General features: G+C 34.4%; 3 protein-coding genes across 4 annotated transcripts; all 3 read right to left on the bottom strand.

The window, feature by feature from the left end:
• Positions 1 to 37,486: 37,486 nt before the first annotated feature.
• LOC127798735 (uncharacterized) lies at positions 37,487 to 143,932 on the bottom strand. The gene is made up of 7 exons (XM_052332298.1): positions 143,918 to 143,932; positions 61,136 to 61,251; positions 46,689 to 46,744; positions 38,157 to 38,407; positions 37,844 to 38,053; positions 37,668 to 37,760; positions 37,487 to 37,585 (listed from the first exon to the last, which is right to left on the bottom strand). Exons 4-7 carry the CDS (start codon positions 38,172 to 38,174, stop codon positions 37,487 to 37,489), a joined length of 420 nt encoding a protein of 139 aa, XP_052188258.1. The 5' UTR covers positions 38,175 to 38,407; positions 46,689 to 46,744; positions 61,136 to 61,251; positions 143,918 to 143,932.
• Positions 39,787 to 42,411, bottom strand: LOC127799721 (uncharacterized). Its single transcript, XM_052333943.1, has 3 exons — positions 41,114 to 42,411; positions 40,200 to 40,253; positions 39,787 to 40,099 (listed from the first exon to the last, which is right to left on the bottom strand). Exons 1-3 carry the CDS (start codon positions 42,409 to 42,411, stop codon positions 39,787 to 39,789), a joined length of 1,665 nt encoding a protein of 554 aa, XP_052189903.1.
• Positions 118,952 to 130,223, bottom strand: LOC127798736 (AT-hook motif nuclear-localized protein 4-like). Of its 2 annotated transcripts, XM_052332300.1 has the most exons (3): positions 129,952 to 130,223; positions 120,591 to 120,666; positions 118,952 to 119,328 (listed from the first exon to the last, which is right to left on the bottom strand). In XM_052332300.1, exons 1-3 carry the CDS (start codon positions 130,050 to 130,052, stop codon positions 119,173 to 119,175), a joined length of 333 nt encoding a protein of 110 aa, XP_052188260.1. In that variant the 5' UTR covers positions 130,053 to 130,223; the 3' UTR covers positions 118,952 to 119,172. The 2 variants fall into 2 exon arrangements, with proteins under 2 accessions (XP_052188260.1, XP_052188259.1); XM_052332299.1 differs by lacking the exon at positions 120,591 to 120,666 and having other exon boundaries at positions 119,158 to 119,328; positions 129,952 to 130,222.
• Positions 143,933 to 144,179: the final 247 nt, after the last annotated feature.

Genomic DNA, 144,179 nt, shown 5'->3' with positions numbered 1-144,179 from the left:
GACTTGTGGTGCAGATGATTTATGAGAATTATCATCTACGACCTTTTCCTCATCACGAGCTGGTGATCCCCCCACTTCACATCAAGGACTTGAGTGATCTAGCCTTATCGTTAACTTTAACAAACCAGAATATACAAAGATGATATATGGCAGTCGTCTGATGACTTTGGTTCCATTAATCCTCATCAGGTTGGCAAACACGAGTAAGCACACGTTCCAAACCAACAGCAGGGACAATTTAATTTCCTGGGCATCTATATCCAGAACCTTCTCCTCATCAGGGACTGCTGAATTTATCCATCCAGAAATGCCCGAAGGAAATTGAGAAAAAGAGCAGAAATTGCCAAGCAAATTCCTTCCCTCGACGTTAGCCAAGGCCTTTTGCTTGATCTGAATCAAAACTTGCCTTTTGTGAAGAACTTTCCACATTGGCAAACCACAGAGTCTATGGAAGTATTCCACATGATGCCGCAGAAGCCTACACTTGAGTCCATTGTAAAGAGAGTCCTCGAGAAGGATTAGCCATAGGTTGTATGGCAACGACCTGTATACAGACATCTCTTCTGCTCTGTGGACAGCATAAGATTTCAACTGTAGGTGAAATCTTTCTGCTGCATTTCTATTGTACTGAATATTGAACGAATCTGAACCATGGTGGCATCAGATTCTAGAAACAATTGGACTTTCTCGTCCACATTAAGTAAATCATAAACGCAAGCAAGGAGCGATAGGAGAGTCACCGGAATTGGGGGATCCTCAGGGTCGGAAGGACCTCGTTGTCCGAGTACTGGAGTCGGCCGATCAAGTGCCAACAAGGGTTTGTACCGAAGCAGCTGGACATGATGGATGATAAGGGGAAGGGATCTCCGTCGTCGGCGGCGGCGTCGAAGGAAGATGAGATCGTCGTCCTCGAAGGCCATGGATTCGCCGGAGGTTACCCCCTCTCTCTCTCCCTCCCTCCCTCCGTCCTTCTCCCTCTCGGGTACAATAACACAACCCTTGACCTGCATTAGGGCTAACATATATAGGAAACTTTTTCCAATGCGTTATCGCATCGGGAATTGAGGAAACATTTTTTTAACTTGTACTTACACCCATAAATTTTCTTAAATTTCTTTTTTAGCCTCTAACAATAATTAAATGGACTAATCAAGGTTTTACACGGAACATAACTAAAATCAACCTAATTAAAATCTAGTAACAAAAAATAGAACATTTAATTTAGAAATAAACCCCAATCTATTACATTCCCACGTATCATATTCGAACAAATAAGAAAATTAAACATTACAACAACATAAATTCTAAAATATGAAAATATAATTAGAAAAATTGTCTCTTAATTGACTATTTTTTCTCTTTTCTTTAAATTATTTAGATTAACTCACATGTCTGAATATACTGATAAGACACTTAGTAACGCTCCTTAGTGGTTTTCATTCGTAACATAGTTAAACATATTAATATGACAAACTTTTTACACCCTTGTGACAAAACAAATTAGTAACCACCATTTATTCTTTATCAATTTAATCCACATCATTTGGTTTGTTGTTTATTATTCATAACGAAAAAGTTTTCATTTTGTTTTTATTTTTGCCACAAATACATAAATATATACGATCACTGGTTAATTTCTTGCTAATTTGTATCCCAACCTTCGATCTCTGTAATCAAAATTGGTCATTGATTGATTTTGAGTCTTGATTTAAAGGCTAGTAAAGGATAAAGTAGTGCAATACTTGATTTGGATGGTTTGAAATGTGTTGCTTAAAGTAAACTCTTCATTGTCAGCTTGCTTATGTTTCAAACCATAACTAAACCATTATATACTTGAAACCACTCAAACTATCGGTTAGCAGTTTGGGTGTTTCGATGATTTCAACTATAACAGTTAGCAACAATTAATAAAAAAAAAATAGAAAACATACAAACAATAATGATTTGTTATTCTTTTAGTTAATGTAAGGTAAAAAAAGTTGGTGAAATTTTGATTATTTCAAAGGTTTTATTCCAAATCATTAAAAAAAATTGTGAACTTGTTATTTTACTTAACAATCAAGTAAAATTTTAAGTTTTGTGACTAAATAAAAATTTAAGGATAAAATTTCACTTATCTCCCTTGAGGTTTGCCTAAATTGCATCAATTAACTTTGTATTTTTAAATAAATCTTTGTTAAATATTCTCCTTATTCGATCTCTATAATAAATCTTTGTCGTTGCTACCTCAACCTAGATTAGAGAAAAACAAAAGGAGATCGAAGAAGAAGAATGAGGAAAAAGATGAGAGAAATCGATATGGGTTCAAACAACCCATATTTGGGCTCATCCATGATTATTTTACTCTACATTCATTGTCAATAGATTACAAGAGATAGAGAGACCCATTTGGGTTTCTATAGAAACCTCCACAAAGGTTTGATTTTAAATTTCTTTATAAATCGAAAAGAGAGAGATTATATATGCATGCAGAAAGATAACTATCATAGGACAAAAAGAAAAAAAAAATGGTTAGAATGGGCATTAAAAGGTTTTTGTTGGATTACAAGGGCAGCCAACAGTCGTATGCTTCAAGTGAAATAAAGAGAATGAGATAAACGAGAATAAAGACGAAAGTGAGAGAGAAAGATGTGATAATTTATATATAAAAACAAAATATTCAATTTGTATAATTTATTAATCACAATGGAGATAGTGTTGATTCTAAAAGTATAGAGGTAGTTAGTGCAATTTAGTCAAAATTTTATTGGTATCTTATGAAATTTACCTAAAATTTAATCTTACGAAAAACTTAGGAAGTGTTCTTTTCGTATTTCATTTTTGAATTTTGAATTCATTTTTAATTTTATATTTTGAATGTTTGTTTTGAGATTTTTAAAAACGCATTTTTTTTGTCATTCTGAAAAACCGTTTCTTAAAATAGAAACTAGAAAATGCGTTTTTCTTGGAATTTTGAAAAAACTTATTTTATGATATTTTATTTAATAAATTTAATTATTAAATAATAAAATTAACTCTTTTTAATAAAATTCTACTATTAAAATAAAACAATAAATTTGATTAATAAATTACTGACATATATCTTAACAATAATTTATATTAAATTATACACCTAATAATATACTATATATTATCCTATATTTTTAATTATAATATAGATATACTACATTTTTTAAATTTTAAATAAATATATAATTTTATTTTCAAAATTTAATAATATTTTTTTCTTCTTTTTTTTTATTCTTTTCTTTTCTTTTTTTTTTTCCTTTTCTTTTTTCTATTTTCTTCTTCTTCATCGCCAACTACCACCGTTGGCTAGAGATTTACACAATCAAAGCCTGCCATTAGAAACTCCAAGTCAAGGTGGTTAACATATACAAAAATATGTCAAATTTAACAGTTGAATTTTCTTAGATCTAATTTTTAATTTTCGACCACAAGTGAAAAATGCACTGTTAGTTGCCACTGGCCACCGTGGTCGGTAGTTTCTAGCTATCAAAGGCAACCACCTGAGACTCAAGGGCCCATCGACCAACATAACCAAAAACCAGTAAAATCCAACTACCAAATCTCCTTAGATCTAAGTTTAAATGTTCAACCCACCTGTTTATATATGCATTGCTAGTAGCCACCAACCACAACGATTAGAGGCAACCACCCAACACCCAAGGGTTCATTTACCAACATACCCAAAAACCAACAAAAGAATGAAGAGATGAAATGAGATGAGAGATGAGACAACCAGCAAGATCAAATGGCGGGGTGCGGCGATGATGGTGGTGGTGGGTAAGGTCGACACTTGCTCATGGTGGTGACGGAGGTGGCAGGCGCGGTCGATGGTTGAGGCTTGAAAATGAAGAAAAGAGAGAGATAGAGAGAGGGGGGGAGAGATCTATGAGATTGGGGGAGGTAGGGCTATGTGTTTTTCGCGTTTTGGGTGTTTTTAATGTATTTTGGCTGAAAACACCCAAAACTTTAGGGCTTGATCTCTTTGTCGTTTTCGAGCCATTTATGTTTTCAGTTTTTCAAAATAGTGAAAATGTGTTCTCTTTATTATTTTCAAAAACGCATTTTTGAAAACAAGAAATTTTTTTGTAAAGGAAATGCAAAACGACAAAAACTCATTTTGGCTGTTTTTAGCCAAAACACAGTTAAAAAACCAAAACGCGGAAAACGGTTACTACCTTTTCTCTCTCACTTCTTTTTTCCAAATCCAACGAACTCCCTCCCTTCTTTCTCCTCTCTTACTGCCTCTTCTCTCTCTCTTCTTTCTTCCTTGCTTCATCTATCTCTTCCTTCTTGGCCGACGACGCACCTACCACAGCCATCTCCGCCGTGAGCCACAGTCTCACTCTTCATTTTCTCTTCCAAATCAGAGTCATCTCTCTCTCTCCTTTGTTAGCCGCCGACGCGCCTGCAATGGCTATCACAGCCGCAAGCCGTCACCGTCGCTACCAGCAACCCAAATCCGCCTCACCTCGCCTCGCCTTCATTGTTTTAGCAACTCTGCCGCACCTCACCTTCGCCTATGCATGTCGTTGCAGCAACCCAGATCCACCATTCACCGTTCGCCTACACCGTCGATCACTTCCTCCTACGGCTCTTCTTCTTTAGGTTGAAGCCCTTATACTTGTTGGAGGATTATGTATGATTTTGTATTTTTGTATGGGTAAATCTGGATCTATGAATATGTTTAAGGAAATATGTATGATTTTATATTTTTATTTCTTATTTGGTGATTGTTAGTATGATAGATGGGATTCTTATTGGTGGTTAGGTGATTCGTTTGAGTATAATCTTGTGTTCTTATTATTTGAAGGAAATATTCATGTTGTTTTTTACAGTACTCTTCACTCAATTCTTTCATTTGATGCTACTAGCTATCCTTTTGGAGTTTGTTGTAATACAAGCTTGGGAATCAATCCTCATTGTATTATGTGGTGTATTTGAAAGGAAGCAAATAGGATAGATTTTAAGAGCATTGGGAGCCAATCCAATTGAATGAAAAGAACTATGTTTGCCTTTGAATTGGGCCAGTATCCCATACCCCCATTAGTGTTGTATTTTTTGCTATTAGTTTTGTTTATCGAGTTTATCTTTAATTTTTATTTCTTATTTTTATTTTTTTATAACAAAAAAATATTACAAATTCACCAACTTTAAAATATATATATATTATTTAATAATATATTAGTATTAAACTGTTTTAAATAAATAATCAAATTTATTGAATAAAATATTATAAAATAATTTTTCTCAAAATTCAAAGTGAATGCGTTTTCTAGTTTTTAGTTTTACAAAATAGTTTACCAGAATAACAAAAAGAATGTATTTTCAGTAATCTTAAAACAAATACTCAAAACAAAAAACTAAAAATGAATTCAAAACTCAAAACTGAAATACAAAGAGAACACCACCTTATTGTTTTGGGTCTCCTTCACAATTTTTTTTCTTGTTTTCGAAAATACGTTTTTGAAAATAACAAAGTAAATGCGTTTTCAGTGTTTTAAAAAACTGAAAAACTCAAAATGAATCGAAAATAGTAAAGAAAACGCAACCTTAGTTATTGTGAGTGATTGGTTTGGTGGTTTACTAGAAATCAAATTCCAATGAAAATCACTTTCCACAACTAAGGCGCGTTTTCTTTACTTTTCAATTTTCAATTTTGAGTTTTGAATTCATTTTCAGTTTTCTGTTTTGATAGTCTATTTTTAGAAAATTGAAAACGCGTTCTTTTTGTCATTTTAAAAAACTATTTCTCAAAATAGAAAATTAGAAAACGCGTTCTCTTTGAAATTTTGAAAATAATTTTTTAATGATATTTTATTCAATAAATTTGATTATTCAATAAATTAAAAATATTTAATATTTATACATTATTAAAAAAATATCTAATTTTAAAGTTAATGAATTTTGTAATATTTTTTTCATTATAATAATAAAATATGAATAAATAAATAAATAAATAAATGCGTTTTGAATTTTAAGTTTATTTTAGATGAAAACACTCAAAACAACTTTTTGTTGTTTTGAGTTTTCTTTACAATTTTTTTTTTGTTTTCAAAAATACATTTTTAAAAACAGTAAGAGAACGCGTTTTCATTATTTTAAAAAATTGAAAACTAAAAATGACTTGAAAACAACAAAAAGAACGCAACCTAACCATTTCTTTTGTGGTTAGATGATTTTTCAATTTGAGTCCGTTTGATTCTTTCTTGCTTACCCCTATCAAGGAGATTAGAAAGTCTTAGTGATATGATGGTTCACTTTTTCAGCTCAAAACATCTTCCTCGTCGTTGATCAGTAATCCACATTAGAAATGTTAGTTTTGCTCTCTTACTATCTATAAGTCTTGTAAATCATTTCAACCTAGTTCAAAATCATTTGATTAGAATTTAAGTCCAAAAGAGCCACTTTAAGAAATTTTTAAACTTACTAAACCATAACTGACCACTTCTTTTATGGTTTGACAATTTTGTAGTTTGAGTCAATTTAGTTTTTTCTTGCTTACCTTTATCAATGAGATTAGAAAATTTTGGTGATATTGTTCAATTTTTCAGCTCAAAATGTCTTCTTCATCATTGATGAGTAATCCATATTGGAAACATTGGTTTTGTTCTCCTACCATCTATAAGCCTTGTAAGTCATTTCAACCCAATTCAAAATCATTTAATTAGAATTTAAGTCCAAAAAGGCCAATCTGAACTGTTTGTTTTGTTTCTAAGCAAAATTTTCACAAACTTATAAACTCGATTACTTTTAATTTGATGGTTGGTAATGTAAATTGGCATTACTTTTAATTCAATGGTTGATAATGTAAAGATATTACTTTTAATTCGATGTTAATAATATAAATTGGAAGTACCTTTTTGTTCTCGGTCACATCCTCTTCAACACCTATCTTTTGGTTTGTCTAAACCTATGCTTCTTCAGATTTTATTCTAGTCCAAAATAGACTACGTAATTAATCAATTATGTATTTTAATAACTTCAGGTGCAATATAATCAAACCACTCGATTTTTGACAAAATTAGGTCGAAAGAGTTTATCTAAATGTCGTTTATGATGTTTGGCATTGGGTTTGACCCAATTTAATTCTGTTTAGTTGAATTTTTTTTTTGGTCAATGTTAGCTTCATCACTTAAAAGAAATTGACTTACATATGCAATTTTAACAAATTTCATTTAGAACTTATTTTTTTCATAAATTCATGTTTTACTTCTTATAAGTCTCCCTTAAAGGCGTAACAATTCACTAAAATCATTGCTAAGTACCCTTGGGGTACCATTTCAATAAGTTTAAAAATAAATTTTAATATCTAAAATTTCTCTAAAATTCCTAGATATTACAAATCTTGACCCATATAATTGGATATTATCGTGATTAATTAACTAATTAGACTTATTATTAAGAACTACTAATTCTTATATTTTGACACGTATAATTGTACATGTATTCTTATAGTTAATGTTATTATTTTTCTTATTGTAGATGTTGTAACGATTTTACATCACTGAGTGGGTTTTTCAATGGTTGATTACAATAGGTCTTGACAAACAAAATACTTAGCTCACATAATTATGTTTTGTTACCATTTACGTCATGTTACAATTGAGCTTGCCTAACTCATCCCTTTGCTTGTTGACATATTAGAGAGGTAGGCAAAAATTTGAATTGGCCGCTCATTATTAATTACCATACCATGCGATGATGTCGCAACCCAATTCTATGTTAATTGTCTACTATGAAGGTCTTGGATGTATTATTTAGTATCATGAACTTAATATTGAACTACAACTAACACTTTTTAGATAAGTTGAAAAGTAATGATCTTTACAAAGAAACACACACATCTGTTATAATGGCTTGAAAAAGCTAAGCTGGTATTCTCTTTGTGTTTCAATTTTATGTTTTGAGTTTTGAATATATTTTGAATGTGTTTTGAGATTTTTGAAAACATGTTCTTTTTGTTATTCTAAAAACTGTTTCTTAAAACAGAACAATAGAAAACGCGTTTGTTTTGAAATTTTGAGAAAAATTATTTTATAATATTTTAGTTAATAAATTTGATTTAAAATAAATTATAAACAATTATCAATAAATTATAAATCATTAAAAAATCATATTACATATTCCAGTATTCAGATAAAAAAAAAAATCAACTCACAAAAGAAAATCAAAGCAGAAAAGAATTCAAAACACAAAAAGGGCACAACATAAAGGAAGAAGGAGAGGTCGCGAGTGGTGGCGGATGCGAGCGGTGGGCGGTAAAGGGGATGCTACAAGCGGTGGTTGGGGTTGTCGGTGGACAGCGACTGGGGTTGTCGGTTGACGGCGGTCATAAAGCCATCATCGCTTGCTTGCTTTGCCATGGTTGTCGTATACTCGGCATCATCAAGCTATCATCGTTGGCTTCATGTGGTCGTTGACGATGCAGGATGAAGGAGAAAAGAGAAAGAGTCAGCGATAGTGGTGGCGAGCAAGGAGAAGTCGGCAGCAGTGGTGGAGGATGAAGGAAAAGAGAGAAGAAATGAGAGAATAGAGAAGAGAGCGAGAGCGAGAGAGAGAGCGTGGGTTTTGTGAGTGCAAGAATAGGTTTGGGGTTGGGAGGGGTGGGAAGAGGGGGTTGCTGTTTTCCGTGTTTTGTGATTGTTTTGTATTTTTAGTGAGTTTTTACTGAAAACACCCAAAACATTGTTGTTTTGGGTTTTCTTTACAAAATTTTTAGTTGTTTTCGAAAATGCGTTTTTAAAAATAGTAAAGAGAATACGTTTTTGGGTATTTTTAAAAACTGAAAACAAAAAACGGCCCAAAAACGACGAAGAGAACAAAAACTTCTTCCTATCATAAGAATTGACCAAGAGTAGATAGCTAGGGGTTATGATATTTTTCAAGAAAGTAGATTACGACACAATTGAGATTTGTTCACTAATAAAATATTATTTTATATTTTTAGTGGAAAAATCATGTATCAAACTATATTCAAAACTCAAAAATATGCATTTAAAATTCATAAGTCTAAATTCCAAGTGAATAACCTAATCAAATTAGCAAATAATAGTCCAATTTTCTTCGTTCTTCACAATCTAGTTGATGTTTAAAGATCTAGAGAATAGAAACATGAAGGATAATTAAACAATGATGAAAGTAAAACATGAAAAACAAAATAATCAAGCAAATGTCAATAAGAAAAAAATGAAGGCAAAAAAGAAAAAATTTATTTTTAGTCATCAAAGTGTCTACATAGGTGACATGCATGTCCCCATCTATATCCTTTTAAAAACTTTTAAGAAAGTGTCGAACATGTCACATTTCTATGTTTGACACATATCATGGGTGTGTCTGCATATTAGTGTATGACACATTGATAACATTGGTAAGGTAGCCCCTAGAAAGTGTTCGTACTTTATAATCCTTGCATTTTTAGCAAAGATTCATCTTCATTAAATATTTGCCTAAAAAAAATTCAATTGTAAGCATAAAGTGCCACCTTTGACCCGACAAACACAGACAACCTCCTTTCAAACCTAGGCAACCCCGTCATAGAAATACATGTCATGAAGTACCTAAGTATGACTGCAGGAATTTGAACTTTGAAAAACCTATAGCTAACAATCCTAGAATCAACGCACATCATGAAAAAAAAATAAAAATCTAGATAGAGAATATAGTTAACAACCTTCGCCCCATAGGAATAAACGAGAAGACAATAGAGAAAACAATAGGAATGTAAAATTGGATGTTCATGAGTATGACAATAGGTTAGACCCTGATGTGTTTTTAGATTGGTTGGATGACATAAAATATTATTTCACTTGCTATAACATTACTAATATTAAGAGAGTTCGTTTCACTAAAATGAAATTAATTGGTTCTGTAAAGAAATATTGGTAAAATGTTCAACATAATTTTGAGATATTAGGTGAGCCTATAATCACCCAATGGGCCACCATGAAGCAAAAGTTTGTCATGAACTTGGACCTGACAGAATAAATTCTCAACCAATTGTGAGAATTAAGGCAAGAAGTGGGAAGAGATAAGGTAGAAAATAGGGGAAATTTAAGAGGAGAATAAAGAGAGAGAACAAAAATATAAATAGAGATAATGTTCGGGAAAGAGAAATTCAAAGATGAATTGATAACTCTGAGAGAGAAGATAGGGAGAGAAAACTGGAGAGAGAAATACAGAAACTGAAATTTAGTAATGTCATTAAATAAATACAAAGTAGATTGATTAGCTTTATATATAGCTAATCAATCAACTGCTACAATTTCAATTACAAGTTGTAACTATTCCCTAGAGAATAAATATTCTAGGGTTAACATCAAATTAAATGGCTACAACCTACTGAAACCCTAAGAACTTGACAAAGTTAAAGGAGAAGTACCTGCCCTTGTTCCATAAGGGTCAGTTACAACAACAATTACTAAACCTAAAACAGTCAAATTTAAGTGTAATCGAATACTTGACCCAATTTAAAATCTTCTAATTCAATGTGATTGAAATGAGAATTCTTTCTTTACAATGCAAAGGTTTATAAATGGATTGACGATGGACATTCAAAAAGAGATTATGTTGCACTCCTCTGAGACTACAAAGAAAGCCTATCATAAAACCTTATAGATAGAAAAATACCTTAAAAGCCCCTCCTATTCGTTGAGCATCCATACAATTATCTAACCACGTCCATTAAGGTTTCTTTCTTTGCTTTCCCTTACAAATACTAATGTCAATAAGCCAGTCTCTTATTTAACCTCTAAGGATTACATTGCTAATAATTATAGAGATTTTTTCCCTAAAAAATTCCCAACTTTGTACTTCCTATCCTTATAACCCTTCCATTCAATGCCACCATTGTCACAAGAAAGGTCACATAATCGCTGCTTGTCCTAAATGTGCCTTAACTCTAGAGTAAGGGCAAGAATTTACTGATTAACTTGAGGATGAAGATGGAATGGTTAATCCACTAGATTTTTCTAAGGGAATGGTGTTGATCCCTTGTGTAACGGCCTGCCTCCCGGAGCCCCCATGCACCAAGAGGATCCGTGAGAGGGTCATTACAAAAATGATACCGAACAATAACATAACTACAACTCATATACAACCTTTATTAAAATCGTAATTTTTCTTTTATATAACATCTCATAATCGTTTTTACAAAACCATTCATCACTTGGGCCCACCTGGGCCTTCGTAACATACTTTCATCTCACAAACATAAATCATTACTCTGATCCAAACACACGACACCTAGGATCTAGTTTCGGGAGAGCTCTGCACTTGCTACCATGACACGACTTTGACGAGCGTACCTACGATCTCAGGATATGCTGACCTGGAATGATGTAAAGCAAATGTGAGTCGCGAGACTCAGCAAGCTCTAAAAAGAAATGCTGAGGGTTTAGGATATGACTCTTTCCATAACACCCCATACAATTCATGCCAATGCAATTACGCCATGTCATGATCCATACGTACCTTACTTCTAAATGCATAACATAAAGCTAACTGGACATAAGGAACCAGGGGCCCACATAAGTCACACATTGGCACTCAGGTACCGCATACAAACCTGTTGCAGCCTAACATAGGCTACCATTTCATCATTCTCTTAGACCCACCTTTTCCTGACATGGTCGACTTTTCCTGACATTTAACATTTGGCTTTTCCTGATACTCGTTACATGCTCTTCCTGATACCCATCATACTCTCGTGTGTTCTTCCTGTCATTCATCACATTATCATATTCTTCTGCGATCTTGGTCTTCCCTTGGGCCAACCCCAAGCTAATATCTAAGCCGAGCCGAAGCTCACATGAGTCAGTACTCTCGACACCTGGCACGGTGCTCCCGTCTAGAATAATAGTAACAATAAAACCATGCAATGCAACACATAAGAAATGCAATGGCCTTTGTAGCATAAACGTGATGACAAGGCCCCCATAAACCAAACATCAAGCCCTGCTACGCCTCACATAGGAATACACACATGCAGCATGCTCTAAATGCATATGCTCACCTAGGATACCCAAGTTGGCTCTTAGACCAATCGGGTCATGCAAATGCTCACACATCCCATCACACACAAAGCATGTCCCCACGTGAATGCAACCCAGCCCCCTGTAGCACACACATCATGATATGCACAAATCAAGGCGGGAATCTAGAGTACCAGCTCTTTTGGCCGTCTAGCGCTTATCGTAACAACCGATGACTGGCGCCCATACATCCAGCCATCAACTGCCACGACCCACGATCGATAGTCAGTGGCTTTGTACCCATACCCTTAGACACACTTACTGACACTATTAACTTTATATCCTCTAAACTTAACATTACACAACATTTCTCTATAACTTTTCATGTACATAACCATATAGCATCATTATACCATTCTCATTTCCTTTTCATTCGCAGAAAACCGTCTCAACTTACATAATAGACTTTTAACATATTTCCATAATATCATATCATTTTCTAAGAATCTAGCCCCAGTGGGTTCGGCATCATTCCCAAGAAAAGCGGAGCGATACGAAGCTTCGTTATGGTCAAAATGAAAAACACCAAGATAACTTTGCTTAACTTATTCCATCAACAATAACTTTATTAATAAAATATAAATCATAGGGTGGTTGCCACACGGAGTATTATTATTGATGCGTGGAATCGAGTCAAGGTGAGGGAGGGTTTAAAATACAAGAAATCTCGAAGACTTTCACAGGAAATAAATAACGCGATGAGAGGGTTAGGAGCTTGTCTGAAAATAGTTGATTCTTGACTTTTACGCACTTCCGTTGCAAAGTAATACAATTAAAGTAAATAATGAGTTCTAGAGCCCCAATTAATTAATTTTGATCGTATAAAATTAATATTTCTATATATATAATATTTTAATAATTTATTTAACATACCTAACTACTTAAAACGCAGATTAACAAGATTTTCTCCCAATTTTCCTTCAATTTTCTTCCGCGCGCGCTGCTGGTAGTTCCTCCCTCTTCTCCTTATTTTCTCTCTATTTTTCCTTTTCACAATGCTTGGCTCGTGCCCAAATCTGCCCTTAGCCGAGTTTAGCTCTCTATTTATACCTCAATTTTGCCTTAACAGCTAAGCTCCACGCTTCCCTAGCCTATCATTTGAGCTTCTAAAGTCAAACAGCAAAATCCTAATCACTTGATTGAAATGAGGGAGACTTGTGCGTGAAACTTAGTCCAAAACTAGAATGAAGGGCACTTTCAAATCCACAACCCAACGTGCCCACTGTTGCCCATTTCTCATGTTAATATATATATATATATTATAATGTTAATATATTAATTAAAACTATTTTATCTTATCATATAAAATATATATATACTACCAACCTATATATGCTGCCATTAGTTATATGTATACTAATTATGAGCCTATACCACATGTACCCATATATTAGTATATTATACATTATGCCTTTGATAAATTATATAATAGTATTATGTATATATTTTACCTATTTATATTGAGAGCAACTTTGCACGCTAATATGCTGTAAATTTCTATCACTTCTTTTATTTATTTTTTTTTAATTATTTTATTTTATATATAAACATATTAATATTTATAATATTTTATTTACCTTAAACACTTAATAATCTAAATCCTATAAATTCTACAAACTTTCCTCAAATACCCAAATTAATTATTTTTATTTGTCTCCAAATTTTTGGGATGCTACACCTTGACACACAATGACCGCTCAAGAGGGGGGTGAATTGAGGATTAAAAATTTATTCAATCGAATTCTTCCATTTTAAAAACTCTTGAGCTTTTCTTATATAAAGAAAATACTTGTTTTAAATATATATATTGTTTGGAAGTGATAAAAATATAAATGCACAAACAACCACAATATTAACACAAGATATATAGTAGTTCGATGTCTCCAACATCTACGTCAACTCTCTCAAGGTCAACCCGACACTTGAGGTTCCACAATAACCACATCTAGGTTTTCCAACAAACTCACCTAGAAAAATTTTACACAACAACGAGGTTTCCTAGGCTCACCTCGGAAACTAATACAACACACCTAGATTACAACGGGCTCTAGGATGCCACTCACAATCCACAATTAATACAAATAAATCGTATGCCCAAACAACCTTGGACCAAAATCGAATTAAACACAATGATATTACAAGGCAAATATAAATAATACAAGAGTTACCAATAAGAAGAAAACTTCTTCTTCTTTGCCTTGGGCTCCAAATAATGTATTTTTAATGCTTGGGCCTTGGATTGCTTTTCTTGAGTGCTTGAGAGCTTGAGAGTGTCTTTTGAAAGATTAATCTTAGTTGTGCATTAGCCATCTCCAGATTTCTTCTTTTCCCTTTATTGATTTGGCTTCCAATGACTCTTTTAACGGTTGGAAAATCCGACCGTTGGAGTTTGAAAGTCAATTGTTCTAAAATAGAAGTTGACTTCCATTTTAAGTGGGAGTCAACTCTAGTTATACAAGAGTTGACTTCTCCACTACTAGAGTTGTCTCTTCAAAATACACCAATGCTGTCAAGTCAACTCTGCATAACTTGCTCTCAGCTACATCGACTCTGCATAACCCACAGTCGATTGTCCCTCACCAAGAGTCGACTCTTAATCCAGATTTTCAAAAAAATTAGATTTACTTGATGATACAATCCATAGCATGTATACATTGCAATATATTTACACTTCTTTAGTTTAAAAAAAAAATGTGGACATTTACTTTAATACTAAAATTTAAATAAGAAAGTACCCTCCATTTAATTTCAATAAAAATATCTAAAAAATTAAAATCCATAACAAGAAGAAAATAGAATTTTGGTTTTAGTACAAATTCGAAATTTAACGATTTTACCACCCCCAAAATACATATATTCTATTTCTTGAAAAATTAATTAAAAATTATTTTAACAACAATGAATATTAGCTATCAAAATACCAGGAGATAGTTTTTCCAAAAGAAAACATTTTCTTATATGTCTCTTTATAATGTGCTAATCTTCCTGACTTAGAAAAATAACATTTCTTAGTTCATTTTGATACACAAAATACTATAATACTTAAAATATATTTTTCACCATAAGACATATCAAAAATCCATTAGGGGATTTAAATATATCAAAAATAGTTTTACTAAAATTATGTTTTGTTAAACATCAAAATACACATTAAGGTTAATTGGAGCAATTTGGCTCAACAAGGGGAAGAGATTGATGACGAATTAGATTTAGTAGAACAGGATAATACTGTGAGGTGTGTACTAACTGAGAGTGTCTAGAATAATGAATGAAAATGCACTAGTATTTTTCAGACATGCATTAGGAGTGGTAAAAAAAATTGCACACTAGTTATTAATGGGGGTAACACCATGAATGTGGTTTCTAAGTCTACAATTAATAAACTTAATCTTAAGGTAGAACCATATCCTAAACCATTTAAAGTTGCATTAGTTGAATAACACAACTTTGTCAATCATCGAGAGATGCCTTGTTCCTTTTCAATTAGGTGATTACAAAGATCAAATTTTGTCATGTTTTGCTTATGGATGTTGCCCATATCATAGGTGGTAGGTCGCTAGGGAGCTCATTGGGCATGATATTAGAAAATTCTTCTAACAAGGGCTTATGGAAAGTCCAAACTCTCAAAGGAACTCTTTAGCACGTCTCTAAAAAAACAAAATACATACACGGTGAGAACAAAATATCCATCTCTCGTCAACCCCCAAGTTGGGCATTCTTTATACCCCTTGCATGGTTTGGAATGAGAATAAAATCTTAATAAGGCATTATATGGAAATACAATCACACAAAAAGGGTGTAATTATTAGTGTTCTTACAAATCAATACAAGAATTCACATTTTATGTTGTGTCCCATAAGTATCTACGATGATTTTATTTAGGACATACTATGTTGAATTTTCTTTGTGATATTTACGTCTCATTCATACCCATCTTTCTTGGATTCTTACAAAAGACTGTTCTATCTTAGCTCTCCAAAAATAAATAATCCCAACAAATTTTGGAAGGAATAAATCAAGGTTGTTAATTCTGTTGGCTATCCTTTCATATTTTTCTTTCGACATTCTATTTCAGAATTATATATATAATATTACATATTACATATATGTGCACGCACACGCGGGCGCGCGCGCGCACACACACACACACACACATATATATATAACACTCACATGACCATTGACAGAAATCTACAACGAGGTTCAATTGAGCCACTTTACTCTATTTAACCTCTAATTTAAGTTTTGATGATTATTAAAAAGGATACTCTTTTAATATACAAATTGTAGATCCTAATTAATTTTGATTAATTTATAAAATATTTTTTCATAGTATATGTATAATCAAAATTGATATTTTCCATCAAAACCATCTTTCAGATAAATATAAAATTCATAAAAAAAATTATTTTTCCAAAATCTAGACCAAGAAGTTGACTTCTACCTTGGAAAGTCGACTCTTGGTTTGTCGAAAGTCAACTCCTATGTTGAGGTGTGATACCCCAACAAGTCCAAGGCGATGATATTTTTTGGTCGGGTAAATTATCTATCATAGGTCTCTGCCCAGAATTGATAGTTTTTTATAGAGAGGTCCAATCCCACAAATAGGTGGCCCGACAAGAAGATGACCCAAGCACATTTACCTTGTGTTTGAGGAAAGCTAGGCTTGGCCTAACTACTCAAACCAAGGACCAAGCCCATTTGTCTAAGTCCACAATGCCTTATCTAAAAGCCCACATATATATACATCTTATCTTGACCTAGTCTCTTCATTCCGTTGAAGATTGCTGCATCTGTTCTTCCTTGGCTGATTCCAACGCAAGTTTGTTTTTTCCTATCTTATATCAACCTATCGGATAACCCGATGGTTATCCTCATCTTTGAAGATCTCTATCTGGTTCTTGGGAGGTTATCTTTATCGATATATCGAGGAAATAGTGGGCACCGAAGAGAGGGGTGAATGCGAGAAGAGAGAGAGAGAGAGTTGAGAGTGAGAAAAGTGGTCTCCTTGGTGGGGTTTTCTTCATCCTTGTGTGGGTGTGAGATTCTCTGTTGTGGGTTTTGTGATTGAGGCTGTTTTGGGTGTCGATTGAATGCGGTTCTTGAGGTGTGCTTGGAACTGATTCTGGGTTACCTTTTATGGGTGTCAGATCGATCAATACTGAGCCTTGCAAATCAACCTTATTCTTCTCCATTGCTGAGCATCAACAAGGAGTTTGCTGTTCTTATTTTTTCAGCTTCTGTTATTTAAGTTTTACTTACTTTTTTTTTTTAATATTTCTTTGCCCTAACGATAAGATCTTATGGTTGCTTTGTGAGGTATAATCTCTACAAAGTGGTATCAGAGCCTTGATGGCTTTGTGGGTGGAAGAAATCGGTAATTTCTTGGCCGATTTCAGATCTGGGACATTTTGCAAAAATGTAACCCAGATTTGAATATCGAGCTAGATCTCCCTACTCCGTCAAAATCTCGGCATGTGAGACCTTCCGTAGGTTTCCCAATGTTGAGGTGCACCAGTGGGTGCGGCGCGTGTCACTCAACGGCACCAACAACAATGGCGCATGGTGACTATAGTAGCGATGCGTGGCGGCTCCGACGACTGTGACTCCTAATAGCGTGCTCATATCGACGAGCATGTCACTCCTGTGTGGTAAGTTCTTTTAGATTCTCCCTTTTATTTACGAACTGAGTTGTCAGTCCGCTCGGTGAGAACTTTCATAACCCAAGTTTTAAATTTTCAGTAACTAGCAGGACATCGGGTGGGGGTGGCCATTAGGTAGGGAGTTACCCTGTGGTGGTAACCAATACGTGTTACTAGAACTAGGGTTATATATGTCATTACTTGCCTTTATTAATTGTGATTTAATCCTCTGCGTGGTTGTTGTTTTTGTTGATTTCCTATTTGTTTAAGTTGCTGCAAAACTTGCACCCTAACAAGTAGTCCTTTCCGTGTCTTTAGAATTTGTTTCAATTGACATTTAGAGGACCCAAATACAGTCTACTCAAATCTATTTTTACCTTGTTTTTGTGTTGCATTCTTGTGTGCTTTGTGCATCTCATGGCTGCAATTACTTTGAGTTAGGTGTGTTTAATGGAAAATGTGATTTTGCAATTTGGCAACAGAAAATGAAAATAATATTGGTTCAACAAAAGGTTACAAAAGGAATTGATAACACTTTTGATAAATCTCTCACTAAAGAAGAAAAAAAGGAAAGTGATGAATTAGCATATACTTCAGTTATCTTACATTTGTCTGACTCGGTTTTACGCAAAGTTGGTAAACTTGATACTACTCAAGAACTTTGGAAAAAACTAGAGAAACTCTATTTAACCCAGTCCACTCCTAACAAACTCTTCTTACTTGAAAGTTTTTTAGCTTTAAAATTGACCCCTTGAAAGACATAGATGATAATCTTGATATTTTCAATAAACTTGTTCAAGATATCACTAATTGTGGTGAAAAAATTATCGAAGAATATAAAGCTATCATTATTTTAAATGCTATTCCGACATATATAAGGAGGTCAAGAATACTATTAAATATGGGAAGGAGACGCTTACCCCAGATATTGTAGTTGAATCTCTTAAGTGTAAGGAAGGAGAAATGAAAGTTGAAAGAAATGAGAGAAGAAGTGGAGAAATACATCTTGTGAGGGGAAGGCCTCAAACTAAGGGTGGTGAGGGACAAAATAAGAGTGGCAAGAAAAATGATAGAAGTAAGTTTAAGTCACAAGGGAAGGAAAAATGTAAAAAATGCTATTATTGTAGAAAACTAGGGCATTTTATAAAAGACTGTTATGCAGAGAAAAACAAACAAAAAGAGAAAGAAACGAGTGAGGCCAATGTTATATCTTTTCAATGTGATACTGAGGAGATATATATGTTGATGAACCATGAACCCTCTGAAATTAATCTATCTATGAACTCCCAGCATGAGTGGATCCTAGACTTCGGTGCATTTTTTCATGTCACATCTCATAAACTCTGGTTTGAAAACTTGCATGAGTCTGATCATGGGCATGTCATTACGTGTGATAATGTTGCTTATAAAGTTGTTGGTGTTGGTGACAAATGTTAAATTTGAAAATGACTTTGTGCATACACTAAATGGAGTTAGGTACATTCCACAAAAGGGTAAAAATCTAATTTTTGTAGGGGAATTAGAAAAGATAGGTTTTACTGGTGGGGTTGGCAGTGGCATGATTAAAATGTTTAAAGGCACTCTTAGAGCCTGTAAGTCAGTTAGGAAAAATTGCATATATATAACCTAAGTTGAAGTAATTAGTGGCACTACTCCTACTATTGCATTAGTTGACACTGATCACACACAAAAGTGGCATAATAGTGGGCGTCGAAGAATGGGGTGAATGCGAGAAGAGAGAGAGAGATGAGAGTGAGAAGAGTGTTCTCCTTGGTGGGGTTTTCTTCATCCTTGTGTGGGTGTGCGATCCTCGGTTGTGCGTTTTGTGATTGAGGCTATTTTGGGTGTCGATTGAATGCAGTTCTTGGCATGTGCTTAGAATCGATTCTGGGTTACCTTTTGTGGATGTCGGATCGATTAATACTAAGCCTTTCAAATCCACATTTTTCTTCTCCATTGCCGAGCATCAACAAGGAGTTTGTTGTTCTTATTTTTTCCAGCTTCTATTCTTTGAGTTTTACTTACTGTTTTGCTATTTCTTTGCCTTAACAATCAGATCTTGTGGTTGCTTTGCAAGATATAATCTCTACATCCTAGTTTTCCAAGACTCTATTAACTCATGAATAATCTTGAATAAGATGAATGAAGATTCAAACGGTAAGAAAACTTTAGCTTTAAAAGTAAATGAAGAAACAAAATTTAGTGAAGAGGAAGAAGATGATGAAACTGCCATTCTAACAAGAACATTTGCTAGATTAATGAAAAAGAAAAGAAATGAGTGCAAGAGAATGCCTCCTACATGCTAAAATTGTAAGAAGATTGGGCACTTGCAATATGACTGTCTTGAAGAAAAAAGAGATCAGAAAGAAAAGAAAGTAGAAAAGAAGAGATTCAAGAAACCAAAGAGGCATGCCTTTGCAGCATGGGATGCGGATACCTCACGTGAATCATCTCAATGTAAAGATAAACAAACACATATGTGCTTTATGGCTTTGAAGGATGAAGAAGAGGAAGAAGAAGATAACATGGAGTTAGAAGAACTCCAAGAGGCATATCAAAAGTTGTATCAAGAATATCAGTTCATCAAGGAAGAGTTACAGATCTCAAAGAAAACTCATAAAGAATAAAATAAAAAATTAAAGGATGAAATAAAGAATTTAGAGAAAAGATCTCAAGAGTCAAAGAAAGCAAATGAAAAAATAGTAGATGATCAAATAATTAAATTTCAAGAAAACAAATCCCTAAAAGCTCAAAAATAACAAATTATTAGTAGAAAAGAATGTTATTGAGAAATCATTAGCGATATTAATCTCTAGAAAGAACTTAAGCCCTAGACCAAGACGCAAGGTACCAAAGAGAGAATAGAAACTTAGGTGGAGACCCCATGTAACGATCTGTTAGGGGGTCTAGGCATTTTCAAGTATTTTATTATCGGCTCAAAATTTTTGCTTTAATTAATTGAGGGTTAAATATATATATATTTTTTAAATAAAGTGTAACTGGAAATAAGAATTTGGTAGCCATCCAAATGGAATTTAAAAATGTGGGAAAAGTCCAAATGAATTGGGCCATTGAATGTGTTCAGAATTTTAATTAAATTATGAATGGGCTTAGATGTTGAGAATTATTTGGATCAATGAGTTGGGCCATGGAATGACCTACGGTATGGGCTGAGCCCAATTGAGAAATGAGATTTGAAATTTTTGAAAGAAAATCATAATAAATTAAATTGGCCAGAAAATGTCAATTTTACCCTTGGTCTTCTGTTGTCCGTTGTTGAAAGAGAAGGTGTAATACCCAAGAACTTTGGGTTATTATTTTAAAGGAAAAATAGAGATTCGGGAAAATTAGGTATTTGAAAAGCTCGAAAAATTTACTGAATCGGCCGAAGGGAGTACCCAAAAGCTTAAATGTCTAAGGAAATAAGAACGTCTCTAGTAAGCATCTCGAGGCATGATTTTTAGGACCGAAAGAAATGCAATCGGGAACAATTTTTGGTACAACAAAAATATAGCTGCCATTTAAGCTGCAAAACCGAATTCTCGCGGGAGACTCCCGAAATGATGACGGAAGCTATGGGAAGGTTCGGTTTATTGAGTAGAACAACCCTTCAGAGGTTTCAGAAAGAAACGAGTAGGTTTAAAGCCAACACGGAGAAACAAGCCTAAGTGCAATTTTCCAAAGTTGCCCAAGAAGGGTCAAGATGACATTTTTTGTAAAAGTTTCAAAGAGGGAATGGAAAGATTGGAACTTTGGGGGCTCAATTGCAATTAAGGAAAGAGTGGGGGTTGTGAGGAAATGGGCCAAAATGGGAAAAATCGAAACTGAAGGGCCAAAGTGCAAAAAGAAGAAAAATTCGACCATGGCTTCTGACAGTGGCGCACCATCTCTGGCTGGCCATTTCAGGCAATGGGCTAGCATGAGGGATGGTCGGGGATCTCGCAGGGGTCATCATGAGCTGACAACGGCCACCGGAGTGGTCAAAATTTCAAGAAAATTGGCTAAGAAAGCTGGCAAAAAATGGGAGACCTACAACTCGCTTTTACAGGCAAATATCAGTGCTCTTAGGTCGATCTAGGGGCAGGGGAGACTCCTAAGGCAGTGGGTAAGCCATCCAAGGCCATTTCGAAGCTCAACATTCGCCTATAAATAGAGCTCTTGATGGCCAAAATTTTCAGAAGTTGGAGGCTCAAATCGAAGGCTATTTTGAACAAATTGAGGGGCAAGGATAGAGGGATTTTGTTGCCCATAGGTTGAAAATCATATCTGGAGCATTTGGTGAGCAACGGAGCAGAAACGAAGGCAAATCAAAGCCTCCTCGGAACCCTAGGCGGACTGCCTAGCCGAGACTTCAAGCTCTTCGTTGACTGGCTTTCCGACCTCCTTTCGAGCCCATTCAGGTACCCCTAGGATCGACTTTGCCTAAGCTTTCATTTGGTATAATTTTTGAACTTTTCTGGCAAGCCCTGGCTGGAGAAGATGACTGGCGCGTGGGCCCCACGCACCAGTCCCACTCGCCCTAGCACGCGCCAGCGCGTGCGGGCTTTCTTTTTTGTGAATTTTTTTTTAAATAGTTTAGAAAAATATTTTAGAATTTCCTATGTAAAAATATTTGGAGAAAAATAGGTGTAGGTATTTATTTTGGAATATTAGTAAGGAAAAATTGAGGAAAATAGAGAAAAGGCAAGAAAATTGAAGAAAAATAGGTTTTATTGATTATTTAAACAAATATCTTGCCTAGGGTGCTCTGGAAGTGAGGTGAAACATTTGGTGCAAATTTCAAGGTTGGCACGCAAATCGAGGCAGTTTGCACACTTTTCAAGGTATCCCGATAACTGTGAAGGTGAGTGATTTTGTTCCTATAACTCATGTATGATATGATTTCCTTACTATGCATTATATTTTCATATGTTATGATCATTTTCGTTCATATACTGTTGCATGAGAAAACGTAAAATATGCGCGACACGATATTTTTGTCATATTGAAACTCGTGGATGGGATTGGGATGTTATCCTAAGAGTGTAGCCGAAATTCCCCTAGGGCAATTAATGGAACAACGTTAGGCTTATCTCGCAAAGGTTCGGGATTCTGCCTAGGGTTCCGTGCCGGGCTGGTGGGCCTGGGAAGTTACATTATGGGTATATATTTATAAATGTCCATGCATCATGCATCATTAATTCATTCTTATCTAACCCTCACTTAGAAGATTTTATCTTCTAATATTGGATTATGTCTCTGGAATATTCCACGTTCCAGGCGAGGCAAGCAGCCGGAAGGGCAAAGAAGTAATCGAGGCATGATCGTGGTGGAAATTTTGTGGGTCCCATGTGGGACTAGGACTATCTATTTTATTCAGATGTATTGCTTAGATTTTAATATTGTCTGTAATGTTATGTTGGGTGAACGATATGTATGTACCCACATATGTTATATATGTTTTCGAGGTTTCTTACAGGTTCTGATCTTGCTTCCGCTATGTTTAAAGTGTATCATTCCTTTTCTATATTTGGGAGTGTTATTAAATAAAAGTTATGTTGAGGATTTATTACCGGTTTATGTTTAATGTAAAAAAAAAAAAAAAATCCTAGCATGTATTAATGCCCTGGAAGGCAGGGTGTTACAGAAGGGCAGTCAGATCTCCCTACCAATTCACAATTGCAGACTGTGCATCTTTCCCTCTTTATGTTTCATTTGAATCGACGACCTTTACCTGTTACGTACTTGTCATTCCCTTTCTGCAACTCCTTTTTTCTACTTCTTCTTCTTTCCTTCCTGCCTTCTGGTCTCATTTTTTTTTTGGCCGCGAGAAGCTTCAAGAAGAGAGGATTCTTCTACATAGCGAAATCATCAGGCAAGTTTCTTCTTACACTCTCCTTGTAGTTACAGTGCAAGTTCTTCTTGCACTCCCACTTTATTTCAGTGCGAGCTCTCTTATACATTCTATTTTTCAATGCGAGCTCCCTTATTTATTTATCGGCTCGTGCGAGTTCCCCTATTAGTCTCTTCATTTTAGTCACTGTGAGGGATTATATATGAATATATATATATGTCTGTTGTTGTGTATGGTTCTCTTTCTGTTGGTGTTCATTGAGTCTTCATATTTGGGTATCCGTTGGGGTCTCCTTGTGGTTTCAAAATGGGGTTTGTTTCCACCCCAAGCTTTCATTCAATGAATGGAAATTTATTTGTCTAGATATAGATACGAGGCCTTGTTCACTTCTGTATCTTCTCGAGCTTAATCATGTATATATGGCCAAATGCAGCTCGTAGAAGCATAAATGACGCATCCGAATAACATCCAAACATATATAAGTCCCATTTGGATGCCCTTGAATCATTCGAATGATATCCACATAATATTATAGCCATTTGAATGCCTCTTGCCTCATCTGAATGTCACTTTGAATATGTGTTTGGCACCATATCCGTATATATATTGTAATAGTAGAAACCTTCAACCCTTTGTCATGAGCTCCTTCCTCAAGCTCTTCCGTGAACCCTTGTCTCAAGCTTTTCACAAGCTCTTGCCGCAGTCCTTTGTCGCGAGCTCATGTGCCTATATGCCTTTTTATTGTAAGCCTCATTGCTACGAGCTCTCTGCGAGCTCTTACCCTAAACCCTTGGCTGCGAACTCTCTCTACGAGCGCTTACCTCAAGCCTTCCGCTAGCTCTTTACTGTGAGCCCTTCCCTGCGAGCTCTTGCTCGTGATCCCTTGCTGCGAGCTCTTTCTGCTAGCTTTACTATGAGCTCTTTCCTGCAAGCTCTTACTCGTGATCCTTTACTGCGAGCTCTCCTATGAGCTCTGGCTTTATCCCTTTCCACGAGTTCTTTCTGCGAACTCTTACCCCAAGCCCTTTGCCTCGAGCTCTTCCCGCGATCCTTGTCACGAGCTCAAGCTTATATGGCTCCTTGTAACGAGCCCTTTGTTGCGAGCTCTTGCCTCGAACTCTTTCCACAAACTTTTACTACGATCCCTTTTTTGCGAGCTCTTCCATATATGCCCTATTGGCGTAAGACTCATGGCCGCGAGCTCCTGCTACAAGCCCTTGCTGAGAGCTAATGCCCTTGGCCGCGAGCCCCACCCTTGTCTCGAGCCTCCACCTTGGTCAACCTTTGGAAATCAAATTGCCTTGAATAATACTCTTCTTTAGCAAATCAAAGTCGATGCTGATAGTAAATAAGAATACAGAAGCGTGACCATTGTAAGTGTGTTGAATGCACGATTTATCTATTTTAAATGATCTCAAATATGTTCAAATTATGAGATGCCTCAGTGAAATTCCTTCTAAATATTCCTCCAAATGTGGTCATTATATTTAACACCCACTGTTTGTGTAAAAGATTAATACTAGCTTGTCAATAAACAAACACGAGTGGTGTGGTCATTTTGATTGCATAAGAACTAATCATGAATTTAAGCTATGAGCACGAATGCAAGTAAATGCATACTGACATTGGTCAATGCATACATGATGCATATATGTACATGTTATTTATATATATTTTGCGCACCTATTATTTTGCGCGGAGGGAGAAAGGGTACTCTAGAGCACCTGGCGCTGGACGAGGTGGCCATAGCCCGACAGGTTGGCTCTATATTTATTTATGAGGTTTTATTGAAATTATGAATGTTTACATGCATTGATTGATGGCTTGAGAGCCGAGGAGATTGATATTGATAATAAAATGATGCACTTTTGCATGTGTTGAATAATGGCTTGCGAGCCTGTGAGAATTGATAATGACATTGAAAGTTTATGCACATTTGCATAGTGATACATGGTGACATGATATATTAAGTTGAATTGATAAATTCATGAATTATAAATCTTGTATATAATTATGGACTCCTTGATTACTCTTCTTGGTGTTATCGTGTTCTTGGATCCTATATATTGTTCATTATTTATCAAACTTGCTGAGCCTTGTGGCTCACTTGATCTTCTTTTCCATTCCAAGTAAAGGAAAGAATATTATTGGGGGCAAGTCTAATAGGAATACAGCTCAGGGATAGTGGTGTACGGAGATACGTTCTAACTTCAAAGATCCTTGTTAGTGATTTGGTGGGGTTTATAGTGATGAGAATTTATTATGTTTATTGACACTTGAGCCTCTTATTATTTTGTATGGCCATCGAACCTAAAGTTACATGATACTGGAAATGTAACTGAAGCTTAATTTAATTTCCGCTACTAGAAATGAAATGAGTTGTTATTTGAGTTCAGTTTTGTTCTATATCATCTCTGTAATGACCTTCTTTCAAATATCCTATACTAAGAAAAAATATTCGGAAGCGAGCCTTACACCCCAAAGTTATTAATGATGTTAATGCACCTCATGTAAATGCATCAAGAATAATTAAAACATTTGATCCTAATGAAGTAAAAGTCAAGGGACCCGTTTATAGATGGGTGCCCAAATCTAAGATGTGATTTTTTCAAATGTGCAGATATGCGTGAAGACCACAATCGGTATCAAATGATATAAGGATAGTGGCTACTCACGGCACATAACCGGTGAGAGAGATCTATTTTTAGATCTCACTTCCAATGATGGAGGTTTTATCACATTTGGTGACAATGCCAAAAGTAAAGTGGTTGGTATTGGTATGGTTAGCCAGCCACATCTCTCACTACTATTAGAATTGCTCTTTTAGTAGATGGTTTAAAGCATAATCTTCTTAGCATTAGTCAATATTGTGATGATGGCTATGAGATTATTTTTAAACAAAAGCATTGTCTTATTGTTGATAAAAATAATTTCATAATTATATGTGCTAATAGGCAAGGCAATCTTTACATTGCCGATATTGAAGAAATAAATGTGAAATGCCTAATGGTGAAAAATGAAGATGTTCTTTTATGGCATAGAAAATTAAGTCATCTTAATCCAGATCTAATTAGAAAAATGTCTAATAAAGATTTAGTCTTAGGGTTTCCTAAGATAAAATTCGATGAAATTTTTTTTTTATGATATTTGTTGTCAAGGGAAACAAACTAGATCATCTTTTAAATCCTAGAATGAAATATCAACTAGCAAATCTCTACAAACTTTTGCACATTGACTTATTTGGACCCTTACAAACTAGACGTTTGGGTGGAAAATTTTATGCAAATGTCATAGTAGATGATTTCTCTAGATTTACTTGGGTCATGTTTTTGTCCTCAAAGGATGAAGCTTTTGAAAGCTTTTTCAAATTAGCTAAAGAGAATTCAAAGAGAACAAGATGATAAAATTGTCACTATTAGAAGTGATCATTGCGGGGAATTGGAGAATAAGTATTTTATGGAGTTTTGTGAAGATAATGGAATCCTTCATCAATTCTCTACACCTAGAACCCCTTAACAAAATGGTGTTATTGAGAGGAAAAATAAGACTCTTCAAGAAATTGCCATGACCATGCTTTTAGATAATAGTTTGCTTACTTATTTTTGGGTGGAAGTGGTTAATATCCCTTGGTATATCCTAAACAGGTTTAATTTAAGGCAAGGCATCAAAAATACATCATTTGAGATATATTATGTGAAGAAGTCCAATGTATCCTATTTTAGAACATTTGGATGTAATTGTTTCATTTTGAATACAAAAGACAATGTAGGAAAGTTTGAAGCTAAAAGTGACTAAAGCATCTTCCTTGAATATTCAAATACTAGCAAGGCTTATAGAGTGTATAATAGTAGAACAAACTCATTAGAAGAATCCATTCATGTGAAATTTAATGAATCATTTGTGACGAAACAAAATGAAGACGAAGTAACATCTATGGATCCACCTAAAGAAATCGAGAAGTTGGATATTCAAAAAGAGGTCAAGAATGAAGCATCAAACACTCAATCTAGAAACCAAGAGAATCCATTAGATGAGGATATTTTAGGTAAGCTTCCCAAAAGTTATAAATTTGTACAAAATCATCTTGTGGATCAAATTATTAGGGAACCAAACCAAGGTGTGACAACTAGAGCATCCTTGCATCAATATTGCAACAATGTAGCCTTCATATCTAATGTTGAGTCAACTTGCATAGATCTAGCTTTAGAAGATGAATATTGGAATAAGGTTATGCAAGAAGAATTAGATCAATTTAAGAGAAATGAAGTATGAGAGTTAGTTCTTAAGCCTAAGGATAAATCCATAATAGGGACCAAATGGGTGTTCAAAAACAAACTAGATGAAAATGGAAACATAATTTGAAATAAATCAAGGCTAGTAGCCAAAGTATATTGCCAAGAGGAAGGTATTGATTTTAAAGAATCATATGCTTCCATGGCTAGGTTAAAAGCAATTAGAATGCTTTTAGCCTTTGCCTCTCATATGAATTTCATGTTATATCAAATGGATGTGAAGAGTGCATTTCTAAATGCCTACATAAATGAAGAAGTGTATGTGAAATAACCTCTCGGCTTTGAGGATCCTCATTTAGAGAACCATGTATATAAATAAGAAAAACATTATATGGTCTCAAACAAACTCCTAGAGCTTGATATAAACGATGAGTAAATTTCTTATTGAGAAAGGTTTTTTAAGAGGGAAAGTTGACACAACTCTCTTCATAAAACATGAGGAATCAAATAATCTAATAATTCAAGTATATGTGGATGATATAGTGTTTAGAGGTACAACTGAAAAACTTTGCAAGGATTTTGAAAATTTAATGAAAAATGAATTTGAAATGAGTCTAATGAGATAACTTACATATTTTCTAGGACTCCAAGTAAAATAAACTAAAGAAGGAATCTTTGTTTATCAAACAAAATATTTAAGAGAAATGTTAAAGAAATTTTGGATGGAAAATGCTAAAGCAATAGGCACACCTATGAGTGCATCCACAAAACTAAATAAAGATGATCGAGGCATAGGTGTGGATCAAAAACTCTATAGGAGTATGATAAGGTCCTTACTTTACGTAATGACAAGTAGACCTAATATCATGTTTAACGTATGCCTATGTGCTAGATTTCAATCAAATTCCAAAGAATCTCATGTAATGATTGTTAAAAGAATCTTCAAATATTTGATTGGAACACAAGATGTAGGTTTATGGTATCCAAATGCGTATAATTTCGAATTAATAGGATATTTCGATACGGATTTTTTCGGTTGCAAGGTAGACCGAAAGAGCACCTCCGAAACTTGTCAACTGTTGGGAAACAAACTGATTTCATAGTTTTCCAAAAATGTAAAACTCGGTAGCTTTATCAACTGCTGAATCTGAATATATAGCTACCGATAGTTTCCGTTCTCAAATTCTTTGGATTCGCCAACTAACTAACTTCGGAATTACTTTTAAGCAAACCCCCATTAAATGTGACAACACTAGTGCCATTAATCGTTCTAAAAATCCAGTACTTCATTCTAGAACAAAACATATAGAAGTTAGGCATCATTTTCTCGGGACTATGTCCAAAATCAAGAAATAACTCTTGAATTTGTCCCAACCGAGTTACAATTAGTGGATATTTTTACAAAATCCCTTCCGGAGGAAAGATTTAATTATATTCGAAGGGAATTAGGGATAATAAACCTTTTTGGATAGGTTAGATTATTTAATTTTTGTTTAAGGTTTATGAGTTTTTCAAATTTGGTTTCATGTATATTGAAAGTCGACTTCTTATATTCAAGAGTCGACTCCATGAAAGTCAACTCTCTTAATGAAAGTCGACTCCTTGAAAGTCAATTTCCATTAATCAAAAGTCAACTTCCTCTGGTTATTTAAGCGCGAACGTCCATTGGCTTTCCCTCACTCATTTCTTTTAAGCCCCTCAAAACCCTCACTCGACCCTCTTCCATCATTCTCGATTCCATCTCTCATTCTCTCACTCTTGTTTCCTCTCTCTCAAATGCAACCTTACCTCATTGCCTCTCTTCTTCGCATATCCTCTCGCTACCTTGTCTATTGTCCGTTTTCCCATCGGTAAGTTTTAACGTTTTGTTTTGTTTTCTATTATCTTTCTTCCTCTCTCAAATCCTAAGACCTTATATATATTCATTGTTTTTCAGCCTCCCACAAGTCATCTCTAACACTCACTCGAGCATCCTACGGTAAGCCCTCTAATTTTTTTTTTTTTGTTGGTGTTTTGTTTTCTTATGTTTTTTTTTCTTTCTTTGGTTCTCATCTTTGTCCGGTTTTTGGACAAACATTAGGTTCTTATAGTGACCATCAACTATTTTTTTATTGTGTGATTGTTTGGTGTGTTTGTTGTGTTTTTTTTTTTTGGTTCTTTTGCAATCCGCAATTTCCCATGTTCTCTGTCGATTTTAATAAGCAAAAGTCAACCCTTCATTCTGCAACAGTTGACTTCCGCTTTCCTTAACAGTCAACTCTCCAGATTTAAAAAAAAAAAAATTTACCCTCAAATCAACATGTCCTTCTCCCACAAACGCTCTCGTCCCTCTACTTTTTCTTAACCCTCTCCATCTCCACCACCATCTTTAAAACGCATATATTTTCCTGATTCCAATTTAGAACAACACTTTCAAAAATCTTTTCACAAACGCACTGTTTTGCATGGCAAAAACATCTACCGTGACTACTTCGATACCGGCGTCTAAATTTCTACAACTATTTTTTTATAGATCGCCCTTAGGGGATTTTGCTTACCTTGGAATGCCCCGTTTACCCATTCCTTGTATGCACCTTTTATAGCAATCTAAATGATCTGTCCAAAACCTTTGTTAAGGGAGTTAACATTTTCTGCCGCCCCTGAGTTTCTTTCTTCTACTCTTGGTATTCCTCTTGCACATGACGAATCCGACCTACCCTATTCTAAGGTTCCTTAGGAGACCATTTTGTTTGATCTTATGGGCAACAAAGACCTTATTTTCAAAATTGCTTATTCTATCACCCATCTCAAGTCTCTAGACCTTTGCCTTGCTCATAATGTTCTTTCTCACATCATTTTTCCTCGACAAGGGACTCATAGCTAGTCCACTCCTTTTAAGGCCCGTTTGCTTTAGGCACTCATGAATGGTCACCCCATTAATCTCCCTGATCTTATCGTCGACCACATTTATAACACCACAAATCACAAGTCTTCTCATCTTTCGTACGGTCGCTTTCTCACCCATATCTTCACCCTCCTTAATATCGACCTAGAGAATGAAGAACCTACTCATCCTTCCCAACATGGCACTATCAATGGAGCTACTATCAATCGAATGCACTACAAATGGATCTATAATGCTTGGGTCTATCGGCCACCACAGCCTCGCCCTCATTCCACCACTCCTGCTACTACACCCACTAAGACCGATCCTCCTCGCACTCCTATGCATCCTTCCCCGCCTTTTGATATGGATGGTCCATCATCTGCTCCATTTTCACTTCCTTCATTTACCTCATTTCCACAAGATCATTTAGAGCAGCTCGCAACTGATCATGCCGCCCTACATAATGAACTTCAGGACGTTCAGAGTTCGTTGATCGCTCTTCAGAGCTCGGTGACCGACATGTTGCGTGATATCTTATGAGCCATTGACAATCGTCTTCCCTGTCAACCAGATCAGCCCGATGACTCTTTGGCATGGGTTTCTTCACCACTTAGCGATGTCTAGGTTCTCTCTTGTATTTAGAACATCATTCCTACTCTTTTTGTATGCTATGATGCTATGATGTTGTCCTTTACTCTATGCTTTATGTTTAATGATGATGTATATTCAGGACTTTATTTTGTTCATCATTATCTTGTTAATGCTACTATTATCATGCTTGAATCGTTATCTCCTAGTTTTTATGACTATACCTTTATTCTCTCCACTAACATGATTTCTTTTGATTATGACAAAAAAAGATGGATAATAATGAGAAATTGTATGCATGAGAGTTAGTTAGGCATTAGGCAATCAAGTTCTTTGGTCCTATTCTTAACATTTTGTCACAATTTTGTAAAAACTTATATATATATATATATATCTTATTAATCAACTATTATGACTTGTATTTTGATTAATAAAATGCGAGCCTATAGCACAAAATTAAGGGGGAGTTCAAAATATTTTTTAAGCAAATTAATCTATTAAAAATTTATGTTTTTGTCATCATCAAAAAAGGGGAGAGCCAACTTGCTCCATTTAACCTCTAATTTAAGTTTTGATGATTATCAAAAAGTATATTCTTTTAATATACAAATTGTAGATCCTAAGTATTTTTATTAATTTATAAAATATTTTTTCATAGCATATGTATATTCAAAATTGTTATTTTCCGTCAAAACCATCTTTCAGATAAATATAAAATACAGAAAAACTGTTTTTCCAAAATCTAGACCAAGAAGTCAACTTCTACCTTGGAAAATCGACTCCTGGTTTGCCAAAAATTGACTTTTGTATAATTTTAGTTTACCTAGCCGAGAGCAATTTATGCAGAGTAGATCCAACCAAAAATTATCTTTCGAGAAGTTTGACTCTTTCTTGGAGAAGTCGACTTTCAGTCTTAGAAGTCGACTCTCATTCAAATAGAAGTCGACTTACCTTTAGGAAAGTTGACTTTCTGAGTCCAACAGTCAAAAAATTTGACCGTTATGGAGATCATCCAACAACAACTATAAATATTTGGGGCTCGAAATTGTGAGAAGTTTTTTCATTTTTGAATATCTAGAAACTCACACAAGCTCTCAAGCTCTCTTAACAAATTTCCAAGCAAATCCAAGGCTCTCAAGCTTCATTGCCCATTCATCCAAGAGCCTCAAGGCAAAGTGGAGAAGAGCTACTCAATACAAATTCAAATATCTCCTTCAACTGAGGTTAATGCAATAATTTTATCATTGCCTTGTACATTTGTGTATATTAATTGTTTTATTTGTGTCCAAGAATGGACAAATATTTGTATACATTTAAACCATTGTTGTGAAATATTTTGGTTGCCTAGAACTAATTAAATCTAGGTGTATAATAGTTTCCAATGTGAGCTAAGGAAAACCTTGGTGTTGGATTTAACGGAACTCCAAAAGTAGTTAGGTCTTGGGAAAGTGGATTAGGTGTTTGGAATACACCAAACCACTATATATTGTGCGTTGTCCATTGCTATTTATTTTCTTATAGTGTTATATCTTGTGGCTTGCAAAAATAACAATATCAAACAATCTCACTTATATATATTTATACAAGATTAGTTTTCATAAAATCATCTATCAAGGATTTTCACTATTAAAAGTACAAATTTTTAATCATTCAATTCACCCCCCCTTCTTGAGCAACCATACCTTAAGGGACCAATAGGTCCAACCATCCAATGCTAAGTTTGTTGCCAGCTATCCACAACTGAAAGAAAATGAATGGAAAAGGCATGGCAAAAAAATAGAGAAAAAGATAAGGAAAAGGCTTGTCTGTCACCAACAAATACAATTAACACCACAAAAAGGAAGACTAAAATGAGAGAAAATAAATGAAGACTGAGACTGACTGACTGACGCAACAACATTGCCAAAAAAGAAAAGCAGTGATAGATGACCCTTGGGAAAAGAAGATGAAAAGAGAAGGAGAACATGAATAAAAGGGGAAAGGAGAATTGTTGTTCTTTGTCACAATTGCCTGACTCATGAGCCATTGTCGAAATGACCACAACTGCAATGCTTGTAAGTCATCGTTGGAACTAAGAGGCTAAAGGAAGAAGAAAGGGACGACTAAAAGAGAGGGGTTTTGTTTTTTGATTACTTTTGCACTGTACACAAAGCTGACTCCCCCTCCTCTATCCCAAATCCCAACCCATCCCACCATTTCGACCAAAATTTCAATTTGGGTTGAAATTGTCATTTCGACCAGTTTTGGCCAAAAACCTCTGAGATCATTAGAAGTTTGCCAAAACAAAGCTTAAGGAATTTTTTTCTAGTTTCAACAAAAATCTGAGACGTTCCAGCCATTCTGATCAAAATAGAATGGTACTGACCACTTTGGAATAAATCAAATATAGGATGGGGTGAATACTAGACTAAACGAAGGGAGAAAACATCACTTAATGGGGAAAACTATAGGTTATGTTGTTGTCTCGAGTATAGAATAAAGTCATTCCTAGAAGATCAGTGATAGCAATGCAGATAAGTGGCTAGTGAAGGTTTAGATGGGAAATTATATCTCATGTGAAATTAGTGAAAGTTATGGGGTTAAACTATAATTATCTATAATCTTCATTGGGATGCCTGCCATATTCTATAAATAGAAGGCTTGGGGTGAGGTAGTCGGATAACCGATCATTCATTCTGATATTAAGCGAGTACAGTGTGTGAGAGAAAAGTCTTGTGTCAAGAAAGCTCTTTGTAATCTCCAAGAAAGATTGTACTCAAGTGAGATAAGAGTGAGGGACTTCCTGTACTATTCAAAGTTTGGATTTCTAATGGAATTGCTCTTGGACTGAGGCTGGATGTAGGGTTATTTTTCATGCAATCCGAACCAAGTTATATTGCATGCCTCTTGTTTGTGGTTTGGTTGTTTCTTTCATTGTTTTTCATTCCATTAAATTATGTTCTTGCATTTCAATTTCTTATTTCTGCTGACTGGGTTGATTTTGGGTGAGGAGTGTGAGAGATTGGCATGTGTAAACATTGATTGAGTTGTCTAAAGAACTCCTAATCCCAACAAATTGGTATCAGAGCCTATCCCTAATATCAAGATTTGTTAAGATTTCATTTGTTTTTATTCTCGGTCATAGAATAGTGTTCAATACTTTGATTTTAAGCCTAGGGAACAAAGTATTGCGGGAGGTAGCTAAAATGACCACCACATAAGCACTTTGAAATAGGTTAGAAACCCTTTATATGACCAAGACTCTTTCTACTAAATTGTATTTGAAAACCCAATTCTTTTCTTTCAAGACGGGTGAGAGTCAAGAGCTATAAGATCACATAGACGGTTTTAATACATTATGTTTAGATCTTAAAAATATTGACATTAAATATGATGATGAGGATAAGGCCTTAGTCTTGTTGCACTTACTATTAAAGTCATATGAAACCTTTATAGATATTTTTAAACATGGTAGGGATAAATTAACCTTGGATGATGTTATACGGGCCTTAAACTCAAAAGAGTTACAACATAGGGTAGAGGAAAAAAGTACTGATGGTGATGTACTCTCAGTTGGAATTAGACTAGATGGGAATGATCCTGGGCAAAATGGTAGGTCTAGGTTAAAATCAAGAAATGGCAGAAGAATAATTAAATGCTATTATTGCCACGAGGAAGGGCACATCAAGAAGAATTTCCCTAAGAGAAAGAAAGAGTACCTAGCGAAAAATAATTTTGAAATCACATGATCTCTATGTGAGTATAACTATGACAATGCCAATGTTCTAGTAGTATCTGAAAATGTCGATGGAGAAGCATGGATACTAGATTCAGGGTGTTCTTTCCATATATCTCCACATAGGAAATGGTTTGTGAATTATAGAGACTTAGTAGGTGGTAATGTGTTATTAGACAACAATCAAGAGCATAGGATCAAGGATATTGGAGATGTAAGATTAAAGTTGCATGATGGATCAATTGAAATCATAAAATCTATAAGATGTGTCCCAAGTTTGAAAAGAAATCTAATTTCCCTAGATGAGTTAGATAAAATTGGTTTCTCCTATAAAGGAGATAATGGAGTCTTAAAGTTGCTAAAGAATCACTAATAGTGATGAAAGCAGTCCTCAACAATGGTATTTATGTGATGCAAGCTTGCACTTTGTGTGGAGAAGTTACAGCCACTAAAGAAAAAGCCTATGATAAGTGTAGGCCATGGCATTTGAGGATGGCTCACAATAGTGAGGAAGAACAAAATGAGGTATTTAAGAAAAGGATATTAGGAAAGGAAAAAGTTGTAGATGTGGAAAAAGAGTGAATCATGTGGATTTGGTAAAGCTACCATAGTTAAATTCTCCAAAAAGGGCTTGAATTCGTCTATAGCCCCATTAAAGGTCATTCATTAGGATCTATGGGGCCTTATCCAAACCTTGTCTCATGGTGGAGCTAGGTTATTCGTGCTTATTAGAGATGAAGTTTCCCTAAAAAATCCCATGCAAACATGAGCTTCCTGGAAGGCTGCCTCTAGTGTGAAGGGCTATGAATAGTGGAGTTTGGAGTTAGGTGTGCCTAGGTCTTTTATAGCTAAGGAACTTACCTATGATAGAAATTCCCCCATGAAAGACATAAAATTAGATAAAACTAATGTCAAGGAAGGTAATCTAAATGGCAGTGTAATATAAACAAGTGGAACTTCTTGAAAATATCTTAAATAGCCCTATGAACCAAGACTTAGAAATAGATAATCTGGAAAATGATGTAGACAACTCCATTTATCAAAATCTAGGTTAGAAAAGCGAAAGGGAAGGAGGATCATCTAGTATAGGCAGTGAGCAAGGGAATGAAAGGTATAATGTTGCCTAGGATAGGTATAAGAAAGAACATAAGACCACTAGTGAGGTATGGAATTTTCGATTTTAGACTCCTATGCACTGTTAAATGCTATAGAAGAGGCTGGTAAGGAACCTCTTTTTCTATGAAGAGGAGATGCACTCAAAGATTCCATCAAATGGTGGGGTGCCATGAAATGAGAAGTGGAGTTGCTTTGGACTTTAGTGGAAGAACCATTAGCATAAAGGGGTCACTACAAGAAACAAGATTTTTAGTGGAGGCCAAGACCGTCACTAAAAGCATAAAAACTCGTCACTAAAAGTTTTAGTAGCCGCTAAGTTGGTCGTCACAAGCTGTCACTAAAAAGTCTATCACAAATAGTATTAATGGCAATTATTAGCTGGCCGTCACTAAAAATACCATTTAGTGACGGCCGGATGTGACGGTCACAAAAATTTTTTTAGTGACAACCACAGTCGTCTGCCACTAATGTCATTTTTTGTGACGGTCATGGCCGTCACAAATAATGACTCTTCAGTGACGGCCACCGTTGTCACAGGTAATGAATTTTTTGTGATGGCTTTGCTGGTTGTCACAAATGATAAGATTTTAGTGATAGTGTTGGCTGCCACAAAATGAACATTTTTTAGTGACCACATTATATTGGTTGCCACAAAAAGTGTTTGACAGATACTTTTAGTGAGAGTCATGGCTGCCACAAAAAAAAAAAAAAAGACATTTTTAGTGACCATTTTTTGTTGGTCATCACAAAAAGTGATTTTTATAAAATTTTCTCACAACCCACTGCTTGTTTTTCTATATTTTAAACCCTATTAATTTAATACATTGTATCCAAAATAAATACCATTCTAATCATCAAGAAACTTTAGAAAACAACTCTAGTCAATTAATAATTGACTAGCACTTTACATTTACATTGTCATAAAAAAAAGATATCTAACAATTTACAATCACATTGTCATAAAAAAAAAGACATCCGACACTTTACATCAAACAATTAAGTCTAGTCAATTGTTATTTCTAATCCTTCATGCCCTAACATCTTCCACAAAAACTTCAAAAATTGATTGTCTTTCTTTGACTTGGTTCAATTCTGTCGACAACGCTTCATTTTTCTCTTTCAAAAGTTGCATTTTATTTTTCAAACCATTATTATGTTGTCGCATTTGTTTTAGTTCTGTAACAAGCTCATAACGAGATGGAATCTTTCCAAGGACAGAAGAAAGAGTTGGTCCGAATCCATACCCACGAACACGTCTATGTCTTTCTCTTCCCGTTACTTCAGAAAAAATTTCATTTTCATCTATAGCTTGAGAAGGTTCTTCCTCAGTTCTTTGGGTTACTAAAGATTGAATTTTGTCTTGAAATTTGATAATAAATAAAATAGATATGTTATGACATAATACTAAAATATATATCACAATAACAACATAAATTGTTTAAAATAAAATTTACCACTATTCTTTTGATGTGGAATCAACCATTGACCCATCTTTTTTCTTGTGTGTCACCTTGAACATTTCCCATGCAGACGGTTCATGTCCTAATATTTTAGCCTGTATTAAATAGACAAGTTAATCAACAACAAAAAAAAAAAAATTGTTAATGAGAAAGATGTATAAATGATTTAAATTATACCTGTTCAGCTCTAACTGGAGCAAAACTTCTAGTGCTTGTAGTTTTAGTCATTGTTTGCTTTGACCAATTAGACTTATTACGAGCACAAGAAACCTATATGTAAGACCAAATACAATAATCATGTTTTAAATAATTAAAGTAACTTGTGCATAAAAAAAGTAAAGGGTATAGAATACTTGAAACTCATGTGAGCTCAACCAACTGACACATTGTCTCCATTGTCCTTGGTCGATTGATGTTGGAGAAAACTTAATTCGATCATCATCATTGTCATATGCATCATAATAGTCAACCTTCAACTTATATCTATGGTTTGTAAAAGCCCTTCCCATCTGTCCAAAGATCCAATTTTTTCTTACTTCGTTTTCATCAAATTCAAATTTCTCCTACACAAGTTAAAAGAAAAAGTTGTTTGAAACGTTACAAGTCATGAAGAATGATTTAATACAATATCATATAAGTATAATATAGAATAATTATTGATCTTACCAGTACATAAGAATACATTTTATTCTTATTGTCTTGTGGAACATCTTCCCAACACTTGCAAGAAATTGGTGCATCTTCACATACTTTAACAATCTTGCCAATATGACTTGCAAACACATTAGCATTTGATCCAATGGCTTGACCATAATTATTGAATTCCAATGGCAATTTTTGACCAGGAGCCAAAGATGTTAGTATTTTATTCTTTGTTTTCCCTCGACCTCTTTTTCTTGCATTAGATGATGATGATCCTATACAATAAATATATGATAAATAAAAACTAATAATTATTTTATCATTTTACAGATGAGAAAACCAAACTATTAAAACATAGATAATTATTTCTTACCAGCGCAACTTTGTTTTGTAGATGGATCAAAATTAGGTGGTGTGACAAGAGTTTGTTCGTTGGTTTCAGTTATACCCTCCATTGGCTACAACATAGACTTATATATAGAAAGTGACTAAAGAAAAAGGAAACACTGAAATACACTAAGCTTTAGAAAAATGGAGGGAAAAAAAAAAAGAAACATATCAAAACTAAGCAAGCAAGACATATAAAATCAATCATCATCACTTAAAACTGGTTTTTGTTTCCTTCTTCCTCTAGTCTTTCTCTTTCTCTTAACTGAAGGATACATTATTTTTCTTCGTTGTCTTGATGTCCCTTCTTCAAATGCAATCTCTAGCGGAATGTCACTTCTATGGCATGAAAACTCAATCATTTAGATTCGCATCTTGGGTTGAACATTGGCCAATGTTTGATAGATCATTTTGTTGAAATGGTTCATCACTAATGGCTTCATAGGCATCCATATCATAAAAGTTTCGAGGTTGTGATCGTTAAACAACATACCAATTAGGTTCCCCTATTTCCCTTACATAAAACACTTGTTCAGCTTAGCAAGCAAGTATAAATGGTTCATTAGTCTGCAATGATCTATCAAAATTTAAGGAAGTGAACCCGTAATTATCTGTCTTGATTTCTCTTCCTTTATTGCATACATCTCTCCAATCACACTTGAATAGTACTACTCGTAAACCGCCAAGATATTGCAATTCGATAATATTCATTAACACGCCATAGTAATCCACATTACCAAGGGTTGGGTTACCATCTCTCGCAGTTGCAAAACTATTAGTTTCCCCTCTCACGAAAACTCCACTATTTTGAGTTTTCAATTCTTTCTCTCGATCTCGGGTGTGGAACCGAAAACCATTAACAATGTAGTCTTTGTATGACAATGCACTATGATTTGGCCCTCGAGCAAGTGATAACAAATGATTGGTGACTTTGTCATTTTTTGAATTATACATTTGTGTCACCTATCCATTTAAAGGGAAATGGGTTAAATAACAATATAGTTCAAATGGATGGCATTGAACATTTAACCACAAAGCATTTAAATGATACATATTGGATCTTAATATACTTACTTATGCTCAAACCAACTTGGAAATTCTCTATTGTGAATGTTTTCTACGTTTCTGGGATGGGAATGGGCTAGAGATTGGACCACCAATTGTTTGTGTTCTTTATTTTAAATTACACACAAAAAGCAGTAAGAGAAATTTCATGGAAAAATAATTGTTATAAATTAATTGGTATATAATATGTCAAAATTATCACTTACTCTATGAATGATTGGATTTCATCACAATTTTTAAGGACATATAATCTAGCTTGGGACCATTCCTCTCTTCCAAGCTCACATTGAGTCGCTTTTCCTAAAGCACGACCTGTTTGAGTAAACACAGATAATCCACCAATTGTTTTCACACCATCCCCGTCAGCATTTCTTTCAATGCGATTGAATTTCGTTTCACATCCTTTTAGGTATCTAGAACAAAAATTAAGGTATTCTTCTGCAAGATATCCCTCTGCAATTGAACCCTCTGGACAACTCTTATTACAGACATAAGATTTCAATGTGCGTAAATACCTGTCAAAGAAATTGATAACTTTTCTTAAACTCCTTAATAAGGGGGTAAACTTTTTTTTTTTTTCCAAAAAAACTAGTATGAATAAGAACATGTACAAACCTTTCAATTGGATACATCCAACGATACTGGACAGGGCCGGCAATCTTAGCTTCACTAGGTAAGTGAATAGGCAAGTGTTTTATAATGTTGAAAAAAGTTGGAAGGAAGATTCGTTCTAATTTGCAAAGAGTTTCAGCAATTTGGAGTTCAAGTTCATTTAATCTTTCAACCCTCAATACTTTGGAACAAATCTCTCGAAAAAAATTGCTCAATTCAATCAATGCACCAAAAACATCCTTAGGGAGAAGGCCCCGTATAGCAAGAGGGAGTAATCGTTGCATAAGAATGTGGCAATCATGACTCTTTAAGAACAAGATTTTGCTCTCCTTGATATTAACACACCTTGAGATATTCAACAAATAACCATCTGGTACTTTAACTTCTTTCAAAAATTCACACAACATCAATTTTTCTTTGAAGACAATATGTAACATGCAAGAGGTATTTTATCATCTTCACCGGGTAGGTGGAGTGTCTCTCTAATGCCCATCTCTTTCAAGTCCATGCGAGCTTTCTTACCATCTGTCAATTTTCCTTGAATATGCATGATCGTTCCAATGACATTACCACATACATTTTTTTCAATGTGCATAACATCTAGATTGTGACGCAACAAAAATTCTTTCCAATAAGGCAGCTCAAAGAAGATACTTTTTTTCTTCCAATGTTTTAACCAAGTATCATTAGAATTATCCCATTTTCCTTTTTCAACAGTGCATAATTGTTCAAACACATCATATCTAGACAGTTGTGGAGGTCGGTCCCTACGTTCCACCTTTCCATTGAAATGAACTTTATTATTACGCCATTTATGGTTCCTAGGTAAAAATCGACGGTGGCCCATATAGCAAATTTTTTTCCCATAACTTAGCCAATGAGACTCGGTGTGTTTGTTGCAATAAGGACAAGCCCACTTTCCCTTTGTACTATATCCAGACAAATTTGCATAGGCAGGAAAGTCATTAATAGTCCATAAAATAGCTATATGCATCTGAAAATTTTGTTTCTTTGAGGCATCATACGTTTGAACACCGGTCTCCCATAACTCCTTCAATTCTTCAGTCAAATGTTGCAAATAAACATCAATGTGATTTCCAGGGGCTTTTGGACCAGGAATAAGTAAGGTTAATATGAGATAAGGCTGTTTCATGCACATCCAAGGGGGCAAACTATATGGAACTACAATCACAAGCCATGTACTATGAGCAATGCTCATTGAGCCAAATGGATTAAATCCATCACTTTCCATTCCAAGTCTAACATTACGAGGTTCAATTGAAAACAAAGGATAATGCTCATCTAACTTTTTCCAAGCTTCAGAATCAGCTGGATGACGTAATAACCCATCCTTAACACGTTTATCTTCGTGCAATCGCATATTTGAAGCTGTTTTGGATGACATATATAGCCTTTGAAGCCTTGGGGTTAAAGGAAAATACCTCAGGATTTTTGTAGGTACCTTTTTCCCAGTTACATCTTCTTTTCCTGCCACTGACTTCCACCTAGGAGCACCACATTTCACACATTCATGATAATTTACATATTCTTTTCGAAAAAGTATGCAATCATTTAGGCATGCATCTATCTTTTCATAATCGAGTCCTAAAACTTGGATGAATTTCCTAGCTTCATAATAAGAAGAAGGCACAGTTTCACTCACTGGAAATGTAGATCTTATTATCTCAAATAGCATGTTGAATGAATTGTTACTCCACCCACTTAAACATTTCAAATGCAACAGTTTCACAAGAAATGAAAGCTTCGACACATGGGTGCATCCTAGAAATAAAGGTTGTTCGGCATCATGCAATAATTCATAAAAAAAATTTGCACTCGAATTCGGTTCATTCTCGTTAGATGAATCATGACCCATATCAATATTAACATTTGGCAACCCAAAGGCTTCTTCCAGCATAGGACGCATATCGCCATTATCATTGTTGTCATCATCCTCATCACTAATCTCTACTTCAACCAATACCTCTTCCCCGTGGTAGTACCAACTAACGTAATTCTTAACTATTCCATACCTAACTAGATGAAACTTGACATCATCTTGACAAAAAAAATATGTATTGTTGCATTGTAGACAAGGACACTGAATTTTTCCATCTATGCGTGGGTTTCTGAACTCGAATTCAAGGAAATCATTAACTCCATTCAAGTATTGGTCACAAAGTTTGTCATCCAATTGCATCCAACTCCTATCCATCACACTAATTAAAAATAAATATAAAAAAATGTAAGGTACAAGTTTTTAAACATCCATTAGACAGTCTAAACATAATAGACAAATAAACACATAAATTAGGGTGATCTCCCACCACCCGGAGGGAGTGATAAAATCTCCATCACTCACGGATACACAATGTCAATGTACATATATATATACACGGGAATGCCCGTGCCTAAAGGTACGGTGTAAATAATATAAGATTAAATATTAAATAAAAAATAAAAATTAAAGTTATTGTATATTTATTTTCTCTCTCTTAACGTTTTATAATAAAAATTAAATTAAAAAAAATATTCTACAACCTGAACAAATTAAATTAAAATTTAAATATCAAACAATACATACTAGTTAGTGTTATTATTGCCAATCAAATATAAAAAAATTAAATATCAAATACTACTACTACTACTGTAAATAAAAATAAAAATTAAAATGCACACCAATTAGTACTATTGTTACCAATCAAATTACAATTACATATAAAAAATAAACATTATATTTTCATTCACCAAAAGAGTGGGTTAGAATTTTACAAAAAATGAGTTAAAGCTTTACAAAATATATATGTTTTACAAAAAATATGTCAATAACATGTCTTCAAACATGTGTTTGCCTGAACTTTCTCCTCATTACTTTCCAAAAAGTCTTCGTATCAATTTGTATGTATCCCCAATAAGGAACATGCACAATAATCTAGTAATTTGTGAAACAAAAAAAATATAGATTAGTACATTTGTTGGAAATATGCATGTCAAAATATACTTTGAGATTGAAATTACCTTATTACATCCCTATCAAAGCAGGGTAGTTGTATTTCTCTTTTTAAGCTATATATATTTTTCGATCCAATCCTTAAGAAGTCCATATTTCAAATTATTATTAAATTAAAATTTAAAAAAATTATATAATCAATAGAAATAAATCTACATGGTAATAGAAAAAATTAGTAAACTATATTTATAATTTTTTTTAAATGATAAGAAAATGCATATCCAATGTTAAAGTGATTTTTAGGCTTATCTCACAAATGCGAATAGTATTAACGTTACGCTCATCGCAAATAACAACATTAACATTTTTTTCTTGAAGGAATCGAACCTATACATGTAAACACTTTAGAGTGATAAATAAAACTTTATATACATAAATAAAAAAATTAGTAAACAAAGTCGATATTACAGTTCGGTGTAAGTCGCCATCCACCTGTAAAGTATGAGGAAAAAAATTAGATATGATAAGTATTTTTTTTTAAAAAAAAAATAGGCTTTACATTAAATTTATATGAAAAAAAAACTTACTTGAACAAAAATAGTAATATTGTCCATAACTGTTGCACTTCAACCTAAAAAACAAATCAATTGCTAATAATAAAATTAAATATTTTTTTAAATAAATAACCGAATCAAATAATAGAATAGATGATAAGAAAAAAAAAATATAAACCAAAATGATAAAAGGCCAACCTAATGTTTAGAATAAATGTATTTTAACAATTATATTAAACCCAAAATCAAAATCTGGTATGAATAATTATCAATTTGAAAAGTCCAAGAAAAATAATTGGAAAGTAAAATTAAGGAAGATGACGACCCTAATTTTTTAAACCCAATAATTTTTTTATAAAAATAAAAATGAAATAGCATTTATGTTGGGTTAAATGGGCTTCCGGACAAATTATCATTGACTGTTTTTAGTTTAAATTAATAGAGGATTTGCTTGGTACATGAAATTATCAGACTATTTTTAGTTATTTAATTTAAATTTATAATTTTCAATGAGTTATAATTTACCTATCCTACTCTTATGAGTTATAATTTTTTTCAAAAAAACTTAAATAAGTTATATTATAATTATATAAAAAATAAATAAACACATATATTTGAGTCCAACTCATGAAAAAAAATAAAATTGTATAAACACATAATTGAATACAACTCATTTTCGTCCTATAAAATTTTTAAAAGATAAAATTATATATTTGGGTCCAACTCAATTGTATCCAATGTTAGAAATTGTTAAAATTAAAATATTTGAAATTTTTTTTTGAATAAATGTTTGAAGAAAAGTGTACCCAATGTCCTAGTTTTTTTTTTCTTTTGTTATATTTTTTGTGCTTCCAGTATTAAATTTCCTTTCTCTAGAAAGATGACAAAAATTACAATTTACAATTTTTATATGGATACACATATACATGACACTAATTTATAATTTAAATTAATACACATATACATGACACTGATTTAAAATTTAAATTTAATTTGTTATTAAAATTAATATAAAAAAAATCTCGATTAAAACTAAAGCTATATTACATGAAAATGTATATGAATGGGTGAGATAAAATTTAATATCTCTGACCAAAGTACTTAATTAAATAATTTTCATTCATTTTAATTGAATTAGATCAAATGGCCATTACCTAAATTCTTAATTTTTAATTTCATTTTACAAATTATTATTAATTTTAAATATAATTATTATGAATTCGTATTTATTATTTTACATTATAACTATCATAAATTAGAATTATTATAAAATGGTCCACTACCTAAGTATTTATTATAAATTATCATTATGGTCCCAATCTTTGTTTCCAATGAGACACACACAGCGCGTATACATACACTAAGAATTTTGCTACAACAGTATACATATTTTATAATATATAACAGAATGTACACACGCACACACAATGCTGAAATACATACACACAAAATACACACGCACACAGCAGAATGTACACAAATTGACTACAACGGCACACAAAATGTAAATACACACACACACACAATGTTTTGCCTGGGCTCATTGCCTCAAGGAAGAAGTCGCATACTGTGTGCTTCCTTGCTTCTTTAATATATAATATAGATTATTATATACATACATATATGCAAGCACGGCAGAGTGCTGCCTTGCTTCTTTAATCTTTATAATATATAGATTATTATATACATACATATACATATAGATTATTATTTACATCTATGAAAGAGAGAGAGAGTGACTGAGAAATCAAAACAAAACCCAGAATGAATTGACACTCTCAAAATTTGCAGCAGACTCACCACAATCAGACGCAGTCTTGGACGCACAGAGAAACTATGAAAGGGAGAGAAAGAGACCTAGAAATCTGAATCAGCTTGCCAGAGAACAAAACCCAGGAACCATGCTTCACAAAAAACCCACTGCGCCCTCCATCTACCTGAGACCAAATACATACCCACATTATATAAATACAGACCCACATTGTATTTTCTAGAAGAAGAAGAATATATAAAGAAATATATACACATACACACAGTCGCGATATACGTACAATGAGGAGAGAGAGAATGAGAGATACATACAGTGACTTAAAGCTTCATGTGCGACAGCAGAAACCTTAGAGCAACCTCAGAGCTGATTCAGCAACCGTAGAGCAACCTAAAGCTTCAGCAACCTTAGAGCAAAACGAATAGAATAACAAAAAAACAAAGAACACAGCATAACGAATGAGAGATACACAGTGATATGATGCGCGGACACAGCACAAAAAATAAAGAACACAACACAAAATCTAAAGCCGTGATATGATGCGGAAAATGAAACTAAAACTAAACTAAAGGAACTATATACACACAGTGACTATATACATACAGTCGCGATGGATATACATACACTGAGGAGAGAGAGATAAGAGATGAGAAGGACACACACTGAATGAGAGATACATACTTTGAGCGGTACACACTTTGAGCAGCGATGGAGCTTCATGCGCGGACAGCTTCGGCGGATAGAGGGAAAAAGAGAAAGGGAGGTAGTGAGAGAGAGAGAGAGAGGATTGAGACGACGGGTGGGTGGCAGTGACTGAAAGAGTAGGAGAGAGAGAGAGAAAGAGAGAGGCAGCTGCTCACATGTCCATCAATTAGCCATTGAGCTGCCGCAAATTAGGCGGGAAGATTTTTAATCTCAACCATCAAATACATAAAAAATAATCCCAGCCATTGAAATGTCTCAAAAGTCAGACATTTTCAAAAACCTTCCTGTTTTATTATATAAATTCATTAATATTCTATACCTATAAATTAGGATGATCTCCCACCACTCGAAAAGAGTGATAAAATCCCCATCACTCACGGGGTATGTACATACACAATGTCAATGTACATATATATATATATATATATTCACTAATATTCTATACCTATAAATTAGGGTGATCTCCCACCACTCGGAGGGAGTGATAAAATCCCCGTCACTCACGGGATACATACCTCTTACGATGCAAATACAATCCCAAATAACACAACAATTTGAAAACAAACCAACACTACAAGGGAAATGAGAAGGGTGACAATATTAGATTAACAAAGTAATTATTTCACATTGCACATTGCACCTCTATTTAGATTAATAAACATCAGTAATAAAGTCAGTCTAATTTCTTGTACTCATCCATAATAACAAGACAATAAAGAAAATTTTGAGCTAGGAAAGTAAGAAAATTTATGTGCAAAAGATCTAATAGACGGAATTAACCATATATCCAAAATCCACTATTATTTCTTGATTAAAAGGAATTCCTATTCCTCCTATAGATGAATAGATCTAACAAAGAAAGTGAAAGTAAATAGGGCCAAGGGCCAATTAACACGATATTATCTAATTCATAAGTGTTGATATTATCTGATTCATAAGTGTTCTTATTATCAAAATGAGTAATATTGATAAAAGTTTGTTTCATAACTATTTTTTTTTTTTAGAGTACTTAGATTGGTTTAATTATTCTAATTATTTCAATTTTTTCATCACTATTTATTAATTTAAGATTTTAGCTAAACTCCAACAAAAATTTATTACTATTATTAAATTATTAATGAGTAATATTAATTTAAGATTTTTTCATCACTATTATTTATTAATTTAATTATGCTGAATTCATTTGTATTTTTTAATTTCAGATAATAAAGCTACCGGAAGATGCACCTAAATTCATCAATGTCAAGCAATTGGTGCCGACTATTTTCCCTTTTAATGACGATGATGACCTCTTGTGGATTAGTTATTTGCTGAAGGCTTTTCCTCTATTGCACAAACTACAACTAAATGTGAGTGGATGCTTCCTTTTCACCTAATAAAAACTTAATAAAGGTTCCAAGTCCATTGTTCTCCATTGTTCTGTCAATTGCTATGTGTCTATTGACAATTAGTAAAGGATCATACAGCAAATCACCCGACTCCACCATCTGTTCCTTAACAGTTATTTTGCCCAAGCTTTATCATACCGACGGACAACCGAAGAAACCTTCCCGGCTGCCCAAGCTTTTTCCTTAACACACAATGTAAAGCATCGGGACAACAATTATTAAAATGATAAGTTGGGACACAGCAGGGATATGTTATAATAAGATTACGTACGAATGCATGTGTAACACACATAAAAATGAAAGAAATAGTTATTTATTCAAAAATAGACTACTTTACATTCTAGGAGATGGTTAATTAATAATATATGTATTTTATTTTCAGATAAAGTGTATCTCTGGCATCTTGTTTTCAATATCCATACAATCTTATTAGTTGATTAGATAGTTTAAAATGTAATATTATTAATTAATAAAATTATTTAAAGTTAAAAATAAGATATAATAAATTTATTTTACCATTCTATTATATCAAAACAAAAGCGTACTAAAATGATGATGAATATAATGATCATTTCATTTCTATTTATACAAAAAAATATACAAAAACTACACAAGTTTGCACAAAAAAGCAGAGATAATACAAACCCTTTTGCCATCAAAAGGCAACAGGTTTTATAGTCAACTGCTATACCAAGATATATCTCACAAAACATGTCATTAATGTACTGTACAACAAAAAGGATTCTCATTGGTATCTGCCCAATCCAGAAAGAGAACAAAAAACAACTGAAATGATTGTATACTATAATAAGACCATCTTGACATATCATTGATTACCTACTACAATGACAGCACCCTAATACGAATTATATCGTATACAATTGGGTTGCCACCAAAAACTACAAACATCAAACATTCCATGGATGAATTAAGAAAACTCACTTAATACCTAAGTACATAAGAACAAATTTTAACAGATCAACTGACTTAACAAACAATTGGAGGAAAAACTTACTGAACCATCATCAAGATTTAAGCAAGATCACTATTTGAAGATCCTATGAAGTGCTCATCCATCAATTTCACTTAATGTTCCCCATCGAATACAAACAAAAAATGACAAGCTTCCACACTTTCAGGAAATGAACAAGTTAACAAAGTGTGACATAAATCTGGAATAAGATTTTTACAAGCTAGAGGAGGGAACAGAAAAACACAGCATAATTGTTGTTTCATATCTTCATTATGGCCAAAATGCCCAAACTCATCAACTGATAAAAGAACTACTACCTGGGTGCCTGAATGATTCATTGGATACGCACACCTAGCAGAAAATATCTATAATAAGTGAGACGTAAAAACCTCAAAAGCTAAGCCCCTGTCAAAACTTACCCTTCCAAAAAAAACAGACATGAAACAGGTTATTTAAGGAAAAAATGGAAGCAAAGGTATCTTTATATAACACGTGAAATTCAAACTATAGTAACTAGAACTAACCACCAGACGACCAACAGCAGTTCAAGCTTTTAAGAATTCAAATATTAGTTGCAATTACATGGTACTCATGGTATTGCTTGGAGCTTATTTCACAATGAGGGAAGTTCTAAAATATTATCCAAACCTAAATAAAAAAATATATTAGTAAACTCCATGTACCCATCAGAAAATGTAAATTAACTGTCTCCAAGTTCAATATCAAATCAAACATCATTAAATTGAGCTAAAAAGGTACTTGCACTTTCTTTCTATTATATAATGAAGCTTAATTGAAAAGGAAACTGATCGAATATGGGAGCATGTAAGGGCAATAGTTTGAAGGAAAAAGACTTGTTTCTTTACAGGAAATGCCATCCATAGAGCTCCTAAAACACCTACAGCTATTCTAAAACTAATCTTACTGCATATCGTAATGTAATACCATTTAAATTCTATCTTATGATCTATTAAAAGTCCTAACAAAATCAAAATAGAATAAGATAAATCAAAGACTCGTAATAACTAAAAAAGAATAAATTTATTTGCTAATTAAAAGAAAAGGACCACAAGTTATTCCACAACTGCACATGCTAGACACGTACTGAAATATTATTACAGCCATGGAGTCATGGAATTAGAGCTTATCTTCTTTCCATAACTAGCTACTCCAAGGCTTTCCATAACTCCAAGACTGCAATAATATTTCATTTTCAATTAAAGACCTTTTTTTTGGCTACTGCACAGTCCCAAAACTATTAATTAAATCTCCAACTCAGCTGGCAAAAGGATCTGACTGGTCACCAACTTCACAAGAACATATTTCTTTAGTTCCTTTTTCCTAGCTAATTAAAAAATTTATTTAATAAATTAATTAAAATTTAACACATGTACTGAATCACAACAATGAAAGATGACTACTATTATTTATTACATTCTCTCTTGGATACATTGGCATCTTTTACTTATTCACATGACTAGCTATAAATCAAAATACCATTCCATTTCCAACACAACCCGAATTGTCATTATTTTCTCACTAGATGGACCTTTCGATTAGTTCAAACAAAACAAAAGATGCCAATAACCAATGCCATCTCAAATACATGAAACTCATAGCAAAGAAGATTTAAAAGGTAAATAGCACAAAACAAATAAGAAAAACAGACTCTTGTATTCATTTAATCTATAATAAATATTTAATGGATGTATTATTAGAATCATATCAAGTTAGTCACAAGGACTTCTGTTATCAAGTTTTGAGCAGGTAAGCATATTTATAGGTCTTGCACCAAACTTACATATATAGTTGCTCCAACTTAGAATTTTCATGGCCTACATTTTGGGGAATTCTTATCATTCTTTGAGCATATGGTTTCGAATACATTTTGGACAGCTTACCTTCTTCTATATTCATAGGTTGATTTCAATAAATTCAACCAAAGTTGTTGAGAAAAAAGATCAAGATCAAACCAGTTATAGCTTACATTTAATTAATTTAAAACCTTAAATCTGAAACTCTAAATTCCCCAAATTAATTGATTGAAAATTGAAAACACAAGAAATGTATGCTAATACAATATGTAATAAACACAAAATAATTTCTCATGAGTCGTTGCCCTTCCAAAGGAGGACTGGAAAGGGTAAGAGGCAGTGGGACCATGTGGTCCTAAACACAGGTAGATAAGTTTTTATAATAATAGAGGAATGTTCACAATTAGACTTTATCCAATTTCAATAAATTTAAAACCAAGGCAGCACTATCTGATATAATAGTCAAACTAGTATAGACTAGCAGTAAACGGTCCAAGAACAGAGCACCAATCAATCAAATAGATCCAACGTATACAAACCAATCCAATGACGGCCAGTAAACAACATCACATCGCAAAAACTAAAGCCTACACGTACAAAATAACAATGCACTTCCATATCACAAACCACACACACATTTTGCACATAGATATTTCCGCAATCAATTAGATTTTCAGATGACAAGCATAGATTGAACCACTTATTCATCAGATCTCCAATGAAATCGTGAAAGACAAATTGAAGATCAGTGAAAATGTGATAACCAAGAAGTTAACAGAAAGAAGTAACAGATTTGAGATTGATTAGTGGTGTTTCAGAGGTGAAACAATATCGATAGCGCCAGTGACGAGAACACGAACGGCATCGCGCCAGTGACGAGAAGCCGGAAATGGAGACGGAGAAGAGATGGAGAAGGAGCCGAAGCCGAAGAAGGAGACGAAGCCGGAGAAGGAGATGGGGTGGAGGCAGGAGAGATGAGGGATATGGAGGGAAATGACTATGGAGGCGGGAGAGATGAGGGAGGGAGATGAAAAATATATTTTGCACAGTTTTTGATATATACATTTTGTTTAAGTAAAAAAATATATTTGATATATATACATTTTGCACAATTTTTATAGGTTTTTAATAAGTAAAATATATATTTTGTTTATTTTTAAAGTTTTATAAATAAAAAGATACTTTGTTTTTAATTATTAATTATATTTTATATTTTTAATTATAAAAATATATTATTAATATAATTATAAAAATTAATATATTATTAATAATTATAATTATTATTAATAATATACTTATTCAAGCTTCCCCGCGGCTTATAGCAAACGTTTTTTATTTATAATTAATAATAAGAATAAGTATATTATTAATAAATAATTATAAAAATATATTGAAATAAAAAATATACTTCTTAAGAATATTAAAAGAAGAATGAGTTCTATTATGAAATAAAAATATATTAAAATATACTTTTTAATAAAATATTTTTTATTAATTATTAATTATTAATTGCTATTCTTAGTTTTCATAAATAATCCACTTTTAGTGGCTGCCATACTTGACCGTCACAAATAGTTATCTTTTAGTGACCACCCACGCCAGCCCCCACAAATAAGTAACAAATACTTCCACTTTTAGTGGCTGCCACTTGTGGCCGTCATTAATAATGCACCTTTTGTGGCCGCCTAGGCCGACCATCACAAATAAGCATAAGTGTTTTGGGCACAAAAGTGGCTGGTACCAACACTCCACATTTCGTGGCCGCCACTCATGGGCATCACTAATAATGTTCTTTTTGTGGCCGCCTAGGCCGACCGTCACTAATAATGAGCTTTTTGTGGCCGCCAACACCGACTGTCACAAATAAGCATGTTAGTACCCAATAACAAATACTGCATCTTTAGTGGCCGCCACCTATAGCTGTCACTAATAATGTACTTTTAGTGGCCGCCACCTATAGCTGTCACTAATAATATGCTTTTTGTGGCCGCCTAGGCCGACCATCACTAATAATGAGTTTTTTGTGGCCACCAACACCGACTGTCACTAATAATGTGCTTTTTGTGGCCGCCTAGGCCGACCGCTCACTAATAATAAGCTTTTTATGGCCGCCAACACCAGCTGTCACAAATAAGCATGTTAGTACCCAATAACAAATACTGCATCTTTAGTGGCCGTCACCTATAGCCGTCACTAATAATGTACTTTTAGTGGCCGCCACACCTATGGCTGTCACTAATAATGTGCTTTTTGTGGCCGCCTAGGCTGACCGTCACTAATAATGAGTTTTTTGTGACCGCCAACACCGGCTATCACAAATAAGCATGTTAGTAAATACTGCATCTTTAGTGGCCATCACCTATGGCCGTCACTAATAATGTACTTTTAGTGGCCACCACCTATGGCCATCACTAATAATGTGCTTTTAGTGGCCGCCCATGCCGACCCTCGCAAATAAGCTTACTTTTAGTGGCCACCACGTCCGATTTGTCACAATAATATACCTTTAGTGGCCACAAATCGAGGCCATCACAAATAATGAACTCTTTAGTGGCGAATTTTTTTGGCCGCCACTAAACATGCCTCTTTAGTGATAAACAGTTTTGGCCGCCACTAATAGTTGTATTTGTGACAAATATCTTCTGGCCGCCACTAAAAGCTACTTTTCTTGTAGTGGGTGGTGAGCTATGAGTGACTATTTGAGATTAAGGTAGGTGTTGGAAATGAGAAAAGCCTAGGTAAAAGACTAGGCTAGTGGCTATTAGGCTATGACAGCACATCAAGACTTAATTCTTGTCTAAATGGTTGTCACTAACAACCTTTTTAAATGAAGGTTTAAGAGGAAATGATCTTATAGAATAGCCCAAGGGATTTGAGGTTAGAGAGAAAGGTAAGCAACTATGGAAACTATGGTTGCTTAGAAGGTCTCCCTATGAATTAAGTCAATCCCTAAGGCATTGGTATAAGAAATGTGATTCTCTTATGATAATCCAAGGGTTTAAAATGAGTGCATTTGGTAGCTGTGATTATTACAAAGATAAGCCTAACAAGATGTCAATATATCTTCTCCCATATGTGAATTGGTATGCTAATTACTAGAAAATAAACCATAGGGATCCTCAAGTTGAAAGCTAAGATTTAGGTCAACAGTTGAAGTGAAGGATCTAAGAGAAGTTGGGTAAATATTAGACAAAAGTAAGAGAAAGGACAACTTAGGCAACCTAGTTTAACCAAAAATAGACATACTTTTGTAAGATGGTAAAGAAGTTAAGATAGATGAGCAGTCTTCTAATAAGGAAGCAAGCATAAGAGAAATAAGTAAGGTTCTTACTCAAATGAAGTGGTAAAGCCTAAAGGCCAGAGCTGGCATGCTACAAGTAAGTCTAGCGGATTTAAGACCAATTCGAGTAAGGTTCACTAGGATGCTATGAAATTGGAATCTTTGGTATATAAAATTAACATTGATATGGATTTGGTTTATGGTGGAGTAAGTCTAGAAGAAGAGCCATGCAGTTAGGGTGTATTGACTATTGATTATGACACCCTAGAGGAATGTTTAGGTTGAGTTGAGTTGGGATAGCTAATGTGCAACCCATTTGACCAAAAATTCAGTCCTACCATGGAAAGAATCAATCATATTAATGTTGGGAATTTATTCATTAGGGAAATCCTTGAGAATGAGGAATTAATCCTGAATAAAAGGTTGCAGGTATAGACAATGCAGCTGAAATATTATCCAAGGTTATTCCATTGATAAAATTTGCGGCATTTTTTTTAAATATTTTTAATGTGTATTGTGTTTTGAGTGATCAAGTTTGAGTAACAGTCTGGATGAGAGAAGGTTCAATTCATCTGTTGGAAGGCCCAAGGATTTGATGGATGAAGAATGGATCTATACTCAAGACAATAGTGGAGAATTGTTACATTATTGTCACTAGTATAGAATAAAGTCATTCCTAGAAGATCAGTGATAGCAGTGAACATAAATGGCTATTGAAGGTTTAGATAGGAAATTGTATCACATGTGAAATTAGTAAAGTTATGGAGCTAAACTATAATTATCTATAGTCTTCGTTGGGATGTCCTCCCTATTCTATAAATAAAATGCTTAGGGTGAGGCAATTGGATAATAGATCATTCATTCTGATATTGTGCGAGTGTAGTGTGTGAGAGGAAAGGCTTGTGTCAAGAAAGCTCTTTGCAATCTCCAAGAAAGATTATACTCGGGTGGAATAAGAGTGAGGGACATCTTGTACTGTTCAAAGTTTAGATTTTTAGTGGAATTGCTCTTGGACAAAGGCTAGATGTAAGGTTTCTTTTGCATGCAATCGGAATCAGGATATATCGTGTGCCTCTTGTTTGTGGTTTGGTTGTTTCTCTCACTGTTTTTCATTCCTTTAAATTATGGTCTTATATTTCAATTTCTTATTTTTGATGACTTGGTTGATTTCGGGTGAAGAGTGTGAGAGATTGACATGTGTAAACATTGATTGAGTTGTCTAAAGAACTCCTAATCCCAACACTACATTTTAACTCATTTAACTAAATAAAGAAAGGAAGAGTGATGAAGATCATACAAATAAATATTTGAGAAATAATATTTTAGGTATAAAAATAGATATTAATATTGTTTTATTAGCTTCTTTATTTTAATTTATTTCTAGTTTCTTTTAATTTTTCTATTTCCTAAAATCTTAATTGAATTATTATTATCTTTATAATCTTAATTAGATTGGATCAAAGAAACACAGTTAGAATTAGTTTTCATCTATTAATTATTTATAAATAATCCTTTAGTGATGTATTGAAAATCAGACTTTCATAAATAATATTGAATATTGATATTTATTTGGAATCATTGAAATTATTTTGTTTCTTGGATTTGGATTTTGCATCAAGGAGACTACAAACTAAACCCTATAAATTAAACAACTAAAAAAAGTATCAAATTTGGACTGCATTTGATTCAAATGGGACACTATTGCAAAATCGTATTTGGTCTTTATTAATCTTGTTAACATTAGTAGAATGTAATAAATTACTAGAAAAATAAAATTGGTGGAATGCAAGTCTAAAATAACACTACTAGAACAAAACATAACTTACTACAAGTTCAAATGCGAGATAGAGCTCAATTACCAAAATAACTTCATGAATGTGATAGTTATTGATCTAGATAACATTTAATATAGTCTAATTATAAATAGAAACCCAATCAATTTTCATGAGAATAATAATAATAAATAAGTAAAGAAAAATACATGCCGAGTATAAAAGATACTAAGACATTATACTCTACTTAGGTCATGTTTGTTAAGATAAGTAAGATAAACTTGTATCAAGATAAAATTAGAATGCTTTCCGAATCAACATATAAAACAATCAAGATAAGTTGGGGAAACATTCTAAAATTTTTATCAAACTGTTTGTTAAATTTTTTGCAATTCATTAAAGGATAGAAATGCCATTTTTTCTTATTTATAAAGACCAACACATGCTTATCTTGAGAGGGGAAAAGAGATAAGTATATTTGAAAAAATTACGATAAGAAGTCACGTGAGGGTCATCAGATAAGTTTTGTATACATTAAAAATGACAAAAGTATGAAATGTTTTCCATATCTTACATTTTTTAATCTATATCTTAGTTAACAAACACTACCTTAATCCATAATATCCATATATAAGTATACTCTATGTATTCATAAACATTGAACGTAATTGTAATTAAAGTTGTCAATAGATCACCTGACTTGACAATCCAACTTGAACTCGACACGAAATTAGTTGATTTAGGTTGACCCTTAATAGGTTTAGATTATTATTGAATCAACATGATAAGAGTGTATTGGGTTCAATTTGATAGCAAAACAAATTTAAAAAACCTAGAATTGATCTCATAACAAAGTAGGTTTAAGTGGGTCAAGATGAAACCAAAAACTGAAGTTTAAATATCTATTTTCCAAAATACCCCTCAAGCATTTAACATCCTAAATTCCTAATTCGATTTTTAAGGGTATTTTTGAGATAAAAAAAAATTGAAACCCTAGGGTTAGAAACATCTAGCAACTTTTCCATTCTTTCATTTTCTCTAACCAACCATCTCCATCCTCTTCACCTCAACTATAAACAGGTTAATGGGTCAACCTAATCAATATATATTAACTTAAATAGGTATTTAATAGGTTAACCTTTTTATCTGTTTAGTTAGCATATTCAAGTTAGTGCTAAGGATTCTTGATCCAATAAGCTATGAGATAAAGTTAAAGTTAACCCTTAACAGATTGCAACCCTATAGTGACCCAACCTGTTTACCCTGTTTAGATATCACAACGTATAATGACAACTATTGGATTATATAAAAGAATATTAACAACTAACAAATAAAAAACATAAAGAAAACAAATTAAAAGCAATAAATAATAGTAATAAACTATTTGTTCTTACAAGAAAATAATTATTTGGACTTAATTCTTCTCTGCATTGAATGAATCGTTTTTCTATAAGGTAAGATTAAACTATTTCCAACATGTTTCTTTCTAATGCAACCACACAAATGAATGAAAATCCCAGCCTATTCGAATGCAACTCAACTAGTTCCTTCCAGGTTTTATGCCATTCGGTTTGATTCTGATGAAACCAAACGCCATCTTACAGATTTTCAATCAAAAATGACTTTCATACTCAAAGCCATACCTTGCTTGTGCCAAATTTCAAACTAAATAGGCACCACACAAAACACAGTTTCAAGCACACCTGCCAATGAAGGAAAATACATCTTGGTTTCCTAATCGCTATCAATGTTATATGGCACCGTATAAAGTAATCATGTCAGGCAGCCCGCTTCTTGTCTAGGCCTTTAAATTAATCTCCAAGTATAAAGTTAAGGAAAATTAGTGTCATGACCCAAGAGGAATTAGAGGGGCAATGCCGCCATTAGTTACAATTGTTGGTTAGGAGATGCTATTCATTCTGTTAAAGTGCACATGGATGCTGTTCTACAATATTCTATTACTTGAACAGCCTATAAATAGGCCATAGCATGTAGAGAAATGTATGTTGGTATGATTTAGTGAATTCGTATTTCCTCCTTACTTTCTCTCTCTAGTTCTTCCTTGTTTTCCCTCCCTTTCTCTTAATTTCTGCTACGTATCTCCCTCCAATTTTTTATCCGTTTCTCTTCCAAATTCTTCCAAATTCCTCCCTAGACCCTAGCTAAACCCTAGGGTCGTGACATTTGGTATCAGAGCCGACGATTCTCGGCTGTGAATTGGTAGTCGTAGCAATTGACCAAGGCAATTCCGCAACAAATTCAGACAATAGATTGCGGAATTGATCGAAACAGTGATTTCCGACGCATAGGGCAGATTAATTTCCAACAGTCCTGGATGCAATTCTGGTGACTGGAAAATTAATCAGAGCAAAGCACTTCGGGCTCGAAATTGGAGACGAAGCGGCGATTAAGTTCATAACAACAGAACGTTGGCATTGGCAATGGAGTTTGAGGTGAATCTATCAAATTCGACTAAACAGAGGCGGAGCTGGTTCCGTAATCTGATCTATCTTGAAATTGGAGGCCGAATCGATTTAATCAAGTTCCGGAAGTATTGGCATAGCAGAAACGTTGTTATCAGAGTGGAGCAGCGAGTTTTGAGATCGGAAATGGATCTTGAAGGCGGAGTTCGAAGTTGATTCCGATTATGAATTCTGGTAAATTGTGTTCGAAACTTGGAAGGCGACTCCGACGGTGACTGTGCACATACGCGGTCATGTGCAGTTGATTGAGGCGAGCTTAGTACTGCTGACTTTGTAAGGTGAATTTAGAGCTATTGGTTGGAGAAGGAAGTGAACAAGCAAGGTCGGGACAATTGTGCATCTGTAGCAATCGTGGCTACTTGCAAGCAACTCTAGCAATCGGCAATTGCTGTAAAAGTGGGAACGAATTGAACTCAGCCCATTCAGTTCCAATGATTCTGACGGAGAATGGCCTCTTAGCTTGAAAATCTAGGAGGTATTGGTCAGTCAAGGAAGGCGTGCATGTGACCAAGGCTGAGATTAGCGATTACTAGCAGTAGTTCCGATCTAAGTTTGAAGGAATTCTGGATCAGATTACTAGCAGCGACAAGAACAATGGACTTCGGCTATTGCAATTGCAATTCAAGAAGGCGATTCACCTTAATCACAACACAGTAGTTGAGATCCAGAATCAAAGCACGTCTAGAGCAGCTAATCCAAGAGGCGAGTTCCTTTGATCAATTATATACTCGGAATTGAAGAGGCAGTGGAGGCATGGTGGTTTAGGCAATACAGGCTTAAGTGGTCCGTGATTGGGTGTGGCTGGAGCGATCTAGAAGCGGGAATAAAGGCCAGGCAAAACTGAACTTGGATTGGATCGGGATTTGGGCAGAAAGGAGCGGCAAACGAGCAGGCCATGCGGTTCTAAATTGGAAAACGATCTAGTCGAACTGATCGGACTGTGATTCCGATTAATTAATAACGGATAGGCTCGTATTGGGGAGGTGCGGTCAGAAGTGGATCTTGAGTGAGGCGAGAAGTATCGTCACGGCATGTGACTTTGGCGATGTTCCAAAGCAATTGGACTTAGGTCATTGTATGTGACTGAGTTGTGACAGCAGGTGCGATCGGAACTGGTCTAGAGGAGAATTCCGCAAGCAGTGATTCTCAACTCAGATTTGGAAGTGGTGAGAAGTGAAACTGAGCAATTAGAGCCATTGTTGTCACTATCGAATTTTGTAGAATTTGATTTGGAGCCTATTCACCAGCAAGAACTGAGGTTGTTGGACTGAAAGCAACCATTGCCAGGTTGAATTAGATTGCGGGGATTAAGGATTGTTGAATTTTAATTCAAGGAGGAGTTTCCGAAGGGATCCTTAGAGGCTGATCAAGAAGCTGTTATAGGGTGTAATTTCAAGGAATTGAACTGAGGAGATGGCCGAAGGACTAATGGCTGCAACAATGGAAGTTAAGGACCTTCGTAGGCAGCTGGACGATTTTTTGATTATGTGTTCACATAAATTTCAGACTGCTAATTGGACTTAGTCGACCTCAATTCCAAGTGCCGATTTGCCCACTTTAGCTCCATTGGCTATTCCGGTGTTTGACAGGGATAGGCCAAAATGGTGGATCCGACAATGTGAACGGGTGTTCTACCAACACCGAGTAGCTGAAAAGGAAAAAGTAAAAATGGTTGCAGCTAATTTGAGTGGAATTCCAGGCGTTTGGTTTCAGAATTGGAGCTGGGGAAGGGTAGAATGGAGCTGGCCACAGCTTGTAAATGCCTTGTGTACCCGGTTTGGAGAAAGGCCCAAAACTAATGTTGTCATAGGAGTTCCTAAGGCTGCTCATCAAGAAGTGCAAGGAGCTGATATAGTAGCCATGGAAGAGGAAGGTGGTGTTCATACAACTAAGGAGGAGTATGAGGCTGATGAGGTATTAAGAACGAGAAGGGAAGCTGCAAGGAAGGAGGACAGCCCTGCTGATCTTATTGATCTCCAAAAGCAGCAGAGGAAGGAGCTGGAAAAGTCTCTTTACCAAGTACTTGAGGAGAAGGACGAAAGGATTGCACCGGGCACCTTGTTTGGAACATCTCATACATATGTCTTTGGCACGGGCACACAAAACAGGGCAGCAGCTGCAAAAAAGGTTGATTTGCTTAAAGAGAAGTTTAAATTTCTTCTTATGCTTGGAAATGAGATGGTTACAGGATTGACAGCTCCATTGGAACCATTTTCAATGGCAATGAGGAAGAGGTGGATGGCTGGACTTGGGCTTGCCGCTAGTCGTAGTTCTGTTAAGGAAGAAGGAAAGAGAAAGCAAAAGAAAAAGGTAATATGAGAGGAGAACAAGAAAAGGCGAAGAAGAAACCAATTGGTGAAGATGGGCATCGGATGAATAACAATAGTTTAATGGTAATAAGTTTCTTGGAGACAAGAAACCTTTCAAGGAGGGGAAATTGTCATGACCCAAGAGGAATTAGAGGGGCAATGTCGCCATTAGTTACAATTGTTGGTTAGGAGATGCTATTCATTCTGTTAAAGTGCACATGGGTGCTGTTCTACAATATTTTATTACTTGAACAGCCTATAAATAGGTCATAGCATGTAGAGAAATGTATGTTGGTATGATTTAGTGAATTCATATTTCCTCCTTACTTTCTCTCTCTAGTTCTCCCTTGTTTTCCCTCCCTTTCTCTTAATTTCTGCTATGTATCTCCCTCCAATTTTTTATCCGTTTCTCTCCCAAATTCTTCCAAATTCCTCCCTAGACCCTAGCTAAACCCTAGGGTCGTGACAATTAGATATCCAGCAATTTCAGTGTCCTTGTAAGCTACAAATAAAGGTCTTAAAAATCTCACCCTAGCAGTCACACACCTATTTTAGATGCTATAGCTAAAAGGATGTAACCTGATTTGACAAAAACCAAAAGCTTACACATAATGTACATTCTCCTTTGAAAATTTTGCTACATAGAGCTTGCTGGCTCTTAGATATTAAGGAAAGAAACTGCACAGATACTACTCATAAAATTGTTGCATCTCACGTTTGTTAGCCAAACAATTGATGTTTAGCTAACTACACATAAATTTCATCAATGGTAAGTAAACATATCTCAAACTGCCACGAAAGAACAGGAGTAAAGTTTCTAGCAGAGGTCTCAAAATATCTTGTTCAACATTCAAAAGCAACAATCACTGAAGTTAAATCAAGTAACATAAGAAATGAAAATTTTAGGATACATAAAGGAGCCACACCTCATAGGTTAATGTACCTCTAGAAGAATCAGGCAGTTTAAGTGTAGCACTTGAAATTAAACCTGTAGCAGGAATGATGCAAACAGCTTGAGGCCCTAGCATGGTAAAGGGGACAATCTTCCTCAGTAGTATCCTAATTAATGTAGACAAAATATCAAAGAAGTTTGGTTTAGTTATAAATGTTAAATACGCAGAAATAGAAACAATTCAAAAGAACTGACTTCAGAAGGAAACACTTTGTTGCCTAATCATTTATTGGCATAATGTTATAATATCATATTTATATATAGAAGGGCACTGTTTTAAATGCATGAAACTAGACTTATAGGCCCACAAGCTAAAAAAAAGGCTAAATAATAAATAAAAAAATTGCCTTCTCTCTCAGGTGTTAGAAGAAAACTTTACTCTTTTGACTTAGCAGCACATTATTCCATTCTATCCCCGCCAGATAAGAAAAGAGATTTATTAGTAAGTGCCTCTACACACGACATCAGGTTTTGTTGCAGATTGGCAAGTTTAAATATGACTATTCGTTACATAGTAAATACTTCATAGATTAATGACATGCAAAGCATAACTTATTAGTTTCAAAATGTTTGGAATAATAATGCCATGTTTCTTTCTAAACACTTCCTGATTCTCACCTTCCCTTGGTAACAAACCTAGATTCAAAACAAAATCCCAAAATTTCATGCTGTGTTAATTTTGATAGAAAAAGTGCATTAAATTGTCTTCCTAGCTAAAACCCTCACCTCCTTAAAAATCATATTAGCTCAAACTTTACTGTCTAGATATCCTCTTTGTGTCATCATTCATCAGTGTAAATATGAATGACCATAACTTCTTCGCCTTACAATCCCTAGTAAACATCTGTTCGTGTCAGTAGGACTCAACTGATCAGAAAGTTTGCACAGAAACTAAAAAACATCTAAACGCAACCTTGGAATTTGCTATAATTCCAACTAGTTCCTGAATATAAACTTACATCTTCACTCAACGGGCAATATTTAGTTCTAATATTATCCTAATATAAATAAAACGATCAATAAAATATCAAATCACAATTTGTCTGCCAAATGGCGAATCCCAGTATACACTTTACTAATTTATAAATGAGGACAACAAGACAGGTTCATTTTGTAAATAGCCAACAATTCATTTCCCTTCCCCTTCCCTCACGTGGCCATAAGGAAAATCAGATAAGAAAAAGTAAGAAAATAAGGAAACGTGAGATGAAACTGTGGTTGCAAGGGCCATCCTTTCCCGCCTTATAAAGAAAGGAGGCCACCAGTAAAGGACCACCAGCAACTAGTGGTCCTGCAAGTGTTCTCCGAATCACACAAGCATCTGGACTTTCTAAAAAGCACATTCAAGAAACCTGCCCGGTTGAACCTTGAGGTCTCAACAATACAAGAGTGTGAAAGATCTGATAATGAGAGAATTCAAAACAATCCCTGCAAAACAATTGGACAAAGGGCAATCTGGTTTTTATGTAAAGAACCAAGTGCAGAAGAGAAGGCCACACACATGGAACAGCCAAGAAGGTTACACATGTCAACAGCCAAAATATGCACAATAAGGTAACCTACAAGAGAGTGTGTGTGTGATTTGGTTAGGTAAGTGCAAGTTTATAAGTGATTTTATTTCCACAAGTCAAAACTGATAAGTAAATAAACACTACGCACATCATGCCAATCGTACATTGATATGGCTAGGATAAGCAATGTGTCACACCCCACCAATTTTGGATGCCGTGCGGGAGCCTTGACTGGGAGCTTTCTTAGAATATTTTAGACTTCCCTAGCATCTTTGAGAGTATTCAAGGTTTAACTTGGAAGTCTAAAGGGTTCTATAAGTTGTTCTGAAATGATTTAGAGTGTTCTAACTTCTAAGTTCTACAAGGATCAAGGGTATTCTAGGTTCCCTGGACTATTTCTGGGGTCTTCCAATTATTCTAGATTATTCTCGAGTATTGTATGTTCTAAATTATTCTTAAGTTAGGTCTTGCATTCCACATACTCTAGAGAGTTCTTGAGTAGCTGTTAGGACCTAGGTGTATCTATTAGGAAGGTTTTGGAATAGTTAGGAGCTCATATAAATGACTTGTAAGCTCATATGTAGTCATTCTAAAGTTGAGTTGAGAATTTAATAGAACAGGACCCTCAGAGTTTCTCACTCTAAAATATAAATAAAAGAAAATATGAACATTTACTTAAATTAAAGAAATGTAAATATGTTATAACGTATACATGTTGGAACTGAGAAGAGGGGAGGAATTGGGTTGCCTAGATTTTAATTAAAACCTAGGTTCATAAGGCGAGCCTCTCGCCTCAGCACCTCACCGTGCAAGGCGCGTGCCTCACTGAAATCGCCTCGCCTCAGCCCAGGCGAGACGCTGAACTGGAGCCTTGCGCCTAGGCGTGCCTTTAACAACCATGGAGGGGTGTGACATTGTTGATCCTTGACCAAACAACTCCAATTACATTGAAATAAAAAAAGGCCAGCAATTTCAAGAAAGATACCCACCAAAACAGTAACCGTAACCCCCTCAAGAAAGCCACTGCACACCTGACTGACCAGCAGAGCAGACAGCCAAAAAAACTCCACCAAAGTCCAGCAGTAACCATTCTGAATTTCAGAGACCCAAAGCCACGACAACCTTCCTGATCTTAAGAGAATTGTTTCCAAAAATTTAAGCCCACTCACAAATCAGCCAACACAAGAAGGAACTTCCAATACTAAAGGGAAACAGCTCCAAAAAAAGATGAAACCTCCTGACGTCACTTTTATAAAAACCCCCAGAAGAATTCTTGATCCACCAAAGCAAATCAAGCAAGAAGAATCCAAAAAATGATCCCAAAAAATTCAAACCACAACAATAAAAACCCAGCTGCTTGGAATCGAAAATTCGGCAAGATTAAAACCCCCAACAAAAACGACATTAACTTCAATATACCAAACCCAGGCAAAAAGATTCCCACTTAAAGCAAGCCAACCTGTGGAAACAAGCAGCAAAAAGAAGACCAACTTGGATACTAATATACACTCCAATCCGAACAAAGCGATTAGAAACCAGCATGTCTTCCTTCCTGATTAAGATGGTAACTTTTGAAGAAACCACAACCAAGCATATGAAAAGGGAATGCTATCAAAGAAAAGAAAAAGCAAGAAAACACTGATGAAACACAAAGCCAAGGCACAGAGACCACACTTTACGATACAGTAGAAATAACAAGGGACTTCAGCAAGAAGACCTTCCCAATAGAGATCCATAAACACAAGTTAAATCTGACACCCATGAAAGGACAAAGGAGAAAATACAGCTGCCAAAGACAACCCCAGCACAGGAGACGATATATAGGCCAAAATAGACTCCCTCTACCCATCAGATACTACGGATATTACTTCAAAATTGACCTATTGCAGACCCCAGCCCCCATCCCTCCAGAAATCCTGCCTCTAGAACATCAGGACTCAACATGCCACACAAACCAACACCTAAAACTTTTACTCAGAAGTCTTGACTTTTGCTGATTTTTCTGCTGATAGCTCTATTGGTTTCCAGCACCACGGGGCTCAATTTTTATAAAGCCGGATGCTACGCTGCTGATGGTAAATGTATTACACAGCCAAAAAAAACAAAAAGAAAAAGAAAAAAACCAACCAATCTAATAGTAAGGGTGCGTTTGATTGGAAAAATGTGAAAAAGGAAAATATTTTTCAATTCCATGGAAAATAATTCCCATCTCCCCCTTAGTTGCAATTTTCTATGGAAAATGGGCCAAAACATGCTTCAATGTGTTGTACCATGAAAACTTTCCATGGAAAATGTTAATCAATCAAACATGTAAGTATGGAAAATTTTTCATTGATGTAACATTTTCCATGAAAAACAATTCCAATCAAACATGCCCTAAATGTTATTCAATAAGTTCAAGTAGAAAAACATCAGAATAATATACTATTTGAAATGCATGAAACTAAAAATCCTATTTGCTTAGAGAAGTGTTTTATATACATGAAACCAAATTGGTAGGACCACCAGCTAAATAATCAATAATTGTCTTCTCTATCTTAGGTGTTATAAGTAAACCCAATCCTGTTTACTACATAAAATTTTCCTGCAGACAACCAAGTTCAAAAATAACTAACTAGTAAAAATAGTAAATACTAAGTTGACTAATGACTTCCGAAGCATAACCTATTATTTTCAACATGTTTGGTGTAAGACTGTTTTTACATTTCTTTCTGAAATTTTATTGATTCTAACCTTTCCTCTGTAACCAACCCTAGATCCAAAACATAATCACAAAATTCATTTTCTATGTTAATTTTTGTAAAAAAAAAGACGCATTAAATTGTCTTCCTAGATAAAACCCTTCTATCCTAGAGGTGTCATAATTAACCCAAATTTTACTGTCCTGATACCCTCAGTGTGTCATCACAATGTAAATAATATGGGTCAACTGCGGCAAAATGACTGCTTCTCCACCTTGCAATTCCTAGTACACATCCCTTTGTATCAGTAAGACCCAACTAATCTCAGTTTGTACGAAAACTGCAAAAAATATAAATATGAACATAAATACAACCTTGGAATTTGCTATAATTCCAACTAATTGCTGGTATACATAGACATCTTTGCTCCCCTACCAATATTGAAGTTGTTAGAGTAGAAACACAACACTCTCTAGGGCACTCACACTCACTAAGTCATGGATAAAGTCTCACAAACACTCACGGCAACAGGAATTACAAAATACAATATTAAAGAACAGAAAACAGAATCAAGAACACCACAAGATTATCCTGGTTCAGTCTCAAAATGAGACCTACGTCCAGCTTGGCTTGGCCTTCACTTTTCCACTATCTTGTATAGGTTAATTACATGTGGCTTTGACAGAACTCTCTCATAGCCTATATATCCTAAAAACTATAGAGTTCCCAACCCAGAGTATACACAGCAATACCCGCCTCACTCTAAGCACACATCCAAAACCCACTCGCTCACAAGATAGAATTCTCGCATAAACCTCAAATGAAAAGCCCAGCACAACACCCCCTCCCGACCCCTATTTATAAGCCATAGGACGGGAGTTACAATAACTGAAAATAAAAGCTCCCAACTGACCATTACATAACAATCGGCCAGCTGTCCTTCTAGAAACAATCTTTTTAGAAGACTTTTCCTAACCAACTAAACAGGACATAAACAACACTATTTTACATAAATTTTCCTGATATTTAGTACAGTACTAATCTAGTACAAATGTTCTAACAGAAGTCTAATACACATTAAAAATGCTTGTCAAATGACAATTTATGTCAAGTTTTATTTATTTTCCCATTTAGCTTCTTGGTTCTCAATACACTAACTTCACACCAAAAACTTTTGCTAACTCAAGGTAAGGGCAACGGCTCTATATTTCCAAGCAATACAGTAACACAAGCACATATCTCATATGGCAAATTCACAAATCCTAGCAAAACCTTAGTGAGAAGGATTGGATAATACAACATTGGATAAAAGTCAATGGTAAAATTTTCCAACGCCATGCAATGATTCTGTTGGGGTTTCCAATAGTGATAAAATTTGATTCAAGACTGACAGTAGCCACCTTGCACCTCCAAGCCATATATACCACTTTGATATGGTAATACATATATCAGTTTCAGAAACATATGTACCAATAAAATATAATACTTTTTGTGTTTATTTTTATATGTGCAATGCTATCCTGTAACGTGATCCACTTGACAAGAAATGACCTACAACAACAGTAAAGTCATAATTCATATTCTGCATATATACAAGGCATTACCTCTTAAAAGAATTACCCTTCACAAAATACATCGCTAGAAAATGCATTAAGAACAACATTAACTTATTGTCGAGAGAAAATTGAAGAAAATAAACACATTACCTCTTAATAGAAATTATTCAACAGAAACACATTGATAGCAAATACATCAAGAATGTAAACTAGTAGTGACCGTGACATGGCCTATAAGAATGACTCCCAACATCTAGATTTTACAGATGCTTGTGCAAAGGTAAGAAGGTCACAAGGTGAAACAATGCTTGTTCGACTTTAATATAATCCACTTCATCTTGCAACACCCAACATTAACACAAAACAATATCAAGTAATATAAATCATAACAAGATACATTTCCATAGTCAACCTAGGATTATCTAGGAAAGTAGACAAGAAATTCCAAGTATGCCTTCTTCAATTGTTCAGTTTGTGTGCAAGAATCTACCACCTAAGTACTACGAATATGTACAGTGCTCTGAAATCTACATCTCTACATGATTTTCTTTTTCTTATTTAACATCTAAATCATAGACTTAAAAATGAAAACTCTAAACCATAAATATAAATACAAACCAAATATGAAGGACCCTTTAATTGGTGCAATGGTGAAGGATTAGACTTTCAAGCATGATGTCTGTTTGAGTCAAATAGCAGATAGTTTACTCAATTATCCCAAAGGTTGGATCTTAGAAAAGCCAACTGCAGTGGTCACTCTCTACTGTCGGAGGTTAGCATTAGGGAAAGAGTCACGTGTATGTACCATGCATGAAAGGTAATTCAGCTTGGGTGTGAATTTGATGTTTATTGCCCCTTTAAATTGAATACATTATAATCACAACAGGTAACTACACTCTAGTCCATGTATTTGCTTCCTGAATATTTGCAAAAATATCCCATATCACGTAATTCCTTTCAAGAGTTTTTACCATCTTGGACATTTCATGGTTAGAGTCAAGTGGGAAGGAAGGTGGCTACCTTCCTACTCCACCTCCCCCACCCAAATAAAAAAGGGTGTTCCCAGCATACAAGGTTCCCTACTTATCCATGAAAATATAGGTTTAGGGTATGCATTTGTAAACTAACAACCCAAATGACAACATGTTCATCACACTGTTAAAAATGGTAAAAAAAATAGGCCAAAAAAAAAGAAGAATTTGGGACAAAAACGCACAAAACACTTAACATATATAGTGGCAATTCTCCAACTAGTTCTGAAGCGACATATTTCAAACTTGGTTTAATTTCATTTACAAATAAAATATTTTCTTTGTACGTTCAAGGTTTTGCAAAAATTGGACAAGTTCAAGAGAAGTCCGTTACATTTGCAATATATATGTCTGTTTAGGTATCTATATACTGTTATGTTGATCCAGTATTCCATCCCAGTGTAACAGTCCTCATCCTAGAAACCCCGCCCCCAACACACAGATTCCTTTTTTTTTTTTTTTCCCGGAGTAAAGGCCATCCATTAGAAATGGAAAGAAGATGCAGAATAAGGCAAAACAGAAATGTGGAACATTCACACACCAAATAAACTATCAATCTATTCTTTATTTTTCATAGAGACAAACTACAGTTGTCAGGGCATAAAACTATATTCGGACTACAAAGCCAAAAACAGAATGACAGAGAAAAGCTAACAATCAATGCTTGATAGCAATGAATAAGAAAGAGCCAGGCCTCCATATTTAGCAAGTAATCTAGAAGTAAGCTGACCCAAGCTGAGCAAGCAATGCTATTCCTCGTCTGGCTAAATTCTGTCCCTTGCAATGCTTGTCACACTGGGTTAATAATCCTTCCAGCAGCCAATTTTCTCACATTTCCTTGGTGTTCTTCAGTCAGGTCAACAGAAGAAATAGGTAGAGGAGCTGCCGGTGTTGGGGAGTAGCGGAGGGACTTGTGGTGCAGATGATTTATGAGAATTATCATCTACGACCTTTTCCTCATCACGAGCTGGTGATCCCCCCACTTCACATCAAGGACTTGAGTGATCTAGCCTTATCGTTAACTTTAACAAACCAGAATATACAAAGATGATATATGGCAGTCGTCTGATGACTTTGGTTCCATTAATCCTCATCAGGTTGGCAAACACGAGTAAGCACACGTTCCAAACCAACAGCAGGGACAATTTAATTTCGTGGGCATCTATATCCAGAACCTTCTCCTCATCAGGGACTGCTGAATTTATCCATCCAGAAATGCCCGAAGGAAATTGAGAAAAAGAGCAGAAATTGCCAAGCAAATTCCTTCCCTCGACGTTAGCCAAGGCCTTTTGCTTGATCTGAATCAAAACTTGCCTTTTGTGAAGAACTTTCCACATTGGCAAATCACAGAGTCTATGGAAGTATTCCACATGATGCCGCAGAAGCCTACACTTGAGTCCATTGTAAAGAGAGTCCTCGCGAAGGATTAGCCATAGGTTGTACGGCAACGACCTGTATACGGACATCTCTTCTGCTCTGTGGACAGCATAAGATTTCAACTGTAGGTGAAATCTTTCTGCTGCATTTCTATTGTACTGAATATTGAACGAATCTGAACCATGGTGGCATCAGATTCTAGAAACAATTGGACTTTCTCGTCCACATTAAGTAAATCATAAACGCAAGCAAGGAGCGATAGGAGAGTCACCGGAATTGGGGGATCCTCAGGGTCGGAAGGACCTCGTTGTCCGAGTACTGGAGTCGGCCGATCAAGTGCCAACAAGGGTTTGTACCGAAGCAGCTGGACATGATGGATGATAAGGGGAAGGGATCTCCGTCGTCGGCGGCGGCGTCGAAGGAAGATGAAATCGTCGTCCTCGAAGGCCATGGATTCGCCGGAGGTTACCCCCTCTCTCTCTCCCTCCCTCCGTCCCTCTCCCTCTCGGGTACAATAACACAACCCTTGACCTGCATTAGGGCAAACATATATAGGAAACTTTTTCCAATGCGTTATCGCATCGGGAATTGAGGAAACATTTTTTTAACTTGTACTTACACCCATAAATTTTCTTAAATTTCTTTTTTACCCTCTAACAATAATTAAATGGACTAATCAAGGTTTTACACGGAACATAACTAAAATCAACCTAATTAAAATCTAGTAACAAAAAATAAAATATTTAATTTAGAAATAAACTCCAATCTATTACATTCCCACGTATCATATTCAAATAAATAAGAAAATTAAACATTACAACAACAAAAATTCTAAAATAATTAGAAAAATTGTCTTCTAATTGACTATATTTTTCCTTCATTTTGAATTATTTAGATTAACTCAAGTGTTTGAATTTGTTGATGAAACACTTAGGCTGCGTTCTTTTTATTTTTTAATTTTTAATTTTAAGTTTTGAATTTATTTTCAGTTTTTTGTTTTGATAGTTTGTTTTTAAAAAATTAAAAATATGTTCTTTTTATCATTTTAAAAAATTATTTCTCAAAATAAAAAATTAGAAAACGCGTTCTCTTTGAAATTTTAAGAATAATCTTTTAATAATATTTTATACAAAAAAAATTGATTATTCAGTAAATTAGAAATATTTAATGTTAATATATTATTAAAAAAATATGTACATTTTAAAATTAATAAATTTTGTAATATTTTTCCATTACAATAATAAAATATGAATAAATATATAAATAAATGTATTTTGAATTTTGAGTTTATTTTAGATGAAAATACTCAAAATAACTTTTTGTTGTTTTGAGTTTTTTTATAAATTTTTTTTTTTTTTGTTTTCAAAAATGCATTTTTAAAAATAGTAAAGAGAACGCGTTTTCATTATTTTAAAAAATTAAAAACTAAAAATCACTTAAAAACAACAAAGAGAACATAGCCTTAGTAATACTCCTTAGTGATTTTCATGCGTAACATGGTTAAACATATTAATATGACAAACTTTTTACACCCTTTATTCTTTATCATTTATTCTTTATCAATTTAACCAACATCATTTGGTTTGTTGTTTATTGTTCATAACGAAAAAGCTTCCATCAAGGTAGTTAAAATTGAGATTTTAAATGGGATTGAAAAAGTGTCCATAAAATCGGATCGTAAGATTTTAGAGATAATTAAAAATAACCTTCAATTTTTGTAAATATATGTTTATAGTAACATAATTTTGTAAAAAAATGAATTAATATCTTTTAATAACTTGATTATTCTTTATTATAGTTCAAAAGATGATACTTCCAGAATATAGCTCAAAAACTAGCATGTTGGTATAAGCAATTTAGAGGCAAAATATAGGAAATTTAGAGGTAAAATATAGCTTAAAATTCTTTAGAGAATTCTTTCAACGTCTTCCATTAGATTTAGGTTGTATTTTTTTCTTGATTTAACATTGATTAAATCAAGTAAAATCCTGATTTGGGGTTGAGTGGTCCATTAATTAATTACTTATTTGTCTTGATTTACTTATGCAATCAATGTTAAATTAAGTAAATTGGAACTTATGCAATCAATGTTAAATCAAGTTCTAATTTAGAAGCAAAATATAACAATTCATTGCATAAGTTCTAATGTCAGATGCTATGTGACATTGAGACGTTGGAAGCATCCTCTAAATTGCAACTTAAATCAATAAAGGTCTTTGAATCGTAAAATCGTTTGGAGATCTCTGAAGTGTAAAATCGTAAAATCGTATATGTAAAATCGAAATTTTATAGGATTTTATCCTAAATTGGATTTTAAATAGGATTTGAATCGTTTAGGGGTCTTCGAATCGTAAAATCGTACGCGTAAAATCGGGATTTTAACAACAATGGCTTCCATTTTGTTTTTATTCTTGCCACAAACACATACGTATATACGATTATTGGTTAATTTCTTGCCAATTTGTATCCCAACTTTCAATCTCTGTAATCAAAATTGGTCATTGATTGATTTTGAGTCTCGATTTAAAGGCTCACAAAGGATAAATAACTGCAATGCTTGGTTTGGATGGTTTAAAATGTGTTGCTCAAAGCAAACTCTTCGTTGTCAGCTTGTTTATTTTTCAAACCATAACTAAACCATTATATACTTGAAACCACCGCTTAGTAGTTTGGGTGGTTTCAATTATTTCAACTATAACAATTAGCAACAATTAATAAAAAAAAAAATTGGAAACATACAAACAATAATGATTTGTTATTTTTTTAGTTGATGGTAAGGTAAAAAAGTTGGTGAAAATTTGATTATTTCAAAAGTTTTATTCCAAATCATTAAAAAAAACTTGTTATTTCACTTAACAATCAAGTAAAATTCAAAGTTTTGTAACTAAATAAAAATTTAAGGATAAATTTCACTTATCTCCCTTGAGATTTGCCTAAATTGCATTGACCAACTTTGTGTTTTTAAATAACACTGACCTCCTTTGAGATTAAGTGTTGTGCAATGCATACCCATTGTCGTTAATTAATGATAGTTAATTTTGTAAAAATTCTCAAAATACCTTTCTTTCTTTATTTTTTTCCTAAATTACACAAGAATAAAAAAATTTAAAAAAAATTACGCAACATGATCATTTCCAACAGTTATCTATTGCTAACTATTATCAACAGGCTTTGTTAATGAGATTCTCTAATTGTTGGAAAGAGAGAGAGAGTTAGGATCCATTTTGGAACCCATATCGTTCTAGGTTTGGATGAACTCATAGATTTGGGTTCATGAAAAACCCAAAATGTGCATGCACATATAGACTTATCACTAATAAACTTTTATCGTTGTTACTTCAACCTAAATTAGAGAAGAACAAAGAGAGATCGAAGAAGAAGAATGAGGAAAATGATGAGAGAAATCGATATGGGTTCGAACAACCCATATTTGGGCTCATCCATGATTATTCTACTTTACATTCATTGTTGATAGGTTACAAGAGAAAGAGAGAGAGAGAAAGAGAGAGACCCATTTGGGTTTCTATAGAAACCTCCGTCAAGATTTGATTTTAAATTTCTTTATAAATCGAACAGAGAGAGAGGGGGAGATTATATGTGCATGTAGAAAGATAACTATCATAGGAAAAAAAGAAAAAAAAAATTATTAGAATGGGCATTAGAAGGTTTTTGTTGGATTGCAAGGGTAGCCAACAATGGTATGTGTAGGTTTTAACCAACCTACTTTCTCGGCAAAACACAGATCAAGCGCAGTAAACAAAAAATGAAAGATTTAAACCACAACTCACATACACAAATAAAGATACAACGATATACATGTTCGGATTAATAAATCCTACTCACAGCAAAAGCTCTGCCTCTAGTCAATCCACTAGATTTCTCAAGTTTACAATCGATTACAAGATCATCAAACTGAAGTAAAACAGTATTGCAAAATACAACTCAAACAGAAACCAAAAACAAGAACAAGTGTAGATCTGTTCTAGACTGATCTTGCGATCAAGGCTAAGGATCTGTTCTTTCAGCCAACTAATCTCTCACGCCTCAGGCATTTAAAACAACACAGAGATTAAGTAATACAATTACTTACTAACTGATCTTACCATAGAAACATCGATTTGATAGAAACACGAGAGAAGGATTAATAGGATGTGTCTCGCTTTAACAATCGCCATTTAGCGTTTCAGAAAAAGAGAGCACGAGAGAAAATATCAGAACATTCTGAAGATTAGGGCATCGGATTGCCCTTATATAGCAACACCAACATGGACCAACCAATGAGTTAGACCAGCAGAGAAAATGCATCACGAAATGGATATGGGCTTGGCCCATAACAAACTTAGCAACCCACATATAACCAATAGCCCATAAATATATCAACAGAATATATATATATATTAAACAACATTTAAATTCAAAATAAAATGAATAACAAATGCAACTCAACAATTTTATTTAATCAGCATGCAATCAGATTCAATAAATCAAAATAAATTTGAGAAATCATTTTGAATCACACAAAATCAACAAATTCCACCTTGATTCAATAATGGATTAAATAGTGGATTAATGACTAGAGACCCCAACAAGTCTTCCACGGCTATGTTGGAAGAACATTGAGCAAGTTTAAGGCCTGCTCAAACTTAGCTACTGGGACTAATTTTGTTAGGATATCCGCTGGATTTATTATTGTAGAAATCTTCTCTACTTTAACCTACCCTTTCGATATAATATCCCTAACAAAATGAAAACGCACATCTATGTGCTTGGTCCTTTCATGGAATGCACTATTCTTTGAGAGATGAATGGCACTTTGTGAATCACAATATACCTTAGAGATTTGGTCACCTGGACCTAATTATTTTACTATTCCCTACAACCATATAGCTTCTGTTAAGGCAACATATTCTGCCTCAATGGTTGATAAAGCCACTATATGTTGAAGATTTGATTTCCAGCTTATCACATTTCCACCTAAAGTGAAAACATATCTTGATAAGGATCTTCTTTTATCCAAATCAGCTGCAAAATCAGAATCAAAATAGCCCTTAATGCTGCTGGAATTTTCAGCATTTGATCTAAACACTAACCCCTTATCTATAGACCCTTTTAAATACCTAAGTACCTAGTAACAGCTGACTAATGCTCCTTAAACAGATTGCACATGAATCTACTTACTAGGCTGACTCCATAAGCTATGTCAGGCCTAGTACCTATCATGGCATACATGAGACTTCCCACTGCATCAAAATAGGGAACCTTCTTCATATACTCAGCTTCTTCCTTAGGTAAATTTCCTTTTACTACTTGAAGTTTAAAATGAGGGGGAATAGGGGTTGAAACAGGTTTACAACCTTCCATATCAAAGAGATTTATCACTTTCTTTAAATAACCAAATTGTGACAATGTCAAAACACCTTTTTTCTATCTCTATTGATATCTATACCTAAAATACGCCTGGCTGCTCCTAGGGTTTTCATTTCAAATTCTGATTTTAGGGCTTGAGTCAATCTATCTATTTCTCCCTTTTCTTTATATGCTATAAGCGTATCATCTACATATATAATGATATATATGAACAGTTTTCCTTTAAGCTATTTGAAATAGACACAATAGTCAAAGTTACACCTAGTGTAATTTTCTTTGAGCAAACTCATCAAATCTTCTATACAATTGTCTAGGAGATTGCTTTAGACCATAAAGAGACATTTGCAACAAGCAAACCTTATTCTCCCTACCTTTTTCTGTGAAACCTACAGGCTGGTCCATATATATCTTCTCTTCTAGGTTTCCGTGGAGAAAAGCAATCTTAACATCTAATTGCTCAAGCTCTAGGTCGTGCAAGGCTACTAAGGCTAAAACTAACCTTATAGATGTATGCTTTACTACAGGGGAGAACACTTCATGGTAGTCTATGAATTCTCTTTGGGAAAAACCCTTGGCTACTACCCTAGCCTTAAATCTGGCTAGTTCTACTCCTGAGATACCTGGCTTTCTTTTAAATATCCATTTATAGCCTATAACCTTTTGATCTTTAGGTTTATTTACAAGAATCCAGGTTTTATTCTTTTGAAGAGATTTCATCTCTTCCTTTATTGCCTTTAACCAATTAGTTCTATATTTATTAGAACAAGCTTCTTGATAACTAAGAAGTTCTTCATACTTTATTGAATCTCCAATATTAAGAGCATGGGCAATAACATCAGCATGGGCATACCTAGTAGGAGGTTTAATCTCTCTCCTCACCCTATCCTTAGATAGGACATAATTATCCAATTCTGGAATGATTTTAGCTAAATTTTCATTATCCTCATTTTCTATTTCAGGTTCAGCAAGATCTAGAGAGCTAGACACTTGAGGACTCTCCTGGCTAGACTCTACTACCTTATCATTAATGCTATCCCTTTCCACCTCAAATTGAAATTTATCAGCTTGGTCTACCTTGGTATTTTCCACCTTATTTGGGATATAGTATTCTAATTCTTTGAATACTATACACCCTGGCTGATAACAGTTTTCTTTTCCTCAATAAGCCATAATTTGTATCCTTTTACCCCTTGAGGGTATCCTAAGAATACAACCTTCTTGGCTTTAGGGACTAACTTCCCTTCTTTCTATGGACATAAGCAATACATCCAAAAGGTCTAACGTGGTTTAGAGATGGGATTTTCCCACTCCACAACTGTTCAGGAGTTCTAAATTCTATGGTAGAGGAAGGAGATCTATTTATGAGGTAACATGCAGTTGAAACTGCTTCAGCCCAAAATTTCTTTGGCAAGTTAGAGTATTTCAAAAAACATCTAACCTTATTTAGAATGGTTCTATTCATGCATTCAGCAACTCTATTTTGCTAAGGTGTTTCACTACAAGTTCTATGCCTTGCAATGCCTACTTATTTGCAAAAAATTGAGAATTCTTGATTACAGAATTTCAAACCATTATCTGTTCTAAGGGTCTTTATTTTCTTGCTTGATTGCAGTTCTACATAGGTCTTCCACTCCTTAAATTTAGCAAAGGCTTCACTTTTATGCTTAAGCAAATAGACCCAAACCTTCCTAGAATAATCATCTATAAAGGAAAGAAAATATTGGACGCCTGAAATGGAGCTAGGGACTTGGGGAGATCCCTGAAGATCAGAATGAACATACTCTAGGACATATTTGGACTTATGAATTGCAGAAACAAACTGCAATATGTGAGACTTGCCCAAGACACATATCTCACAAAAGTCTAAATTATTAATCCTCCTAGGATCTAAGATTTCTTGTTTACTTAATTCTAGTAAACCTTTCATTCCTATATGACCTAGTCTCCTATGCCACAAAACAGTGTCATCATTTTTAGAAGATGAGACTGTAGCACTACCAGAGATAGTCTCTGCTTGAAGGACATACAATCCTTGCTTACGGATTCCTTTAAGAATTACCATGGATCCTTTAAACACTTTGAGGATACCATTTTCAAACTTATAAGACCCTTCATTTGAATCTAACATACCTAGGGCAATAAGATTTCTTCTAGGGTTGGGCACAAATCTCACATTATCTAAAGTCCTATATGCTCCATCCCACATTCTAAACCTAATGACCCTGAACCAGTTACACTGTATGATTGATTATTACCCATTAGGACTTTCCCACCCTCTAAATGCTGGAAGTTAAGCAATCAGTCTCTCCTTGGTGTCATGTGAAAAGTGCAATATGAATCTAGGATCTACTCATTTCCTACGGCATGATCAAACAAAATTAGACCCTCTGCACTATCATATCCATTAGATAAGTTAGCTGCATCTTGATTACTAAAACTCCCATTTTCTAAATCTTTCTTTCTTTTGTAGCAATTCTTTCTTACATGGCCCTTTTTCTTACAATACCAGCATGTTCTTGTTTTAGAGGATCCCCTACTTGTTCCTCTTACTTTGGAGTTTGACCTCGTTTTACTTCTACCCCTTTAATTCCCTTTGCCTTTATTCTTAGATTTTTGTTCCCAGTTACCCTTTACATTTAAGCCTTCAACATTATTTATTTTCTTATCTTTCTTATCATCTTCAAGATCTCTAGATCTTAAGGTAGACACTACATCCTCCAGGGATAAGGAGGTTCTACCATACTGCATTGCAATTCTTAAATCTCTATATGACTCAGGCAAAGCATTTAAAAGGATTACAGCTTGGTTCTCTTTAGAAATACTCTCATCTATGTTTTCTAGACCTATTACAATGACATTAAAGTCATCTAGGTTTTCTTCTAGAGATTTAGAGGTATTCATTTTAAAACTAAATAATTTTCCTTTTAAATAAATCTTACTTGTTAGAGATTTAGTCATATACAAAGATTCTAGCTTATTCCACACCTTTAAGGCAGTATTTTCTTTGTTTACTTGCCTAAGGGCTTTATCAGAAAGATTTAAAATAGTTAGACTATAGGCTAATCTATCCATTTTACACATTTCAGGGGTAAGATGGAATTCTACTTTATCTTTCTCAGTTACAATAGGTTCATTGAGTGCTTCAGAGCATTGGTTTTGAACCAATACGGCAGTCATTTTCTTTTGCCACAATGAAAAATCACCACTACCATCAAACTTATCTAATTCATATTTAGATGGAGCCATTTATATGAGCAATAAAACAGAATGGTAATTCCAAGTGATATTTGAGATTTACTGAGACTAATCAAACATGATCAAAGTAGAAATAGGAACAGACGGAGATGAAAAACAAATAAGATATCAATCTTATTTAGATTTTGAATACGAGGATGAGGATTTAAAAAAAAATTCAAAAATTAATTAAACCTAAATTAGGTTTTCAAATACTAACAAGAACTCATGGCAATATATGTTTTACAGAATATAGAGAACAATAGATTGCTTATACAAGATCAAGAATATATTAAATATTTAGGGTATGCAACATATATCTAACAGACTAAAGTAGACAAGTATATACGCACAAGAAATTAGGGCAAAACAGTGTATGAGACCAGAAACCCTTAGTTCTTCGAAGATCTTACTAGATCTGTGATTTACCTTTCGAATCTGAGACAGCTTAACCAGGATCTTGGATCCCCGTGGCTCTGATACCACTTGTAGGTTTTAACCAACCTATTTTCTCGGCCAAACACAGATCAAGCATAGTAAACAAAAAACGAACGATTTAAACCACAACTCACACACACAAACAAAGACACAGTGATATACGTGTTCGGATCAATAAATCCTACTCATGGAAGAGGCTCCGTCTCTAGTCAATCCACTAGATTTCTCAAGTTTACAATTGATTACAAGATCATCAAACTAAAGTAAAATAGTATTGCAAAATACAACTAAAACAGAAACCAAAAACAAGAACAAGTGTAGATCTGCTCTATACTGATCTCACGATCAAGGCTAAGGATCTATTCTTTCAGCCAACCAATCTCTCACGCCTTAAGCGTTTAAAACAACACACAGATTAAGCAATACAATCATTTACCAACTGATCTTACCATAGAAACATCGATTTGATCGAAACAGGAGAGAAGGATTCACAGGATGTGTCTCGTTTCAACAATTGTCGTTTAGGGTTTCAGAAAGAGAGAGCAAGAGAGAAAATATCAGAACATTTTGGAGATTAGGGCATCGGATTACCCTTATATAGCAATGCTACCATGGACCAACGAATGAGCTGAACACTACGTGTTTTCTTTGTTATTTTTTTTTTAAAAAATAGAATTTTTTCTAAAGGAAATGCAAAACAGCAAAAAATTATTTTGACTGTTTTTAGCCAAAACACGGTTAAAAAACCAAAACGCGAAAAACGGTTGCTGCCTCTTCTTTGTCCCTTCTCTTTTCAGATCCGACAAGCTCTCCCTCCATTCTCTATCCTCTCTTGCTGCCTGTGCTTTCTCCCTTTTTTCTTCCTTACTTCCCCTCTCTCTTCCTTCTTGGCCGACGACGCACCTGCCACGACCATCTCCGCCGCGAGTCGCGGTCTCTCTCTTTCTTTTCTCTTCCAGATCAGAGTCCTCTGTTTCTTCCTCTCTCTCTCTCCCTTGTTGGCAGTGACATGCCTGCCATGGCTATCACAGCCGTGAGCCGTCATCGTCGTGACTAGTAACCCAGATCTGCCTCACCTTCGTAGTTTCAGGAACTCCATCGTGCCTTGGCTTCGCCTATGGCCGTCATTGCAGCAACCCAGATTCGCCGTCCGTCGTTCACCTATGATGTCGATCACTTCCTCCTACGACTCTTCCTTTTTAGGTTGAAGCCCTTGTACTTGTAGGAGGATTATGTATGATTTTGTATTTTTGTATGGTTAAATTTGGATATGTGAATCTGTTTGAGGAAATATGTATGATTTTGTATTTTTATTTCTAATTTGGTGATTGTTAGTATAATAGATGGCGAGGCGATTGTTAGCTACATATGATTTTGGTGATTTTTATTTCTAATTTGGATATGTGAATCTATTTGAGGATTATGTGTGATTTTGTATTTTTAAATTTTGTATTTTTATTTCTAATTTGGTGATTGTTAGTATGATTTTGTATTTAGTATGATATATTTTGTATTTTCATTCAATTATTTCATTTGATGCTACTAGCTATCCTTTTGGAGTTGGTGTTCTCGGGTTGTTGTAATACAAGCTTGGGGATTAATGCTCATTGTATTATGTGGTGAATTTGAAAGAAAACAAATATGATAGATTTGAATAGCATCCAATTGAATGAAAAGAATTATGTTTGCCTTTGAATTGGGCCAGTATCCCATGCCCCATTAGTGTTGCATTTTTTGCTATTAGTTTTGTTTATCAAGTTTATCTTTAATTTTAATTTTATTTTTTATATTTTTTATTTTTTATCAAAATTAATTTATTTCTTGTTTTTATTTTTTATAACGAGAAAAAAATATTATAAATTCACCAATTTCAAAATATATATTATTTAATAATATATTAGTATTAAATTGTTTTATTTTAATAAATAATCAAATTTATTAAATAAAATATTATAAAATAATTTTTCACAAAATCCAAAGTGAACGCGTTTTCTAGTTTTCAGTTTTGCAAAATAGGTTTCTAAAATGACAAAAAAAAAACGTATTTTCAGTAATCTAAAAAAAGACACTCAAAATAGAAAACTGAAAATGAATTCAGAACTCAAAATTGAAACACGAAGAGAACACTACCAATGTTTTGGGTTTCCTTCACAAATTTTTTTCTTGTTTTTGAAAACAACAAAGTAAATGCATTTTTAGTAATTTAAAAAATTGAAAAACTCAAAACGAGTTAAAAACAATAAAGAAAACGCAGTCTTAGTTATTGTGAGTGATTGGTTTGGTGGTTTACTAGAAATCAAATTCCAATGAGAACCACTTTCCACAACTAACCATTTCTTTTGTGGTTGGATAATTTTTCAGTTTAAGTCTGTTTGATTTTTTCTTGCTTACCCCTATCAAGGAGATTAGAAAGTCTTAGTGATATGATGGTTCAATTTTTCAGCTCAAAACATCTTCCTCATCGTTGATCAGTAATCCACATAAAAAATGTTAGTTTTGCTCTTTTCCTGTCTATAAGCCTTGTAAATCATTTCAACCTAGTTCAAAATCATTTGATTATAATCTAAGTCCAAAAGAGCTACTTTAAGCAATTTTTAAACTTACTAAACCATAACTGACCACTTCTTTTATAGTTTGACAATTTTGTAGTTTGAGTCAATTTAGTTTTTTTCTTGCTTACCTTTATCGATGAGACTAGAAATTTTTGGTGATATTGTTCAATTTTTCAGTTCAAAATGTCTTCTTCATCATTAATGAGTAATCCATATTGGAAACATTGGTTTTGTACTCCTACCATCTATAAGCCTTGTAAGTCATTTCAACCCAATTCAAAATCATTTAATTAGAATTTAAGTCCAAAAAGGTCAACCTGAACTGTTCGTTTTGTTGCTGAGCAAATTTTTCACAAACTTATGAACTCAATTACTTTTAATTTGATGATTGGCAATGTAAATTGACATTACTTTTCATTCAATGGTTGATAATGTAAGGATATTACTTTTAATTCGATGTTAATAATGTAAATTGGAAATACCTTCTTGTTCATGCCCTCTTTAACACCTATCTTTTGGTTTGTCTAAACCTAAACTTCTTTGGATTTTATTCGAGTCCAAAGTAGACTATGTAATTAATCAATGATGTATTTTAACAACTTTAGGCGCAATATAATCAAACCACTCGATTGTTGACAAAATTGGGTCAAAAGAGTTTATCTAAGTCTCGTCTATGATGTTTGGTATTGGGTTTCACCCAATTTAATTCTGTTTAGTTGAATCTTTTTTTGTCATTGTTAGCCTCATAACTTAAAAGAAATTGACTTACATATGATATTTTAGCAAATTACATTTAGGACTTATTTTTTTTCATAAATTCATGTTTTACTTCTTATAAGTCTCCCTCAAAGGCGTAACAATTCACCAAAATCATTGCTAAGTACCCTTGGGGTACCATTTCAATAAGTTTAAAAATAAATTTTAATATCTAAAATTCCTAGATATTACAAATCTTGACCATACAATTGGATATTATCGTGATTAATTAACTAATTAGACTTATTATTAAGTACTACTAATTCTTATATTGGACACGTACATTTACACATGTATTCTTATAGTTAATGTTATTATTTTTCTTATTGTAGATATTGTAACAATTTTACATCACTAAGTGGGTTTTTCAATGGTTGATTACAATGGGTCTTGACAAACAAAATACTTAGCCCACATAATTATGGTTTTTTACCACTTATGTCATGTTACAATTGAGCTTGCCTAACTCATCCCATTGCTTGTTGACATATTAGATTACATGAATATATAGGAGAGGTAGGCAAAAATTTGAATTGGCCGCTCATTATTAATTACCATACCATGCTATGATGTCACAACCCAATTCTATGTCAATTGTCTACTAAGAAGGTCTTCGATGTATTATTTAGTATCATGAACTTAATATTGAACCGTAACCAACACTTTTTAGATAAGTTGAAAAGTAATGATCTTTACAAAGAAACACACACATATGTTACAATAGCTTGAAAAAGCTAAGGTGGTGTTCCCTTTGTATTTCAGTTTTGTATTTTGAATTTTGAATTCATTTTGAGTTTTGTGTTTTGAGATTTTTGAAAACTCATTCTTTTTGTTATTTTGAAAAACTGTTTCTTAAAACAGAAAACTAGAAAACGCGTTTGCTTTGAAATTTTGAAAAAATTTATTTTATAATATTTTAGTTAATAAATTTGATTTAAAATAAATTATAAACAATTATTAATAAATTATAAATTATTAAAAAAATCATATTACATATCATATTACATATTCTAGTGTTCAAATAAAACAAAACAAAACAAAACAAAAAAAAATCAACTCACAAAATAAAATCAAAGCAGAAAAGAATTCAAAACACAAAAAGGGCACAACAGAAATGAAGAATGGGAGGTCGCGAAAGGTGGCAGATGCGAGCAGTGGGCGGTGAAGGGGAGGCTGCGAGTTGTGGTTGGGGTTGTCGGTTGACGGCGGTGGGCGGTGGATGGGGTTGTCGATCGACAGCGGTCATCGAACCATCATCGGTTGCTTGCTTTGCCATGGCCATCGTCTGCTTGGCATCATCAAGTTATCATCGCCGGCTATATGTGGCCGTCGGGGATGGAGGATGAGGAGAAAAGAGGAGGAGTCGACGACAGTGGTGGTGAGCTATGTTGCACGGAAATACCTCATAAGAGCTGTTTCCCAGTTTCTGAAACGTTTCCGATTCCTGTTTCGGACCTTATTTATGCTTATTTTTTTAGAAGAATGTCCGTTTCCACGTTTCCGTTTTCATGCAACATAGGTGGCAAGCGAGGAGGAGTCGACGACAGTGGTGGAGGATGAAGGAAAAGATAGGAGAAATGAGAGAAGAGAGAAGAGAGCGAGAGAAAGCGTGGGTTATGTGAGTGCGAGAATGGATTTGGGGGTCGGGAGGGATGGGAAAGGGGTTGCTGTTTTCTGTGTTTTGTGATTGTTTTGTATTTTCAATGAGTTTTCATTGAAAACACCCAAAACAATGTTGTTTTGGGTTTCCTTTACAAAATTTTCAATTATTTTCGAAAATGCATTTTTAAAAACAGTAAAGAGAACACGTTTTGGGTATTTTTAAAAACTGAAAACAGAAAACGGCCCAAAAATGACAAAGAGAACAAAAACTTCTTCCTATCGTAAGAATTGACCAAGAGTAGATAGCTAGGAGTCATGACATTTTTCAAGAAAGTAGATTATGACACAATCGAGATTTGTTCCCGAATAAAATATTATTTTATATTTTTAGTGGAAAAATCATGTATCAAACTATATTCAAAACTCAAAAATATGCATTTAAAATTAATAAGTGTAACGCCCCGTTTCCTGGGCGCGTTATGACTTGGGACAATTTCGGGATAATAATTTTTTTTTTCTTTTAAACACTAAAGCTAAACCACATTATTCCTCGAATCCGTCCCAGAATTCCCATACATTAATCTCGAAAGAGAATCATTATACACATCAAATGCGGAAACAAAGATCGAAACCTGATATCTTAACATTAATTATAAATAAATTCAACATTCCTCAAAGCGTTCAGAATTCAAAGTAGCAAAATTTAAATACATAGGCTGCATACATTTCATTCTCCATGCACCCTACTAAGTGCCATTTCATGCCTCATTTATCCTCGAACCTGCTACAATCTCCACCTGGAACGTTTGAATATTCTAGGGGCAAAACCCAAGTTAGATGATGAATCATCTAAGTAAGGGTAGATAATGCTATGTCATGTGTGTATGCAATGTCTTATCTCGTAGGTGTCAACTGCACCCCTCATGCTACCTACCATTTTAGCGGCCCCTTCTATCGAATCCGAGATGTATGGGTGCACTCTTGGTAAAGTAGCGGTGCCAGTTCGTACTCCCTACGGTCTCAAATGCTAGTGATCAATGATATCAACGTGTATTTATGCATTTCATAGTCATGTCATGTATGCAGTCTACGTGATGGGTACATATCAGAGTATGTCAATATGATGAAAATATTTTCGAGAAACATAAACCAAGCATTTTCCATAAACTAACTTTAATTGGGAAGTACCACTTACCTTCTCAAGCTTATCAGGCTACCTCGATATCCGTGCCTTGTCTCGTGCATCGCCTCGATTTGCGCACAACCTCAAAATTTGCATCAATCACTTCAACTTAAACCTCAAAGCATCCTAATAACCATAGGTATATAAATAAATATTAAAACCTATTTTTCCATAATTTCTGGTATTTTCTTTAATTTACTTTCTATTTCTTCCTAATTTTCCTCAATAAATCCAAACTAAATATTTCTGAAATATTTTCTCAAATATTTCACTACGAAAATTCATAAAATAATATTCTTGAATTTTTGAAATTTTCTGAGAAATTTTACTTACCTTAACTTAGCATCACTGACTTTCTCAATATGCGTGTCATCTCCTTGAAATGCGTGCCCGGGCCGTTTTTCTCACCAAAATCACCAGCATATCACTGAAACATAATTTTCTATTTTTCGGAATTTTCTAGGATTTTTTCCCATCATTTTCCTTTTTTTTCTTCTTTTTTTTTTCTTTTTTTTTTCTTTTCCCTCTACTTCATCTTCTTCCTTGCACCTCCCCTGTTCCTGCAACTCCTTATTTTTCCTTTCTTCTCCTTTCTTTCTTTCTTCTTTCTTTTCTTCTTCTTCTTCTTCTTCTTCTTCTTCTTCCCTTCCGTATGCACGAACAGCCCCCGCCATGCGTGTACCAGCTGTCGCCGCCCACGAGCCAGCTGGCCTTGCCACCGCGAGCTGCTGCCTCAGCCAACCTCGCCATCGTCGGTCCCGCCACGCCACTGATTGGCAGCCACACGCAGCCGCCGTTGGCCGCAGTTGCTGCTTCCTTGTTGCAACAGCTTGCGGCCATGGCCGCCGCTGCTGTGCGGCCGACTTTGGCCGCCCTTTGGTCATTCCGGCCGACGCTCCAACCTCCAACGAGCCTCCCGAGATGCCTCACCTTGCTGGACGTCACTGCTTCGCTTGGTGGTTGCCGCTACCCCGTTCGATTTTGCTGGGAGCTTGCGGCTATGGCTGCCGCAAGCTATTGCAGCCCATCTCGGTTGCTTTCGGCTATCGTTACAGCTGCCTTGGGCCTCCATGCTTCTCCCTCGATCATCTAGCCGCTTGGTTGCTACCTTCGCCTTCCATCTTGCTGCAACTCTCGGCAATGGGCTTCCATTCGTGGCTGCCTTCTTCCTTTCCATTTCTTTCTTGCATTTGTTCTTCAGATGATCCCCTATTTATAGGAAATGCTCGGCCTCCCCTGACTATCTGGCCACTCTTCGAGCCATCCCTCATTGCGTGCAAATCTCAATTTTGCAGAGCTGAGATTGCAGAGACGATGCGCAGGGCATGGCCTCCACAGACGCCCACATAAATACACTATATATATAATTACATATATTATATTATAAAAATTCTATTTTTAACCCTAAATTTATTGGAATAATTCCCTAATTGCAATAATATCCTCAAACACTGAATTAAATTGCATTATAATACCGAAAACGCAAAATTAATAACTTTAAAGTTACCCGATAATGACGATTTCGCCCTAGTGTCCTCACCGAGCTGACGTTTGATCCCGAAATCATTGAAGGGTTGCTCATTAAGCAAAACCAGAGCCCCCCTAGGGTTCCGTTGATTTTTCGAGAGTCCCCTACGACAATTCAGTTTTACAGCCTAATTAGCAACTGTATTTTAGCTATACCGAAAACTGTTCCCGATTCAATTTCTTTCGATACCATAAATCCTATCTCGATACGCTCGTCGAGTCCATATAATTTTCTTTAGATAATTTCACTCTGAGGCATTCCCTGCAGTCAATTCGGTACTAATAACTACTATCAAACCAATTTTTCGGTATTCTAAACTCATCGAAATTATGTGGTAACTTTATACGAACGTGGGGTATTACAATAAATCTAAATTCCAAGTGAATAACCCAATCAAATTAGCAAATAATAGTCCAATTTTCTTCGTTCTTCACAATCTAGTTGATGTTTAAAGATCTAAAGAATAGAAACATGAAGGATAATTAAACAATGATGAAACTAAAACATGAAAAACAAAAGAATCAAGCAAATGACAACTTGAAAAAAATGAAGGGAAGAAAAGAAAAATTTTATTTTAAGTCATCAAAGTGTCTACATAGGTGACATGCATGTCCCCATCTATATCCTTCTAAAAACTTTTAAGAAAGTGTCGAACATGTCACATTTCTATGTTTGACACGTATAATGAGTGTGTCTGCATATTAGTTTATGACACATTGATAACATTAGTAAGGTAGCCCCTAAAAAGTGTTCGTACTTTATAATCCTTTCATTTTTAGCAAAGATTTATCTTCATTAAACGTTTGCCTAAAAAAAAATTCAATTGTAAGCATAAAGTGCCACCTTTGACCCAACAAACAAAGTTAACCTCCTTTCAAACCAAGGCAACCCCATCATAGAAATACATGTCATGAAGTACCTAACTATGACGGCAGGAATTTGAACTTTGAAGAACCTATAGCTAACAATGCTAGAATCAACGCACATCATGAAAAAAAATCTAGATAGAGAATATAGGTAACAACCTTCACCCCATAGGAATAAACAAGAAGACAATAGAGAAAATAATAGGAATGTAAAATTGGATGTTCATGAGTATGACAATAGGTTAGACCCTAATGTGTTTTTAGATTGGTTGGATGACATGGAAGATTGTTTCACTTGGTATAACATGACTAATATTAAGAGAGTTCATTTCACTAAAACGAAATTGATTGATTCTGTAAAGAAATATTGGTAAAATGTTCGACATAATTTTGAGAGATTAGGTGAGCCTATAATCACCCAATGGGCCGCCATGAAGCAAAAGTTTCTCTTGAACCTGGACCTAACATAATAAATTCTCAGCTAATGGTGAAAATTAAGGCAATAAGTGGTAAGAGATAAGGCAAAAAATAGGAGAAATTTAAGAGGAGAATAAAGAGAGAGAACAAAAATATAAGATAGAGAAAATGTTCGGGAGAGAGAAATTCAAAGATGAATTGATAATTCTAAGAGAGAAGATAGGGAGAGAAAATTAGAGAGAGAAATACAAAAATTGAAATTTAGTAATGTCATTGAATGAAGACAAAATAGATTGATTTGCTTTATATATAGCTAATCAATCAACTACTACAATTTTAGTTACAAGTTGTAACTATTCCCTAGAGAATTAATATTCTATAGTTAACATCAAATTAAATGGTTACAACCTACTGAAACCCTAAGAACCTAACAAAGTTAAAGGAGAAGTACCTGCCCTTGTTCCACAAGGGTTAGTTGCAACAACAATTACTAAACCTAAAATAGTCAAATTTAAGTGTAACCGAATACTTACCGAATTTAAAATCTTCTAATTCGATGTGATTGAAATGAGAATTCTTTCTTTACAATGCAAAGGTTTATAAATGGATTGAGGATGGACATTTAGAAAGACATTATGTTGCACTCCTCCGAGACTACAAAGAAAGCCTATCATAAAACCTTATAGATAGAAAAATACCTTAAAAGCCCCTCATATTCATTGAGTGTCCACACGATTATCTAACCTCGTCCATTAAGGTTCATTTCTTCGCTTTCCCCTACAAATACTAATATCAATAAGGCAATTTCTTATTTAACCTCTAGGGATAACATTGCTAGTAATTATAGAGATTTTTTCCCTTTAAAAATTCCCAACTATGTACTTCCTGTCCTTATAACCCTTCTATTCAATGCCACCATTGTCATAATAAGGGTCACATAATCGCTTGTTGTCCTAAATGTGCCTTAACTCTAGAGTAAGGGCAAGAATTTACTGATTAACTTGAGGATGAAGATGGAATGGTTAATCCACTAGATTTTTCTAAGGGAGGGATATTGATCCCTTGACACATAATGACCACTCAAGAGGGGGGTGAATTGATGATTAAAAACTTAATCGAATTCTTCTCTTTTAAAAACTCTTAGAGTTTTTCTTATACAAAGAAAATACATTTTATAAATATATATGTTGTTTGGAAGTGATAGTAATATAAATACACAAAAAATCACAATATTAACTCAAGATATATAGTGGTTCGATGTCTCCAACACCTACGTCCACTCTCTCAAGGTCAACCCAACACTTGAGGTTTCAGAATAACCACACCTAGATTTTCCAACAAGCTCACCTAGAAAACTTTTACACAACATTGAAGTTTCCCCTTAGCTCACCCCGAAAACAAATATAACACACCTAGATAATAACGGGCTCTAAGATGCCACTCACAATCCACAATTAATACAAATAAATCCCATGTCCAAACAATCTTGGACTAAAATGGAATTAAACACAATGATATTACAAGGCAAATATAAATAATACAAGAGTTACCAATAAGAAGAAAACTTATTCTTCTTTGCCTTGAACTCCAAATAATCTATTTTTAATGCTTGGACCTTAGATTGTTTTTCTTGAGTGCTTGAGAGTGTCTTTTGAAAGATTAATTTTGGTTGTACATTAGCTATCTCCATATTTCTCCTTCTCTTTTTATAGATTTGACTTCCAACGGCTTGAAAATCAGACTATTGGAGTTTGAAAGTCAATTGTTCTAAAACAAGAGTTGACTTCCATTTTAAGTGGCAGTCGACTTCTCCACTACTAGAGTCGACTCATCAAAATACACCAATGCTGCCAAGTCAACTCTACATAACTTGCTCTCGGCTACCTTGAGTCTGCATAACCCACAGTCGATTATCCCTCACCAAGAGTCGACTCTCAGTCCAGATTTTCAGAAAAAATTAGATTTGCATGATGATACAATTCATAGCATATATACATTACAACATATTTATATTTTTTTAGTTTAAGTAAAATGTAGATATTTAATTTAATACATAAATGTAAATAAGAAAGTACCCTCCATTTACATTCAATAAAAATATCTAAAAAATTAAAATCCATAACAACAAAAAAAATAGAATTTTAGTTTTAGTACAAATTCAGAATTTAGCAATTTTACCACCCTTAAAATAAATACCTTCTATTTCTTGAAAAAATTATTAAAAATATTTTTAACAACAATGAATATTAGCTATCAAAATACCGGGAGATAGTTTTTCAAAAAGAAAACATTTTTTATATTTCTCCTTATAATGCGTTAATCTTCTCGACTTAGAAAAATAACATTTCTTGGTTAATTTTGATACACAAAATACTATAATACTTAAAATATGTTTTCCACTATAAGACATAAAAAATCCATTAGGGGATTTAAATATACTTGTTGTGCCATAGAATTCTTGAACGTCCACCTAGGGGTATTTTAGTCATTAAGCCTCAAAGGGTATTTCGGTCATTAGGCAACTAGGGGTATTTTGGTCATTAAGCCAAGGCAGGCGAACCCCAAAAGTGGTCCCGAGCCAGGACACGTCTCTCAAGGAAAAATCGTGGTCGAACGGCGAAAATATTATTTAAATCGAAGGTCAAACGAATAATATAGGATTTTAAGTGGCATAATGCAAAAGTGGGGGGTCTCCCCTATAAAAGGAAGGTCAAAATAAGCAAAAGGGGGGCAAGCGACTGGAGAATGGCGCTCGGCTATTTTCTCTCCGAGAGAGAACTCTCTCTTTCGGAGAGGATTTCTTCCTCTCGGCAAGCGGCGGGGAGCAGCTCCTAAAGTGGCTATCCACCATCACATCTCCGAGAGAAATCATATCTCTCGGACAGGCATCTTCCTCTCGGCAGCCATGGCGATCCTCTCAGGAAGGTCCGCATGTTGCTCTACAACCTCAATCCTCCTCTTAGCAAGGCGAGGCCATCTCTCGGTGACCATGGAGGTTCTTTCGGCAAGGGCTTTAAGCCCATCGACAGCAACGACAGCCCTTTTTGAGAGGGCTACACTCTATCGGCAAGGAGCTGGCAGCATAGTGGTTTACCTGCAGCTCCTCTCCGCAGTCCCTTCCAGGAACTCTCTGTCTCTGTCTCTCTCTCAGCAACTCTTTGCAACTATCTTCCTTTGCAAGCATGCCACTGCATATCAAGCTCCGAACCAAAGTGTCGGTACCATCGCAGACTATAGCCTAGCCATAGCTCTCGACAGAAGTCCCAAATGCAGTTTCTAGAAGAGCTACTTCACATGAGGCAGTATTTTAATTGCACCAAGAGCGCTACGACGGAAGTTCCCAATCCTTTGGTCGGCATGACAAACTCGTTCTTGGCCAATGATCTTCCTAATAAATTTGATCATTTGGGCTAACATACGTTTCAGGCAAATGGAAGCTTTAAGTATTCTCAGCCCTCTGAACACCTTGAGTCCGAGCAATGAGAAATGGATAAGAGATATTTGAGGCACGCCGCGAGCAAAGTGAAATCAAATTGAGCAATTGACTAGCCGAAGGAAATCAGATCAGTCTGAATTTGGCAAGCCAAGGCCACAATCCAACCAATGGTTTGGGCAAAAGCCAGTGCATAAAGAGCAACCACTTCGGTATGACCATGGTGATAAAAGTGATTGAAGTAAAGACAACCAAAGAAAGGATGATGCGTCAGGCAATCCTAAGAAAAGAACAGTCGAGCCACTCGAGGGTAAACCCATGCTATCTCGGTAGGCAAGAGTGTGGCAAAGAAGTCCACAACAGGTTTTAAGCGAACAATGTGTTAGCGTCACAAGATGACATACGTAGATCTCTTCGCCATCCTTATCATAATTCTCAAGCGTCTCGTGAGAAGCATCCTTACTTGCTCACCAGCTTCCTTCCTCGCAAGCATGCTTGCCCAAGATAGCAAATGTGTTGCACAGATGAAGATAGTGAATCCTCTTAGCGAGAAAGGAAAGAGACAGGTCCAGGCTGCAAGGAGAAACTACTCAGACCCAGTTGTAGAAAAGGAGGCTATTGAGGCACCCAATCAGATCTTCTTTGAAGGAACAAGAGCAGTTGATCGACACCTTAGGATTACTCCTTCGCCTTTCCAGTTATAATCATCAAGTGTCTCGTTAACTAAATCCCACCAAGGAGGCGATCTTTGCAATGAGAAAGTTCACGAGCATTCCAAGAGCGAGACTTGGTGTTTTTAGAAATGGCTATCACGAGTGCATTAAGAAAGAAAGAATAGAAGTTTTGGTCAAGCAAGGAAAGGCCTTACAACGTCACGATGTGCCGGGATCTGACGCGTGCGTGTTACAGACGTTGCTAAAAGAGACAATGAGCAGAATGTTAGTGGTGGTACATCTCAAAGGGTATCTCCAATTTTTGGGGCAAATTGTATTTTCTTTTTAAAGTTTTGTCGTATACTGTAACATTTCTAAAATAAATAAAAGAATATGCCCCATTTGTATTCCTGTGAATGATGGCTATCTCATAAGCTCAACCATATAAATCCCTTGTGCATCATATATTTGTATACATATATAGCTATCATGAAATATGATGCAGGAACTATGGCATGAAGATAGGATGGACAATGAAACTCCTGAGCTCCATGGGAGCACGTTAGTGAAGGTAAGGAAAAGTTCAAGTCCTGAAGGGTTTGGACTAACAAATGGTAATCTGGCACTAAGACCACGTACCCTCCTAAATTCCTGAATATGTTCTGATACCATGTCTGTAGGTCAACCTGGATCCTTTGCTTAAGTCTGATTCTAAGCGCACAGAAGCTAAACTTGACTTCTCTGAGGATCCGGTGCTAAGCCTCTCGACAAACTTGGAATAACCAGTGGTAATTCGATGGGAAGTGATAGGTCAAACCTGATATTTTACTCTTAGTAATAAAATGGTTTTGATAATGACTATATGAAAATCAATCTCTACAATATGGATTATATAAATGAGAAAATAACTCTTTTTAATATGTGAATTTTGAAGCAAAATATGAAATCCTATAGAAGAAATATTGAGTTTGGTTGAGTGATGTTTATTTCAAAATATACTTTTGATAATCTCAAATTGCTTTCAAAAAGATCAAAATAAGGATTTGTTAAAGTTTTCTATGTTTTCAAAAGGATAGTCGACTATGTGTTTCATTATGTTGACTGTGCCTTAGAATAGTCGACTATGCTATTAAGGATAGTCGACTATGTATAAGGATAGTCGACTATGCTGATTTGATCTGTCGACTATGTGAGGCATCTGTCGACTATCAAGTAAGGATAGTCGACTATGCTTTTTATCTGTCGACTATTTTTGTTCTGTAAATTCAAAATTTTCTTCACATTTTCACATCTGTCGACTATACATTTGTATCTGTCGACTATGGAATTTTTGTATTAAAAAATAGTCGACTATCACTTTCTGTCTGTCGACTATGCTTAGCTTTATTTGATAAAATAGTCGACTAACCTATTTTCTCTGTCGACTATGTGTTTCACAGAAACTTATAACGGTTAGTTTTTGGCGCATTAAATGCTCGCCCAACCACCCACAACGGTCCAAATTTTGAACTTGCCCACCATCAACTATAAATAGGTGGTTGAAGATGCATTGAAGGCTGCTGAATCTTATTGAATATTTTAAACGACTATGCCTTCATTGTTACATCGAGCGTTTTATTTGTTTTTCTCTCTGTACTTCCATTTAAGAGGCTTTGATATCTTACTGTTCTATTCCTTTAAGCCTCGATCATTCATTTAAAGAGAGAGCTTGTAACTAAGAGTTGTACTCTTAGAATCTCTACTTCATTTTTTGTATTTTTCCTAGCAATAGCTAGAGGGCCCATTAAATTGGGAGGTTGTAACTCTGCCTAGTCAAGGAACTAGAGGACCTACTCATATTGAGTAGGGGGATTGATAGTGAAATTATTTCTTAAAATCCTTAGTGGATAGCTCAGGTAGTGGACTAAGCTTGGAAGGCTGAACCACTATAAATCTGTGTCTTCACTACTATTCATCTTTTCTGTTTTATGTTTGCATCCTTGCTCTTTTGACTTAGTTTATTCATTGATAAATTTTTCTTTAACCAATTTTTTTTAATTCTCAAAAGAATTTATTTAATTATACCAATTCACCCCCTCTTTTGGTGTGTGCCATATCAGTTCAATTCTATCAAAACCTAGATCCCTTGCGTTGGACAAGCCCGAAAAGGACCCAATGGGACTGCAGGTGACCTTCCCAAGCAGGCCTACTCAGTTATGATCAGGTGCGATGGCCCGGTCCTTCCAAGACCCTCGGACGCGTTCTGACGCCATGCCCATAGGCTAACCTAGATCCCTTGCGTGAGTTCAGTGCTAGGCATGCATGTCAGCCTTGACTCCTTGGTTGATCCGACACTAAGCCTCCTGGCAAACTCGAAACGTTCGATAGAAGTTCGGAAAAGGACCTTGGATCGAACCCAGATCCTCTGTGATGGACATGTTTGGGAAGAAAAATCAAGCAATGAAGATCGAGTATTCTCTTATCGCGGATGTAGGCGAGCCACGCCAAACCATCGAAACAAAATATCGATACGGCTATCCCCTCCAACGCATGTGCATGCCTCTGGTATCCCCATCAAGGAATTCTTGGTGTGAACATAAGCGAGGTACGCCTGACCATATAAGTTATTTCATGAATAATACTCTTTATGCATCTGTTGTAAGATCTAGTACAAGTGTTACGACATGAGCACAACGTAAATGAGCGACAAAGCTACCTGGTATAACAGCGGTAGTCCAACAAAGGTAAAGATCCAGAGCGAAGTCTCCCGACAAACTTGGAACATCGAGTGGAAATTCAGCAATAAATCTTGAGCCGAACACAGATCCCTTGTGGCAGACAAGTCTGAGAAAATAATGAAGAAATGCCAGGTGCATATAAAGATTTAGTGTCTGTCATGAATTCCCGGATGTGTTCCGATGCTATGCCCGTAGGCTAACCATGATCCCTTGCGTGATTCTAGGGCTAAGCTTATGAGCTAACCTTGACTCCTCAATAGATCTAGCGTAAAGCCTTCCGAAAAACATGGAACGACCGACGACAACTCAAAGGCAGGTCCCGGGTCTAACCTAGATCCTCTATGGCGGACAAACCTGAGAAGGGAGGGAATGAAAAGACTCGACGAAGGTATAAAGTAAGGATCATCAGGCGACCCAAGGTTGTGACACGAGTCAACCCTGGACATCACGCTCAAGTTGAAGACGCGGACCCTGGTTTGTACTTCTTCTGGTGGATAGATCCCAAACTCGAGCGGGGTGTTTAGACAAGAGAAGCTAGAAAGCATACCTCGACCCTCGTCAAGAACACGACTGTCAACACTCGATAACCTACCCTTTCGGGATCATGTAATGAATAATCCAAATGGAAAAATGTGTGCATAATGTGCCTGAGCGATGAAATAGATATCGAACGTTAGGTGACTCTAAAAAATCGGCACCAGGTCGCTCCCAGGAAAAACATAATTTGCTACTCTAGGAGGCTAGGCCCGTGTTGTAACTTTACATTGATCTCTGCCTAACCCATGGCTTTAACTTGGACGGCCCGATGTGAGCAACTTCGCCTTCAAACTACTCGGTGGTAAGAATGAGGGTGTATCTAGCCTAAAAGCAGGTTGATAAACGATTTGGCTTTAGGGGTCCCATATGCTTAAAGCCTACCGAGACGTTCAGGCTAGAGATGGCAACACCGCAATCCCCCGTAGTAGCCCAGCAAAAGGCTGAGGGACAGTAAGAGTAGCATGAGCAACTTCGCCCCAGTTAGTCATCGCTATCCTACCGCATCAAGCCTCCAGATTTCAGTGGTAGGGAATTGTCTAGAGTTCATCGTTCATCAAGGTTTAAGCTTTCAATTCAAAGGCTAGTGCGGCCAGCTTCTGTTTCCTCTGTCTAGGGCCTTAACTTTTAATATATCGAATGTTAAAGCCACGACCATTGTGATGTATGATCAGTCATCAGCTGAACCCGACAAGCAACCTCTTCTGCCTGATGGGCAATCGTGTCTCAAGAAGCCTTCCAAAACATTGCAAGGAGGTAAGATCACAAAACCAATCGAAGAGGCATTTCATGAGACAGTAAAGCAAATCCAGTGCCAGCTTCTCAGTGTCTTAGAGTTGACGGATTTTTGTGACCACGAGACCATGGCCAGTGATGCCAGTTCAATTTCCAGGGCTTTGGATGGCTTGCTCGTTGATTATCAACTCTTCAAACAACGAGTAATGGAATTTGTTAGCACTGCAGCATCGCTCGCAGAGGCTGAACTGTCTACTCGACAAGACAACTCCTTATAGTAGCTTGTTGACATATACAATTGCCACAAACGACACTTGGAAAGCGTTTCTCATCATCGTGCGAGGACTTTCACTGCTCTAGAAGCTTCATCCAAGCACCTTGGATCTCCCAAAAAAGAGGCTACTCAGATCAAGGCCACACCCCGTTGCATAAAAGAGGAGCTGTTTTCCTACGAGGTTGGAAATGTGGAAATCCTAAATCGCTTAGAGCAAGTCAATGAAGAGAAGTTGAAATCTCAACAAAGACTACCAGTTGCACTCATAGAGATGGAAGGCCAGTTTGATCTGAGGCGCGAACTAGAAACTCCTTTTAAGGAATACAGTCCTATCCTAAGAAGTAAATCTTAAGAGCTCCAGGAGCTCGTATAGTGATGTTAGAGGACAAGAAAGTAACAACTATCTGAAGAGAGATGGAATAGAGAATGGATCTAATGTGGAAATGTATTTGGGGACATCTTTAGGTAAGAGAAGAAGATACAGTAGCAGCTGGTCTTCAATGCAAGATAAAATGGAATGTTGTTATGACATAGATGGCCGTTATGGAGAAGGCATTGGCATCAACTGCCCAAGAGACTAGTTTAAATGAGGGAGAATGGCTGAAGATGGACAGCCATATTCCACCAAATGTTATGACAGAATACCAAGGGAATCCTTGGGATAGGATAAGCAGAGCCACTGATGATGGCAGGAGAGAGACATTCTTGGCACAATGATTTTACGTGGGCAACGTCGTTTCTTATCTTCGATTTAAGACACTCGTAGGAGTCTAAAAAATCAAGTTTGAATGAGCGATGATCTAAGGCATTAGTGAGAGTCGTCGTGGGCAACTGCATCATCTTGGGATAAAACCTGATGAGGCACTTCGATCCCAAAGAAATCCGTCTTAGCTCAAGCCTAAGTTTGAATATGGCAAAACCACCGGCATAATGTTCTCTACACCAGAAAACCATTCTCTAAAGAGCCCAGTGCCCCTGAGCACTCAAAATCCAATCTATCTCTATTTATATCCTGGGCCATAACCAAAATCCTATTTCTAGCTTGTGAGCCATCGGGCTATTTTCTTAGCGCCGCATTTCCAATATGGCCTTGGTTTTCCTCGAAATCCTTTCGTACCATGCCTTAGAGGTGCATTAGTATCCTTCCCTTGAGAGGATCATTCCTTATTCTAGGTGCCTCAAGATGCATCTTCGTATGTTTCATCACCCACTCGGCGTAGTAGGTTCTGTATGGTTAATGAGCCTTTCCTCAGTAAGTGATCTCATCTCAGTGACAACATAAGGCCATGAATCCTAAGAAAACAGTTTTGTCTATCGAGGCAAGTGGACATGAGACTGGCATTAGTCTTCCCTTTGACTTAACAGTCAAAGCAAATACTGGGGGGCTATTGTTGTGCCATAGAATTCTCGAACATCCACCTAGGGGTATTTCAGTCATTAGGTGCCTAGGGGTATTTCGGTCATTAAGCCAAGGCAAGGGAACCCCAAAAGTGGTCCCGAGCTCGGACACGTCTCTCAAGGAAAAATCATGGTCAAATGACGAAGAAATTATTTCAATCGGAGGCCAAACGAATAATATAGGATTTAAGGGGCAAAAGTGGCATAAGGCAAAAGTGGGGGGTCTCCCCTATAAAAGGAAAGTCAAAATAAGCAAAAGGGGGTATTCTTCTTCCTTGGGCAAGTAGTTGGAGAATGGCGCTCGGCCATTTTCTCTTTGAGAGAGAACTCCCTCTCTCGGAGAGGATTTCTTCCTCTCGGCAAGCGGCGGGGAGCAGCTCCTAAAATGGTTATCCGCTATCATCTCTCTGAGAAAATTCATGTCTCTTGGAGAGGCATCTTCCTCTCGGCAGCCATGGTGATCCTCTCGGGAAGGTCTGCACGTTGCTCTGCAACCTCAATCCTCCTCTCAGCAAGGCAAGGCCATCTCTAGGCGACCATGGAGGTTCTTTCGGCAAGGGCTTTAAGCCCATCAACAGCAGCGCCAGCCCTCTCTGAGAGGGCTGCACTCTATCGGCAAGGAGCTAGCAGCGTAGTGGTTTCCCCGCAACTCCTCTTCGCAGCCCCTACCAGCAACTCTCTGTCTCTCTTTCTCTCTCGGCAATGGCCGAGCTCCACTCGGTGTGGGCCTTCCTCCAGCAGTGCTCTCTCGGAGAGGCTCGAAGCCTTTCCACAGGCTTCCTCTCGAGAAGGCTTCTTCCCAAGAGGTTCCTTTTCGGTTTCTCTCGGGAAGTTGCCTCTCAGAGAGGTCGGCCTCCCCGAGAGCTCTCTGCCTCCCAATCTCTGTTTCTTCTCCCTCTATAACTAGCATGTAACATATATATATATCCCATATATACACTTACATGGGAGGCAGCTAGCAATTGGACTCATGGACTGGGATAGGATGCAATGTCATCCCACGCTCTTATGATGCATCCTCTTGTCCTCACATCTCACTATGTATGCAACATAATGTATGTATAATACTATATGATGTTCATATAATGCTTGCATGGCTCCATACGTGATATGTATATAGGATGTAATTCAATATGCTTATATCCTTGGAATGAGATATATCCCTTAAGAGAGTAGTGGTTAAGTAAGTATCGCACCAAGACATCTCTTATTAAGCCCGGAGCCGCGTCTGGGCAGGTTCCTTAGGGGGAAAAACCCTGCTTCGACAGCCCGCCGTGAGGCCCACCTTCTCCCAGAAAACCCTCCAGGCTGTTTGGCTCTCTGGGAGAGATTCCTCTTAAGCTCGTCCAAAGGCTACTACAGTGCAGGTCCTATCCCCGGCACCTTGTGCCAGTACCGGGACTGACCATCTCTCATCAGGAAAGGTATAATTGTTCCCTATTCAATAATAACATACTTCATTTGTTTATTGAACTGTTTTTCTATCGGTACTAACTTAAGCATCGGAGGGCATATGCGAGTGAGGAATCCTTGCGTGCCTTCTAATTTGTTCCTGTGAGTGCATATAGGTCCCCAGCATACATAAGGCCACTTCCGAGAGTTCCCGAGGATGCCCTCAGAAGTCTCTATTCGACCTCGGTCAGTACATCGAGGACTAAAGCTACCCGACGCCTATCTCCACCAGCAGACTCCTGCTAGCTGTCAACCTCATTCTGCCTTAGCTCTAGTTTTCTCTCTCTACAAATTCTATTGTAGTGGTTTTTTTTTGCTACTATAATACTAAAAATAGTTTTACTAAAATTATGTTTTGTTAAACATCAAAATACACAATAAGTTGATTGGAGCAATTTGGCTCAACAATGGGAAAAGGTTGATGACGAATTAGATTTGGTAGAACAGGATAATATTGTGAGGTGCGTACTAACTAAGAGTGTCCATGATAATGAATGAAAATACACTAGTATTTTTCAAACATGCATTAGGAGTGGTAAAAAAAATTGCATACTAGTTATTAATAGGGGTAACACCATGAATGTGGTTTCTAAGTCTACAATTACTAGACTTAATCTTAAGGTAGAACCACATCCTAAACCATTTAAAGTTGCAATAGGTGAATAACACAACTTTGTCAATCATCGAGAGATGCCTTGTTCCTTTTCAATTAGGTGATTCCAAAGATCAAGTTTTGTCATGTTTTGCCTATGGATGTTGCCCATATCATAGGTGGTAGGTCGCTAGGGAACTCATTGGGCATGATATTAGAAAATTCTTCTAACAAGGGTTTATGGAAAGTCCAAACTCTCAAAGGAACTCTTTAGCATGTCTCTAAAAAAACAAAATACATACACGATGAGAACAAAATATCCATCTCTCGTCAACCCCCAAGTTGGGCATCCTTTATACCCCTTGCATGGTTTGGAATTAGAATAAAATCTCAATAAGGCATTATATGGAAATACAATCACAAAAAGGGTGTAATTATTAGTGGTTTTACAAATCAATACAAGAATTCACATTTTATGTTGTGTCCCGTAAGTATCTATGATGATTTTATTTAGGACATACCATGTTGAATTTTCTTTGTGATATTTACGTCCCATTCATACCCATCTTTCTTGGATTCTTACAAAAGACTGTTCTATCTTGGCTCTCCAAAAATAAATGATCCAAACAAATTTTGGAAGGAATAAATCAAGGTTGTCAATTTTGTTAGCTATCCTTTCATATTTTTCTTTTGGTGTTCTATTTCAGAATTATATATATAATATTACATATATGCGCGCGCGTGCGCGCACATATATATATATAACACTTACATGACCATTGACAGAAATCTGCAAAGAGGTCCAATTGAGCCACCTTACTCCATTTAACCTCTAATTTAAGTTTTGATGATTATTAAAAATGATACTCTTTTAATATATAAATTGTTGATCCTAATTATTTCTGATTAATTTATAAAATATTTTTTCATAGTATATGTATAATCAAAATTGTTATTTTCCATCAAAACCATCTTTCAAATAAATATAAAATTCATAAAAAAATTATTTTTCCAAAATTCAGACTAAGAAGTCAACTTTTGCCTTGAAAAGTCGACTCCTGGTTTGCCAAAAGTCAACTTCTGGTTTGCCAAAACTCTATTAACTCATGAATTAATCTTGAATAAGATGAATGAAGATTCTAAGGGTAAGAAAACTCTAGCTTTAAAAGTAAATGAAGAAACGAAATTTAGTGAAGAAGAAAAAGATGATGAAACTGCCCTCCTAACAAGAACATTTGCTAGATTAATGAAAAAGAAAAGAAATGAGTGCCAGAGAATGCCTCTTACATGCTAAAAATGTTAGAAGATTGGGCACTTGCAATATGCCTGTCTTGAAGAAAAAAGAGATCAGAAAGAAAAGGAAATAGAAAAGAAAGAAGAAAAGGAAGTAGAAAAGAAGAGATTCAAGAAACCAAAGAGGCATGCCTTTACGGCATGGGATGCAGATACCTCCCGTGAATCATCTCAATCTGAAGATAAACAAGCACATATGTGCTTTATGGTTTTAAAGGATGAAGAAGAAGAAGATAACATGGAGTTCGAAGAACTCCAAGAGGCATATTAAAAGTTGTATCAAGAATATCAGTTCATCAAGAAAGAATTACAGATCTCAAAGAAAACTCATAAAGAAGAAAATGAAAAATTAAAAGATGAAATAAAAAATCTAGAGGAAAGATCTCAAGATTCAAAGAAAGCAAATGAAAAAATAGTAGATGATCAAATAATTAAATTTCAAGAAGAAAACAAATCCCTAAAAACTCAAAATAACAAATTATTAGTAGAAAATAATGTCATTGAGAAATCATTATCCATATTGATCTCTAGAAAGAACTTAAGGCCTAGACCAAGACACAAGGTACCAAAGAAAGAATAGAAACAACCTAGGTGGAGACCCCAACCTAGTAAGAGTAGTCAAGTACAAATGTGGATATCCAAAGGGGTAGTTTAAACAATGAGAGCTTTGAACCACAAAGTTATTAATGATGTTAATGCACCTCATGTAAATGTATCAAGAATTATTAAAACATTTGATCCTAATGAAGTAAAAGTCAAGGGACTTGTTTATAGATGGGTGCCCAAATCTAAGACGTAATTTTTTTTAAATGTGCAGATATGTGTGAAGACCACAATGGGTATCAAATGGTATATGGATAATGGTTGCTCACGGCACATGATCGGTGAGAGAGATCTATTTTTAGATCTCACTCCCAAGGATGAAGGTTTTACCACATTTGGTGACAATGCCAAAAGTAAAGTGGTTGGTATTGGTATGGTTAGCCAGCCACATCTCACTACTATTAGAAATGCTCTTTTAGTAGATGGTTTAAAGCATAATTTTCTTAGCATTACTCAATTTTGTGACGATGGCTATGAGATTATTTTTAAACAAAGGCAATGTCTTATTGTCGATAAAAATAATTTCATTATTATATGTGCTAATAGGCAAGACAATCTTTACATTGTCGATATTGAAGAAATAAATGTGAAATGCCTAATGATAAAAAAATGAAGATGTTCTTTTATGACATAGAAGATTAGGTCATCTTAATCTAGATCTAATTAGAAAAATCTCTAATAAAGATTTAGTCTTAGGGCTTCCTAAGATAAAATTCGATGAAGAAATTTTTTGTGATATTTGTTGTCAAGGGAAACAAACTAGATCATCTTTTAAATCCAAGAATGAAATATCAACTAGCAAACCTCTACAAACTTTTACACATGGACTTATTTGAACCCTCACAAACTAGAAGTTTGGGTGGAAAATTTTATGCAAATGTCATAGTAGATGATTTCTCTAGGTTTACTTGGGTCATGTTTTTGTCCTCAAAGGATGAAGCTTTTCAAAGCTTTGTCAAATTAGCTAAGAGAATTCAAAGAGAGCAAGATGATAAGACTGTCACTATTAGAAGTGATTATGGTGGAGAATTTGAGAATAAGTATTTTATGGAGTTTTGTGAAGATAATGGAATCCTTCATCAATTCTCTACACCTAGAACCCCTCAACAAAATTGTGTTATTGAGAGGAAAAATATGACTCTTCAAGAAATTGTCGAGACCATGCTTTTAGAGAATAGCTTGCCTACTTATTTTTGGGTGGAAGTGGTTAATATTGCTTGTTATATCCTAAACAAGTTTAATTTAAGGCAAGGCATAAAAAATACATCATTTGAGATATATTATGAGAAGAAGTCCAATGTATCATATTTTAGAGCATTTGGATGTAAATGTTTTATTTTGAACACAAAAGACAATGTAGGAAAGTTTGAAGCTAAAAGTGACCAAAACATCTTCCTTGGATATTCAAATACCAGCAAGGCTTATAGAGTGTATAGTACTAGAACAAACTCATTAGAAGAATCCATTCATGTGAAATTTAATGAATTATTTGTGACGAAAAGATAAAATGAAGATGAAGTAACATCTATGGATCCACCTAAAGAAATTGAGAAGTTGGATATTCAAAAAGAGGTCAGCAATGAAGCATCAAACACTCAATCTAGAAACCAAGAGAATCCATTAGATGAGGATATTTTAGGTAAGCTTCCCAAGAGTTATAAATTTGTACAAAATCATCTTGTGGATCAAATTATTGGGGAACCAAGCCAAGGTGTGAGGATTAGAGCATCCTTATATCAATATTGCAACAATGTAGCCTTCGTATCTAATGTCGAGCCAACTTGCATAGATCTAGCTTTAGAAGATGAATATTGGATTAAGGTTATGTAAGAAGAATTAGACCAATCTAAGAGAAATGAAGTATGAGAGTTAGTTCCTAGGCCTAAGGATAAATCCATAATAGGGACCAAATGGGTGTTCAAAAACAAACTAGATGAAAATGGAAACATAATTCAAAATAAATCAAGGCTAGTAGCCAAAGGATATTGCCAAGAGGAAGGTATTGATTTTGAAGAATCATATGCTTCTAGGCTAGGTTAAAAGCAATTAGAATGCTTTTAGCCTTTGCCTCTCACATGAGTTTCATGTTATATCAAATGGATGTAAAAAGTACATTTCTAAATGGCTACATAAATGAAGAAGTGTTTGTGGAATAACCTCCCGACTTTGAGGATCCTCATTTAGAGGACCATGTATATAAACTAAGAAAAGTCTTATATGGTCTCAAACAAGTTCCTAGAACTTGGTATGAATGATTGAGTAAATTTCTTATTGAAAAAGGTTTTTCAAGAGGGAAAGTTAACACAACTCTCTTCATAAAACATGAGGAATCAAATATTCTAATAATTCAAGTATATGTGGATGATATAGTGTTTGGAGGTACAAGTGAAAAACTTTGCAAGGATTTTGAAAATTTAATGAAAAATAAATTTGAAATGAGTCTCATGTGAAAACTTACATATTTTCTAGGACTCCAAGTAAAACAAACTAAAGAAGGAATCTTTGTTTATCAAACAAAATATTTAAGAGAAATGTTAAAGAAATTTTGGATGGAAAATGCTAAAGCAATAGGCACACCTATGAGTACATCCACAAAACTAAATAAAGATGATTGAGGCATAAGTGTGGATCAAAAACTCTATAGGAGTATGATAAGATCCTTATTTTACCTAACGACAAGTAGACCTGATATCATGTTTAACGTATGCCTATATGCTAGATTTCAATCAAATTCCAAAGAGTTTCATGTAATGACTATTAAAAGAATTTTCAAATATTTGATTAGAACACAAGATGTAGCTTTGTGGTATCCAAATGGGGATAATTTTGAATTAATAGGATATTTCAATACGGATTTTGCTGGTTGCAAGGTGAACCGAAAGGGCACTTCCAAAACTTGTCAACTATTGGGAAACAAACTAATTTCATAGTTTTCAAAAAAGTAAAACTCGGTGGCTTTATCAATTGCTGAATCTAAATATATAGCTACCGGTAGTTGTCATTCTCAAATTCTTTGGATTCACCAACTAACCGACTTTGGAATTACTTTTAAGCAAACCCCCATTAAATGTGACAAGACAACACTAGTGCCATTAATCGTTCCAAAAATCCAATACTTCATTCTTATTACAAAACACATAGAAGTTAGGCATCATTTTCTTAGGAACCATGTCCAAAATCAAGAAATAACTCTTGAATTTGTTCCAACCGAGTTGCAATTAGTGGATATTTTTACAAAACCCCTTCCAGAGGAAAGATTTAATTATATTCGAAGGGAATTAGGGATAATAAACCTTTTTGGATAGGTTAGATTATTTAATTTTTGCTTAAGGTTTATTAGTTTTTCAAATTTGGTTTCATATATATTGAAAGTTGACTTCTTATATTCAAGAGTCGACTCCTTGAAAGTCAACTTCTCTTAATGAAAGTCGACTCCTTGAAAGTCAATTTCCATTAATCAAAAGTCGACTTCCTCTGGTTATTTAAGGTCGAACGTCCATCGGCTTTCCCTCGCTCGTTTCTTTTAAACCCCTCAAAACCCGCACTCGACCCTCTTCCATCATTCTCGATTCCATCTCTCACTCTCGTTTCCTCTATCTCAAACGCCACCTTACCTCGTCGCCTCTCTTCTTCGCGTATCCTCTCGTTGCCTTGTCAGTTGTCCGCCTTCCCACCGATAGGTTTTAACATTTTGTTTTGTTTTCTATTCTCTTTCTTTCTCTCTCAAATCCTAAGACCTCATATATATATATATATATATATTCATTGTTTTTCAGCCTCCCGCAAGTCATCTCTAACACTCGCTCGAGTATCCTACAGTGAGCCCTCTATTTTTTTTTTCTTATGTTTTTTTTTTTCTTTCTTTGCTTCTTATCTTTATCTTGTTTTTGGACAAACATTAGGTTCTTATAGCGACCACAACTATTTTTTTATTGTGTGATTGTTTGGTGTGTTTCTTGTGCATTTTTTTTTTTTTGTTTCTTTTGCAATCCACAATTTCCCATGTTCTCTGTCGATTTTAATAGGTAAAAGTCGACCCTCCATTCTACAACAATCGACTTCCGCTTTCCGTAACAATCGACTCTCCAAATTCAAAAAGTCAACTTTCCAGATTTTAAAAAAAAAAAAAATACCCTCAAATCAACATGTCCTTCTCCCGCAAACGCTCATGTCCCTCTACTTTTTCTCGACCCTCTCCATCTCCACCACCATCTTTACAACCCATCTATTTTCCTGATTCTGATTTAGAACAACACTTTCAAAAATCTTTCACAAACGCATTATTTTGCATGGCAAAAAAATCTACCATGACTACTTTGATACCTAACGTCTAAATTTCTACAACTGGTTTTTTATAGATCACCCTTGGGGGATTTTGCTTACCTTGGAATACCCTGTTTACCCATTCCTTGTATGCACCTTTTATAGCAATCTAAATGATCTATCCAAAACCTTTGTTAAGGGAGTTGAAATTTCTGTCACCCCTGAGTTTCTTTCTTCTACTCTTGGTATTCTTCTTACACATGACGAATCTGACCTACCCTATTCTAAGGTTCCTTGGGAGACCATTCTGTTTGATCTTATGGGCAACAAAGACCTTATTTTTGAAATTGCTTATTCTGTCACCCATCTCAAGTCTCTAGACGTTTGCCTTGCTCATAACGTTCTTTCTCACATCATTTTCCCTCAACAAGGGACTCATAGTGAGTGCACTCCTTTTAAGGCTCGTTTGCTTTGGGCACTCATGAATGGTCGCCCTATTAATCTCCCTACTCTTATCGTTGACCACATTTATAACACCACCAGTCGCAAGTCTTCTCCTTTTCTGTACGGTCGCTTTCTCAACCACATCTTCACCCTCCTTAATATCGACCTAGAGAATGAAAAACCTACTCCTCATTCCCAATATGACACCATCAATGGAGGTACTGTCAATCGAATGCACTACAAATGGATCTGTAATGCTTGGGTCTATTGGCTACCACAGCCTCGCCTTCATTCCACCACTCCTGGTACTGCACCCACTGAGACTGATCCTCCTCGCACTCCTGTGCATCCTTTCCCGCCTTCTGATATGCCTAGTCCATCATCTGCTCCCTTTCCACTTCCTTCATTTACCTCATTTCCACAGGATCATTTAGACTAGCTCACAGTTGATCATGCCGCATTACACAATGAACTTCAGGACATTCAGAGTTCGCTGATCGCTCTTCAGAGCTCGATGACCGACATGTTGCGTGATATCTTATGAGTGCATTTTTTAAAATATTTTTAATGTTTATTGTGTTTTGAGTGATCAAGTTTGTGTAACAGTTCGGATGAGAACATGTTCAATTCATCTGTTGGAAGGCTCAAGGGTTTGATGGATGAAGAATGGATCTATACTCAAGACAATAGTGGAGAATTGTTATATTATTGTCTCGAGTATAGGATAAAGTCATTCCTAGAATATCAGTGATAGCAGTGAACATAAATGGCTATTGATGATTTAGATAGGAAATTGTATCACATATGAAATTAGTGAAAGTTATGGGGTTAAACTGTAATTATCTATAGTTTTCGTTGGTATGTCTGCCCTAATCTATAAATAGAAGGCTTAGGGTGAGGCAATTGGATAATAGATCATTCATTCTGATATTGTGCAAGTGTGGTGTGTGAGAGAAAAGACTTGTGTCAAGAAAGCTCTTTGTAATCTCCAAGAAAGATTGTACTCGAGTGGGATAAGAGTGAGGGACTTCTTGTACTATTAAAAGTTTGGATTTTTAGTGGAATTGCTCTTGGACTAAGGCTAGATGTAGGGTTACTTTTGCATGCAATCGGAATTAGGATATATCTCATGCCTCTTGTTTGTGGTTTGATTGTTTCTTTCATTGTTTTCCATTCCTTTAAATTATGTTCTTACATTTCAATTTCTTATTTTTGATGACTGGGTTGATTTCGGGTGAGGAGCGTAAGAGATTAGCATGTGTAAACATTGATTGAGTTGTCTAAAAAACTCTTAATCCCAACACTACATTTTAACTCATTTAACTAAATAAAGAATTTAGAAAAGAAGAGTGATGAAGATCATACAAATAAATATTTGAGAAATAATATTTTAGGTATAAAAATAGATATTAATATTGTTTTATTAGCTTCTTTATTTTAATTTGTTTCTAATTTCTTTTAATTTTTTTATTTCCCAAAATCTTAATTGAATTAGTATTATCTTTATAATTTTAATTAGATTGGATCAAAGAAATATAAATAGAATTAGTTTTTATCTATTAATTATTTATAAATAATCCTTTAATGATGTATTGAAAATCAGACTTTTATGAATAATATTGAATATTGATATTTATTTGGAATTATCGAATTACTTTTGTTTCTTGGATTTGGGTTTTGCATCAAGGCTACAAACTAAACCCTATAAATTAAACTAAAAAAAGTATCAAACCTATTGCGAAATTCTATTTGGTCTTTACTAGTCTTGTTAACATTAGTAGAATTAATGTAATAAATTACTAGAAAAATAAAATTGGTGGAATGCAAATCTAAAATAACACTACTAGAACAAAACATAACTTACTACAAGTACAAATGCGAGATGAGCTCAATTACCAAAATAACTTCATGAATGTGATAGTTATTGATGTAGATAACATTTAATATAGTCTAACTATAAATAGAAACCCAGTCAATTTTCGATGAGAATAATAATAAATAAGTAAAGAAACATACATGACGAGTATAAAAGATACTAAGACATTATACCCTACTTAAGTCGCGTTTGTTAAAATAAGTAAGATAAGGTTATATCAAAATAAAATTAGAATGCTTTCTGAATCAACATATGAAACAATCAAGATAAGTCGGGGAAACATATTGAGCCAACTTGCTCATATTAATTAAGTTTTGATGATTAACAAAAAGAGAATTTTCAATATACAAAATATAGTATTTTTATTAAATATATTAATTATAGTATCGAATTATGTTTAATTAATTTATAAAATATTTTTCATAACATGTGTATTACAAAAAATATTATTTTCTATAAAAAATAGTTTTTATATAATTTTTAGATTAATTTATAAAATATTTTTCATAATATATGTATTACCAAAAATATTATTTTCTATTAAAAATATATTTTTTAATTTAATTTATTAAACATTTTTTTCATTAGTGTATGTATTTTTAAAAATGTTATTTTCCTTTAAAATTATTTTTCAAAGTATTTCTAAAATGTATAAAAATAATTTTGTAAAATTTGAATAAAAAAATTAATTTTTCACTATGACTACAGTACCGCTACAGTGACGCTACAGTGCCCCTTCTAACGGTCAAAATTTTGACCTTTACTACAATGCACATTATCGTTGCTACAGTGAATTTGACCGTTGCTACAATGCTTCTACAGTAATTTTCAGAATGCTTATAAATAGCTCTAAATTCATTTTGGAGAGCATTCTTTACACATATTGCCTGTCCAAAGCACTCAAAGCTCCAAAAAGCCCTCAAACTAATTTCCAAATATTCCAAAACTCTTAAAGATTTATTGCATATCCACCGAAAAATCACAAGGTAAAAAGAGAAAAAGAGATCGCAAAACCGAATCTGATCTTCTTCTTTCAAACTAAGGTCACAATTTATTTATTTATTTAAATATTATTGCCTTATATATTTTGCGTTTAATTGCTTATTTGTGTCCAAGTGTGGACAATTATTTGTGAACAATTAAATTATCATTGTGGATTGTATAGGTTTCCTACAACCGTTAAAATTTAGGTGATTATAGTTTTCAAGGTAAGTTAGGGAGAAAACCTTGGTGTTGGTGGTTTTCCTAGAATCCGTTATAATCTAGGAGTGTATCTAATTTCTAAGGTGAGCTAGAGGAAAAATCTTAGTGAGATTAGTGGAATCTCAAGGGTGATTGAGATCTTGGGAGAGTGGAATAGGTGTGTGTGGAGACACCGAATCACTATAAATTGCCTTGTGCCTTATTTATTTATTTTTGCTATATCTTGTGCTTTGCAATTTATTAATCTCTAACTCATATATATAATTATAAAATTTTAATTTGTTTAAGATTAAATAACAAGAATTTAATTAAAAAAATAATTTATATATTATTAGAGAAAATAAATAATCAATAATATTTATTAAATAGAGAAAAATTTTAAACACTCAATTCACCCCCTCTTGAGTGGCTATACCTTAAGGGACCAACAATTTGTATCAGAACAGGCTTCTAATATAGTTAAACTCTTAGTTTATATTTTAATTTAGAAGAAATCTAGATGATCGCATTCACCAACCAAGTTATAACCGAAGGACTCTCACCATCTAGACCACTATTCTTGGATGACACAAATTTTGCTTATTGGAAAATGAGAATGGAGTCGTATTTATTTTCAATAGACTATTATTTGTGAAAAATAGTTAGAGATGGTTCTGTCACAACTTCAACTAAAAAAGATAAATGAACTGAAGAAGATATTAAAAAACACCAAATGGATCATAAAGTTAAATACATAATTTTTTGTTCAATCCTTCCTAGTGAATATAAAAAATTATCTGTTTGTTCTACATCACATTAAATTTGGAGAAAATTAGAAGTAGTATATGAAGGTACTGATCAAGTAAAGGATACTAAGATTAATCTCTTAATGTCCCAATATAAAGAATTTAAACTACTTCAAAATGAAAATATTAGTGATATGAATGGTAGATTCCAAAAGATTATAAATAATCTTAAAATGTTAGGAAAAATAATTTCAGAAAAAGATCAAATTAAGAAAATTCTTAGATTTCTAATAATAGATTAACAGCCTTTAGTGACTGCTATTTCTCAAGTTAAAAATTTGAAAGAATTAAAGATGAAAGAATTAATAGAAACACTTCTAACTCATAAGTTAATATTAAACAAGACTAATGAAGATACTAAAGGTAAGAAAACCTTAGTCATAAAAGCAAATGAAGAAACTAAATCTAGTGAAGAGGAAGAAGATGACGAAACAACCCTTTTATCAGAAGTATTTGCTAAAATAATGAGAAAGAAGGAAAATGAGTGTTACCTCCTACTTGCTTTAAATGTAAGAAGAGTGGGCACATGCAATTTGATTGCCCGAAAGATAAGAAAGAAAAGAAAGTAGAAAAGAAAAGATTTAAAAAATCAAAGAAACATGCTTTCTCCGCATGGGGATGCCGATGATTCATCTCAATCCGAAGAGGAACAAACACAAATTTGCTTCATGGTTATAAGAGAAGAAGAAGAAGAAGAAGATATGAAATTAGAAGAATTACAAAAAGCATACAAAGAACTTTATATAAAATATATATCCATTAAAAAATAAGTAAAAACAATCAAGAAAAATCATAAAGAAGAAAATAAAAAATTAAAGAGTGAAATAAATAACTTAAAAAAAAAATCACAAGAACTCAATAAATAAAATGAAGATAAATTAAAAAAATCAATTAACTAATCTTCAAGAAGAAAACAAAATATTAAAAAGTAAAAATAATAAATTATTAGTAGAAAAGAATCCTATAGAGAAAAGTTTAGCCACATTAATTTCAAAGAAAAATTCTAAACCCAAACCAAGGTACAAAACATCTAAAAGAGAATGGAAACAACTTAGATGGAGACCCCAACCTATGATAAACAACATAGTACAAATGTGGATACCCAAAGAGGTGATACAAACAATGAATGAGTTAGATCACAAAATTTTAAATGTTGCTCCTCATCCACATACATCAAGAATAGTTAAATCATTTGATTCTAATGAAAAAATATTTAAGGGACCCATTTATAGATGGGTATCCAAACCTAAAACGTGATCTTATCAAATATGTAGATGTGCGTGAGTACCACAATGGGTAGTAAATGATATATGGATAGTGGATACTCACCACATATGACTAGTGGGAGAGATCTATAGATCTTACTCCCAAAGAAAAAATGTATGTCACCTTCTTGAGATAATGCCTAATAGTAAAGAATGATAATATTCTTTTTGAGGCATAAAAGATATATTAGGTTATACAAATCCAAACCTAATCAAGGAAATTTTGATCTAGTTGTTAGGCTTTCTAAGAATGAAATATCAACCAATAAGCCTCTACAACTCTTACACTTAGATCTATTTGAACCCACACAAACTAAAAATTTGGGTGGAAAACATTATATGTTGTAGTAAATAATTTCTTTAGGATTACTTAGTTGTGATTTTGGTTTCAAATGATGAAATTTTCAAATCTTTAGAAAAAAAGTTAAGAGAATTCAAAGAGAGTCAGATGATAAAATTGTCTCTTTAAGACAATGATGATTTAGATATGTTTCCCAAGAATTATAAATTTGTGCAAGATCATCTAATAGATCAAGTAATTGGAGAACCAAGTCAAGGTGTAAGGACTAGAGCATCCTTGCATCAATATTGCAACAATGTAGCCTTCATATCTAAAGCTGAGCCAACTTCCATAGATCAAGCATTAGAAGATGAGTTTTGGATTAAGGCTATGTAAGAAGAATTAGATCAATTCAAAAGAAATGAAATATGGAAATTAGTTCCTATACCCAAGGATAAATCTATAATAGGAATCAAGTGGGTTTTCAAGAATAAATTAGATGATAATGGAAATATAATAAGAAACAAAGAAATGCTTGGAATCAAATGATACTACCAAGAGGAATACATCAATTTTTAATAATCATATGCTACGGTAGCTAGGTTAGAAGCAATTAGGATTCTTTTAGCCTTTGCCTCTCACATGAAATTCATGTTATATCAAATGGGTTTTCATAGTATTCGAATGGCATAAGTCATATCCAAATGAGTTTAAAGCAATATCCGGATATTGTTTTAGTATACCCAAATATCTACTATACATATCCGAATAGGATTCTTCATTTTTTTTTTTTCATCCGAATGAGTTGATTAGAATCTGAATGGGTCTAAGTTGTGTAACATCTCGAAATTTGAGATAATTGGCAATTTTTAATTTCGGCATTTGAAGTAATTTGATGATTTAAGTAAAATAATTAATTTAGGATTTTAAGGTAATTTATCGAGTTATGTGAGGTTTTATGGAGATGTTTTTGGGATTAAACATAATTATTTGAGGATATTATTGGATATGGGAAAATTTTAAAGAAAATAAGTATTTTATGGTGATTTGAAAAAAAGAAATGTGAAATTCGGAGTAGCCCAAGCCAGGCGCGCACGCCACGCAGGCGGCGGCGTGGCCGGGGGCGCGCGGCCAAGCGCGCCCACGTGGCTACCTCTGTGTCCAACACTGATTTTACAAAAAAAAAAAAATGGGGGGGGGGGGGTGGAATTTTCTCCCACGACCTTCCCTTCCCCTTAGCCTATAAATAAGCCATTTCATTGAGTGAAATGGAGGATTTTGGGGGGATAGTTTTGGGAAACATTATGAAAAATTTTGAAGAATTAAGGGAAATTCTGTCCGTGTAAGTTCAGGCTGTGGCATAGCAATCCCGGTATGCTGCAAGAATTAAGAAGATATTTAAAGCAAGTTCTCTTCCTAGTTTTTGCCAAGTTCTTCTTTGTCAATTGAGAAGCAAGGTCTCAATTTTTATTAATATGTAAGTTCAATTTCTCCCTCTTCTCAAGTTCATGTTTTTAATTTGCAAGATCTTATTCCTATTAAGGCAAGTTCTTCTTCCTCTTTGTTTCATCTAAGAGACAAGATCTCAGTTTTCTTATTAATATGCAAGCTCTTAGTTCTTGATATTCTAAATTGCAAGTTCTTCTCCTATTTTACAAGTTCAGTTCCTCTTATCTCAAGTTATGTTTTAAATTACAAGTTTTATTTTCTAACTCTTGTCATTACAAGATCCTACCACTTAATTTCTAAATTCCATGATATTTTCCTATTTTACAAGTTATCTCCCTTTGCCAGTAAATTATTCCATGATTTATATTTATACCTATTGAATCTCAAATAGGGTTTGTATCACCCTAACTTTCCTTGGGAATGATACTTTATTGTAGACATGCAAGGGTTTGATGTTGTCTTGCATGAATGTTGTTCCATTTTATATCTTGCTTCGTTAATTGCATGTCAGTTATATGTGAGAAGCTATTATGAATATGCATGTTATTCCATGATTTATATTTATGCCTATTGAATCTCAAATAGGGTTTGTATCACCCTATCTCTCCTTGGGAATGATGTTTTATTGTGGACATACAAGGGTTTGATGTTGTCTTGCATGAATGTTGCCCTATTGTGCATATTGCTTTGTTAATTGCATGTCAGTTATATATATATATATGAGTAGTTATTGCAAATATGCATGTTATGAGATTGCATAAAACATGTGCATGAAAATATTTTTTTTAAAATGTGTAAAGGCCTCATGATGCGCGCAGCGGACAAGTCCGCAGGATATATCCGCAGAGAAAGTGTTGAGCTCAAAGTTGGACTTCAGTCCTAAGTTTATGTTATGGACTTCGATCTCAAGGTTTTGAACTTCGATCCCATGTTTATAGTTCTAAAAAGTATAACATATGAGCATGGATGCATGTATCATCATCTTATCATGTGAAAATACCCTAAGTGACATTCATGTCTCTTTTGTTTCTTAATACCATGACTCTTATGCTCGTTTTCTTCCAGTTATATTTGTTGGGCCTTGTGGCTCATGTTTTCTTGCATCATTCTAGGTAAGGGTAAGCCTAAAGTAGAGGGCGAGCCAAGTGAGTCAGGATCCATGGATAGCAACGTGTACAGAGCCGTCTCATTCAAAAGTCCCTGGGGGTGTTTTGTGTTGTGTAATATTAAGTTATGCTTATTTATGTTTTAGGTTGTACCCCTGAGAGGATATAGTGGGTTGTGAACCCTAATAAGGTGTGTAATATTAAGTTGCATTATGGATATGTGGACCCAAATGTATTTGTCTATAAGTAAAAATTTATGAGCGTGGTGTCCGTTGTCAATGTCAAGGAGGATGTGTATTGTTTTAATGGGTTTTGGCATTTATGTCATCTTGTTGTGGGTTCCTGGCTAGGGGTTCCTACAAGTTGTTTTGTGTGTTCCATTCGAATGAGTTTTGTGATATCCGAATGAGTTCTTAAAATCTGTGAGTAGCATTCAAATACAATAGTAAGGGCATCCAATGCTTTGCTTGAGTTATGCATGATATCCAAATGACCAGTGTTCATGTCCGAATGTTCTTGTGTGCAAATTTCATTTATGTTCTTTATAATAATAATAATAATAATAATAATAATAATAGAATAAAAAATAAAAAAGGGGGCCGACCCAGATAAGGTCGAACCCCCTGTTATCTTTCTCACTCCCTTCTTCAAAACCCTATCTGTTATCTCCTTCACCCGATTCTCTCTCTCTCTCTCTCTCTCTCTCTCTCTCTCGTCGCCATCGCCACCGATGTCCTCTTCAGTATCTCACTCGTACACCGTCGCCTCTCCGTCGTATAGCCAATAGGATCCACGGTGAGTCTCTGTTAATTTTTTTCCATTTTTCTTTTAGTTTTCCTTCATGTATCTTGGATCCACGGTTCTTTGTTGTTCATTTTTTTTCATCTTTGTGTTTGTATTTGTTTATTCTTATTAGGATTCCACGGTAAGCTTCATTATCCCTAGCCTCTTTAACTCACTCTTGCTCTCACCCTCACTCTCGCAGATCGCTGCTCTGTCGCTCTTTACCTTCCTCTTACTTTCACCCTCGCCCTCACCATCGCCCTTTTACTCTCACCCTCACCCTCTTGCTCTCATCCTCGCCCTCGCCATTGTTCTCTCACCTCTGTTAATTGAAACCCTAAAAACAGTGACAAGTTTTAAAAAAATTAATAATAATAATAATAATTAATAAATAAATAAAAATTAAAAAAAAAAACTAAAAGATCATGTCAAGACCCGGTTCTCCGTACGATGCTTCCAGTTAGTGACCGTTATGGGGCGATCGCTACACTCTTGTATGAAACTCAAGTTAGGCTTCAAGATCCTATCTATAGTTGTGTCTCCTACATTTTTTCCCTCCAACAACAGATCGTCGATCTTCAATTTCATTTAACTTTATTGGAAGAATTACTATTTGCAAACTTTTATGTAAATCGTCTCAATGTTCAAAATTGGTTTCAAATAGAAACTAATTTAAACCCATATTATGACAATGAATCTTTCCTCGTGAATAATCCAAACCTTATTTGGAATTTTGAAAATCCAATCATTCAAAAAGAAAATGTGTCGTTTTCTTATTTCCAAGAGACTAGTTTTGCAACCTTACTTAGTCTAAACTAGCAGCAGCCAATGGCCAGTCCCAGGTGATATCGATGAACTTTGATCAGTCATGTTCGGCAACCAGCATCAACATTGAGCATCGACGGAATCCAAAGCCATCAACGTGGGTCATTTAGATTACTGCTTTGTAGACTATGTAATGTTACTGTATCCCTTAACTATTTTATGATTACTTTTTTTGATGTATAATCTTGGATTATGTTCAATATTATGGATTATGCTCGATATATTTCTCTCATGAGCTATATTGTTTATATATCTTTATTCTCTCAACTTACAATGACTTTTTGATTATAACAAAAAAGGGGAGAAGAATGAAAATTTATGTATGAGTGACTTGTAATTTTAAGTTGTAAATATTTTTATACGAGAGAAAAGAATGTATGATATTTTTGTTTATTTATTGAGGTAAGGAAATTGTATATTTGAGAGATAGGAAATTAATTTAGGCATTCAAAACTAGTAGGTGCAATCAAAGCAATCAGATTTGGCAATCTCCTTAAAATTCTTAAAAAAATATATATATATATATTATCTATTAAGTTATATCAAAAATAATTTTATGCTACTAGTATTTTTGATAGGGGGAGCTTATACTATAAAATTAAGGGGGAATTCAAAAATATTTTATCAAATTAATCATCTCATAAATCATGTTTTTGTCATCATCAAAAAAAGGGAGAATGTTGAACCAACTTACTCATATTAATTAAGTTTTAATGATTAACAAGAAAATAATTTTCAATATACAAAATATAATATTTTTAGTAATTAACAAAAATAGTATTTTTATTAAATATATTAATTATAGTATCGAATTATGTTTAATTAATTTATAAAATATTTTTCATAACATGTGTATTACCAAAAATATTATTTTCTATTAAAAATATTTTTTATATAATTTTTAGATTAATTTATAAAATAATTTTCATAGTATATATATTACCAAAAATATTATTTTCTACTAAAAATATATTTTTTAATTTAATTTATTAAACATTTTTTTTCATAAGTGTATGTATTTTTAAAAATATTATTTTTCATTAAAATTATTTTTTAAAGTATTTTTAAAATGTATAAAAAATAATTTTGTAAAATTTAGATAAAAAAATTAATTTTTTACTATAGCTACAGTACCGCTATAGTGCCACTTTGACCATGCTAGAGTGCACATTACTGTTGCTACAATGAATTTGACTGCTGCTACAGTAATTTTCAGAATGCTTATAAATAGCTCTAAATTCATTTTAGAGAGCATTCTTTGCTCATATTACATATCCAAAGCACTCAAAAGCTCCAAAAAGTCCTCAAACTAATTTTCAAACATTCCAAATCTCTTAAAGATTTATTGCATATCCACCGAAAAGCCACAAGGTAAGAGGAAAAAAAGAAATCGCAAAACCGAATCCAATCTTCTCCATTCAAACTGAGGTCACAATTTATTTATTTATTTAAATATTATTACCTTGTATATTTTGTGTTTAATTATTTATTTGTATCCAAGTGTAAACAATTATTTGTGAACAATTAAATTATCATTGTGGATTGTATAAGTTTCTTACGACCGTTAAAATTTAGGTGATTATAATTTCCAATGTAACCTAAGGAGAAAATCTTGGTGTTGGTGATTTTCTTAGAACCCATTGTAATATATGAGTATATCTAGTTTCTAAGGTTAGCTAGAGGGAAAATTTTGGTAAGATTAGTGAAACCCCAAAAATGGTTGAGACATTGAGAGAGTGGGGTAAGTGTATGTGGAAACACCGAACCACTATAAATTATTTTATGCCTTATTTATTTATTCTTGCTATATCTTGTGGCTTGCAATTTATTAATCTCTAACTCACATATATATAGTTATAAAATCTTAATTTGTTTAAAATTAAATAACAAGAATTTAATTAAAATAAAATAATTTATATATTCTTAAAGAAAATAAATAATCAATAATATTTATTAAAGGAAAAAAAAATTTAAACACTCAATTCACCCCCCCTCTTGAGTGGCTATATCTTAAGAGACCAACAAAACATTCTACGATTTCTATCAAACTGTTTGTTAAAATTTTTAGAATACATTGAAGGACAAATGTCATTTTTTCTTATTTGTAAAGACCAATATATACTTATCTTGAGAGGGGAAAAGAGATAAACATATTTGAAAAAATTAAGATAAGAAGTCACACGAGAATCACCAAATAAGTTTAACAAAAACATTAAAAATGACAAAAAATATGAAATGTTTTTCATATCTTATATTTTTTAATCTATATCTTAATTAACAAACCTGTCTTAATCCATAATATCCATATACAAATAAACTCTATGTATTCATAAACATTGAACTTAATTGTAATTAGAGTTGGCAATAAGTCACCTGACTTGACAATCCAACCTAAACTCAACACTTGATTTAGGTCGACCCTTAATAGGTTTAGATTATTATTGAATCAACATGATAAGAGTGTATTGGGTTAAATTTGATATCAAAACAAATCTAAAAAACCTAGAATTGATCTCATAACAAAGTAGGTTTAAGTGGATCAAGATGAAACCAAAAACTGAAGTTTAAATATCTATTTTCCAAAATACCTCTCAAGCATTTAACATCCTAAATTCCTAATTCAATTTTTAAGGGTATTTTTGAGATAAAAAAAAAATTGAAACCCTAGGGTTAGAGACATCTAGCAACTTTTCCATTCTTTCATTTTCTCTAACCAACCATCTCCATCCTCTTAACCTCAACTATAAACAGGTTAATGGGTCAACCTAATTGATATATATTAACTTGAATAGGTAATTAATAGGGTTAATCTGTTTAGTTAGCATATTCAAGTTAGGGCTAAGGATTCTTGATCCAATAAGCTATCAGATAAAGTAAGAGTTAAGCCTTAACAGATTGCAACCCTATAGTGACCCAACCTGAACTTGACCAGTTTACCAGTTTAGATATCACTACGTATAATGACAGCTATTGGATTGTATAAAAGAATATTAACAACTAACAAATAAAAAACATAGAGAAAATAAATTAAAAGCAATAAATAATAGTGATAAACTATTTGTTCTTACAAGAAAATAATTATTTGGACTTAATTCTTCTCTGCATTGAATGAATCGTTTTTCTATAAGGTAAGATTAAACTATTTCCAACATGTTCCTTTCTAATGCAACCACACAAATGAATGAAAATCCCAGCCTATTCGATTGCAACCCAACTAGTTCCTTCCAGGTTTTATGCCATTCGGTTTGATTCTGATGAAACCAAATGCCATCTTACGGTTTTTCAATCAAAAATGACTTTCACACTCAAAGCTGTACCTTGCTTGTGCCAAATTTCAACCTAAATAGGGCACCACACAAAACACAGTTTCAAGCGCACCTGCCAATGAAGGAAAAATATACATCTTGGTTTCCTGATCGCTATCAATGTTATATGGCACCGTATAAAGTAATCATGTCAGGCAGCCCACTTCTTGTCTAGGCCTTTAAATTAATCTCCAAGTATAAAAGTTAAGGAAAATTAGATATCCAGCAATTTCAGTGTCCTTGTAAGCTACAAATAAGGGTCTTAAAAATCTCACCCTAGCAGTCACACACCTATTTTAGATGCTATAGCTAAAAGGACGTAACCTGATTCGACAAAAACCAAAAGCTTACACACAATGTGCATGCTGCTTCAAAACTTCGATTGGGAAAATTTTGCTACATAGGGCTTGCTGGCTCTTAGATATTAAGGAAAGAAACTGCATAGATACCACTCATAACATTGTTGCATCTCACGTTTGTTAGCCAAACAATTGATATTTAGCTAACTACACATAAATTTCATCAATGGTAAGTAAACATGTCTCAAACTGCCACGAAAGAACAGGAGTAAAGTTTCTAGCAGAGGTCTCAAAATATCTTGTTCAACATTCAAAAGCAACAATCACTTAAGTTAAATCAAGTAACATAAGAAATGAAAAATTTAGGATACATAAAGGAGCCACACCTCATAGGTTAATGTACCTCTAGAAGAATCAGCCTGTTTAAGTGTAGCACTTGAAATTAAACCTGTAGCAGGAATGATGCAAACAGCTTGAGGCCCTAGCATGGTAAAGGGGACAATCTTCCTCGTAGTATCCTAATTAATGTAGACAAAATATCAAAGAAGTTTGGTTTAGTTATAAATGTTAAATACGCAGAAATAGAAACAATTCAAAAGAACTGACTTCAGAAGGAAACACTTTGTTGCCTAATCATTTATTGGCATATTGTTACAATATCATATTTATATATAGAAGGGCACTGTTTTAAATGCATGAAACTAGACTTATAGGCCCACAAGCTAAAAAAAGGCTAAATAATAAATAAAAAAATTGCCTTCTCTCTCTCAGGTGTTAGAAGAAAACTTTACTCTTTTGACTTAGCAGCACATTATTCCATTCTATCCCCGCCAGATAAGAAAAGAGATTTATTAGTAAGTGCCTCTACACAAGACATCAGGTTTTGTTGCAGATTGGCAAGTTTAAATATGACTATTCGTTACATAGTAGATACTTCATAGATTAATGACATGCAAAGCATAACTTATTAATTTCAAAATGTTTGGAATAATAATGCCATGTTTCTTTCCAAACACTTCCTGATTCTCACCTTCCCTTGGTAACAAACCTAGATTCAAAACAAAATCCCAAAATTTCATGCTTTGTGTTAATTTTGATAGAAAAAGTGCATTAAATTGTCATCCTAGCTAAAACCCTAACCTCCTTAAAAATCATATTAGTTCAAACTTTACTGTCTAGATATCCTCTTTGTGTCATCATTCATCAGTGTAAATATGAATGACCATAACTTCTTCGCCTTACAATCCCTAGTAAAAATCTGTTCGTGTCAGTAGGACTCAACTGATCAGAAAGTTTGCACAAAAACTAAAAAACATCTAAACGCAGCCTTGGAATTTGCAATAATTCCAACTAGTTCCTGAATATAAACTTACATCTTCACTCAAGGGGCAATATTTAGTTCTAATATTATCCTAATATAAATAAAAGGATCAATAAAATATCAAATCACAATTTGTCTGCCAAATGGCAAATCCCAGTATAGATACTTTACTAATTTATAAATGAGGACAACAAGACAGGTTCATTTTGTAAATAGCCAACAATTCATTTTCCTTCCCCTTCCCCTTCCCCTTCCCTCACGTGGCCATAAAGAAAATCAGATATGAAAAAGTAAGAAAATAAGGAAACGTGAGATGAAACTGTGGTTGCAAGGGCCATCCTTTCCCGCCCTATAAAGAAAGGAGGCCACCAGTAAAGGACCACCAGCAACTAGTGGTCCTGCAAGTATTCTCCGAATCACACAAGCATCTGGACTTTCTAAAAAGCACATTCAAGAAACCTGCCCGGTTGAACCTTGAGGTCTCAACAATACAAGAGGGTGAAAGATCTGATAATTTGAGCATTCAAAACAATCCCTGCAAAACAATTGGACAAAGGGCAATCAGGTTTTTATGTAAAGAACCAAGTGCAGAAGAGAAGGCCACACACATGGAACAGCCAAGAAGGTTACACATGTCAGCAGCCAAAATATGCACAATAAGGTAACCTACAAGAGTGTGTGTGTGATTTGGTTAGGTAAGTGCAAGTTTATAAGTGATTTTATTTCCACAAATCAAAACTGATAAGTAAATAAACACTACGCACATCATGCCAATCGTACATTGACATGGCTAGGATTAAGCAATGTGTCACCCCCCACCAATTTTGGATGCCGTGCGGGAGCCTTGACTGGGAGCTTTCTTAGAATATTTTAGACTTCCCTAGCATCTTTGAGAGTATTCAAGGTTTAACTTGGAAATCTAAAGGGTTCTATAAGTTGTTCTGAAATGATTTAGTGTGTTCTAACTTCTAAGTTCTAGAAGGATCAAGGGTATTCTAGGTTCCCTGGACTATTTCTGGGGTCTTCCAATTATTCTAGATTATTCTTGAGTATTGTATGTTCTAAATTATTCTTAAGTTAGGTCTTGCATTCCACATACTCTAGAGAGTTCTTGAGTAGCTGTTAGGACCTACGTGTATCTATTAGGAAGGTTTTGGAATAGTTAGGAGCTCATATAAATGACTTGTAAGCTCATATGTAGTCATTCTAAAGTTGAGTTGAGAATTTAATAGAACAGGACCCTCATAGTTTCCCACTCTAATAATCTCTCCCTAGCTTGCTTGGTTTGCCTCCTACCCTTTAGCTCAATCAAGGTAGGTGCTCAAGGGATAGGTTGACTTAGCTCACTAAGGGGTGTCAAAGCTAAGTATTGGCAAATTGGTGTTGCAGTTTCAAGCCTAGGTCTGTGACAATTGTGATATCAAAGCATTGGTTCCCAGCTCAATATAAGAAAGACACATTGAGTTAGACGAGAGGTGAAGGAAATCCCATCTTTGAAAGAAACACAAGTTCATAACAACACTTATTGCATCGAGGTCGAAAGATTATCAAATCAAGATATTAAAATCAAGGTAAGAACATCTTAAGTTATAAAAATACATAGAGGCATCTTATCAGATATAAAACTTCATTTGGAGTACCCCAGAATACAAAACAGAACATAAGAGCATCTTTATCTAACTTAATAGTTTAAGTAAAGCTAAAACATAGGATATACAAGAAAAAAAAAAAAAAACTCTAATTGTTTAACTACTTGAAGCATAATAAAGAACTCCAATAATTAATCTAAAGAACTCCCATTATTTAATGTGTCAAAAAAATCAGCAATTGCCCTCATAAATGTAACAAGAGAAAAAAGAGAAGAGAAGGGGAGATCAGGTGTAGCAGCTAAATTATGGGAATACCCATGACTCAATGCTTGATATGGCACTCTCCTCATCAATATAATGCATTATCATCATTTTTTGTTTGGCATTTTTGCACGGTATTCACCCAATTTCCTGTCAAATGCTATTGCTGCCTCCTAACCAAGGAAGACTAGCTAGTTTTTATAACACATATTTTCTGAAAACTTAGAGGAAAAAAAAAGGGAATTATTGAGCAAAATCATTTTGGTGAGGTTGTGGGGACTGGTTCTAAGGTTTTCCAAACTTGGTTCCCTTTGGCTACATAATTGTTTATGGCAAGAGAAGTCATCCTGATTGCTGAACCACAGCCAGTGTAACAAATTATAATAGATTTTTGTTGTAGTAATAGTTTTGACATTTGTTTTTTTACCAAATACATATTTTAATCTCTATGCTTGCACAATTTTTTCATTTAGATACTCGAATTTTTTTGTTATTTCAAAAACATCTCTAAACTATACAATTTTGAATCAATTACATCCCTAAACTTTTTGTTATTTCAATTACACTCTTAAGTTCACTATTCTCGATAAATTTATCAAAAATTATTTGTTAAGATTGCAATTAACTCAAAATTACATAGTTTAACGGTGTAATTGAAATAAGATTACAAGTTTAGGGGTATTTTTGAAATAATACAAAATTTAAATATCTAAATAAAAAAAAATATACAACTACAGGATTAAAATATATTTTTTACTTTTTTTAAAAAAAAAAAACAAGGTGAAATATCATTATTGGAGGACAAGGAGCCAATCCAAGATCTCTATGCTTGTCAATTTCAGACTTATCAATTTCATAAATTTTAGAATATAGGAATTTATGTCCAAATATAAAACACAGATATTGAAATAAGTCATAGAGAATAGAAAATCTTACTACCTCATCTCTACACTTTCAGATCCTTTTTATCTTCTAGTTCTATAAGTGAAAATTAAGTATATGTTACTTATAAGATAAAATGGTAACTGTAGATAGGAAATTTAGGTGATCTCATGTAAACATGTATTTTAAAAGACTAAAAGCATATTAATAGAAATAATAAATCAAAATAAATAGTTATTGTTTATTATTTTAAATTATAAATAAATTAAATACATAAAAACTAAGAATTAACATGTAAACCTAAAAAAAAAAGAGTTTGGCACATATCCTACTAATCAGTATCAATGTCAAATCATTCGATAATAGTACAATGGGTAAGAATGTAGACTCACGATAACATAGACTCCAAGAGACAAAACCAAAAAACTAACAACCCAAAAGGTTGTTTGTCACTTGATACTAATCAGTATCAAGTGACATTGTTGATCCTTGACCAAACAACTCCAATTACATTGAAATAAAAAAAGGCCAGCAATTTCAAGAAGGATACCCACCAAAACAGTAACCGTAACCCCCTCAAGAAAGCCACTGCACACCTGACTGACCAGCAGAGCAGACAGCCAAAAAAAACTCCACCAAAGTCCAGCAGTAACCATTCTGAATTTCAGAGACCCAAAGCCACGACAACCTTCCTGATCTTAAGAGAATTGTTTCCAAAAATGTAAGCCCACTCACAAATCAGCCAACACAAGAAGGAACTTCCGATACTAAAGGGAAACAGCTCCAAAAAAAGATAAAACCTCCTGACGTCACTTTTATAAAACCCCCCAGTAGAATTCTTGATCCACCAAAGCAAATCAAGCAAGAAGAATCCAAAAAATGATCCCAAAAAATTCAAACCACAACGATAAAAACCCAGCTGCTTGGAATCGAAAATTCGGCAAGATTACAACCCCCAACAAAAACGACATTAACTTCCATATACCAAACCCAGGCAAAAAGATTCCCACTTAAAGCAAGCCAACCTGTGGAAACAAGCAGCAAAAAGAAGACCAGCTTGGATACTAATATACACTCCAATCCGAACAAAAATATTAGAAACCAGCATGTCTTCGTTCCTGATTAAGATGGTTACTTTTGAAGAAACAACAACCAAGCATATGAAAAGGGAATGCTATCAAAGAAAAGCAAAAGCAAGAAAACACTGATGAAACACAAAGCCAAGGCACAGAGACCACACTTTACGATACGGTAGAAATAACAAGGGACTTCAGCAAGAAGACCTTCCCAATAGAGATCCATAAACACAAGTTAAATCTGATACCCATGACAGGACAAAGGAGAAAATACAGCTGCCAAAGACAACCCCAGCACATGAGACGATATATAGGCCAAAATAGACTCCCTCTACCCATCAGATACTACAGATATTACTTCAAAATTGACCTATTGCAGACCCCAGCCCCCATCCCTCCAGAAATCCTGCCTCTAGAACATCAGGACTCAACATGCCACATAAACCAACACCTAAAACTTTTACTCAGAAGTCTTGACTTTTGCTGATTTTTCTGTTGATAGCTCTATTGGTTTCCAGCACCACGGGGCTCGATTTTTATAAAGCCAGAGGCTACGCTGCTGATGGTAAATGTATTACACAGCCAAAAAAAAAAAAGAAAAAGAAAAAAACCAACCAATCTAATAGTAAGGGTGCGTTTAATTGGAAAAATGTGGAAAAGGAAAATATTGTTGAAATGTTGTCTCGAGTATATCCTAGAAGATCGGTGAAGGCATGCAGTGATATAATTGGCTATTGGAGGCTTAGAAAGATAGTTGTATCCCATGTGTAATTAGTAATAGTTGTGGGGTGAAACTGTAATTATCCAATTCTTGTCATTGTCATGTCAGCCCTATCATTCTATAAATAGGGCAAGGGGTAGCCAGTTAAGTCAGATTCTATTCTTCTGTTTCTATGTAACGAGTGCACTGTTCTGAGAGAAAAGGTGGGTGTTTCCTTCCGTTAAAGCTTTGTAATCTTGGAAAGCTGTTGGGGTGTACTCGGGATAGTTAGAAGGAGGGATTCTACTGTTGTATTGATCGTTCTTCTTCTTAATAAGACTGCTAGGAGGGCTCTTTGAAGGCTGGATGTAAGTTTCCTCAAAGGAAACCGAACCAAGATAAATCTTTGCGTTGTGCGGTTTGCCTTCTATTTCTTGTTCTTATTTTCATTCTATTTGATTGCTTATATTTTCTGTTTTCAATTCCTATAATTGCTGGGTGGATTTGAGAGTGTTGAGAGAGGCATATTCCATCTAAGGGTCATTCCGCATAGTCCTAGGATAACAAATATTTTTCAATTTCATGGAAAATAATTCCCATCTCCCCCTTAGTTGCAATTTTCTATGGAAAATGGGCCAAAACATGCTTCAATGTGTTGTACCATGAAAATTTTCCATGGAAAATGTTAATCAATCAAACATGCAAGTATGGAAAAATTTTCATTGATGTAACATTTTCCATGAAAAACAATTACAATCAAACATGCCCTAAATGCTATTCAATAAGTTCAAGTAGAAAAACATCAGAATAATATACTATTTGAAATGCATGAAACTAAAAATCCTATTTGCTTAGAGAAGTGTTTTATATACATGAAACCAAATTGGTAGGCCCACCAGCTAAATAATCAATAATTGTCTTCTCTATCTTAGGTGTTATAAGTAAACCCAATCCTGTTTACTACATAAAATTTTGCTGCAGACAACCAAGTTCAAAAATAACTAACTAGTAAAATAGTAAATACTAAGTTGACTAATGACTTCCAAAGCATAACCTATCATTTTCAACATGTTTAGCGTAAGACTGTTTTTACATTTCTTTCTGAAATTTTATTGATTCTAACCTTTCCTCTGTAACCAACCCTAGATCCAAAACATAATCACAAAATTTCATTTTCTATGTTAATTTTTGTAAAAAAAAGATGCATTAAATTGTCTTCCTAGATAAAACCCTTCTATCCTAGAGGTGTCATAATTAACCCAAATTTTACTGTCCTGATACCCTCAGTGTGTCATTACAGTGTAAATAATATGGGTCAACTGCGGCAAAATGACTGCTTCTCCACCTTGCAATTCCTAGTACACATCTCTTTGTATCAGTAAGACCCAACTAATCTCAGTTTGTACGAAAACTGCAAAAAATATAAATATGAACGTAAAATACAACCTTGGAATTTGCTATAATTCCAACTAATTGCTGGTATACATAGACATCTTTGCTCCCCTACCAATATTGAAGTTGTTAGAGTAGAAACACAACACTCTCTAGGGCACTCACACTCACTAAGTCATGGATAAAGTCTCACAAACACTCACGGCAACAGGAATTACAAAATACAATATTAAAGAACAGAAAACAGAATCAAGAACACCACAAGATTATCCTGGTTCAGTCTCAAAATGAGACCTACGTCCAGCTTGGCTTGGCCTTCACTTTTCCACTATCTTGTATAGGTTAATTACATGTGGCTTTGACAGAACTCTCTCATAGCCTATATATCCTAAAAACTATAGAGTTCCCAACCCAAAGTATACACAGCAATACCCGCCTCACTCTAAGCACACATCCAAAACCCACTCGCTCACAAGATAGAATTCTCGCATAAACCTCAAATGAAAAGCCCAGCACAACACCCCCTCCCGACCCCTATTTATAAGCCATAGGACGAGAGTTACAATTTCTGAGAATAAACGCTCCCAACTGACCGTTACATAACAATCAGCCAGCTGTCCTTCTAGAAACAATCTTTTTAGAAGACTTTTCCTAACCAACTAAACAGGACATAAACAACACTATTTTACATAAATTTTCCTGATATTTAGTACAGTACTAATCTAGTACAAATGTTCTAACAGAAGTCTAATACACATTAAAAATGCTTGTCAAATGACAATTTATGTCAAGTTTTATTTATTTTCCCATTTAGCTTCTTGGTTCTCAATACACTAACTTCACACCAAAAACTTTCACTAACTCAAGGTAAGGGCAACGGCTCTATATTTCCAAGCAATACAGTAACACAAGCACATATCTCATATGGAAAATTCACAAATCCTAGCAAAACCTTAGTGAGAAGGATTGGATAATACAACATTGGATAAAAGTCAATGGTAAAATTTTTCAACGCCGTGCAATGATACGGTTGGGGTTTCCAATAGTGATAAAATTTGATTCAAGACTGACAATAGCCACCTTGCACCGCCAAGCCATAAATACCACTTTGATATGGTAATACATATATCAGTTTCGGAAACATATGTACCAATACAATATAATACTTTTTGTGTTTATTTTTATATGTGCAATGCTATCCTGTAACGTGATCCACTTGACAAGAAATGACCTACAACAACAGTAAAGTCATAATTCATATTCTGCATATATATAAGGCATTACCTCTTAAAAGAATTACCCTTCACAAAATACATCGCTAGAAAATGCATTAAGAAGAACATTAACTTATTGTCGAGAGAAAATTGAAGAAAATAAACACATTACCTCTTAATAGAAATTATTCAACAGAAACACATTGATAGCAAATACATCAAGAATGTAAACTAGTAGTGACTGTGACATGGCCTATAAGAATGACTACCCACATCTAGATTTTACAGATGCTTGTGCAAAGGTAAGAAGGTCACAAGGTGAAACAATGCTTGTTCGACTTTAATATAATCCACTTTATCTTGCAACACCCAACATTAACACAAACCAATATCAAGTAATATAAATGATAACAAGATACATTTCCATAGTCAACCTAGGATTATCTAGGAAAGTAGACAAGAAATTCCAAGTATGCCTTCTTCAATTGTTCAGTTTGTGTGCAAGAATCTACCACCTAAGTACTAAGAATATGTACAGTGCTCTGAAATCTACATCTCTACATGATTTTCTTTTTCTTATTTAACATCTAAATCATAGACTTAAAAATGAAAACTCTAAACCATAAATATAAATACAAACCAAATATGAAGGACCCATTAATTGGTGCAATGGTGAAGGATTAGACTTTCAAGCATGATGTCTGTTTGAGTCAAATAGCAGATAGTTTACTCAATTATCCCAAAGGTTGGATCTTAGACAAGCCAACTGCAGTGGTCACTCTCTACTGTCGGAGGTAGCATTAGGGAAAGAATCACGTGTATGTACCATGCATGAAAGGTAATTCAGCTTGGGTGTGAATTTGATGTTTATTGCCCCTTTAAATTGAATGCATTATAATCACAACAGGTAACTACACTCTAGTCCATGTATTTGCTTCCTGAATATTTGCAAAAATTGACCATATCGCGTAATTCCTTTTAAGAGTTTTTACCATCTTGGCCACTTCATGGTTGGAGTCAAGTGGGAAGGAAGGTGGCTACCTTCCTACTCCACCTCCCCCACCCAAATAAAAAAGGGTGTTCCCAGCATACAAGGTTCCCTACTTATCCATGAAAATATAGGTTTAGGGTATGCATTTGTAAACTAACAACCCAAATGACAACATGTTCGTCACACTGTTAAAAATGGTAAACAAAAATAGGCAAAAAAAAGAAAAAAGAAGAATTTGGGATAAAAACGCACAAAACACTTAACATATATAGTGGCAATTCTCCAACTAGTTCTGAAGCGACATATTTCAAACTTGGTTTAATTTCATTTACAAATAAAATATTTTCTTTGTACGTTCAAGGTTTTGCAAAAATTGGACAAGTTCAAGAGAAGTCCGTTACATTTGCAATATATATGTCTGTTTAGGTATCTATATACTGTTATGTTGATCCAGTATTCCATCCCAGTGTAACAGTCCTCATCCTAGAAACCCCGCCCCCAACACACAGATTCCTTTTTTTTTTTTTTTCCCGGAGTAAAGGCCATCCATTAGAAATGGAAAGAAGATGCAGAATAAGGCAAAACAGAAATGTGGAACATTCAGACACCAAATAAACTATCAATCTTTTCTTTATTTTTCATAGAGACAAACTACAGTTGTCAGGGCATAAAACTATATTCGGACTACAAAACAAAAAACAGAATGACAGAGAAAAGCTACCAATCAATGCTTGATAGCAATGAATAAGAAAGAGCCAGGCCTCCATATTTAGCAAGCAATCTGGAAGTAAGCTGACCCAAGCTGAGCAAGCAATGCTATTCCTCGTCTGGCTAAATTCTGTCCCTTGCAATGCTTGTCACACTGGGTTAATAATCCTTCCAGCAGCCAATTTTCTCACATTTCCTTGGTGTTCTTCAGTCAGGTCAACAGAAGAAATAGGTAGAGGAGCTGCCGGTGTTGGGGAGTAGCGGAGGGACTTGTGGTGCAGATGATTTATGAGAATTATCATCTACGACCTTTTCCTCATCACGAGCTGGTGATCCCCCCACTTCACATCAAGGACTTGAGTGATCTAGCCTTATCGTTAACTTTAACAAACCAGAATATACAAAGATGATATATGGCAGTCGTCTGATGACTTTGGTTCCATTAATCCTCATCAGGTTGGCAAACACGAGTAAGCACACGTTCCAAACCAACAGCAGGGACAATTTAATTTCCTGGGCATCTATATCCAGAACCTTCTCCTCATCAGGGACTGCTGAATTTATCCATCCAGAAATGCCCGAAGGAAATTCAGAAAAATAGCAGAAATTGCCAAGCAAATTCCTTCCCTCGACGTTAGCCAAGGCCTTTTGCTTGATCTGAATCAAAACTTGCCTTTTGTGAAGAACTTTCCACATTGGCAAACCACAGAGTCTATGGAAGTATTCCACATGATGCCGCAGAAGCCTACACTTGAGTCCATTGTAAAGAGAGTCCTCGCGAAGGATTAGCCATAGGTTGTATGGCAACGACCTGTATACAGACATCTCTTCTGCTCTGTGGACAGCATAAGATTTCAACTGTAGGTGAAATCTTTCTGCTGCATTTCTATTGTACTGAATATTGAACGAATCTGAACCATGGTGGCATCAGATTCTAGAAACAATTGGACTTTCTCGTCCACATTAAGTAAATCATAAACGCAAGCAAGGAGCGATAGGAGAGTCACCGGAATTGGGGGATCCTCAGGGTCGGAAGGACCTCGTTGTCCGAGTACCGGAGTCGGCCGATCAAGTGCCAACAAGGGTTTGTACCGAAGCAGCTGGACATGATGGATGATAAGGGGAAGGGATCTCCGTCGTCGGCAGCGGCGTCGAAGGAAGATGAGATCGTCGTCCTCGAAGGCCATGGATTCGCCGGAGGTTACCCCCTCTCTCTCTCTCTCTCTCCCTCCCTCCGTCCCTCTCCCTCTCGGGTACAATAACACAACCCCTGACCTGCATTAGGGCAAACATATATAGGAAACTTTTTCGAATGCGTTATCGCATCAGGAATTGAGGAAACATTTTTTTAACTTGTACTTACACCCATAAATTTTCTTAAATTTCTTTTTTAGCCTCTAACAATAATTAAATGGACTAATCAAGGTTTTAGACGGAACATAACTAAAATCAACCTAATTAAAATCTAGTAACAAAAAATAAAACATATAATTTAGAAATAAACTCCAATCTATTACATTCCCACATATCATATTCCAACAAATAAGAAAATTAAACATTACAACAACACAAATTCTAAAGTATGAAAATATAATTAGAAAAATTGTCTTTTAATTGACTATTTTTTCTCTCTTCTTTAAATTATTTAGATTAACTCACATGTCTGAATATGCTGATGAGACACTTAGTAACACTACTTAGTAGTTTTCATGCGTAACATGGTTAAGCATATTAATATGACAAATTTTTTACACCCTTGTGACAAAACAAAGTAGTAACCACCCTTTATTCTTTATCAATTTAATCCACGTCATTTGGTTTGTTGTTTATTATTCATAACGAAAAAGTTCCCATTTTGTTTTTATTTTTGCCACAAATACATAAATATATACGATCACCAGCTAATTTCTTACTAATTTGTATCCCAACTTTCGATCTCTGTAATCAAAATTGGTCATTGATTGATTTTGAGTCTCTATTTAAAGGCTTGCAAAGGATAAAATAAACTATTATATACTTGAAACCACCCAAACTATCGGTTAGCAGTTTGGGTGTTTCGATGATTTCAATTATAATAGTTAGCAACAATTAATAAGAAAAAAATAGGAAACATACAAACAATAATGATTTTTTATTCTTTTAGTTAATGTAAGGTAAAAAAAGTTGGTGAAATTTTGATTATTTCAAAGGTTTTATTCCAAATCATTAAAAAAAATTGTGAACTTGTTATTTTACTTAAGTAAAATTTTATGTTTTGTGACTAAATAAAAATTTAAGGATAAATTTCACTTATCTCCCTTGAGGTTTGCCTAAATTGTATCGACTAATTTTGTATTTTTAAATAACACTGACCTCATTTGAGATTAAGTGTTGTGCAATGCATATCCATTGTCGTTAATTAATGATAGTTAATTTTGTAAAAATTCTCAAAATACCTTTCTTTCTTTATTTTTTTCCTAAATTACACATGAATACAAAAATTTTAAAAAATTACTCAATAGGATCATTTCCAGCAGTCATCTATTGCTAACTATTATCAACAAGCTTTGTTAATGAGATTCTTTAATTGTTGGAAAGATAGAGAGTGAGTTAGGATCCATCTTTGAATCCAGATCGTTCTAGGTTTGGATAAACTCATAGATTCGGGTTCATGAAAAACCCAAAATGCACATGCGCATATAGACTTATCACTAATAAATCTTTGTCGTTGCTACTTCAACATAGATTAGAGAAGAACAAAGAGAAATCGAAGAAAGAGAATGAGAAAAAAGATGAGAGAAATCGATATGGGTTCAAACAACCCACATTTTGGCTCATCCATGATTATTTTACTTTACATTCATTATCGATAGATTACAAAAGATAGAAAGACCCATTTGGGTTTCTATAGAAACCTCTATCAAAGGTTTGATTTTAAATTTCTTTATAAATCAAAAAGAGAGATTATATATCTATGCAGAAAGATAACTATCATAGGACAAAAAGAAAAAAAAAATAATTAGAGTGGGCATTAGAAGATTTTTGTTGGATTGCAAGGGTAGTCAACAGTTGTATGCTTCAAATGAAATAAAGCGAATGAGATAAATGAGAATAAAGACGAAAGTAAGAGAGAAAGATGTGATAATCTATATATAAAAACAAAATATTAAATTTGTGTAATCTATTAATCACAATGGAGGTAGTGTTCATTCTAAAAATATAGGGGTAGTTATTGCAATTTAGTCAAAATTTTATTAGTATCTTATGAAACTTACCAAAAATTTTATCTTACGAAAAACTTAGGTTGCTTTCTCTTTACTATTTTCAAGTCATTTTTAATTTTCTAAAATAATAAAAACATGTTCACTTTGTTGTTTTTTAAAAATGCATTTTTGAAAACAAATTTTTTTTTTAAAAAAACTCAAAATAACAAAAAATTATTTTGAGTGTTTTCATTCAAAATAAACTTTAAACTCAAAACACATTTATTTATTTATTTATTCATATTTTATTATTGTAATGAAAAAAATATTACAAAATTCATTAACTTTAAAATATATATATTTTTTAATAATATATTAACATTCAATATTTCTAATTTACTGAATAATCAAATTTACTGAATAAAATATCATTAAAAAATTATTTTTAAAATTTCAAAGAGAACTCGTGTTCTAATTTTTTGTTTTGAAAAATAGTTTTTATAATGACAAAAAGAACATGTTTTTAATTTTTTAAAAACAGACTACCAAAATAAAAAAACTAAAAATAAATTCAAAACTCAAAACTGAAAATTGAAAAGGAAAGAGAACGCAGCCTTAGGTAGTGTTCTTTTCGTATTTCATTTTTAAATTTTGAATTTATTTTTAGTTTTGTATTTTGAGTGTCTATTTTAAGATTTTTAAAAATGCGTTTTTTTTTGTCATTGTGAATAATTGTTTCTTAAAATAGAAACTAGAAAATGCGTTTTCTTTGGAATTTTAAAAAAACTTATTTTATGATATTTTATTTAATAAATTTAATTATTAAATAATAAAATTAACTCTTTTTAATAAAATTCTACTATTAAAATAAAATAATAAATTTGATTAATAAATTACTGACATATATTTTAACAATAATTTACATTAAATTATACACCTAATAATATACTATATATTATTCTGTATTTTTAATTATAATATAGATATACTACATTTTTTAAATTTTAAATAAATATATAATTTTATTTTCAAAATTTAATAATAATTTTTTCTTCCTTTTTCTATTCTTTTCTTTTTTACTTTTTTTTCCTTTTCTTTTTTCTATTTTCTTCTTCTCCGATGCCCTACATCATCTCCGTCGACAACGACCATTGTGGGCCAGAGATTCACACAATCAGAGCCTACCATTAGAAACTCCAATTCAAGAGAGTTAACATATACAAAAATATGTCAGATTTAACAGTTGAATTTTCGTAGATCTAATTTTTAATTTTTGGCCATAAGTGAAAAATGCATTATCAGTCGCCACTGGCCACTATTGTAACGGGCCACCTCCCGGAGCCTCTCCGTGCACAAAGAGGATCCGTGAGAGGGTCATCACTTAAATGATACCGAACAATAACGCAACTACAACTCAAACACCACCCTTATTTTAACTATACATTTTTAATCAAAAAGCATCTCACAGTCGTTCTTACATAAACATTCATATCGTGAGACCACCTGGCTTACATAACATATATCTAACTCAAAATTATAAACATTACACAATGATACCCAGGACCTAAGTTCGGAAGAGCTCTGCACTTGCTATTATGACTCGACAACCTGGACCCAACTTCATCAAACGAACCTGATACATCGGACAAATCTCTTACTTGAAATGATGGAAAATAAATGTGAGTCACAAGACTCAGCAAGCTCATGAAAAGAAGGCAGGTTAAAGACAGAACTCTTCCAATAACACCCCATGCAATTTATGTCAAAGCAACGTCATATCATGCTATGCCCAATACCTGCCTTATTTCTATATGCATAAACATATGGTAAACTCTACATAAACGGTCCTTGAGGCCCACTCAAAACACCCATTAACACCCAAGTCCAATATACCAACCTGTTAACAGCTTTTAATAGGCTACTTTATCATTATTCCAAACATGCTCTCTCATGTTACCGTTTTATCATGCCGTTGCCGTGGGACTTTAACCCCCGGTCATTCCGTGTGCCACGCTGCCATGAGTCTCACTCCTAAGGTCTTACCGTGGCCACGCCCACCACACATACTCATAACTTAAAACCACATATTCTCACCGTGCAATGCAACAATTAGGAGATGCAACTGCTTATGTAGCATAAACGTAATGACAAGGCTCTCATTAACCAAACATCAGGCCATATTATGCCCACATAGGAATTTGTAAGACTGGGAAGTGCTATGACACACACCAAGAAGGGGGTGAATTGGTAAATTTAAATTAAAAAAATTACTTTTGAGAAAAATAAACACTCTCGTTTGGTGAAAAATAAATATGAAGTCTTATGAATGATTAAGCGAAATAAATAAGAATAAAAATGCTAACAAAACAAATGAAACAGTGGCACAAGAAACCAAGATTTATAGTGGTTCGGCTTTTCAAGCCTAGTCCACTACCTTAGCTACCAATTAAGGATTTTTAAACAATTTTACTATCAACCCCCTACTCAATACGAGTAGGTCCTCTAGTCCTTGACTAGAAGATGTACAACTCTCCCAAATTTAATGGGCCCTCTAGCTTACGCTAGGTAAACTGTGAAAATACAATGAAGCTGAATCTAAGAGTTAAATTCTCTTAGTACAAATTCTCTCTACAATCAATACGAGGCTGTAAATGAATGAAACAGTAGATAGCATAGCCTCTAAAAGATATGCACAAGAGAGAGTACAAGTTTGAAAGCACAAAATGCAAAGAGTATGCTCGATAGATAATCATAATAAATGTTCTTTAGCAGCCTTCAACTCCTTCAACCACCAATTTATAGATGATGACAGAAAAATACAAAAATTGAGCCGTTGGGGTAGTTGAGCAAGCATTAAATGCGGCCAAAAACTAGCCGTTATGAATTCTACAAAAGACTTAGTCGACAAAGGAGAAATGGTTAGTCGACCAAGACACAAAAGAACTAAGTCACTTAGTCGACCAAGATAAAAAATAGGTAAAGCACTTAGTCGACCAAGGCTGACCTTCTGTCTACCAATTTAAGAGCTAGTCGACCAAGTTATATCAGATATCTTCTAGTCGACCAAGGCCTAAGGCTGGTCGACCAAGACTTAAAAAAGAACATACTGTTAGTCGACCAAGATTTATGGATAGTCGACCAAGCCAACTTGATAAATAAGAATACACGATAGATGACCAATCTAAAAACTCTTTGAATCTTAACTACTTGCATAGCTTTAAGATGGAAACAGTAGTATAGCCCAACTTCATTTCTTCTTGCACAACTTCATGAAATTGATTTTTGCATATATAGAATACAATGAATCTTATATTATTTGCATTATATTTGTCATTATCAAAACCTTGTCATTAGATCACAAGAGATATCAAATATCAGAATTCACACATGTGTTATACTCTAAATGCACCGGCTCACCTAAGGAATCCAAGTTAGTTCTTAGACCAATTAGGTCATGCAAATGTTCACACATCCCTTCCACACAAAGCATGTCCCATCAGTGGGTGCAACCTAGTCCCCTACAACATATATATCATGCAATGCACAAACCAAGGCAAGAATCTGGCAGTATCAGCTCTTCTGGCCCGTCTAACGCTTATCATAGCAACTGATAACTGACGCCCATACATCCAGCCATCAGCTGCCACAACCCACGGTCTACAGTCAATAGCTTTGTACCCCGTACCCTTAAGACACAGATAGACAACATTAAATTTAGCCACTTAAGCTCATCAATTCACACATTTTATCCATAACAACATAGACACTATTATGTCATTCACGTTCTTATCTCTTCTCATACACAGGAAACCATTTCCACATTCATAATAAATTATTAACATAATCCCATAATCTTGACCATAGCCACTTTCTAAGAACCTAACCCCAACGGGTTCGGCATCATTCCCAATGGAAGCGGAGCGATACGAAGCTCCGTAACAGTTGAAACGAAAGACACCAAGACATCATTGCTTAGCTCATTCTATTAACAGTAAACCCATTAATAAACTACAAGTCATAGGGTGGTTACCACACGGATTATTATTATTAATGCGTGGAATCGAGTCAAGGTGAGGGAGGGAATAAAATATGAGAAATCATAGAGACTTTTACGGGAATTAAAGAACGTGAGGAGAGGGTTATGAGCTTGCCTGAAACCGATTGATTCTTGCCTTTTTAGTGCTCATGTTGCGAAGTAAAACATTTTATGGGAAATAACATGATAACGACTCAAATTAATCTACATAATCTAGCCGTGAAAATACATAATTTAAACATACAATACTTTTACTAATTTTTACCCACTTACCTAAATATTTTACATACCAAATAACTCTCAAAATCTCATTAATTTCTCCCATTTTCCTTTTTTCGTTAAGCTGTTAGCCGCGCCTTCTTGTTTCTCCAATTTCTTCCTCTTAGCTCTAGAACGCCCTCATTTAAGGCCTTTAAAGGCCCCTGCTTGCTATCCAAGCCTCCTCCAATTTATATCAAATTAAGTGGCTTTTAAACCACAACAAAGGAAGGCCAAGAAGCGGCCACGTCGCTACCGGGGCTCCTACCCATTTCCTATTTTATTATAATATAATATTAATCATTTTCAATATAATATAACCTATTTTCCCTTGTTATATAATATGTATATTTATACACCATATTATACATATATATATATATGTACGTGCAATCCCTTAATTTCCCAAATACCTTCACTTCACTTGGCTTATTATTCTATTATTTTATTTTATATATAAACATATTAATATTTATAATATTTTATTTATTTAAAACACTTAATAGTAACCTAAGTTCTAAAAATTCCCCAAACTTCCGATTACTTTCCTATTCGAGAATATAATAAATTTAATATTTTTCTTTAAATTTCTTTAAGTCACAAATATTCCATAAATCACTAATAAATCTAAAATATTGAAATTAATAATTATTATTTATTTCTAAAATTTCAAATTATTACAACCGTGGTCAATAGTTTCTGACTATCAGAGGCAACCACCTGAGACCCAAGGGCTCATCGACCAACATAACCAAAAATCAATAAAATCCAACTACCAAATCTCCTTAGATCTTAGTTTAAAAGTTCAACCCATATGTTTATATATGCATTGCTAGTCGCCATCAGCCACGATGATTAGAGGCAACCACCCAATACCCAAGGGTTCATTGACCAACATACCCAAAAACCAACAAGAGAAGGAAGAGATGAGATGAGAGATGATACAACCAACAAGATCAAATGGCAGGGTGCGGCAATAATGGTGGTGGCGGGTGAGGTCGACAGTTGCTCATGGAGGTGACGGAGATGGCGGGTGTGGTCGATGGTTGAGACTTGAAAAGAAAGAGAAGAGAGAGAGAGAGAGAGAGAGAGAGAGAGAGAGAGAGAGAGGATATCTATGAGATTGGGGGACGTGGGGTTATGTGTTTTTCGCGTTTTGCGTGTTTTCAGTGTATTTTGGCTGAAAACATCCAAAATTTTAAGGCTTGATCTCTTTGTCATTTTCGGGCCATTTTATATTTTCAGTTTTTCAAAACAGTGAAAACATGTTCTCTTTGTTATTTTCAAAAATGCATTTTTGAAAACAAGAAAATTTTTTGTAAAGGAAATGCAAAATGACAAAAACTCATTTTGGCTATTTTTAGCCAAAACACGGTTAAAAAACCAAAACGTAGAAAACAGTTGCTGCCTTTTCTCTCTCCCTTCTCTCTTCCAGATTCGACGAACTCCGTCCATTTTTTCTCTTCTCTTGCTGCCTCTTCTCTCTCCCGTCTCTCTTCCTTGCTTTCTCTCTCTCTTCCTTTTTGGTTGGCGACGCACCTGCCACGGCCATCTCCGCAGCGGGCTACAGTGTCACTCTTTCTTTTCTCTTCCAAATCAGAGTCCTCTGTTTCTTCTTCTCTTTCTCTCTCTCTCCCTTGTTGGCCGGTGATGCACCTTCCATGGCCATCGAAGCTGCAAACCATCACCGCCGTGACCAGCAACCCAAATCTGCCTCGCCTTCATCGTTTCAGCAACTCCGCCGCGCCTCACCTTCACCTATGCATGTCGTTGCAGTAACCTAGATCTACCGTTCACCATTCGCCTACACCATCGATCACTTCCTCCTACGGCTCTTCTTCTTTAGGTTGAAGCCCTTGTACTTGTTGGAGGATTATGTATGATTTTGTATTTTTGTATGCTTAAATCTGGATCTGGATCTGTGAATCTATTTAAGGAAATATGTATGATTTTATATTTTTATTTCTTATTTGGTGACTGTTAGTATGATAGATGGGATTCTTATTGGTGGTTAGGTGATTCGTTTGAGTATAATTCTATGTTCTTATGATTTGAAGGAAATATTCATGTTGTTTTTGACAGCACTCTTCACTCAATTCTTTCATTTGATGCTACTAGCTATCCTTTTGGAGTTTGTGTTCTTGGGTTGTTGTAATACAAGCTTGGGGATTAATCCTCGTTGTATTATGTGGTGTACTTGAAAGGAAACAAATAGGATATATTTTAAGAGTAGTGGGAGCCAATCCAATTGAATGAAAAGAACTATGTTTACCTTTGAATTGGGCCAGTATCCCATGTCCCATTAGTGTTGCATTTTTTGCTATTAGTTTTGTTTATCGAGTTTATCTATAATTTTAATTTTTTATCAAAGTTAATTTATTTCTTATTTTTATTTTTTTATAACGAAAAAAATATTACAAATTCACCAACTTTAATATATATATTATTTAATAATATATTAGTATTAAACTGTTTTAAATAAATGATCAAATTTATTGAATAAAATATTATAAAATATTTTTTCTCAAAATTCAAAGTGAACGTGTTTTCTAGTTTTTAGTTTTACAAAATAGTTTACCAAAATGACAAAAAGAATGTATTTTTAGTAATCTCAAAACAGACACTCAAAATAAAAAACTAAAAATAAATTTAAAACTCAAAACTGAAATACAAAGAGGACACCACCTTATTGTTTTGGGTTTCCTTCACAAATTTTTTTCTTGTTTTTGAAAATACGTTTTTGAAAATAACAAAGTAAATGCGTTTTCAATGTTTTAAAAACTAAGGCTGCGTTCTCTTTGCTTTTCAATTTTCAGTTTTGAATTTTAAATTCATTTTCAGTTTTCTATTTTAGTAGTTTGTTTTTAGAAAATTGAAAACTCGTTCTTTTTGTCATTTTAAAAAACTATTTTTCAAAACAGAAAATTAAAAAACACGTTCTCTTTGAAATTTAAAAAAAAAAATTTAATAATATTTTATTTAATAAATTTGATTATTAAGTAAATTATAAATTTTAATGTTAGTATATTATTAAAAGAATATATACATTTTAAAGTTAATGAATTTTGTAATATTTTTTCCCATTACAATAATAAAATATAAATAAATAAATATGTTTTAAGTTTTAAGTTTGTTTTGGATGAAAACACTCAAAATAACTTTTTATTATTTTGATTTTTCTTTATAATTTTTTTTTTTGTTTTCAAAAATATATTTTTAAAAATAGCAAAGAGAACATGTTTTCATTATTTTAGAAAATTGAAAACCAAAAATGACTTGAAAACAGTAAAGAGAACGCAACCTAAAAAACTCAAAACGAACCGAAAATAGTAAAGAAAACACAGCCTTAGTTATTGTGAGTGATTGGTTTGGTGGTTTACTAGAAATTAAATTCCAATGAAAACCACTTTCCACAACTAACCATTTCTTTTATGGTTAGATAATTTTTCAGTTTGAGTCTGTTTGATTTTTTCTTGCTTACCCCTATCAAAGAGATTAGAAAGTCTTAGTGATACGATGGTTCACTTTTTCAGCTCAAAACATCTTCCTCCTCGTTGATCAGTAATCCACATTAGAAATGTTAGTTTTGCTCTCTTACTGTCTATAAGTCTTGTAAATCATTTCAACCTAGTTCAAAATCATTTGATTAGAATTTAAGTCCAAAAGAGCCACTTTAAGAAATTTTTAAACTTACTAAACCATAACTGACCACTTCTTTTATGGTTTGACAATTTTGTAGTTTGAGTCAATTTAGTTTTTTCTTGCTTACCTTTATCAATGAGATTAGAAAATTTTGGTGATATTGTTCAATTTTTCAGCTCAAAATGTCTTCTTCATCATTGATGAGTAATCCATATTGGAAACATTGGTTTTGTTCTCCAACCATCTATAAGCCTTGTAAGTCATTTCAACCCAATTCAAAATCATTTAATTAGAATTTAAGTCCAAAAAGGCCAACTTAAACTATTCGTTTTGTTGCTGAGCAAATTTTTCACAAGCTTATAAACTCAATTACTTTTAATTTGATGGTTGGTAATGTAAATTGGCATTACTTTTAATTCAATGGTTGATAATGTAAGAATATTACTTTTAATTCGATTCGATGTTAATAATGTAAATTGGAAGTACCTTCTTGTTCTTGATCATGCCCTCTTCAACACCTATCTTTTGGTTTGTCTAAACTAAAGCTTCTTTGGATTTTATTCGAATCCAAAGTAGACTACGTAATTAATCAATTGTGTATTTTAACAACTTTAAGCACAATATAATCAAACCACTCGATTTTTGACAAAATTGGGTTAAAAGAGTTTATCTAAATGTCCTCTATGATGTTTCGTATTGGATTTGACCCAATTTAATTCTATTTAGTTGAATTTTTTTTGGTCATTCTTAGCTTCATAACTTAAAAGAAATTGACTTACATATGCAATTTTAGCAAATTACATTTAGGACTTATTTTTTTCTTAAATTCAAGTTTTACTTCTTATAAGTCTCCCTCAAAGGCGTAACAATTCACCAAAATCATTGCTAAGTACCCTTGGGGTACCATTTCAATAAGTTTAAAAATAAATTTTAATATCTAAAATTTCTCTAAAATTCCTAGATATTACAAATCTTGACCCATACAATTGGATATTAATTAACTAATTAGACTTATTATTAAGTACTACTAATTCTTATATTTGACACGTATATTTACACATGTATTCTTGTAGATGATATTGGACCGATCACTAAGGTCTGCATCGAACAAAGTACCTGCAAAGGCGAGGGTTTATTCCCCCGAGATGATTCTGACGCTCAAGTCAGTATGAGAAAAATACTTGAAATGAAAAGTCACTTAATAGTCAGATATCCATTCCTTTAGAGGTTGACCTCTATTTATAGATGGCGTAAAACTTAATTCAAAAAGATAAGATAACCTTCGAAATGGGACGTTGGAGAGATTCTCGGTTGACTGGGTCTCTCTTGTCCAATTCAAATCTATGGAGATTCAAAGGACACGTGGCGCTCTCTGGGATAGACACATGGCGATTGCATACTAACACATGTGTCCCCAAGTTGATGGTAGTCTTCGAGATTAGCGGGGTAAATTCGCCCTTATGTAAAATATCCCCTCACCACTTTTCTTATTGTAGATATTGTAACGTTTTTACATCGCTGAGTAGGTTTTTCAATGGTTGATTATAATAGGTCTTCACAAACAAAATACTTAGCTCACATAATTATGTTTTGTTACCATTTACGTCATGTTACAATTGAGCTTGCCTAACTCATCCCTTTGCTTGTTGACATATTAGATTACATGAATATATAGGAGAGGTAGGCAAAAATCTGAATTGGCCGCTCATTATTAATTACCATACCATGCGATGATGTCGCAACCCAATTCTATGTCAATTGTCTACTATGAAGGTCTTGGATGTATTATTTAGTATCATGAACTTAATATTGAACTACAACTAACACTTTTTAGATAAGTTGAAAAGTAATGATCTTTACAAAGAAACACACATCTGTTATAATGGCTTGAAAAAGCTAAGGTGGTGTTCTCTTTGTGTTTCAATTTTATGTTTTGAGTTTTGAATATATTTTGAGTGTGTTTTGAGATTTTTGAAAACATGTTTTTTTTGTTATTCTAAAAACTGTTTCTTAAAACAGAAAAATAGAAATCGCAGTTGTTTTGAAATTTTGAGAAAAAATATTTTATAATATTTTAGTTAATAAATTTGATTTAAAATAAATTATAAACAATTATCAATAAATTATAAATCATTAAAAAAAATCATATTACATATTACATATTCCAGTATTCAGATAAAATAAAATAAAAAATCAACTCACAAAAGAAAATCAAAGCAGAAAAGAATTCAAAACACAAAAAGAGCACAACAGAAAGGAAGAATGAGAGGTTGCGACAGTGGCAGATGCGAGCGGAGGGCGGTGAAGGGGACGCTGCAAGTGATGGTTGGGGTTATCGGTTGACTGCGGTGGGAGGTGGCTGGGGTTGTCGGTCGACAGGGGTCATCAAGCCATTATCTTTGCTTGCTCTGCCATGGCTGTCGTTTGCTCGGTATCATCAAGCTATCATCGCCGGCTTCATGTGGCCGTCGACGATGGAGGATGAAGGAGAAAAGAGAAAGAGTCAGCGATAGTGGTGGCGAGTAAGGAGAAGTCGGCAGCAGTGGTGGAGGATGAAGGAAAAGAGAAGAGAAATGAGAGAACGGAGAAAAGAGCGAGATAGAGAGAGAAAGGGCATGGGTTCTGTGAGTGCGAGAATGGGGAGGGGGGTTGTTGTTTTTCGTGTTTTGTGATTGTTTTGTATTTTCAGTGAGTTTTCACTGAAAATACCCAAAACAATATTGTTTTGGATTCCTTTTACAAAATTTTTAGTTGTTTTCGAAAATACATTTTTAAAAATAGTAAAGAGAACACGTTTTTGGATATTTTTAAAAATTGAAAACAGAAAACGACCAAAAAACGATGAAGAGAACAAAAACTTCTTCCTATCATAAGAATTGACCAAGAGTAGATAGCTAGGGGTCATGACATTTTTCAAGAAAGTAGATTGTGACACAATCGAAATTTGTTCACTAATAAAATATTATTTTATATTTTTAGTGGAAAAATCATGTATCAAACTATATTCAAAACTCAAAAATATGCATCTAAAATTCATAAGTCTAAATTCCAAGTGAATAACCCAATCAAATTAGCAAATAATAGTCTAATTTTCTTCGTTCTTCACAATCTAGTTGATGTTTAAAGATTTAGAGAATAGAAACATGAAGGATAATTGAACAATGATGAAACTAAAACATGAAAAACAAAATAATCAAGCAAATGCCAACTTGAAAAAAATGAAAGGCAAAAAAGAAAAATTTTATTTTTAGTCATCAAAGTGTCTACATAGGTGACATGCACGTCCCCATCTATATCCTCCTAAAAACTTTTAAGAAAGTGTCGAACATGTCACATTTCTATGTTTGACATGTATCATGGGTGTGTTTGCATATTAGTGTATGACACATTGATAACATTGGTAAGGTAGCCCCTAGAAAGTGTTCGTACTTTGTAATGCCGCAGAAGCCAACGCTCGAGTCCTTTGTAAAGAGAGTCCTCATGCAGGATTAGGCATAGGTTGTATGGTACTATGGTTACCTTCTCCAGTAGAGTTGCAATTTTGAAACCCAAGAATCTCCATTGAGGACAGTCCATATTAAATACATCAAAAAGGGCTTTGACGGGCAGATCGTTGATATTAAGTCGATTGCGTCTACGATCATGGCGAGGCAACGACCTGTATACATACATCTCTTCTGCTCTGTGGCCAGCATAAGATTTCAACTGTAGGTGAAATCTTTCTGCTGCATTTCCATTTTATTGAATTATTGAACGAATCCGAACCATGGTGGCATCAGATTCTAGAAACAATTGGACTTTCTCGTCCACATTAAGTAAATCATAAACGCGAGCAAGGAGGGATAGGAGAGTCACCGGAATTGGGGGATCCTCAGAGTCGGAGGAACCTCGTTGTCCGAGTACTGGAGTCGGCCAATCAAGTGCCAACAAGGGTTTGTCCCGAAGCAGCTGAAGATGATGGATGATAAGGGGAAGGGGTCGTCGTCGTCGTCGAAGGAAGATGAGATCGTCGTCCTCGAAGGCCATGGATTCGCCGGAGGTTACCCTCTCTCTCTCCCTCTCAGGTACGGTAACACAACCCTTGAGACGCTCACGGCACGATTTGAACTTATTTTTA

The sequence above is a fragment of the Diospyros lotus genome, chromosome 4 (assembly GCF_014633365.1).
Source record: "Diospyros lotus cultivar Yz01 chromosome 4, ASM1463336v1, whole genome shotgun sequence".
In the NCBI taxonomy this organism is placed as follows: Eukaryota; Viridiplantae; Streptophyta; class Magnoliopsida; order Ericales; family Ebenaceae; genus Diospyros; species Diospyros lotus.
The sequence above is the reverse complement of the archived record's forward strand: the minus strand, read 5'-3'. Positions and strand labels throughout refer to the sequence as shown.

What these genes read in the sequence shown, in the direction of transcription:
- LOC127798735 (XM_052332298.1), bottom strand. An exon ending in TGAGCTCACATGAGTTTCAA is followed by an intron (nt 37,761 to 37,843) that starts GTATTCTATACC and finishes TCTTACATATAG; the next exon opens with GTTTCTTGTGCTCGTAATAA. An exon ending in CTCCAGTTAGAGCTGAACAG is followed by an intron (nt 37,586 to 37,667) that starts GTATAATTTAAA and finishes TATTTAATACAG; the next exon opens with GCTAAAATATTAGGACATGA.
- LOC127798736 (XM_052332299.1), bottom strand. Translation starts at nt 130,131, where the DNA reads ATGGCCTTCGAGGACGACGATCTCATCTTCCTTCGACGCCGCTGCCGA. An exon ending in CTGAGGATCCCCCAATTCCG is followed by an intron (nt 119,329 to 129,951) that starts GTGACTCTCCTA and finishes TACATTAATTAG; the next exon opens with GATACTACGAGGAAGATTGT.
- LOC127799721 (XM_052333943.1), bottom strand. Translation starts at nt 42,411, where the DNA reads ATGGATAGGAGTTGGATGCAATTGGATGACAAACTTTGTGACCAATAC. An exon ending in GGATATAGTACAAAGGGAAA is followed by an intron (nt 40,254 to 41,113) that starts GTGGGCTTGTCC and finishes TCACTTACCTAG; the next exon opens with TGAAGCTAAGATTGCCGGCC. An exon ending in TGGATGTATCCAATTGAAAG is followed by an intron (nt 40,100 to 40,199) that starts GTTTGTACATGT and finishes TTTCTTTGACAG; the next exon opens with GTATTTACGCACATTGAAAT.